At 35.5% G+C, this 144179-nt stretch overlaps 1 protein-coding gene and 1 long non-coding RNA gene across 6 annotated transcripts; one reads left to right on the forward strand and one right to left on the reverse strand.

The window, feature by feature from the left end:
- Positions 1–64741: 64741 nt before the first annotated feature.
- SLITRK5 (SLIT and NTRK like family member 5) lies at positions 64742–73037 on the reverse strand. Of its 5 annotated transcripts, none has more exons than XM_010980222.3 (2): positions 72274–73037; positions 64742–69155 (listed from the first exon to the last, which is right to left on the reverse strand). In XM_010980222.3, the coding sequence occupies exon 2, from the start codon at positions 69145–69147 to the stop codon at positions 66265–66267; it is 2883 nt and encodes a 960-aa protein (XP_010978524.3). In that variant the 5' UTR covers positions 69148–69155; positions 72274–73037; the 3' UTR covers positions 64742–66264. The 5 variants fall into 5 exon arrangements, with proteins under 5 accessions (XP_010978524.3, XP_031322050.2, XP_031322049.2 ...); XM_031466190.2 differs by lacking the exon at positions 72274–73037 and adding an exon at positions 71750–71920; XM_031466189.2 differs by lacking the exon at positions 72274–73037 and adding an exon at positions 71697–71920.
- Positions 73038–73117: 80 nt separating this feature from the next.
- On the forward strand, positions 73118–119775 carry LOC105089206 (uncharacterized). Its single transcript, XR_004141231.2, has 3 exons — positions 73118–73669; positions 116223–116493; positions 117702–119775. It is a non-coding gene; the product is annotated as an uncharacterized LOC105089206 (long non-coding RNA).
- The last annotated feature ends 24404 nt before the right edge of the window (positions 119776–144179 follow it).

The following is a 144179-nucleotide window of genomic DNA, read 5'->3' on the forward strand; positions in this document are numbered from 1 at the left end:
CAATTACAATATGCACTTATCTGAAAACTTACAATATATAAAATGCTTTCAAAACCATTATTGTATTGCATTTTCATAATAAAATCTTCATCTGAGATTCCGAATTTATACATAAAGAAGTCATGTCTCTGATAGATTACATAATTTTTTCCTGATTTACAGAACCAGAAAGTGGAATGAACAATTTAGGCCCTGGTCATTCTGATTTCAAAACCAAAGGCTTATTTTTCATTTTATTTCCCTATTTAAATTGATTTTGGTAACATGATTTTCCAAGTGGGAAGGGCTCTAGGCAACATTATTGAAATACGTTTTTACGTAAAAACTTCCCCAACTAGAGTAGTTCTGCTTTCATTCGTTTGTTCATTGGGCTTTTATGTAAAATTTTATCTCAATAAAGGATTCAGTAACTTAAAAACTTTGAAAAGCACATTATGCATATATAAAAATTAGCATAATCTTTGGGAATATTATGAAAAAGTATTTTTATATTCTGATATTATAAGCAAATACTAGCTAAGGTTATCCTTGAAAATTTGCTTTTTAATAATTCCTTAATAATATGAGCAGAGTTGGGTTTGACCTGAGACATAGCTAGAATTAACATAGTAGCATAATACTTTTCATATGGCTGGATTTCTCAGAGTGAGAACTCGGACCTGAGGTTCTAGCTGTGTGGTGGTCAGCAGACTATGCACCTGACTTCCATTGTTGCCTTTGGTTATTTTCTTCCTTATTATTTTCTAGCAAAAACAACAAAGTGGTGCCAACTAAAATAATTTAACTTGTGGCCCTATAGACATGAAGAAATACTGCATCCTTGTGTTTAAAATGGATATACCTACATGAACTTCTGATTAATTTTCCTCTTAAAACATCTTTTCTGTATCTGTCTAGTAAAAAGGCAGTAAATGAGCCCTCCTCATCTCCCATTACCCAAATCACGGTTTCTAAATCTCATTTCCTAAAAAGAAATCAGGGCTCTTCGTAGAAGTGGTTATAAAACCACAAGAGCTGTGTCCATAGGACACAAGAACCAGTTGGAAGGAGCTCCCACTTTCCTAAGATAATGTACTTTCAACAAAAAAAAAAAGAACAATTGTCATTAATTTAAACACTTGCAAAATGTAATCACCCATGAATGCATAAAGATAATTTGAAACAACCAATCCATCCATCAATAATTAGAGGCTGTTTGCGGTGTGAGCTAGTTATTCTAAGCATTTTTAAATAAAATGAAAAAAAAATCATTTATCCTGACTTTCTTAAGTTAATTGTATTTGAAACAGCCACACAGTTGATGATAATACATTTCTGCAGACATTTGGAGTTAGAAATTAACCATGCTGCAATTCCTAATGAAATCATTGATTCATGTACAAATAATCTATATACTAAAATAATGAGTTGAATGCCTTATAAATGCAATGCAGTTAGCTAGGTTCTGGGGAGGGGAATAACTGAGATATAGATTTTTTTTTCCCTTTATATTTTTGTGAAAGAGGTAAAACTATATATAAATAACATCAGCCACACAGCGGAAAATTTAAATACATGGTCTCACGAGTCAAACTGTGTAGATTTGAATTGTTTAAAAACTATGTGGATTAGTTTCCCCATATTTAAAATTAGATTAACAAGGGTGCCTCTCTCATAGAGTGGTTCTGAGCAGCAGATTAGTGAGCATTTGTGAAGCACTGAGAATACTGTTTAGCACATTCTAAATGTTAAGTAGTTGATAAATTAAAAAAATAATATACATAGTGGGAAATAAAACATCTCATTTGGTTAAAAATTGGCTGAATGCACTTCTACTCAGGAAACTCCGAGGAACATTTCATAGAGGAGACTGCAGTTGAACTAGTCTTTAAATGTTGGGGGAAGATCTAAGCAAATGGAGAATTAAAGAAAAGAATGCCACTGATGAAAGTAGAAGAAAAGATACAAACCTCAAAATCCAAGGATTTTCAAAAGGAACAATAAGCCTTTACTTTGGCTGGAGTGACCAATTTTGAAAGAGACGAGTGAGAAAGAAAAGACTGAATAGGTAAGTTAGAAAAAGAGCCTGAAGGTTGTAGAATGCCTTTATTCTCCCAGCAGTAGGAAGCAGAAGACATTAATTTGGTAGCACAATGCAAGATAAAGGCAAAAAGATTGTAGTAGGAAGACCAGTTTTGCGGCACCGCAGCAGACCAAGGTTCAGAAGGAAAATAAATGAAAATTAAAAAAAGATACAAATAGTACTGCAAACATGAAACTAGCAGAATTTTGTAGAAAATAAAGGAGTGAGAGAATTCAAAGATGATTCTGATAGTTTTAAGCTATAAATGGGAATATAATTTTATTATCATAGGAGCTATAGATAGATGGCTAATATTCCAGGCTTGGCTAAGTGGTGGTATTTTTCTTTTTTCTTTTTTCAATTTTAGTTTCCTATAAATCTTAACAATAAAATATATGTAATTGTGACGCACTCCTCTTTGGGAGAAAATGCACACACATACACACACACACACACTCACCACCACCACCAGCACATTCACTATTCTCTCAAAGAACACTAAAATGGTTTTTAAAAGTTTTTAACTTTCCAAATCAACAACAAAATAACATTTTAATATAAAAATTAAAATGGTTTTTCTTCCTCTTTCCTATCCTATCATTCTTTTTAGCACTCTCAGCAATTCAGTCCTAAAACTCTTCAGAGGCACACAGCAGTGCAGGCATGTGCATAAGCAGGACTGAGCTGCGGAGCCACAGAAGACAAAAGTCAGTTACCAGCTATGGGCGTTGCAACCTGAGCAGGGTGAGAAATCGAAGGTGGTAAGATTAGAGAAGTAAACTAAAGGGGCTCTCCCAACTGGCTACATAAGTAATGTTAGTTGACTTTATCTTTTTATTGAAGTGCAGTTGATATATAATATTGTATTATATTCATTAATTTTAACTCATGGAATAAAATAGGAAATCATGAATCCATATTGATAAAAATAAAGAAATCGAATAAATTAAGTTTGATGAGGAACTTGGCTATTTGCATTGTTTCAGTGTACCTGTCTACAAAATACATGTCTATTGCAAAAGAAAAGAGTAACTCTCTAATGGAGAACCTTGGCAGACCCCACTAAACTGATCAAAGTGACCATCATCAGTATCAGGAAACACAGAAATCACATGCCACATAATAAGATGCATGGAGAGCTCAGCACCGCTTCTGTGATATTTCTGGCAAAGATGCATAACTTGTATAGATAGTGATGAGGAAGCATGAGATAAACTGAGACTGAGGAATGTTCTACAAAATGATTTTCTTACACTCCAAAAGTTTTAAGGTCATAAAGGTCAAGGAAACACTGGTAACTATCCTAGTCTGAATGGAACTTGAGAGTCATGATGAGTAAATGCCATAGGGGATTCTGAACCTGATTAATTAGGCAACAATATAAGGATAACTGATAAAACTTGAGTAGAATCTAAGGATGAAATGACCATCATATTTCAATACAATATGCTGTGGTTATGTGGGAGCATGTACTTAGTCACAGGAGACACATATTAAAGAATTTGGGAGTGATAGGGCATCCGGTTAGCAACGTACTCTCAAATGTTTCAGGAAAAAAAAAAAAACAACTTTGTGTTGTATTTACAACTGTTAAGTTTTGAAATTGTTCAAAAACAAACCATTAAAAATGAATAGCATTTTCACATATTACCTTAGTGGTAGGTATTGTATAATATACATTTTACTAATCCCTTTTAGGGTATCTCTTCATTTATTGTCAAACATATGCATACATATTTCTATGTTTTATTCCAGGCTATATGCATTTTCAGATAACTTATACATAGGCCACTGTACAGATATTTAGTGTCTCTATGAATATAGCCAAGTAGATATTCTCAAAAACACCTTCAAATTCAGTGTTATCAAGCTTTAACTTGTCTATGGTTCACAGGAGAGGGGTAATATTATCCTCCTGTAGGGGGGGGGAATGTATACTCAAAGAAGGAGGAGATAACAGATTACGTATACAACCAAATGATACCTTTATTTTGTGCATGAGTGGAATTATGGAATCTCGAAGTTAGAAAGGCCCTGAAATATTCTTTAATACAGTGGCCATTATGCTTAAATAACCATGTACGACTTTCCTCAGGATAAATCCAGTCCAGCACATGAAGTAGGTACAGTCAATCTGCTCTGCTTAAAACATGAATACAGGCCACAGAGGACTATCTGCTTGACTCTTCCTTCCCAAAGAGGACCTTTGGCAACCAGAAAAGAATCTCTAGAAATTCATAGAATATAACTTGGAAACCACTGTTCTATACCATTTTATGTTTGATGTTACAATCCTTCTCCCTACTGAATATCCCAGATGTAAGTATCTGTTTCCCAGATTTGGTTTTGACAGTGCCAGTACAAAGAACTCACTAATTCCGGATACAGTCCTTTCCCATTTAGACAGCACAAAATATCTGTCACTGAAAAGACCTAAGTAACCAGAGAAGCCACCTTCCTGGAAAAAAATATCAATGTTATCTTCTATTATCTACAATTAGATGAGTAACTCATTCATTGTCAAATATATGCATATACATTTTTATGTTTTATATAGACTATGTGCTTTAAGTACTTATACATAGTCTACTGTACAGATATTTAATATTTCTGTGAATATGGCCAGGTAGATATTCTCAAAAATACTTCCAAAATTCACAAGAGCCAAAAAAGAGATATAGCACAAAATGAGCTGAGCCTAAGGTCAATATTAAATCCTATTTTTGATTCCAAATCCTATTTTTGATTCCAAATTCATTATAATTTATGGATAAACTTTATATATATATATATATATATATATATATATACATAATAAAATATGATATATGTTCTTAAATAACTATAGTTTATTAAAGTTGTAATTAATACTAACAAATAATTTTATTCAAGTCAACTTGTTCATATTTCATATTCTATAAATTTGTGTTCAATTTTGTGACAATCAGAATGTTGATTATCAACTACTAGTCATTGTGTATTGACTTAGCAACAGATCCTAGTCTATGTGCTTTGGATTTACAACAGAGGACAAAACACACAGAGTCCTTGTTGGCACATAGATTAAATACTAGAGGAAACTGACTACTTACAGCAGAACTGTTATTAAACACAACTATGAATTACTATTTAGTATCCTTAAAAATATATATTTTATATGGATTTAGTTATTTTAAATCTTTTTATTTATTAAAATGCTATCATCACAATGTGGATTTTCACAATAGAAATTGTATCTTTATTACTGAATGGTGTTATGTATGATATCTCTGAGATGTTACCAATAAAAAATTCTACTCTTGCTTCTTCATCATTAACATCTATGTTTATTCTTAATGATTGTAGTAGAATATTAGTACTATCCTTCAGCATTCAATTAAACATGTTGTGCTAAGTTCTAAAACAATTCATTCCACTTATGGACCTGTTTATTCCACTAACAACCTCATGCAGACCATTGAAAAACAAGAGAAGGTAAATAGCATATAATATACATTTCGAATCCTCTTTTACTTTGAAATTCACTAACTTGACAGTTATTAGAGAAACATGTGAGCTCTGTGTTACAGATAAATAATTTATTTCTATAATTTAGCTGATTCAAGGTGGAATAGGGTAAGTTTCCCTTGATACTAAAAATTTTAATGATCAAATATGAGAATGGGAGAAGAAAGATATTTTATTCTTAAAATAATATATTAAACTCTCTCAAAAGACCTCTCAAAAGAAAAAAGCAATTAACAAATGAATTGACCTAATTTTGCAAACCATATAAAACTCCACCTCTTTTCTTCATTGCTCTCTGCCAAGTCTAGCTCTTGCACTCCTACTCTTACCTTGAGCTGGTGCTCCATTTTTTTTTTTTTCATTCTGAAATCTCTTAGTGCTTATAGTGTTTATACTATAAATCTGAAATAAACTGTATTTGCTTCCAGTTTCTAATCCTTCTATTTGAAACTCTAGAAAACTCAATTCTTGCTCAATAAAAAATGTTTCATAAGTTATTAAAATCATTGTAAACTATACTCATTTTCCACAAATGTTTATCAGACATTTCTGCATTTAATTCCTGTATCAATCATAATTCACCTTCATGGATTACAGGTATGTATATGTCTTAGTAATGCTATTTTGGATCTCTTGATAGATTTTACAAACTACCACTTAAAACATCTATAAAGAAGGAAGATATATTTAATAGCACTTCTAGTTATTAATTTGATTTGCCAGTTTTTAGGAAAGAAGATATGCTCCCCGAAGACTCAGCCTGTAATAAAAATGACTTGATGTGCTGTCAAGTATCAAAAAACAAGAGCAGCCATTTTTAAATGATAACAAGCCTCACTTTCAAATATATATGCTAGACTGATGTATACTTCCATGACTCAAAGTTCCAAGCTGGATATGCAATACTGGGCAGGGCTCAAATGAGTGTCCCATTTGTTAGGTAATAATGTGTACACATAAAAAAATTATATGCCTGATTAATATATCATTTTGAAGGAATTAACCTTGAAATGCATGTTCGTAATTACATAGTAAACTGCATATGACTTGAAGTATAATGCCAAATTAATTCAAGAGGACTGAAATAATACCTGCTGAAACTCGTAGTGGTCCGGGGATGGATTCTACTGACCTGTTAACTAATGCTTGCTAGATCAGTATACAGTTACATTTTTCTCATTATTTCAGAGTAAGTCCGATTGCATCTGTTATAGTGCCAATACTGGTACAAAGCTGACCATCAGTGGATAAAACATTTATATTGTGCTTTATGATTTACAATTTATTTTAAAAACCAGTCACAGTAGTCTTGTTAGTCATGATTATCTTTCCCATTTGAAAGATGTCTAAGCCAAGGCTCAGAGAGACAAGGGCTTGCTCAACATTTTGTTTCTAAAATTGCTCATTTGTTGTCCTCAGGTTAATGAGAAACCAAAGACCCAAAGGTCATGACATTATTTCAAATTTATTTCCACGAAAGAAGGACTGAAATACAAAATTCCATGGCATTGTAGGTTGAATAGTGTCCCCCTACAATCCATGTGTTGAAGTTTAACTTCCAGTATCTCAGAAAATGACCCTGTTTGGAAATAAGGCTGTTACAAAAGTAATTAGTTAAGTTAACATGAGATCATTAGGGTAGACTTTAATCTGATGTGTGTCTTTATAAAAGGGGAAGTTTGTACATAGGCAAACACAGAAAAACACCATGTGAACATGAAGACAGCCATCTACAAGTCAAGGAGAGAGGCCTGGAACGCATCCTTCCCTCGCAGACCTCAGAAGGAATTGACCTTGTCCACACCTTGACTTCAGACTTTGAAAACTGTGAAACAAAACTTTTCTATTGTTTGAGCCATCCAGCTTGTAGCATTTTGTTAAGGCAAACGTATACATATGGCACTATGGCAATAGGAATTGAAAATCCAAAAACTCTAGTATTGGTCTAGTTTAATGGGAAGCACACAGAACTGATCACTAGGAGACTGAGCCCAGGTAGAATTAGTCTTCATTGATTTGCGATAAACATTTTGAAGTCAAATGTTTGAAATAACTAAACTTTAGTGACCATATCAAATTATTTAATTATTTCACTTGCAAATGTTTCAGAAAGAATGTTATCACAGATGTATAGTGTTATATAAATGTTATTAGTGAAATGTAATTTATTAAAGATTATCAACATTTCTCCATAAGAATAATCATTGAAATGGAAACATATGGTATATGTATCTTAATAAGAAAGAGATTTTAAAATTTCTTCCCTGCATTTGCCTAACCAAATAATCTGATTCCAATTTAGAAGGTGATGCAACTTAGCTCTTAGACTCTAAAATCCAAAATACAACAATTTAAGTGGGTAGTTTTGAATAAAAATCACACTGTTTCCTTTTTTTGATTAGTGTCTAGTTGTCAAAAAATGCTAATTTAGAATAGCACCTCATTAATGAAAATAGTAAGTGGCGAGGGAGGGTATAGCTCAAGCAGTAGAGCACATGCCCAGCCTGCACAGGGTCCTGGGTTCAATCCCCAGTACCACCTCTACAAATAAATAAATAAACCCTATTACCTACCCCAATGAAAGAAACCTAAAAAATAAATAAATAAAAATGCAAAAAACTTCTAGGTGGTACAATTGGAAATCCACTTGGCAATTTTTTTTAATGTAAAACAATTTACCTTCTTTTGCAATTTATTTGCTTAGATTTTTTTCCTCCTCAACTAAACCTATGTCCGTCACGAGATAAGTGCCCAGGACAGTTTCTGCAGCACATTCAGGATTGAGTGCTTGTTAAAGGAGAAATGGGAAGGTCTGAAGAATCAGAGAGACAGAAAAAAAGAAAACTGTGAAGGAAATGCCATGCGATTTCCAAGGGGTTATTTATTCATGTCCAATTCATTTTCTCCCTGTAGTGTTCTGGATTACAACTTTCAGTTATCAGTAATCTTCACAGTGACCTACCATAATCTAGAACACAGTATAATGATGCATTTCTTCCTGGAAATGTGGAAAGATATTTTCATAATAGCAATCAGTTGACATCCACTATATGAAAGTGTGTACCATATATACGCGAGGGAGAGAAAAAAAGAGGGACAGATGGAAGTGGGAGGTGGGTGTAAAACTTCTTTGATCCTATACAAAGAATAATTTATTATTCTAGTTCAGTAAATCTCTACGTTATTGTACAATTTCTATTAGTGTGATTTCTCCACTTTTGTGTGCATGGCTTAGGAAATGAGAGGCCATGGAACAAGTTAAATAATGTTGTACGCCTTCAAGAAATACTCAATAAATGTTGTTTATTCACTATTGGCTGAGATGAAATTTCCAACTACAGAGTTTATAACCACAGTGTTTCTTTCAAAGTTATTGATGCAAAATTAAAAATAGGTTATTGAAGTTACTAAGTACATTTCCAAAAACCACAGTTCTGAATCAATGTTAAAGTTTTAGTGTTAATTACCTAACTTATCTTTATTCTGCATCGCAAATATAGTTTACCAATAAAAAAGTACAAGGTTTTATGCTTTAAAGACTGAAAGTGAAGGAAATTCTACTTTATACAAAATTTGTTTAAAATAGTCTCAACCTATTGCTTTTGACAAGAGCCCAAAATAACGTGTAGGATTTAAAGGACAGAGTCTGTAACTGAACTGCTTATGCTTCAGTCCTCATTCAGCACTGATTTTGTCAATTACTAATTACGTGACGGTGGTCACGTGGTTTAATGCAGAAGTCTCTGTTTTGAGCAAACAACAGTACCTATTCCACAGAGTTGTTTGAATAGTAAATGAGATGTTATCTGTATCATTGCTAGTGTAGTTCTATAGGTACCATAAAAGCATTGTTCCAGTTATTTAGAGCTATATCCATATGAGCCTACCACCAAAGGGAAAAAGGATACATGCTATGCAACTCCCTGTTTTCCTTACTAAATACACAAGTATTAAGTTCCACTTTGACCAGATGTTTGCAATACAGGAGTGGCAAAAATAAATCAGCAGGGTCTCACAGTCATGCTCAGCTGGTCGGGAACGGCCCAGCACCATAATGGTGTCCATAAGTATTAAGTATTAGCCAACCTAATTTACATATTTTTCAGTTCTTTTCCCCAGGGTCGGCTATTATCTGGCAAATATAACTAGGGAGCTTCAAAAGCCTGGATATAGGCCAAGACCCACACAAGAATCATCAACCCCACCCCCACCAGCTCAGAGTACCCTCCCCACCCTGTGAACCTCCTTTGGTAGACTTGAGGTCTTCTCTTACCAAAGATCAGACATGGCATCCTCCCTCCACGTAAAATATTGCTCCAGTCTCAGAGTGTAGCAATTCAAGGCAACTGCCTTGTGTTTGTAAAAACCCCAGGGCTCTGTACATAATTTATACAGTGCCTTCACAAAGCTGGGACACTAAAGTAAGCAATGTTTTGCTAATCTACAAGATTTGCTCCAGGTTACTTTCAGCAAGACTACTTTTTAGCAGCTGGTTGACTTTCTCATTTAAAAAAAAGAGTGTTATTGTGTTATCCTATTTCATGATTAACTGGACGATTATAGTGCAAAAGGTGTACTGTGATTGAAGCAGGTATGCGGTACTATGGGAGCTCTGACAAGGGCAACACATCTGAATGATGGCAATAGGCTCGAGGCAGGGGAAACAAAAGAAAAAGAAAAAAGAACAAGAGAAGCTTTCTTCTAAAGCTGGGTTGAGTGATCAGTCTGGGAGTGACTGTGATCAGTGGGAGAGCAGCTTTCCACCATGAGGATTTGAAAATCATTCATTTTGGCAAGGGAAAAGGTCAATGGCATTAAACTTAGATTTGGGTTCATATTTGGTCTTTACCATTGGCTATATATAAAATTGAGGTCGTTTCTCATCTCTTAACTTTTGTTTCTTTATCTAAAATATTGGGATAATAACAGGTATTTTATTTTGAAGATTAAATTCATCTTTCCTGAAAAACAATGGAGGTCCTGACACAGGCTCTCCTCAGGGTTCTCACAAATAAGCTGGAAAACCTCAGCCCACATAGAGACAAAGCACAGGGTGGTGGCTAACCACCTTAACCCTGGAGTCAGGCTTTCCAGGCTTAATGCCTGGTTCTGTCAGGTGCAAAATTGGCCATTGACGATTTACTTAATCTCTCATCTTATGAAATGGAGACGTTAATTGTTTCTGGTTTATACGACTGTGGAGTGAGTGAGTTAATATGTATGAACATTTAGAAAGGACTTGGGGTGTTGTAAACCTTCATTTTTAGGATGTGCACCTGCCTCTATTGTTACTCCTTTTCAGGAACTGCATTTTAGCAGGTTCTGTATTTCGGCTGCTCCTGCCTTCTCTTGGCCGGATTAACTACAGAACTCATCACCATCTTCTTTTCTGCATATTGCATTCTACCCATTTGCTTTATCTTTTCCATGGCAGTGAAACACCAATGGAATCTCTCTAAGCTCAAAGGATAAAACAATGTCTCTATAGTCAATTCCCTGCCCATCTACCATCCTGTTTTCTTATCTTCACAACCCAAATTGTTTAAGGAATTTCTCCATCCTGCTCTCATTCTTCACTTCATTTCATCCTGTCTACTGATGCCTCTACTCAGAGAGCTCCTTCTCTCCTCACCCCTGATCTCCAAATCACCAACTCCAGGGAGCATTTTCTAGTTTTCACCTTGTCTGATACTTTGGAAGCATTTCACACTACCTCTAAATTAACATTAAACTACTACCTCTAAATAAAATTATTAACCACTACCTCGAAATAAAATAACATTAATCCTAACAACAGTAATAAAAATAACTGCATATTGCCTTGGTTTGTTTGACATCACATTCTTCTGGCATTAGTCTTATCTTTCTAAGTCTCCCTTCTCAGTCACAGAGATGGTCTATTTTCTTCTACCCCATCTTGAATTGTTGAATTTCTCTGTGTTTTGTCCTAGGTCATATATCCTTTCTCACTCGATAGCCTTCAGTTAAGTGCTCACACTATACCCATGGCTTCTGTAGTTAGGTATTCACTCTGACACTAAATATGTAAGTATGAGCCTATATTTCAGCCCTCTCTTTTGAATTCTAGCCCCAAATATTCACTTGCCTATATGTATGTCTCCATGTTCAACAGTTCTACTGGCTCCTATCTGAATGAAGCATAGCTCTATCCATCCAATCACACAAGTTGGAAACCTGAGCATCCTTCAGAACACTTTCCTCTCTCTCATCCCCTGTCTCAGTAAAGCCTGATGCTCTGTCCATTTTACCTCCTAAATAGCTCTCAGATTTCTTATCTCTAAGCATCTTCTCTGCCAGGATCCTAATCCAGGCTATCATTGTCTGTTCTCTGAATCAGTGCAGCACCCTCCTAAGTGGTCCCATTTCCTTCTTGTCCTGCAAATCCTTTCTCCACAGTATAAAATCACTTACTAATGCAAGATTGAATGTATCTTTCTGGTTTATAATCTTCCAGTGGCTTCCCCGCCTTTATCAAGTACAAAGCCCATCATTATTGGGTCTATCCTTCACCCTGCAGCTTTATCTTCTAACATTCCCCTATTCTTTCTTTTCACTATAATCTTCCTTCACTTCTGCTAGTGAACAATACTGCTCCCTGACCATCACATGCACTATTCCCTCTGCCCAAACATTCTGTCCTACCCTTTTTTGTTAGCTAACCAGTCACCCTTTTGATCTTAATGAAAAGAAAAAATTTTTTTCAGGAAAATACTGAGAACATTTATCTAGACTAAGTTAGATCTGTCATCTATAGCATTTGTTCTTCACAACACTTATTTTCAATAACTGGTTCTCTCAATAGACTATACTCTTTGATGACAGCAAAATGGGGTCTGTTTTACTCACCATTAAGTTTCTAAAGGGTGATGAATCCCAAATTCTAGCAACATTTACTAAAGTCATATTTTCCTCCTAATTTTAGAAACTATCACTCTGGAGTCAACACTAAGTATAATTTCATATTAAAGAAAAAAATTTAAAACAGCATAGACAAAAACTAATTAAGCTACTTCAATTTTAATTCTTATGAAATACAATACATAAATATTTTTATAAATTAGAATTTACGATTTGAGAAAATTCAGTTGACTGAATAGTCGTAGGACAGGAACTTGCATTACTGTATCACATCAGGGGGACTGTACCTGCAGTAAACAGTAGTGTAGTATATTGAAGAAATTTCAAGAGAAATATACTAACATATGAAAGGAAAGATCCAATTCTTTTTAAATTTTAATAAGCTTTCCTAGTGTTAAAATTAAAGCCCCTTAGTGAGTGTTCCTCTCAAGCTCTCCCATGGTGAAATCCCATCAGAGTTTAACATGCTTTATTTGGAAAGCAAAGGCACAAATCTCTCTTTAAATAGTTTGGGGACACATACATATCAAAAGAAGAAGAGAGATCCCAGCAGTTTCCAGAATCTCAAAGGTTCGGGTTTTTAGGTCACTAGCACCATCCTACCTCTGGGTGTAGGTAATGAAATGAGGTAGTTAAGGGTACCACATTGTGATGGACACATAAAAACAAGATTTGGAGTCCCGCCGCTAAGGCAATAACCCTAAAGTTGCTCTCTATTATTTACCCTCTTAAATCAAAACAAAATTAACCCCAATGGGTAGAAGAGGGTGGAAGAACATAGGGTAGTACAGAAAATGTGAGCTAGAAAGGAAAGAAAGAAAGAAGAAAGGAAAGAAGGGAGAGGAAATGAAGAAAAGAATGGAAGGAAGGAAGGATGGCATCTCTATGACCTACAAAACCACAGGTTTATATTATATTTATATTCTTTTCCCAGAAGACTGTGTCCAGTGTTTACTTGGCCTGTTTATAAGCAATGTTTTCTGTAGTTCCTGAATATGCATTAATTCTTTAACTCAGCAAATCATTATTGTATTTCTTTTATGTATTTTGAGTGGATAGTACCTTTATTTATTTGTTGATAAAATAACATCAACCCAGATTCAACAGCTCTTCAAGGATGCTACAGTTATTGAAGGGGATTTCAGGGCTGCAAAAATAGACTTCTTTTATAACTTTAACTGTGCCTGTATGGATATCGTTTGCAGATACATAAAACTCAGGGGAAAAAATTGTCTTTGCAAGTTGGGTTTGAGACAAACATGTAAATTCTCCAAGTTCATTTTCTAATTTATATTCCTTCATCCAGGACAGTTAGATCATGTTTCATATCATGTCATACTGAGTCATATGCTAGATCCATATTCTTATGTGTATTAGAAATAGAGTTGGTTAATCTTAGGACACATTCCTTGATAAGACTCTGACTTGTGAATATATAAAGAACCAGGGTGTTTGTGGGGAGAGGGGGAGGATTTCCAAAAACTCATAAAGTGAATAGCAAAATTTCTTCTAGGTCTCATACGAGCATAAAAATCAAGTGGTGTAACTATGTTTTTTCCCCTTTAAGATGATTTTATTTCTAATTTCTCAACCTTTTTCAGGTTACTCCAATATGTAAGGCATATATATATAAATATACATGTAATCGTAATCCCCTCAAGTTTTCTACTTTAATGGTAGAGCCATTGTTTAAGTAAATAATCTTAGAGAATCATTGACAAAAAATCTTATAGCAATGTCTTTTATCAGAAAGTTCACAGGCTAGAATCTCTGCAGTGACCTTAATGGATTGATATTTGGTGAGGAAAGCCTCTATTCATTCTGGAGAAACTACTGCTATTATACAGATAAAATCCTGTTTCAATTTATTGGTATGAAGATAATAAAAATATGTTAGTTGAGTCCCCAAATTTCTTCCCTCAGTTCCTCTTGTTCTTGCTAAAAATTAGTAGGTTGCACAGGGTAGAGAGTGTCCCATTTTAGATTCTCTTGCTACCTCGAACCTGGACCCAGCCTCACAAACAGTAATACAAAGTATTTGAAAGGTTTGTTTCCAAATCTACCCTTAAATATGAAAACATTTTGGACCCAGAAATGTGTCTGTAGATCACATGACTTTTCCCTTCTGAGAAACTTGAGATTAATCATTGATTGTTACTGGCCCAAATGGAAACATACTTGTGGAATCTTTTGTTTACTTGTTTTTTTTTTTTTTTTTTGAAGTAACTTCAGAGTTAAATTCCCTTTAGTGAGAAAGGATGGTCCCGATGAACCTAAGAATATCAAGCATCCTTCTTATTTTTTTTTAATTGAAGTGTAGTCAGTTACATGTGTCAATTTCTGATGTACAGCATAGTATCTTGGTCATGCATATATATATACACATATATTTGTTTTCATATTCTTTTTCATTAAAAATTATTACAAGATAGGAATATAGTTTCCTGTGCTATGCAGAAGAAATTTGTTTTTTATCTGCTTTTATATATAGTGGTTAACATTCACAAATCTCAAACTTCCAAATTTATCCCTTCCCACCCCTTTCCCCCAATAACCATATGATGGTTTACTATGTCTGCGAGTCTGTTTCTGTTTCTAATGCTATCAAAAAACTGCTCTCTGAAGTCCCCTTGCCCCACACTTGCCTTAGCATGTCCCATACCTTTCACACTTTGTGTTTTGTTGTGATTTTGAAGTTATATCTTGTATCTACCCCTATGCTCAACCTATCTTGGACTAGAAGCTGATCATTAATTCACCAAATAAGAACAGCATTTTACCCCTAGATTCATAGAAACTTTTATAATCATCAGGGTAAGCTTTCCGTTACTACCAAAGTCTCATAGGACACCTAACTCAGCCTCCTGATGCAATTTCCAAGGGATACTGAATTCCAGGGATCGATCGATCAATCAATCTATCTTCTACCTGTCTATCTACCTATCATCTATCAAGGTTGGCTAGGTCCTTCTACTCTAGATGAAATAATGGCATATATAGTGGGATGCAAATATTCTCATGTGCTCACAGTCCCCTTGAGCAGACCATAGCCTTCTCCAATAGTTTCATACAGATATGTCCACTAGGCAACCGTTATTACAGATTAGTTCTTCTAAAAATGTATCAGGTTATTCATGGAATTAGTAATAATACTAATTTTGAAATTTGCTGCCACTACCACCACCACCCTCAACCAAATTTTAGGTTGTTGTACTTCCCTGAAACAAGCACTGCATGTTTCACCACCGACACCTCATTTTCACACAGCAGAGCCCTCAGGATGCATATCCCACACGTGTCTTCTCTCTCATGCACTTAATTACAGTGATCGTAATATTGGCAGTTATTAGGGCATGAAGGTTAAAAGTTTCATCAGATGTTAATGAGGCCCAGCAAAAGTGCAGCTATGGTCTGCTATGGCCTCTTTCATTAATTTCTGTATTAGCCAATGCTTTTCTCTCCATAACTGATGGTTACCGAAAATAAGCTGAACTCAGTGCACTTACACCTGAAGTCCAGTTTATTTTTCTATGGAGAAAAATGGGCTCCTCCGAGTCAGACTAGCAACTCTTTTCCTTAAATGCCTCCAACATACACATAGTTATTTCCTAATCTCCCTGTGACTTCTGGCTAACAGGTATTAACAAGAGATCATCAAAATGTTCAATTGACAAAAGATAGCTCTGTTGTTGAAAATGTTCATATAACTAGTAAGGTTTCTGATGGAATTCTTCAAGTCCTCTGCCTACTTTCAGTGTGATGTAACTTTGCACTGCCATCTTTTCTTCAATGATACGGAGTAGAACCAATTTTAATTCAAACGAGTAAAGAATATTGGCTAGGATTCCAATTTGTGGGTATTTCTAGGTTATGACATTAAAGGCTTAATAGACCTGGTAAGTTTTTAGGTTTACTGTTCCCATTTATAAGCCTCCATGTATTGTTAGATTTTAATTTTGCAACAGTACATCACTATAGAGTTTAAAAAGAAGATATATTTACCTTATTTCTTTAAACTGCAACTAACCTACTTGTATCTACCATTTATTGGAAAGGTTACTTATATTAGTTTTGTTTTTGTTAAAAAAAAAAAAAGCCCCAAATCTTGGCTGGCTTACATTGCAGCTCATGTTGCTCCTTACAACAACGTATCATTACTTCTCACCCATGATGCGGCACCGTCACTGAGGCTGGGCTCTTGTGGCTCCGTTTCTTTTCTAGTTCTGTGCTGAAGGAGCAGCTTCTGCCTGGAACATGTCATTTTCACAGCAAAGGAAAATGCTCCTGGAACTTTTATTTGTAAGTGACACCATTCATAAAAGCTCATATCCCCTTGTCCAAATCCATTCACAAGGCCCAAGCCAATGTCACTTTGTGGAAGAAGTGTTTCTCCTACAGGGAATACACCTGGCAAGTCACATGGCACTGGGAGAGGATAGAACATTCTTTACAAGAAGGTGCGATGTGAATAATTGGGAGCAATACTAAACCTACAGCAATAACCTATATCGTTTTCAGTTTGTCTGGGGCCTACAGATGTTCTGTCTGTTGGAAGGCTCAACACTCAAATATATATTTTAGTACTCACCCCATACCTTTTTTTGGTATCATAAGCACAGGCATAAGTCGTTGGCCCTACCGGAAATTTCTGGACTGCCGAACATCTGAACATCTTAGCTTATTGACAAAATATTTAATAACACTTATTTTAATTATTTCTCTGATAACTAGGTAATTAACTCAATTGATGACTGTCTTGCTCAGGTTATATGTAAAATGCCTACAAATTGGGTATTCTTACTCCCTCTGGGCATAAATTCTAGGAGACTGAAACTAATAAAAACTCTAATATTAATAATGAAAGTCCAAGAAACATGATCATTGATTATCACCTGGAGTATAAGCTGATCACTGTATAAGAAATAGCATACCTGAGTTAGTTTAATGAGTCTACTTTCCAAGTGTGTGGAATTGACCTAACCTTTTATCTAGTTTTTATTTCCTAAACACATTTATTTATTTTAAGCAAACCATATATTTTTTTCTCACTAATTGGCCTTTTGAAATTGGGATATATCTTTCAGTTCTGTCTGTGTTCACTGTGGTAGTGTTTTAATTTTTTCTCTTATTGGCTATAATGAAACTGAGGTTACACCTAAAATTTTAGAATCTCTGTATTCAGACAGCATGGCTGATTTGTTCTCAATCAATCCTATTCTGACTGGAATAAAAAAATATGAATTTATCTTATTTACTAAAGTATTTATTTATTAATTAACTCACCTGGTTGTATTATATTCTTTCCCCTCCTTTTAAAAAATTTATTGAAGTATAGTTGACTTACAATATTTTATTAGTTTCAGGTGTGCAACATAGTGATCCAATATTTTTTATAGATTACATGCCATAGAAAGTTATAAAATATTGATTATATTCCCTGTGCTGTACATTTACATCCTTGTAACTTATTTATTTTGTAACTGGCAGTTGGTACCTCTTTATCCCTTCACCTATGTTGTCCCTCCCCCCAACCCTCCCCTCTCTGATAACCACTAGTTTATTCTTCGGACCCGGAGGGTATTATGCTTAGTGAAATAAGCAGACAGAGAAAGACAAATACTGTACGTTTTAATTTATATGTGGAATCTAAAAAACAAAACAAATAAACAAATCTAAAAAACAAAACAAATAAACAAATATAAAAAACAGAAACAGATTTATAGATACAGAAAGCATACTAGTATTTTATTCTTTAAATGTGCCTCTTCCCCAAGTTTGACTTACATGGATTACTACATCAGTAGTGTTATGAGCACATCAGTGTTATTTTGATTACCAAAAGCCAAGACAAGCCAGGTGCAGGCTTCTTAGCAAATTTGGGAGCTTTCTTCTAAGAATATAGAATGTTCTCATGTAATTAGGACCACCATTAAAAATTTATTAATTAATAATGTTCACAGCAATGCCTATAATCCAGGTTTCTAAGATCCACTGCTATAATCAACACTGATTTAAAATGCAAGCCTCAGCCAAGTTGGGTTCACTCAGCAAAGGAGACGGAATACCCCAGAAAGTCTTCTGGAAAGCCAAATAAATTCCTGGAGGCTTTTCCAACCATAGTTCTTGTTTTGAGTATGGAGTTCATTCAACAACAAGGAAAAGGGTAACGAAATTTGAAATAGTCAGTATAGGACCACCTTCCTGGACCCAAAATCCAAAGCCAACAATCTAGTACCCTCTAAGATCTCTGTGCAAGAGCCTAAATAAACTTCCCAAACCTTACAGACATATGTACTGCTTCAGCATATTGTACTGCTATCACAAGTGGCAAATCTGATTATCAAATTAAATCTCTGAGAGTTTCAACTCAAGCATAAGCTAAAAATGAGGGACAGAAGATGACTTTGCGCCTTGCGTGGGGCCAGCACCAGTCTGTCAATGAGTATATGAGTATACGAGGCAGCCCCAAAGACAAACTGCAGCATGATTGCATCAAAGGCCACTTCTTCATAGATGACAGAAAATGAGCAAATCCTGATCCATTTTTTTCAGTCCAGGATTTGTCTTTGTTGTCTAGGTTAAAAAATTTTTATTGCTTGACTCACTGGTAATGGTTGTTACTTTTATAAAGATGCCAGTTGTTACAGACTGAAACAAATTTTGATTAAAAGATTTTTCAAGTATTTGAGTATTTATACTAAAGGAATGGAGCAAAGGAAGGTCGATTTGCCTTCTATGGGAAAAAAGCCTAAAACAACTAAGGCAACTCAGGTTCCATTTGAGTGACCAACCCTCCATGCCCACCCCCAAGACTGCCTGCCATGCCCCGGTCTGGTTCTATAGTTCCACGACCTTGGTAATAATAATTAATAGTCAAGGTGTCCAGTGACTTGATTTAGTTGCATCAGCATGCAAAATTTAATAAATACTTAGCTATCCACAACATACTATTCAAAAAGAAAGCATTACCTTGAGGATACACACAGCTTTGACGCATGCCAGATGTTCTCCAGTGTAACTTACTACCCAACCAATGAGCTGTCAGAGTATGTGTGTGTTCACTGGATCTGTAGCAATTTTGCTTTAATTTTAGATATTTTAATCCCTTTTATATTAATATTAAAAGCTTAATGATACAAAGCAGTATAGAAACATAAGAGACATACAGTTTCATTTTTCAATCCCATTTTAAGGAACAGATCATAAAAAGCACAGAAAACTAGAATCAGGCTAGTGAGGCCATAATGGAAGCAATGTGGACTTCAAACTGCAGGGTTTTTTTAATGAAGTAAAACCAGGGGAAGTGGGGAAGCTATTTTATTTATCTAAATCAAAAAGGTAAATATAAACATTTTTCTTTGCAATGGAAAAAAGATACTTTGATTTAAAAGCAATTTGTTTCATCAATTTAAAGGCAGTAATTGGGTTATCCTCTTAGGAAGGTTTTTTCACTCTTTTTTATTAGCAAATTCCTATTTTTCTTTCAGGTCTCACTAGGAAAATTGCCTACGCAAAGAATCCCTCTTCAGATCTGGTTATGCTAATAGCAACCTGGTCCTTACTTGTTCTCCCAGTTGGTAGTGTCACTTTTGAAACAGTTCACCCTCTTATTCCTGGAAGGTGCTTGATAGATTTTTCTGCTCAAAACTGATTGAAATCATCCTCAATCTATCTGAGAAACTTCTCCAGAAGAACATTATACTTACACTTTTTTGTTGGCTTTTTCTTCTCACTGCCTAAATAATAGGTTAAAACCCCTCAATTTGGTAGATTTAATATATTTTAATAGAGTTTTTTAAAACAGTGCATACTTATTCTTCATTTGATAGAAATCCAATGAACAGATTTTGGGATGTAAGGAATTAGTGGAGTCATAAATTAATCCAAATAAAGAGCACCCACCAAACTTGCAAATTTAGGGTTTCCACAATTTTGCTTTGATGCCAGTTTGCAGACATCATTTTTAACCTTCTGTTCTTACTAAATGAATTCCTGTGTGCCATTATATTTTTATAGTTATTACGAACTAAATTCTGTTTCCCTTCAAAAGCACATGTTGAAGTCCTAACCCCCAGTGCCTTACAACGTGACTGTGTTTGGAGTTAGGGAATTTAGATTAAATGAGGTTTAAGACTGGGGCCGTAATCCAATATGATTTTGTCCTTATAACAAAGGGAAGACATGAGACATGAGACAAGCACAGGCCATGCAAGGACCTTGTGAGAAGGCAGATAAGGAGAGAGATCTCAGGAGAAACCAGACATGCTAGTACCTTGATCTTGGACTTCTAGCTTCCAGGTTTTCATACCCTCAGAGATTTAATACAATTTGACTCAAACTCCCAATATAACCAGCAGAGAAAGTTTACTGTTCTCCCTCAAATCTCATAGCTTCTTCTGATTTTTTTTTTTTAATTCCCACATAGCTCCCTCACTCTCTTTCATCTACCTGGGGAATTTGATCATTTCCCCCACCCACCCACATACAACAACTGCTGCTCAGAGCATAGTCCTAGCCGTTCAAATTCAGTTACACCAGGTCTGTCTTTATATTTGTAGTTTTATTGAAGATTTTTTTCAGGATCATGGGAAAGTGAGTGTTTAGGAGATCTCAGACAAGATAGGGGCTTTGGAATGTGATGATGTTCATTATATTGCTGATCCTAAGAACACTACTTATTCTTCTGGAACAATTTCTTGACCTCTCAACATCTTTATAAAGTTCAAGCCCTAGGAAGATGATGCCTGATTTGCATAATCATTTCTTCATTGTGTTAAGCTATTACCTCTTGGAGGATTTTCCCAGTAAGCCAATTTGTCATTTGCACTCTTAACTCTTAATTTATCACCAATTTTAATGTGCTTATGCATGTAATATTTTTAAAAAAGTATCTTGATTATACATTTTATTAATTTCGGTCTCTCTTTGTTGGCTAGAATTATATTGTAAGCATTTCCGAGAGATCATTAATTATATTCTAAAGTACTTACAATGGTAAAAATTTATTATTTGAATTCTCTATATTTTATTAACAATTGTCCAGCAATTGAACATGTTATCTGGATCCCATTTTTTGTAATTAAAAATAACACTGATATGAGCATCTTTGAATACACATCTTTCAGTGAATTTTTGGCTATTTTCTTATAATTGATATCTAAAAAGTGAACTGCTAGATCAAAGTTATAGAATATGTTATTGCCTTTTTAATAATTATAAAAGTAATCATTTCCACTAAAAATAAATAGACATTTTAATGTATTATTTTAACTATAACTATCACTACAGTTCTGTATGAAAAGAGTATTATACAGTATGTAATGACTTGCAGCTTATCTTTTATAAACTCTATCTCGGAAAAATTGCCTACACATATTTAGATTAACAAATATCTACAAATATAGTGTACATACACATATTTATATAGAAATATATGTATGTATGCTTATATATGTTTCAATATATATGAATAATATGCTCTTCAGTTTTAAAGCGGCTGCATGCATTTCAATTTATGGAGATAAAAATTAATCAATTTTGTATTGATGAAGACTTAATGTATTTCATTATTTTTATTACAAATCTTGCTGTAATTGATATACTTCTAACATAAGCCTCTGTACATTGCTTTTTATAGCAATTCCTAGAACTAGATCTGCTGCTTCAAAGCATATTCACATTTTAAAATTTAATAAATTTGAACATATAACTTCCCCAAATTGTTCAATTTCTTTCTGTTCAGCAGTGTAGGTGATCATATCCCACTCTTCTTTTTCTAACAGTCATATCTCACATTATATTAATATTGAGATTAACAGATGAATTGATGGAGAAGAATTTGATAGAAGATTATGCATATTTTTCATTCTAGTAAGGTAAGCACTAATTTCTTAAGTTTAGACACCATTTAATTTCTTCTTATATAAAATATATATTAAATATACATATATGTATATATATAATACATACATATATACATATATTAGTCTGATAGGGTTATAGAAATATTGTAAAATTTGGGAACACACTGACCAATTTCATGCTGTAAATCAATTTGTGTAGCCTATAAGTTGCCTGTTTATTGAAAGTGATACAATCTTGCCTTAAAAAAAAGTTTAGTCTTAGAGCACTTGAAGAAATTTTTATTCTGTCTTTTGCATTTCTTCTCTATTCTTATTTGCTTGTTTGAATAATTCAATGTCTTAGGAACTTTTATATTATTTTTCTGCTTTATATAGATAAAGCTTGTGTATTTCTATTTCCATATAGCTTTTGTCATTATTCAGTTTATTTGTTCAGGTAGCTTTTTTATTGTTTGAACATGATAGAAGTTAGCGTCTTTTTCATTAATATAGTTAAGAATCTTCTGTTGTATGAAAAATATTTAACATGTGCCAACTCCATGAAAATGTGGACTTAGACTCAGATACAGGTGGATTTAAGATAACGCTTGAATCTGAGAGATATCCCTCATGCCACGTTGTTGGATTAAACTTTGGATGGTCAATGCAAGCAAACACTCCTAATTTATTGATTGTGTTCAAATAGAAAAATGCTGAACTACATGTCCCTCTTATCTTGTGAAAATTCACCCACGGCCAAGTCAAGTGTATGTATTGAAATTATTACCCATTCTCTGTATCAATTTCCCCTTTCTTTATATGGACGGGGACTGTGTGGGCAGAGATAATCTGCCTATTTTACAAATGAAGATGGCCTCTAAGTTTAAAAGATTATAGGAGAGAAGTGTTCACATTTTTATAAACTACAGTTGAGTTGTACTTACAATTGGTCTGTGAATTTTAAGGCAAAAGGTAACCCAGAAAAATATTGGTTACCTTACTGAAGAAATTTTTATTTTATATCCATCCTTATATGGGTGTACATATCTTCACTGGAGAATCACTAACAGGATTTTAACTTACATTATTTTTTTATTTTATTTTTTAGGGGTAGAGGTAATTAGATTTATCTTAATGGAGGCACTGGGTATTGAACCCAGGACCACATGCATGATTTAATTTTAATTACTTTTAATATAAGTCAGGGATAATAATCATTTTTAACATCATTCCTGTATTGAGATGCACTATTAATATTTTGGTGATTGTTTTCCATTGAACATTTATTTTTTCTGTATATTTTAAAACTGTATTGTTTCTGCATCCAGGGATTATATATTTTTTTCATTAAAAAAAATGAAAAAGCCTAATTAAGTACAAGATAAACTGTACTTTGAAATAGAGGATGGATGAAAAATGTCATAGGCCTTTTGGCTAAACAGAGATGTATAAAGGAAAAATTTCCTTGGTGTTTAAACTTAAAAAAAACCCCAACAACTCTAGGTTATAAACTTCTGTAAAAATGAAATTTATACGCTTTTCCACTTCTCAGAGTTTCAGCACAGTGTTTCATAAGTGGCACTAAATATATATCAAAAGAATGAAAGAAGGAAAAAGGAAGAAAGGAAGGAAAGAAAGAAGGGAGGGAAGGAGAGAGAGAGAGAAGTCATTCAAGATAGAAAAGAAGAGTGAAGGAATCAATACTTGTTCCATCACAGGAGACAAAACCAATTAGAATACAATGAGACAGTGCTAACAAAGAGACAGACCTAGAAAGCTAACAGAGGAAATGGGCACCTGACTCTGAATGTCTATGAAAGCTTCTCTGAATAGAAGGCAATTTAACTGATCTGTGGCATATGTGGGAATTTGTTAGACAGATAGATAGATAAGAGGACACAGCCCTTGGTTTGAGGATACACCATGTATTAATAACACTGAGATGTTAAAAAGCATGACCAGATCTTAGGTAGAGTTCTCTAGAAGTAGAGCATGAGATGGGGTGCTAATTCAAGTATATTATCGGAGACGTTCTCTCAAGAGAAAAGGAATGAGGGTGCAGGACAGGGAAGGGGAGTAAACCATACAAATGTAGTCTCTTCTTAGAGACTATCTTGACTCTTATCACACAAAGGAAGCTTTGGGGACCAAGTTGCAACACAGAGGGAGTCCAACCTTGAGGCAATCATTTATCACCTTCATTCAGTCACTGACCAAGATCTGACTCCTGAGGTGGGATAGAGCCTTCCAGGCATGGTGGCTCCTGTTTGGTCTGGACAGTTCTCTGGGGAAGGGAACAACTGTGAGTTGTTACTGGCCAACAGTCACAACAGCTGTGGGATGGGACCACTGCCTGTGTAAAGAATCTGAGCAGGTCATCAGAAGCAGCCACAGCATTCCATCTCTTTCATCACTCAGCTCCTTTTATTTCTTACATTCAATCCACTCCATTTTGGCCAGGCTCTTTCTTGATTCTGGTTTTTCACAAAGGCTGAGAAACTTGCAAGATTAGGAAGAGTGGGATCAACTACAGCCCTTGCTGCTGCAAATGCTCTTGACTTTCCGCCACTCACTATCTCCATCCTCCACTGCCCATGTTGGATTGCCCTCAAAATCGAGATCTCCATTGGGAGATGAGTACTGCTTGGCTGGGTGGCTCATCTGGCTTATCTGGTGGGTTGACCCAGACCTTCGTGAGGGGCCAGCCACTGGATACCATGCCCTCATCACACCGTGATTACTGTACTTGCCTATTTACATTCAGAACTGGAGAGGGGAGCAGAGGTGCTTTGGAGGATCATTGAGACGCAGAGAGATTTTTCCTTCCTCCTCTTCCATAGTGTCAGTCTTTTTCCCTCATGATACACAGGGTCAATTATCTGTACTAGAACTTTAACTCTTCTTTTTCTTGCTGGTTTATTGGCACAAGAAGGCCAAATTGGCTGGATGGTGGCATTGCCCCACCTGGTAGAAATACTCCTTGTCTGGAAACCAGGAATGAGAGGCACAAATTCCTCAAGCCAGTCATGGGAAGTGGTGTAGTGGGGTCGCCTCTTCTTAAACTTATTGTTTTCTAGATCCATGCTGTGTACTTTCTGGGGACACAGCATGGTTTGAGGTACACAGTCTATCCTGAAAAATAGAGCCTATTTTCTTGGGATATCATTTCCTTACTGGTGCCTCAGCTATGCTTTCAAAGGCCATCCCATTGCTTTGTCAGGAGGCAACTTGCTCCTGCAGGATGTGGATAGGGCAGTGGATGTCCTTATCATGTGCTTGCTACCACTTCTCCTTTGCTGTGAAATGGATTCCTTGGTGTGAGGAGGTGTTATGTGTTATTCTGTGTTGGTGGAGGAGATACTCTGGAAGCCCCTGGATCATGAAGGTGCAGGCACTGCAGGGACAAGAAAGGCAAATTCATCCAAGAAGAACAGTCACTCTCAATCAATAAGACATGTTGTCTGTTTAGGGTGGAAGGGATCTGATATAACTACTCGCTACCAAGTGACTGGTTATTCTCATTGAAGAGGGAGGGTGTCATAACAGGGGCTCAGTTTTGGTGGCATGTCATTTATTCAGTAGCACTAGTAGATGGTACTTGCTTTGAAGGAGACCATGCTCTTGGGCCCACACCTTTGCCCCTATAGCACTGATAGTTATGACTCCATTGCATAAGTGCTGGGTTGGCCTGGGACTGAGACTGCCTGGAATGTCCTCACTAGATAATCTGCTATCTACTTACCTATCTAGTGACACTTCTGGTGGATACTCCTTTGTAATGTAAAGATCTCTACAATGTGTCCCCATGACCTTAGATCCACCTACATAGTTCTTTCACAGGTCTCTTTGTCATCTATATTTCAATCTCATTCTTCCTGGTCCCTTGACGAACAAACTAAGCCAGTCTCTACTGCCATGCACATGAATACTCTTACTGAGGTCTTTTCTAGCTCCACATAAACAAACTTAACCTGTGCCCATGGGGGGAATTTCCTTCAGTGCTCTCTTCCACTTTTGAGGAAGGGCCACTTTTGAGAAATGCTTTAGTGCAAAAGCAGCACATTTTTAGCTTACACCCTCGTACCAAGATGATCTATCCAGGAACCAAGTTCAGATGCTTTCCCCCTTCATCACCTCCTCACAGGAAGGTCATTAGGTTACAGATATCACTCGAGAGAGAGGTACTAGTGCCATATTGGTAGGTGACATGGGGCGCTGGGCAGCTAGCTGACTTGGGCAGCTTGAGCCCACTTCCATTCTAGGATGGACGGCTCTGAGCTAACCCATCCTCATGACTCTGTGGACCTGACAGTCTCTACTTCAAAACGGGACATCTAAGACACATGATCACTTGCTGTCCCATAGTCAGACGCTCTTTCAGCTAGGTGCCAGGAGCCTGCTAAGAGCTGGCTTTGAAATACGGTATTGTTCTCCACTGCAGCTGGCGTTGCCTTACTCCAGAGCTTCAGTGTCTGTCTGCACTTTGACTGCCTTACTAAGACTTGTCTGCCTTAGCAAATACTTAGGGAATCCGTATGACATAGATTTTCGTCCAGAGATACCACAAGCGTCCTGGGATCTATATGGTTACATGGCCCAAATGGCAGGACTTCTTATATCACAGTCTAGAACTGCTTCAAACCCTTTTCTTATTCTTGCCTTATTCAAATCTAGCAGACTTACACACCAATAAGTGGGTTATGACAGTATTCCACAGTATGAAATATGCTGCTATCAAAACCTAAAGATGCCTTCCAAGCCTCATGTTTTTTCTGAGTTGTTGGAGGCACAAGGTGCAATGACTTAACCCTCACTTTAAAGTGGAATGTCCTAGCATGACTGTAAGAAATGTACCAATGTGGCAAGCCCTTAAATCTTCGTAGGGTTTACCTTGCATCCTCTAGAATACATTTCGTTACCAAGTCATGCACAACACTTGCCATTTCTTGCTCATTGATCACAATGAACATGATGTCATCAATAGAGTGGACCAATGTGCTATTCTTCGAGGTGGGCAGTGGGGTAAATTTCTGAAATAGGAAATATAGGAAAAAAACATTTGAACACGTGGTTCATATTGCACATTTTGAGTTTCAGATGCCAGTGAGACTCAAAGCTGGAGATGTCAAGACATTTGTTCTAGCTTTGTGGCAAGTCATCAGATTCTATTAGGATAGTCCTGAACATAGTTAACCAAAGGCATGGAAGAAAATAAAGGCTGGGGTAGTAGAAAATATCCAAATTTGAGGAATAAAAAGTAAAGGATTTAGTTGTAATCACACTCACAGAAACTTTTTATATCTCTCATTTTCTTTCAAACTTGGCAGAGTCCTCCCTTGCACTATTAAACATAAATCAAAAAACCAAGCTCTTGGATAATGTTGCAGTTTGACAAGCTTTCAGAAAGAAAAGCATATGAAAGTTGTCCAGAAGGCTCATTTATTAGCTAAACTCACCAAGACAACTATCATAAAAAATCTGTCATGAGCTAAAGAGTATTTAGAACAATGGCTTTAACCTTCACAGAACAGGTCATTTTATTTTATTTTATTTTTGAGAAACAAAAGAAGTATAGCTATTAGATAAAAAGGAAAGTACTTTTTCTAAATGAGATGTAATTTCCAAAACATCTTTTGAGATGATTGGAATAGCAATCTTTAATTATGACTGGGATTTGTACAGAAATACTGGTACACCAATTTAATCAAAAGCACATGTCCTCCTTTTAGAGCTTTTCCAAAATGAGGGACGATGACAATAGCAACTTAGTAACAAAAATAATAAGAAATGTAATATCTTACTAAAACTCATTTTATCAGATGGAGACCTTGCCATGGGAAGATGTTTTGTTGAAACTAGGCTTAATTACTGTAATAGTTTGCTAATTCTTCTTTCCTTGAAGTCATTCCGGAAGTTTAAATTCTTGCAAAACAAGGCAACTCATTTTCCATCTCTTCTTCCTTCTTCACCCACGGTGGTGCTTTTGCACTTTGTTCTAAATATCCTAGATGGACCTATGACAAATATGAGGCATACATCTCACACATCAGATTATCGTCAATTCCAGAATCTCTTGGGCATCAATTTTTCCAGTTTGAAGGTTATATCTTGCTTTTCTTTAATTCTTGCCAGTTTGAAAAAGTGTTCTAAAGCCAGTTAGAGGTCACAAGAATTCATTTGAGTGGCTTTTCTAAACAACTCTATCATTTACTTCTAAAAGGAACACAATGTTTAGAGCAAACTCTGCCTATAAATGTAAAAAGATCTGTTTGGTGTAATCAGAATCTATTTTTTCTTTTTTTTTTTCCTTATTTCTTTTTGTGGTCTGGTCCATGACACCTATCTTTTTATCACCTTACTGTTTATTTGCAACAAATGGTGAAAAGATAAACTAATGAAAGCAAATTTAATAAAAGCATTTTCACATACAACAACTCAATTGAAGCAATGAGATGTCTTGAATTTATCCCTGTATTTAAAGCCACAAAAAAACAAAAATGCTAACAAGCTCAGTGTATTTTCATCCATCATGAAGAGAACAGGCAACATAATACCCTAAGTGTATCTACCAAGTAATGTAAAAAGTTATTTTTAAAAAGTTATATTTTATATATATAAAAGAGTAAATTAGAAGAATTTGAATAAATAAGTTATTTTGAATTCTAATGACAGATAACAACTCACCAATAACTTTAATACCTTGGTAATAGAAAGAGTTGGGGGCATTTTTAATATTTAATTGTGGAAGAGTACTCAGAGATTTATGAGAGATATTTATTGACACACAACTTTGTATACAATAAAAAGTCAAGGTTTTTATAACAGTAATAGGTAGGGTTGACAATATAATTTATTATCAACCAGCAAAGTACTACCCATAAAAACACTGATAATATTCAATGTGGGTCATATTATAGATACAAAGTATCATAATTTATTATGATATATTTTTATGTCAAAAGACATGTAAAATAGGTTAAAATACTCCACGTAAAAAGAAACTGCTGTATCACTTTTAAATTTTTATATTTCTGAAATACCATTATTTGTTTAACAAATTGCCTGAATTGAAGATATTTGTAATCCTTTGCTAATGTGAGTAACATTAAGATAAGAAATCTTTAGATGTAAGCCTTGTCCACATCTTATTTATATTTTTACAATATGTACTAAAAATTGTATACACAAGTATGTGCAAACTTCTTATTTTGCTTATATCGATATTCAAGTCACAACGCCTGTATGCAAACCTGGGCCTTTACCTGAACTTTACCTAGCATTGTGTGTGTGTGTGTGTGTGTGTGTGTGTAGGTATAATATCTGGGGATACAATAGGAAGAAGAAATGATGTTTCTACTGTTTATTTTACTTTCTTTGAAAACTTAAATTTGAAATAGTTTCACATAGTCTTCTTTAGGAATAGTCTATTTGCATCATTTATGTATTTTGTTACTAGGATATCCATTTTTTTACTAATTTGCAGAAATTATTCATGTATCAAGGAAACATATACTATACTTTTAATGTATGTTGCAGTCAAGTGTTTCTCTAAATGCTTCTAAATACAGTTTACCATTTCTCAGATATATAGAAATATTTTCTGTTTGTATGTAGTTTATGTGCTTCATGCTCTTTGCTTTTGGAATCATGCTTAGAAAAATTAGAACCATACTTACGTGTCCATCTTATTTTATGAGTTTACATTTAAAACTTAGGTCATTCACCAATTTGATATCTATTTTGCTACATTTGGTTTCACCTGTTTTCTTCAGGTTTAGAGTCATTCCTGGAATTTTTGAGTCCATAAGCTCTGCTAACTTCTGTGATGTAATTGCATACATTTTCCTGTATATTATTCTGCATACCTTATAGTTTAGAAAGCTCTCTATGTTATACAAGTAACTTCTTCAAAAAGAGTTTAAGCAACTGACTAATATATACGACCTGTTTCATGTTTTTACATTATATCCAATGTGTTTAAACTTTACATAATCTAGAAGACAAAAAGAAAGCAAAATAGAGAAAAGATGAAATTAAAGTACATGCACTATTTTGAGATAAACTTGGTCAATGGCTGCAAACAGGCAGATACTCATTCCCGTGGAGATGGCAAATAGGACCAAAAGTCTGGCAGGAGTACTCGAGGTTGCAGAAGTCTATAAATCTATGAAATACCAGTATTCAGCTCTTGCAGTTATTCATAATACTGATCTGACAAAAGACTAAAGACGTTGGAATAGTGGCTTTACAGACCGTTACGTAAAGATTCCCTTTCACAGCACGAAGCACTTGTCAAACCACATACAAAATATATCCTAATCTTTTAAAACCATTTAAATTGTCTCATAAAACACGGTTTTGAATAGTTTTTAAGTACGTATTTATGTTAGAGTCAACATGAGGCTAAATGTATCGTTCCAATTATTACAAATATAATAGGAAATTAATTTATATTTCACCCTGATTTTCTATAGAAACATTATTTAAAAAAAAATCCCTCAGGCTCATTTCATTTCTGGTTGTCTTGTAACTTAGTAACATCTGTCAGTGGAGCTTCCCCAGGGAAGACAAGCTGCTTGTGAATCCTGAGTCATTCACCTAGGCAACGGCGGGGGGCAGGTGGGCGCTGTCCTCCGAAGTGGGACTAAATGGCAGACTATTTCCATGTTACAGACTATTTCCATGGCCCCCACCCCCACCAAAACCAGAATTTATCATTCAAATTTGTACTGGCCTGCCACAAAAGATGCCCTGGCAGCCTTGCTAGCTCCTTTCTCCTAGAAAGGAGCTCCTCTGTTCTGTCTTAGTCATTCCATGTGTGGAGCTATTGGAACCAGGATGCATAATCATAAATGCACACATATACTCAGCACACAAACTTATTCTCTTTCTATAGGACTCTTACGTCTGGATGAATGATTCTCCAGTGATCACTTAACTAAAAAATGGCCAAGAGCTTGAGCATAAGAGACCAACAATTGAAACTTGTTTAATGAATGTCCCCTGGACCTCATGAAGTCCTATAAGGGAAAAAGAAGCAACCTTCTACTGCCTTTCCTACGTCCAGGGGCACTCACTGGAAGTTCACTTTGATCTGTACAGAAGCTTCCTGCCACTATTATCTACCCTTGGATTAAGACACGTCTCAATGTCACAGCTATTTCTGCCCTCACTTTAGATAAACTTGAAATAACTGATTACATGACCTTAATATCACCACTACTCAGCCTTCCTAATTCACTTTCACACCCCCTAGGTGTGTTTCCTTTCCCTCCTCCTTCTTTCATCTTTTCCTCAAAATCTGGGGGGCAATGTGCAGTAATTTAGAGAGTCCTGGATTTTCCAGGTAGTGAAGGAGAGGCCTGTACGTCGGGGAACACACAGCTATGCAACTTAGCTGATATCTTTAACTTTTTAATTTCATTGCTCTTATTTTATCTGTAAGGATTAAGTCTTGACCCTCATTTAAAGAATTATCTGGAGAAGCTTCTAAAGCAGGTGACCAGCCACTTTTTCCTATAGCACTAACGAAAGGCTGTTCTCCACAATGATTCTCCCAGTTACTGAAGTGGGCATCACAACCTAAACTGAGGAGTCCGGCTCCCAGTTAAAAACCTACGTGTGACTTTTCAGGCCGGACCACAGGCAATTAAAAGGCTCTACCTGACAGGCCTCGTGGGGAATACTGCTGTCCCTGCTCCAGGCTTGGTGCACAGCCGATGCGCTGTGATCTCTGAGGAGAGTGGAAACGCAGGCCATCTGCCAGTCATGCTGGTGGCAGTCTTGTCTTTGGAGCCCCTGTGCCTTCACTCCTGGGTCTCTTGATCTGAGACCTTGGGCAGAGGTCCCCTTCGAGCACCTCCAACCGAAGCCTCCTTATGAGGGAAGGAGAGGGGAACTTGAAGACACTTTCCCCTACTCTGACTCAGTTCCCAGTACTTTCCCACCCTTCCTCCTTGACCTTCCCACTGCCCCTACCCCAGGATCCAGAAACCTGCTGAAGCCTTTGGTTTGGGGCTGCCTCAACAGTAGGATGACCCACCTGACCCTCAACCTACATGCCATTCCATGGAGTGAAATGGGACAAGGGGAGTCAGCACTTCCTCCGTTTTTTAGATTCTTGTTTATACCGTTGCAGTAAGTGATTCAAGACAAACTCTTTCATTTTTGACTCGTTGCTTGAACTGGCTACTCCAACACCTGGTAGCTCTTTTCTCTCTCTGCTAGATGAGCTGAGCTCTTGTTGTGAACATCCATCATTTTTAGGATGAAATAGTGGTACATTAAAATAGGGACTCAACAGAAGCAATTGACCCTGATGTTGAAAATATTTAGTTCCCAAAGGCTCATCGCTAATACCCATAGATTCAATATACACTTTGGCCATCCGTTACTATACCAGTGGATGTGGTATCAATTGTGAGTGTTCCTATATGACTACCAGCATTCCATCTTCTTTCCCTTCTTATTTGTATTCTATTTCTTCTTTCCCTGCCAAGAAGAAATATAATCATTGCCAATTCCCTTGGCAATTGACCTTATGCCGAAAAGCATTTAGCTCATATAGAATCAGGTGATGTATGTCATGGAAATTGAGGGGAGAGAGTCAATGCTATGGAAGAATTAATATAAAAATACTGCTCCAGTAGATTGTGAGCAAGTCAAAGGGAAAACCATGCTTGTCTACTTGTAGACCATGGACCATGGCTAGTATTGATTAAATGCTTAGTTTAGTTAAATGCTTTAGGAATCTTCTTTCCATAAATATAAAAATGGTATAGTTTTTTAAAGTACATATATTTCTAAATCTTGTCAAATATTAGTTTCTCTTATATAGGAATTCAATAAACTTTACAAAATTATAATTATGGTGTAATGCCTGTCTCTAAGGAAAATAGTCATGAGATCATAAATTTTAATTACATGAAAATCATTTTCATAGCCTCATATTACATATAAAGATAAGACTTTTAAATGTAGATTTACATTGATTTGAAATTTAATCTAATAAAAATGATAAAATCATGAGAAGGTAAGTTCCTAGTTTTGAAATGAATTTTGTTCTACTAATGTGTATATATATTTTTGTACTCTGATCATGACAGCTATTCTAAGAACAGTATCTGTAAATCCATTTTACTGTAATTCATAAATTATCACTTTAATGGTAGCAAAGTTAAATCTGAAATTATGACAGGAAAATAATAAATTCTAAAATCCAGTTGGTCAGTTGGTCTGCTCTTGTGATTTTGTTTGAAATCTTTTACTTAACTGTTCTGTTAATGACTTGGAAAAAATAATTTTTTATTAAAGACAGTTTACGATAAAATTTAAAAAAAAAACCCAGAAAGACAGAAGATATTACATTGTAACTGAAAACAATCATTTGAAGAGCTCAGTGGGAAAAACATATTTGAAGAAGAAAAGTATATTAGTATATATAATTTTGCTTCTAATTAGAACAGATAATATATTACTTATATTTTGATGTTTTAACTTGTGTTCTTTTTTCAGGAGGTATCAACCATAACAAATGAATATATCTATATGTATACGTATAAAAATATAAAATTGAGATCCTTGTTCTTTTGTTCTTACATCAAATCACAGAAGAAATTTCCTACCCTGAATTTTCCTCTTTCTCTCTTTCATTTTCTCATGTGAATTAGAGATGGAATATTGTTTTTCAAGAGAATCTTACTTGTCTCTGTCAGTGTCAAAGTTTCAATTTTAGAAGAAAAGGAGGGTTTTAAATTATTAAGACCGGAACCAATTTCAGAGAGTAAGTAATGTCCCCATAGACAGAATAGACTCCATACAGAGAACACGAAAATGAAAATTGGTGGTAAAAGAGAAAATTGGGGAAAAGCAGCTGAGTGCAGAATAGAACATGGTTTAGACTGATGCAAGCTTATCAGGTTATTCTAAGAGAATTTGATGGTGTTCTAGAAGGTAATCGAGAAGACAAAGTCATCTGTTAACCTAATCAGACAAGTGACAAGTGTGGGAAGAGACAGACAAGTCATGACAGAATATATAAATACTTTATGTAAATTCCAGAAGCTCAAAAAACTGGCTAAGAGGAAAGAAGTACAATGTAGGTATAAAAATTTAAAAAAAATTTCTCGAAGTTTTAAAGAAAGAAAACCACAAATATTATCTAACAGAGTAGGTAGTAATTATAAAACTTGTTGTTTTCAGAGTGTTTCAAATCAGACACTCTAAGCAAAATTTAAAGGTTTGGAAACCATCAGTATGATGGTTCTCCAACAGATGAAGGATGACCTTCAATGTTTTCTTTTATAATTCATTGACTGTTTAGAGGCACAAATACTTTCTAGCAAGATTTTGAATTATTTGGATATACAGAGCCAAGATGTATTCATGTTGCCGTCCTTAACAACTATCTTATGCAACACAGAAACACACCAAGTGATGTATAGATTGTTAAAATCCCTTTGGAGAATAAAACAATTAAACTGAACATTTAATTTTAAATCATGAATATTTAAATCACTAAAAATATCTGACTTTTTTTTTTTAACATTTTCAGCCAATCTTACAGTCATGAATAAAATACACTTATTTAAACAAGTTCAGCTTTTAAGAGTTTTGAAAATGTACCAAACTTTCCTTGATATAGATATTTGATATAGGAATTATGCAAATTCTCAAAATGTGTCACTCTGGCATATTATCAAGTGATACAGTGGTGGTGTATGGAAGATGAGACACATGGATAGTGATGCTCTATATGTGTGGACCCAGCACACTTTGACTTTGTTTCATTTAGCGATCAGATAACTTTTTCAGTATGCAAAGTATGTATATTTTATGATTAGTTCAAGTAGAATCAGATTAGGATAACTTTGGAAACAACTCTTTATCTCTTCATTTATAGTGAATGTTTCTGCTGAAAAAAAAATCCTGTAGACTAGAGCGTGATGTTAGTACAATTAAAGTCTTGAGTTTTATCTCTAGCATAGTTAACTTTCCACTGTTCCATAGCCCTAGTCAGAATAATTGACCTCAATTAACATGAGGCAGAGTACTTCAACTTATGCCCCTGATCACAAACAGAACACTAACTGATGACACAGGAAAGAACAGTATAAATTTATACACACTTGGGGAGAAAATAGTTTTTGGCAAAATCCTTATTGGCAGTTCATCAATTATACTGCCTTCATCTATGTAAAATGGAATTTTTTTGATTCAGAATGCACAATTTAATCTGAACATTTATGTAGGCGGGATGATAAAAACATACAATGAAATTTGGTGTCAGTAATAATGAAGTATTTAAAAGCAGAACATTTGGGGCAGGCAGACATGGGTTTCAGCAGTGGCTTTGCCAATTAATTTCTTTGTGAACTTGAGAAAATTATTTACTATTTCCAAGATGTTTAATGGTAAACGGGGATAATAATAGCTGTTTTTGTTACTGGGGTATTTTCTTATTTAATAGTTACAACTGTATAGTGAATTTAAATGCCTAGTATGGTTTTTGACACTTGGAAAACACTGATAATTATTAACTAAATTAGTACTTTTGCTCAAAAATGATTTAAATGTTTTAAAATTTACTTGTGTGCATTTTGATAAAAACAATGCCATTCAATAGAAAGACAAGACATACAGCTAGCAATACAATGATTATTATTATAAGTTGTGTTGATATATTATTAGACTCAAAGATCCTTACTAGATTGGAATCTTAGGACTAGAAGCTATGTGTTTAGTTGTTTATTAATTCCTAAACCAAGCAGAATAATTAATTCATTACAGATGAAATATATATATTTTTGTTGAATGAATGTGTTTTAATCATCCTAAGATTTTTTTACCTTTTGGGAAATAGACAATTAAACCTTACTTATAAATAAATTTTAAATAGTTAACTTACTAGTTTTCCTCATAAAAAAAATAAACAAAATCTTCACTCTGATGTTTCTCAAATTGTTTTTAGGAATTACCTAAATCTACTTTATCATAAGATGTCATAAATATACTTCAAAAATAAAAATTCAAAAATGCATGATTGCTAAATGTGATTTTATGGTGCACTATAATGGATGACAATGTTCAATTTCTAAATTGTTGCTTTCAAACCCCTTAATAATATTAACCAATTTTTGACACATTTTTGGAGAAGGTGTTGAATGGATGATAAAATTATTAACAAAACTTTCACCTAATACGAATCACCCTTCCTGATTTTGAAGATCTTATTTTTAATACGATCCCACAGGGAAACTGAAGATGATTGAGTGGCTTGTCAAGAAGCTCCTCTGGCACTACCTTTTCTAATTTTCTTCCTTTTTTTTTTCTTTAACTCTTTCAGTTTGAGCTAATGCCTAAATTTTTAAGAGAACTGGTGAAATATTTTGTCATGTAATCTTTTTAAGAAGCAGCTCTGTATTAATCATTTGAATTTGTCATGTGTGGATGTGTATACACACACACACACACACACACACACATATATATCAAAATCACTTACCATGCAATGCAGAAATATAACGTCACAATAAATTAAATAAGAAGTTAATGGGGTATAGATTGTAAATGGAAATATATGTATTCTTCCTAATAAACACTTGGGCCTCTACTTTTCTGACCTAATCTGTATATGTATATGCAATCAGTCACTATTTGCAGATTTGATTACTTTGGTTCTATTTAGTTTTAATGGATCTCTTTGGGACATTTAACCAGTCTACTCTTCTTTTAAAAAATTATCCTCAATTCCTTTCCACTTATAAATGGGTTTTATATGTCTGAGACATTGCTTAATGTTTTTCATGAGTTTAACTAATAACTCAATTGTAGCAGAGAGCTTATTTAAGTTCATCACATTTCTGACACTATGTATTGCCTGGTGTAATAGACTCTGCCTTATTTATTTGTTTTTTTCATTTTGACCTATTGACTTGGTGCTTCTCTATTTAATATTTGTCTTCAAGTTAGGAAACTCCAGTATGCATACCTCCACTTCCAGGTGCTGTGTAGGTGGTCTCCACCAACTCTGTGTAAACCTGACTACTCCACCCTCCTAATAACCTCTATTTCCTTCCTTACTGTAAATTTTCCCATTTTGGAAACAATAGATTAAAAAAAATTTTTTTTTGCTCACAGAATGACTTATTATTAGTGAACAGCTTTTAGAAACACTGCTCCCCCCCAAGATTTTGAATTAAAAGGATATCATTATAGAAACCAAATGTATACATGTTAATTTACTTTTCCAGAGAATTCTACTTTATTAAAAACAATTTATTCTTATAAAACCAGGTTGATTTTCTACCAATTTTTATGTTTCTGTTCAAATATCTTACATATTCCTGTTTTCCCAGCAAAAATTTAAACATTGTGTCTGTAGTTCCCAGGATCCTCTTTTGATGTCTTCTAATGAATACATGTTTAAAAAACTCTATTAATTCTTCAGTACACTATGCCAATAAATAGTTCCATTTAAGTTACTTCCAAACTTTAGGACTGGTACCTACAACAGCAGAATTAGTCTTTGACAGTAATATCAACTGAATATAAAACATCCCGGTTATTTTGTACAGTTTGATTTACTTCTCAACCCTGTCTACTAAAAATGGTAACAAAACAACTGGACCTCAAGTTAACTTCTTAAGATTATCTGATATTTAGTATCAAGAAACAATTAGAAATTAAATAATGTTTCTAGTATTTCTAATGTGTGTTTATTTCCTATGGCTTCTGTAAACAACACAAACTTATTCTCTTACTGTTCTGGATATCAGAAGTCCGAAAGTAGTCTTTCTGGGCTGAAATCAAGCTGTTGATAGGGCCAGTTCCTGCTGGAAGTTCCAGAAGAATCCATTTCTTGCCTCTTCCAGTTTCTAGAGATTGCCAGCATCCCTTGACTACATCACTCCAACCTCTGCCTTTCTCCTTCTGTTGCCTTAGTCTTTCTTTGACTTCTTAGCTCTTTCTTGTTAGGATTTCAGTGATTACATTTAGGACCCACCTAGATAATCCAAGATAATCCCCCATCTCAAACATTTAACTTGATGTCCTTCCTACCATAGAAGATAATTCAGTCACAGAATTCAAATTCCAGGGATTCGGATGGAGCTGTCCTGTGGGGCATTGATACATAGATAACATGCTAAAAACATAACAGAAATAAATAACTCTGCATTATTTACATTATTAAATTTCAAGAAGCATCACGACGGAATTTACATTGAACAGCTAAGCATAGAAATTGTCAGGTGAGCATAGATATATGGGCATATCTCAATTACAGTTGACCTAGGCCTTCTAGAACCAATGACCTGTAAAGATCAGGCCCCTCAAAACTAGCTCTGTTCTTTCACTGTACTTGACGGTGGCACCTGTTTCTTCAATAGAAAGTTTAAAATTTGAACCACTGAACAATGTATTTCTAGACAAAATTAAGAGTTGTTTGTGGAATTTTAAAGAAAGAAATTAAAATAATTCAATAGATGTAGTACTCAGTGATAAGACATTTGGACAATTATATGATTTTTCAGTCTGGAAATAAAGAAGCTAAAAGACTATCATTGATGTCTCCAAAATTTAAAAGGAAAGAGAGAGAGAGAGATGTTAAGGTCCTAGAAAGCACAAAATTCTTACAAAACTTCCAAACTACTAAGGCGTAGCTCAGAAGACAGCTACACAAAGTTCCTTTTGCACTCTTCTCTCTCCTTTTTCCTATACCCCCAGTAAATTAGGTTTCCATATTATTAACTAAAAAGGAAAAGAAAAAAGAGGTTTTCGCTTATATCTATCATAGTATTATTAGGCAAGCTTCCTAGACTCTCAAATCACCATTTATTTTCCCCTCTAATTTCTAATACTCGGCTTGACACGTTGCATGAACCAAATAATGTCCTTCAAAGAAAGGGCTATAGGCACAAGTGCATGAGCAATCCTTAAACTATGACACTGCGATTTTAAAACTAAAATAAATACCTGTTATTAAGTAAATGTTGCAGATTGAAATCGTTAAAAAAATTTAAGGAACATGAAGATATACTCAAATTATTGTGAATATTGTTATTATTAATGTTAGAAATATCAGTGCCATAATTCTATGTTTTAGAAGACTAATGATTAATGTGATTGTCCAGAGATATTCCAAGTCAAAAGCCAAGTACAAAGGATATACTCTAAGGAAAAATGGCATTTTTATAGAATTTGATAAATGAAGGAAGACTGGATACTTGACCTAAAATACAATAATATTATTTATGTGATTTTACTGTTTCAATCAAATTTATGGTGAAATCTGTAGCAATATTTTTCTATTTTTCAGTACTTATTTCATTTTGGAACCAGATTACATGTATAATAAACAATTCTAAGTTCTACACAGTCCTCGACCAAAATGCAAAGGAAAAATATACTTTTATCAGCTAAGAAAGATACAGAAGGAAATTATATTCTTAGATATAATCAATACAATTTTGAAGTCAAAACTACAAAAGCTAATTAAAACAAAATAATGTGTATCATATTAAAAAATCAGAAATTAAGTAGATAATTATTTCAGTCCTCGGCATAAACAAAGCAACATAAAATATCTGCCATTTCAATAAAACAGAAAAATATAATGGGAATTGAGGCATTATGTGGTTTATGAGAAGAATAATTGACTTAGACTATTTATTCAAAATAATTGTAGCTGGAGATAAGTACTGGATTAAATCACCTAAAAAACAATGATCATCATCATGGCATTCCTTTTCTTTTCCCCCCATTATTCCAATCCTACTGTGTGTGTTATAATAAGGAATGGGCTCAAACCCAAATAGGGGGGTGAGTGTGGCCAAGTGGCAATGTGTCCTTTTTCCCAGGTACTTTCAAGGCTGAGTCAGGATTTGTTTTTCCTTGCAGTCATAATTTCATTCTCCTGTGGGCAATATATCTACGGCTGTTGCTGACCAACTGCTGCTGACAGCGATTTTTGTTTCCTAATAGGGAGGTAGCCATGCCTCTTTTTGAACAATATTTCTACTTGGCATTTAGCCTAGAAAGAAATACTTTGTTTTCATGGATGTTCTTGACCTCCAAAGTCAGATGACCCTCCTTAAAGCATCTCTGAGCCTACATATATATCCATTCTCTTGCCTTTATCCAGATTCCTCATTCAGAAACACCGAACTGCTCTCAAAGGCTCTTTTCACTCTTAAACCTTGCCCTTCCTGAGAAATTCCAGTCCTGCCAGGAGTTCCTCCATTACCCTCTTTTCTAACCTCCTTCACATCAGTTCATCTCAAGAACTACATGCTCCTCCAGATTCTGCTTAATCAGCCACTAATTTAATATTAAGTCTAATATTATGCTGAGGCATAAGGCATATAAAGAAGAATAAAATGTAGTCCTTTCCCTAGGGAAGGTCATGGTCTTTTTGCAATGGAAATGTGACAGACAAACTTTATTATTGTATAGCAACTGATGATACCATTGTAAGAGACAGACATCAGATTTAATGGTGCATGTGAAATGAGCCCTATTTGAGTATGGTGCTTAGAGAGTGGTGAATTATAAGGAAGGACTCCCTGCCTAAGGTTTAACCAGAAGAGAGACGGAATTCTAGGGAAAGGGGCAGTATTGCCATAGGCAGAGAGACAATGAACTAAGTGTGTGGACAGGGAGGCAAGGACCCTAACAATGAAAATATAATTTGCTATCTTAAGGACCTGAGCCTTCTTTCTATAGGAAAAGGGGATACGAGAGTGTTTGATCATGAGAATGGCATGAGCAGATGTACAAATTTTACAAATTATACTCTGATAAAAATGCAGATGCATGAATGTAGACAATATTATAATAAAATGTCAAAAAATAATTGAAGCTGAACCTTACCTTATGGCCTACACAAAAAACAACTCAAAATAGATCAGAGAAGTAAAGGTATGAGCTAAAACTATAAAACCCTTAGAAGAAAACATAGGAGGAAAGCTTCATGACATTGGATATGCCAATTATTTCTTGGATATGACACCAAAAGCACAGGTAACAAAAGAAAAACTAGGCAAACTGAACTAAATCAAAATTAAAAATTTTGTGTATCACAGGACACAATCAACAAGGTAAAAAGACAACCCATGGAATGGGAGAATATATTTGCAAAACATATGTCTAATAAGAGACTAGTGTCCAGAATATATAAAGAATTTCTACAATGCAACAATTAAAAAAAACAACTAAAAAATGGGCAAAGGACTTGAATAGCCATTTCTGCAAAGAAAGCACACACATAGCCAATGAGCACATGAAAATATGTTCAACATCAGTCATTATTACGAAATCACAAATCAAAAATACAATGATGTCCCACTTTATACCCACTAAGATTGCTACTATCAAAATCAAGAACAGTAACAAATGTTGGTGAGACTGTGGAGAAATTAGAACCCTTGTGCATTGCTGGTGGGAATGTAAAATGATGTAGTTGATATGCATAACAGTATGGTGTTTCCTTTAAAAATAAAAAATAGAATTAGCATAAGATCCAGCAACCCCACCTCTGGGTATGTGCACAAAATAATTGAAAGCAGAACTGAAACATATATTTGTACATCTATGTTCATAGCAGTGCATTGTTCACCTCAGCCAAAAGCTGGAAGCAAACCAAGTGTCCACTGATTGATGAATGGGTAGACAAAATGTTATATATGTGTTATTTAGCCTTAAAAAGGAAGGAAATTCTGAAATATGCCACAGCACGGATGAACCTTGAAGACTTTAAGGTAAGTGAGATAAACCAGGCACTAAAGGACAAATAACACACGATTGCACTTCCATGAGGTACCTAGAGCAGTCAAATTTATAGAGACAGAAAATAGAATGGAGGTTTTCAGGAGCTGAGCGAAAGGGGGTGAAAAGAATTATAGTTCAGTGCACATACAGGTTGAGTCTGGGAAGATGAAAAATGATCTGGAGATGGATGGTGGTGATGACTGCACAACAATGATACTGTGCTTAATGCCAGTGAACTATATAGTTAACACTGGTTAAATGCTAAATTTTATCTTATATATATATTTTTTACCAGAAATCAAAAAATCAATTTATGGCCTAAATTTGAACATTATCAGGAATAAAAGAGAGTAATTTGAGAAATATTGAAAAGATAAAAATGGTAGCATATTAGGAAGGAGAAGGGTAAATGGAATTATCTGGTAGGGTTGAGTCTATGTTACCTGCTTCTGTGGACATTGTCAGCAGTGGTGATCTGTGTACACCAGAGAAGGCAGGTGGGGTTCTCCCTCACATGGCAGGAGCTGCAGACCCCATGAATCAGAATGACAGAGGTCAGATAAAGGGGTTTCCCAAGCATCTCAGGTTTAGTAAGTTCCCTACATGACTCAAAAGCTTTAGAACCATACAACCAGAGAGAAAAGATTAGGAAAATAAATTTAGACACCAGGAGAACACTGGACTAAGGGAAGGGAGACACGTGATCCTCAGCATGAAGATAGAAATGGTCACCAATGCAAGATGGATCCTGAGAGGGAGCTGGAACCAAACCCCACATATTTGTGAAATACAAGAGCAATTAACTGTGTCAATGCAGCAAGGAAACCCACTGCATAAAACTGTCTCTTTTCTGTTAAAAAAAAATAGGCAATTACTAGTACATCAACAGAAGCATTGTCAAAACAATTGTAGAATCATAAGTCCAGTTGACATGGGTTGACAAGAGTTGAGAACTGAATGGCAGCTCATGGTTTGAAAATAAGGTTTATGTAAAAGGAGAAGAGAGGGAAGAGACATAATGGCTACAGGAAGCATTAGATAAAATAAAGCTCTTTTTAAAAAAATTCATGTCTATGGGATGTGAGTGTGCTTATAGGCTGAAAGTAGAATTCCAAGAGAAAGTATGAAAAGATGCACAGAAGAGAAAGGAGAAGAGAGAGATGATGAAACACTAGGATGACAGCCAAGGAACTGGGCAGACTTGATAACCTTGAACTGGAGATGGCTGGTTCAGCCAATGTTTCTCCTGGATTTCCACATCCTGTCCAGTGTATGTATCAAGCCATGAACCTCTTCAGTCGAAAGTGAAACCCATTCACCTCCTAATTATTTTCTTTCCCAAGAAACTACGACAACACATACTTGTGCTTCATATTTTAGGTAGATGTTCCAGAAGTTCAGAATCTAAACATTTCTAATCATCCCAGAGTTTGCTGTCTTTTTCGGCCTCAGTCTGAGGCTCAGAGAGAAGCCTGGGAAAATTTATATTCCATTTTTAATTTTGCTTCCTCTCTCAGGATGAGTGCCTAGGGGCACATCTATACATGCACTTAGCAGGGAAATTTGCATATGTGGCTCCACTCCAAGTGAGGAGTTACAATGGGGCCAGCTGGCCAGAGTACAGCTATTACAGCACTCCCTCCTACAAGAAACCCTAAGGTGCTTGCAGAGAGAGCTTCATGTCCAGGTGCTGAATCCTGATCCTGCTGTCATTTTATTTGTAACACACAAGTTGCACAAGAGATTAAGGAATGCTTCAGGGGTAACAGAGATGGGAAAGAATGCCCTGCAAGAAAAATCTCACCTAGAGCACCAGGAACAAATTAGGCCACTGTTTGTACATTTCCTCTTCAGGAAAAAAGAGCAGTTGGAGTAAGAACTCATCCAACTTATATGCTATAAAATATGCCCTGGGAAATTAGTTTTTGGAAATCTGATGCTGGAAGTCTATTATATTACCAGAAAAAAAAAAAAAGGATTATGTTACCCAAATTATTCTGTGGAATGAAATCATTAAATTCCTAAGTCCCAAAAGAACACCAGAGGAATCTTGCTAACTCAAGGTTGTATGTTAACATTTTTGACAGCCTTGGAGAAATTCAGAAACTATTTCTTCCATCTGAAAAATGGGAATCCTGCTCTGGTTAATACAAATGGTGGACTGGAAGATTCAAGTAATTAAGTTTTTTACTGTAATAGGAAAATGACATATACATTTTTCATAAGGATACATACATGCATACACACAAAAGCAAGAGTGATTTATCCAAGTGGACCTCATATTGAACATGTTTAGTGCATTTTCCATTTACTAGAAAATGCTTTTTTTTCATTCTGCTTTTCTCCATTGTAGGAAGGCACATGCAAACATCAGTTATGTGTCTTTACCAGCAGTTAAGACTACAAGCATCTCCAAGAGGTATTTTTAAAACCCACTGTGCTGATCAGCAAGTCACAATAATGGGATATTTCAAGTCATGGTCAATTATGTAAAAACTATAAAAATAACACAAAAAACATTTACCACTCTTCATTCTCCATCTGTGGTAGAGCTGTAAACACCCAGAAAGATTCAAAGGCAGTTTTTAATATTTATAAGAGGAATATTAAAACATGTGTAATGACATCAAAATTTGTAATCATAAAATTTTATTTTAAGAACATCTCACCCCCAGTGTCAAAAGTTGTCATTCAAGTTCATTTGTATTTGACTGGTTTTTCTTCCTCACCCACTATATGTATTAATTTAAAACTATTTCCTGATTGCTTAACTCCTTTGTGCCAGATTCTTATCTGAGTGCTATGGATATAAGAGAGACAAAGGGGAAAAAAAAAGTCCTATGTTTTTGAGTTTAAGTTCTAGTAAATGCACTCTATTGCCCGACACTGACAATTCTTTCTATATACTGTCTTTGTTAAATATTTCATTTTCTTTTCTACTGTCTCTCTTTTCTCTATTTCACACTTGGGTTACTGAAATGCCTACCCAAGCAGTGTTCCTTTCTCCAATGTTTCTCCTTTTTCTAGCCAATCTGCCCTCTTCTATGACTGAAAGAAAATTTTAATTATGTCAGAATCCTGCTCAAAAACTTTTAATTGCTCTGCATTGTCTGGAAATTCCCCAACGTGTCTTTAAGGTCTTTCATTTTCGAAAAACAATTTGATTTTCCAGAATGTTCTGCAAGTTAACCACTGAACTAATACTAAGGCTAAATAGGACTGCTTCCTCCTCCCAGGTCTGTCCCTGGGATTGATGGTTTCCATGCCTTCCATTTCCTGCTACTGCACATCAGAAGTTCCCACTTTTCCCTGTCAAAATCTTAATATATTTTTGAAGCATGTGAAGATACCATATCTTTCATGATAGTTTTTCTAACATCCCCTCCAATATACTGCATCTTCTCCCATTTGTATTCTCCATTTCCATTTCGGTGAGAGATTTCAGTTATCTTTTCATATATCTACTTTCCTACATATCTTTAGGTTTTTGCATTTATAGCATAAGACAGGTAATTTGGAGGCAGAGGGGCTGACATTTCAATCCTGCTATCAATGCTTATTTTCAGTGTTTATAATGACTGCCAAATACTGGGTATTAAAATAAAACCTGAGGATTTCCAGTACAAATCTACATAAAATTTGGAATCTAGATAATTGTAAAAATAAAATCTAGATGCTTCCTCTGGTTTCCCTTTCTATAAAGGGACATATTATATTAATCCATGAAAACTAAGCAAGCTATATTGTATTGCATTACATATTGACTAAACCTATACAGTAATTTTATTACTGCTGTCCTATAATCATTTTCCTCATTGCTGACTTTCCAAAAATTGGTTGCAATGAAAGCTTTAAGGTTTTATTACTACAGGTAAATTTCCTATTAAAAGTATCTTAGTTTTCAGGGACCAACAATTCTGCAATTTAGATGTGGAAATTCACTTTATGACACATTTTCTTTTATCTCATAAAAAGAAATTGTCCAGATCCTAAGGAATAAGACTTTGAGTATAGACGAATGTTAATAAATATAAAAATTCAACTTATTGCAATATCATTTTATGTTACTCTACTGATTTTCACTGCCAACAAGTGCATTAATGTGTAGTGTTTTCAGGGAGAGTTAAAAGAGTGAACACTTTTTGGCAAAGAGAGTAAAGTGTTCTAATTATGCCTACAAGAATATGGTGGTCTACAGTCATTATAAACATTCACAAGTTTGGATAAAGACTATCAAAAAATTAACTGTTCAGCGCAGCTCCTGGTAACACATACTTCTCAAAAAAAAAGTATTTATTTTACTTTAAGAGTTTGGTTAAAATTGCAGTATTGAATATCTTATATATGTAATTCATTGCTCTCTAGAATACCAAACATATAGAGAGCAATTCTAAAATTCTGCCGAATGTGTTAAAACATTTTAAATTGTTCACCTATTAATAAATAAAATTCCTGAGATTACTTGAATTTTAGCCATTATAAATTTTAATACAGATTCAAGCTGAATCTACACAAGTTTACAAAACTGAAATTCGAAGTTTTCTCAGGTTTGGCAGAAATTGATAATTTTCTAATATCTTAATGTTCACTTAATTGAATAGTATAATCATATATATTTGACCAACAAAATACCTTTTGATAAATTTTGTTTAAAAAAGTATGTATCTGCTATGTTTATGTAGCTTGAGTCAGAGACTTGTCTGAAATTAGAAACAAAACATTCAAAGACCCTAGACTATCTTTAGCCTGAATAGTTTAGCTACAGTAAAATGTTAGTAAATCATTTTTATTAAACCTGATCCATCAATTGTAGTCTTATCTGGTTGCAAACTATTTCAGTAACTAGAATTAACTAATTATTTGCAGTCACTTAGTGGGTGAAGGAGAAGAGACTAGAAAGAGAAGAATGAACATTTTTACAGTAGTGTCTCCCAGAAACGAATCTCTTCCCCTTAGATCATTAATTGATTCCCAGATAGTAGTTAACTTGGCATGAAGTCCAGGTCACAATTTCCACAATCATTTCTGTTTTCAGTAACCACTCTGTAAGTAGCCAGACACACCGCATTCCAAATCAGTTGAATTATTTATGTGTAAAAGAAAGAAAATTAAAATGTGCACAAGAATCGTGCTTCTTAAGATAAATATGGATCCAGATAGAGAGATACAAACAGGGTTTACTTTTATGGTTTCAGTAGTAAAAATAATCAAGCTAATGAAATTTTTAGCAAAGATGAATTCAGATAGGGGATGAGAAGAAAATTTGGAAATATATATATTTAGAATGATTTTGGCAAAGTGTGCTGATAATAAATGTAATGAAGAAAATCATTAAAATAAAAGTAATTCAAAGTGATCAATCTTCAGTGTTTGATTAATATTTGAAGAGTAAATCCTTTGGCCAAATTTCCAAATGAAAGTGATGATAAGAAATTGTAAATTTATATCCTGGTACATTGAAATTATCTATTATTCTGTCTGTCTCTCTGTCCAGAGAGCTAGTGTAGTGAGAGTAATGACTAGTTCTATTTTAACATTTTTAATAAGCACTGCCTGTAGGTAGTCTCCTTAATGGTCCATGAATGAGCATTAATCTAGTAAGACAAGACCTGTTCATTTGCTTTTTTAAAAAAAGAATATAAAATCTAGCTACCGTATTAAAGGCCAATCAAAACTGGCTAACAGGGACTACTTCTCAGTTGTCAAGAAATGACAAATGTCATGTCCCTGGTTACTTTACCCAACAGGGACCTCAGGTCCCAGCGGACTGTGAAGACCTGACTACTTTTAACAGTAAGAGTAACAGTTAAACATTAAACATAACATACCTTGCAGTTTTATCATCCTGCTGATTCTTCTGGAAGTGGTCAGAATGAGTCACCTGACTTGTCACACGTATGGTTTGTCGCTTTACTTGGTTTGCTGCCATTTGGTGGCTGTCTTCTCACCTTCAGGAGGCATTTCACTATCTGCCAGTTTTTCTCTTTGCTGCGAGGTCTCCATACAGTGATTTTTTTTCCCGCAAATGCAGCTATTCTTTCTTGTCAGCAAAATCTGTCTGCTGCTGTCATTTCATAGGCATAAATAGCCTGCTTCAAATCAGGCTGAAAAATGTTCATATAAAAATTCCCTGACTCATTCACATGATCGAAAGAATATAATTTTGTGATATTATTAAATAATTAGAAATCCATTCAGAAGCCAGCTCAGCTATTAAGGCAAGTGGCCTTATCCTCGACTTGGCTGTCATTAGATAGTCAGGGGTCCAAGTGAAGTTAATGTCCCCTAACTAGAACTGTCCCAGGCCATGATGGTTTCTTAAGAACTGATGAGGTAGAGGCTCGTTGTAATGAATGCTTAATAATATAGCCTTCATTTTTAAATTAAATCAATATTGTCAAGTCATTCTCGGAGACATAGTATTCTTTAGATTTATATGAATTAGCCTGAACCAAAAAAAAAAAAAAAAAAAGATTCACACAAATTGTTCATAGTGTGCTTTGAAAAAGACAAAGATACCTTTTACGAGTGTCCAAATAGATCTACTGGAATCTACGTACAGCTGCATAAAATGCTGTGGTTATGCCCTTTTACAAACACAGAGCATCTTCAAGGAGGTACGTTCTTCGATATATCATTTACTTTACCTGGTCACCAACGATTTTTTTCAAAAACCATACCCTCTCACATACTAAATGAAAAATATTATCAATCTTAATGCTACAGGCACATATTCTTAAACATTTCCATCATTAATAAATAAATTTGGATTAAATGCAAAGTTGCAAATGTTAAGAAATATACAAAAATGAATTTACAAATGGATTGTCTTAAAACATTATCATCCCTTTTTGAAGTTGAATTTTTTCTGATATAAATCAGACTATAAAAACTGAATTTCATCATCATCAACAAAAGAATCTAATCAATAAGAGCCCCTTAAGGATTTATTACACCATGAATATCACAGAGAACCATATGTGACCGTATTCAAAATAATTAAAAAATCTATGTTACCAGGCACAAATGTTCAGTCAGATTACAGATTATTAACCTCTGCCTTCTCCAGATGTAAAGGCACCAGCGACTTCATCAATTCTAAGAAAGTAACGATCCCTTTGGAGGGCTGCAGAAGTGATTCAAGGTAGGTAGGACTGAGTGAGTCCTGAGGGGTGGAGACGGAAGCCCTGGAGATGGGCCTTCAGCTCAGGGACTGGGGTTAGACAGCCGGCTTGGGGGGCAGAGAATAAAATGAGGCTTCTGAAGATAGTACGTCTTTGGCCAACTAATATGCACCTCAGTCTTTTCTTTTTACTAATGCTTTCCTCTGCCACCATTCCTTACTTCTAATCGGGGTTTCTCTCCTCCCTAATCCACTAAACAACAGGCTAGAGCTACAGGTACACACTGTCTCCCCTCCCAAAACCAACCCAGTCCGTGTGTTCGTCTCTCTCTCTCTCTGTGTCTATCTAGCTATTGTTGGTAGTTTTAAGAAAACCGAGTTAAGAGTTAAATGTTTACCTCTTCTCCTTCACCTGCCAATCTCTTTTTGTACATAGACAGGGTGTTGTGAAAACAAGCAAAACACACACTCACACACACAAAGCTCCTAAAGCATGGACTAAAAACAAACATGAATAAAGCCACCTGCACATCAGAAGGAAGTCTGGAAGAAACATCACCACGGAAATAGGCCCGGCGCTTGGCACTCCCACTCGGGGCACTTTCTGGAGAGCGTGACGCAGGAACAGAGCCGGGCCTGGGGAGCTCCAGGCGCAGCCTATCCCAGGGCTGGCAAAAACAGCGGTAGAAAGAGCTCCCTTCTCCAGTTCTTTCTCTTTACCCTCCTTTTTTTCCCCTGTTAACTCCCCTTTACCACCAATGGCTCTAACTTGACGCAGCCCAGGGAATCAGATTGTAAGAGGCGGAGGAAGACGCCCAGCCCAGCCCAGCCAGCATCCCCCAGCCCGGAGAGTGAGAGGAGCCAGACGTTCCAAGGGTAGCGGCAGAAATACGCTTGGAGCAAGAAACACTGATCTGTGAGGACTCTTCTTAGGTGGCTATTCCAAAGTAAGATCTTCGAGTGACTCAGATTATCGCAATTGTCAGTGTGTCTAATCACGAGTAGTTCATAGTTCAGTGTAGTTTTAAAAATCACTTCTCCAAATACATAGCCATTTGTAATTTAGACCAATTTCAGGAGAGTAGAGGAAGTCACAGAAGATGATACAGGAAAAAACACGCACAAATGAATTATTCTTGCATAATATATATTGCAACTTTTCACTTATACTTGATATTTTTTATATTATTTTCCTAAGTATTTTTTTTCAGGCTTCAAGAGTACTCAAATCAATACAATTCAAAGAATAAAATTTCCTAATTTTCAAAATTTAGTTTTACACACACACACACACACACACACACAAATAAAACAAATACAATTTTTTAAAACAAATTCATGGTTCCAAGAAAAATGACTTTTCCATTTTTTAAGTTAGCAAGGACTTTCAGATCTTCATGTAAATCTTGTAATAAAAAAAGAACTCTACACTAAGCAAAATATCAAGGAAAAAGAAAACTATAATAGTACATAGCAAGTAGGGCACTGCAACGCAAAGCAGAACCAAAAAAGACCTACATTTGATACACTGACTCATCCAGATAGCATGATTAGTATAAAGTAAAACAAATAATGATCTGGAATTCTATAATAAGGAATTTTTTTTGATACTTCAATGATTTAAACATTTTAGGTAAGTAGTAGAGAAAATGAAAAATATGAAAATAACCACTGCAAGAAAGGATGTCAAACATAATCTTGCTGTAACACACTAAATATATATCATATCAAACAAGGCAAAACAAACAGAAAAGGGAGACTCATTCACAGCAAGAGGTCGGCATTTCACAGGGCTTTGCTCTTTTGTTTCATCTCAATTGCATGACACCTAGTTTTACACTTTTTTGTAAAAAGGATAAAAATAGAAAGATCAAAAATATCTCTAAGGCAGATGTGCTTTGGCTATCCTTACGCACTTAGAATCTTACTGAAGTTTTTCTCAAAAGCAATCTTTTGGAATACTGGTATATTTGACAATGGAATTTGAAGATAAGTGGAAATTGCTAACATCTTGTTTACCTTCTCTGAAATCAGATAACAAACACGTATGCAGTTAACAAGGTGTAGCCACTGCACATTAATAAGCCCCACTCTGCCTTGGGAACACGAACAATGGAGATTTGGCCCACAAGTCTTTCTGTTGTGATTGATGGGATACAAGGATTGCTAAAAGATTGTGCTGCCTCTACCTTCAAATCATCAGCATACTCTTGTGTGTGAAGCTTATAATGAAAATATCCATGGTGGCTTACAAAATATAAAGAGAAGAAACAAAAAACAATGAAGTAGGCAACCCCTCCTGTAAAACTTGCATAATACAAACATGCATATACACATCATAATCTTTAAAAAATGCTGAAAGGAAACATCATTTGCTGCTTCAGTTCTCTTTTGTTTGCAGACACAAAAGATAAGTTTATTACACTTGTTTATAATTGCTTACCATGCAAATTCCTCTTTATCAGTTACCCATTGGAATTGTCTTAACATAAGTTAAAGATGTTAATGATCTCTAATGATCTCTAAATATTGAAAATATAAGGAGTACTTAATTATTTTATCATACTGGTTAGACTACCTTATAGGAAAGATATTTAATGCCCTGAGTTTGGGTTTTCTTCTTAAAAATCCTGATTGTGAAACTATAAGTATTTTTGTAGTCTAGATTACACTTAAAATGACTTAGCACAAAATCTTTGTTTTATTCAGGAAATTTTGAATCATATTATATTGAAGAGTTATGGTTTTACTTAAGAAGCTATTTATATTAGAATTAAAAAGAAAGTTTTAAAGGAAAAATTACTTGTTTATTTGAAAATAGATTTCATGAAGTTGAATTATTTATGGGAGTTGAAATAAAAGATTTCATTGTACCAGTAAATTAATTATAACTGAATAGTATAATACCAAACTATAATTTCACCCAGGATTTGTAATTTATTGTTAATATACGTAATTGCTGTATCAGCCAGTTAATGCAAAAGAAAAGCTATGTATATTTTCTTTGACAATTTTAAAACTGTAGACTAACATCAGAATACATTTAGTTGTATCTATGGAAAAACTAATAACTATTGTAAATGTACTCCATCTTTTCCATTCATGTCTTACATGGAAATTGGCAAATGCAATTTATAACAAAGTTTTCCATAAAGGCATTGACACATAATAGAGATAGTTAGATTTGATGATTAAAATACTGAATCTCATCTATAACCCACACTCAACTTTTTTTATACACAAAATGGAAAATATAAAACACAAAAAAAGCAATTGAGTTATTCTCTTCAGTGGCTACATTTTCTGTGATTGGCAGGCTTGGCACCCATAAAATGAGTGGGCTGATCTGCATAGTTTCTGTCTTTGGTGCTGAACTTGTTTTCCTGTCCCACATCTCCTACTATGGCTGCTGTCCCAGAACCTGGGGTTCTGTAGGGAGAGATATTTTTGATAGCCTTGAAATCCTCTTTGACTTCTAAGGCACCTTCATCATATTACTCTCACTAAGCACAAGGCCATGAACAAATTAGCATTTTTAAAAGAATAAATTGGAAACATGATTATAACTTTCTTAGCGATCTTCAGGTAAAGAAAGCCAAAATAGAGAACAAGACCAAAAGGGAAGTATAATTTATCTACTTCACAGTTTTCCTGGATTAAGTCCAAGCAGATTGAGTGAGTTCCTAAAGTTATGAATAAATAGAATGATAAAAAAATTTTCAAAACTCAATATAATATAAATCTAAAGAATGACTACAGGATATAGCATTTCAGTGAACTGAATATTGTCAACATGTACAAAGATCAATAATCACCTTTACATGTCTTTGATTTCCATATATAGACAGATGGCATGTCGTTGCACTCTAATTGATAAAGTTACCAAATTTATCGGGCTCATTGTGTTAAAAAAATTATCAGACAACAGTGTTATTTTGTATACTGTGTGTGAAAGGAATAGGGTAATCTTGACACAGGGATAAATATTTTAAAGCTCCATGAATTGCATTCAATTTAAACAATAGAAACCATAATTATACATCATATAATGTAATCTAATAATAATGTATAAACATCAATCTGGTTCATGTGAATAAATTCATTACATTTTTTTTTTGCATCAAGATTCTATATCCAGTAAGGAAAAAAAGTGGAAATATGAGACCCGAACTCCCAATCCTAGTTAATATACAGTGCCATTCCAGTTATAAAACAGTGGTAGTATCCAATTAGGAAAAGATAGATATATTTAGAGTTCATGACCAAATAAGTATTTGGTATACAAAATGACTTTATTTTATGGAGATTTTCTTCATAGCAAATGAAGAATTTGCATACGCCCAGTGCAAGAAGAGTTCCAAATGATGAGACCTACGTAGGATTTCAGTTATGGAATGATCCTAAGGAGAGAATGCAACAGCAGGAGTAACAAAAGGATTCATTTGAAGAAGATCACATCAAATGGAATTTAGTCCAGTATCTCTAATATTTTGAATACGAATCTAACAGCAATGTTGCAAAAGATTATGATGTAGTGCGATTTAGAATTAGTCTAAAATTATTTATCCAGAATTCTTGGGTGATTATCATATTTACGTATGTATTTACTTACTACTCGATAGATACTAAATTCAGAACTTTTAAAAACTATTTTAAGGTTTAGTTGAAATTTTTTTTTGATAGTTTGATCACAATGGCATTCTTATTTCCTATTGTTTCAATGTAGCCCCGTTACAACCTCCTGGGAAATTTCCTATTTCATATAATGATTTCCAAATAGAAAGGAATCTTTATTAATAGTAAGTCAATAAGTTGGGAAGCAAACTAAATCAAACATTGCCCTTCCCACTGTGATATTTACAGGTTTGTCATAGCTGTGGCACAAAGTCTGCATAAGTAGTTGCCTAATATCTTTTCTTTTTTGCTAATTTTGAAACAATATTTCTACAGGGTTATCTCTAGCATGTATATCAGACATTGGTATTTGTTAAAATAAGTATATTCAAAAAGTATGTGAAAATACATACTAATTGAATCACATGCAAAATACATAGAGATTAGTCTTAGGTTATGTGCCTAATTTGCCACATAAACGTATTTTTTTCTAATTATTTTCAAATAATTAAATTGTGTTTGTTTTCATTCTCTGGCATTGTAATGTTGCTCTTAGTGGTATTCATACCACATATAACAGATTAATTTTAATGTAATTTTATGTAAAAAATATTTGCAAATAGAAATTTAACCATATAAAATTTGAGTAAAGTATCTACATTGTTAAAGTTATAATACAGATATTCAGTTTCTTCCAATAAGTATGATTGTATTTTTTCAAGTTACTTTACAAAAATGTACATAATATGACATACTATGATATAATATTTTATCAATATGAAGACCTTAAATTTTCTCAATTAGTTGTCTAAATGTTATGTCCTTTTTTTCCAATTTAACAAACAAAAATGTAATTCAAATGATTAAGAATGTATTTAAATCATACATATCAATACTCACATTCCAATAGGTAAACAAAAATCTGAATGTCAGTATTGTTCATAGAATCACAGTTCAAATGTTTAAAAAGAGATTCAAATTATTGAATATCAGTTCACTTTTCCTCTTTAAAAGTATTTAGTATCTTCTAGCATATGAGAAAATGGCTTTAATATTCAAGATAAATAGGTTTTAATGAAATTCATTTTAAAAACTGATCTTAATTTTAGTTTAAGTGTTATTAAACTAATCAAACTATTATTTTTATTTATATAACAAATAATGATTTTATTTTTAAATCATAAATAGTTCAAATTAAGAAACTTTTAATGAATATTAATAACAGAAAACTGATTTGGTAATGAAAATGAGAGAAAAGAGTGGAAGAAAAGATCTTCACCCCCAAATATCTTTTATTTTGATTATATTAGATATTTTAAAAAGTGCTTCTTTGAGTTTTATTTTTCATTCTTCTACATTCCATTGAAATATTTTGATAGTATAGTATTGTTATATCCTGTAAATCAAATATTTATTTATTATAGTTGTTAGGCATGAAAGTGTATCTTTTGCAAACCAAAGTAATATCAACATATCTTAATGTTTTAATATTATATGTTTAATATCTAATTGAGTCTTAATTTGGAAAGAAAATTATAAATGTAAAAGGAAATATAGCTAAGTATTTAAAATCTACATTATGCAGTTGTATTCCAATTCTCTTTAATGGGCAAAAGTACTGACTGAACTGAATTTTGAAATATGTCAATATTAAATATAAGGTTGAAGAGCTAAAACATGTAGCTATAAAGTCAAATAGCTTCACATTCTCAAATCATGAACTCTCCAAAATATTCTAAGTGACCACAAGAAGTAAATACTTCATCATCCAAATCTTCATCAAGGTTAAAATGAAATAAGTTTGGATGGAGAGAAAGAATTTATATTTTGGTAGCAAAACAGCTTATAGACTTATAAAATTGTGTGGTTTGGGGTCCACAAGTGCAATTCTAAAGTCACTTCATTTAAGCCTCTTGTTCTCCATCTGTATGTTTAACAGACTATGTAAAGTGCGTATTAATAATGACCTATTTTATTGTGCTTCAAAAAAGAAGACAGGTAATTTTTAGCAATAAATAAGATTTCCTAAACTATAATTGATGTATAAAACAACTTAGAAAAATATGTCAATATATAGTCCAAAAATACTGTATCCTATAGTCACGGTGCCTTGTGACTAAATGCAATGATATTTTAAAATATTAAAAACTCTCCCACTGAAATATACATGTAGTCAGCCCCAGAGAAAAGTGTGTCCTCTTGTAGGAAGCTGCCCTGAGGAATGTATTATTCCTTCTGGATTACTTTTTCCCTGGAGGTAACATTCTCATTAGAAGGATGAACTGATTTTCTCACACCCAGGGGAAAGCACATAGTGCCCAGAAAAGCTTTCTAAATAGATAAATACCTCACCAGGCTTAAAACACCAGGAGCCTATCTGTGAATTCCTGAAAATTTCACCAGTATCTTGATTAAGGCAGGCTCTGAACAGTAATGTAAGTGCAGGACAACAGTCATTACTTCCTGTAACCATTTTAAAAACTTCGCCAATTATACCAGCAAAGTAAAATTAATAATTAAAATTAAAAACTGGGATGAGTTTCATTTCCATTTTTCTTTAATTATCTGAACATATTTTAGAAAAGTGGACTAAAAGTGAAGCCGTTTGGAAAGTATTTCTTGTGTTTATTATAAACAGATTTAGAATTCACTAGTAGCATCCCCAATTGTTCCCTAATATAAACTTGCATGCCAAGGCGCTAAACAGTCATCCAATATCCTTACTGATATTTTAGCCAACCTTAAAGTTTATGGCAAGGTAAATGGTGTTGTTATAGACAACCTAGGATCTTTATAGTTTTCACTGAATTCACCTTAGTCTGTAGACATCTATAAATATGTACTTGTTAATTCACTTGGGGAGTGCCTGCTAATTGCGAGGTATTGTTCTAGGATCTGGTGATAGATATAATCATTATCCTAAATATCCCTTTTTCCTATTCTATCTTTATTTAGATGAATTTTGGCAAGTTAATTAGAGAAAAATCATGGATTAATTCTGGATTAATAAATTCTCTCATGCACTGAACAGAAACATAATATTTGTATAGGACAATATAATGTTGCAAGATGATAATAGTTAGACCTTTTTAGTAGACATGAATGTCAGCTTGCTACACTTCCAATGTCTCTCAAGACATTATTTTAATGTACTTGAGTTTCTGTTCTCTTTTTAATAGAGAAGGTAATTGTTTAATTGTAATGTTTATTGTTGATTTGTCATTGTTACCATCTTAATTCTAACCATCAGCACTTCTGTTTATAACAGTCTATAAAGATTCCTTTAAGCATCTGAGGAGGAATTCAGATTGTCACTGAAACTAGTAAATGGCAGTTGTAATGATATTTGAAAGTATTGGGAATGGAAATAATTTCATTATTGGATTAACAACTAAATTTGTACTATAGCAGATAAAAGGAAATCAGTACTATCTATACTATTAATCACTAAGCAGGAGGGCAGTTGCTAAATTTAGAATATTAAAATGATGAATGATATATCACATATTTATTCTGCCTTTTATAATTAACTCTGTAAAAAAAAATAAGCCAAGGAGCCTTAAATATTATGTATGGTACAGATTATTGATACATCTTTGTATGACATTTATTATGGAAACTTATCTAATAAAAAATAAGTATGCCCAAGAATGTTTGAATTAAAACCAAAATAATAGAAATTATCTCACAAATAACTTCAAGATGTGTTAAATGCAAACAAAATAAGCAAATATAAAATCACCATCTAATCAGGAACAGCATTCATTTGAGAAATAAATACTGATCATATATTTTTGAAATATACTGAAAGTTCAATATTATTTCTAAGGGTAAGAATATATAAGTCAATAAAACTATACTAAGTTCTTTCCTTTTCAAAGAAGCTGTAACTTTAACTTTACTAAAAGTATCTACAAATTACCATTCAATTTTGTAAACAAACAAACTGTTAATGGAGAAATTGAAAAATACATTTCAGTGATGATATACACATACATATATATAAGGAGAGAGAGAGAGGGAAAAAGATGCTTTCATCTGAAAGACATAATTATACCTTTCATAGGTATATAGTATAAATAGCAATGATAATCAATTACATGTTGCTAATTACAGTTGACATACACCCAGCAGAGAAAATGGAAATCTAAATTTCTTTAAGCTTTTCATAAACCAAGTGCATTGTAGTAATTTTTACAGATTGAATATAGGCAGAGACACAAAGAAAGTTGCCAAAGGACACGCCATCTGGAATGGGAAAAGGAACATAACTTGGAATTTGAGAGTCATCCTCTCCCTTGAGCCAGTGACTACCATTTAGTATAAAACAACACCAACTAATCTGCAACTATTGTTTCATTATTTCAGGCATAGGTTATTAACTTTCAGTGAAGGAAAAAGTTAAGATTACATGATCAATAAACCAAATCAACAGTAAAAATAAAAATCCAATTGACAATATATGTGTATAGCAATACTAATCACATTTTGTTAGAAAAATAATAAAAAAGATGAAATCCAAAACTTCTTTACAAAATATGTCAGAGTTTAGTCTCAAAAAAAAAAAAAAAAAGAAAATAAATCTTAAAAGAAAATAAGCTGATTTGGAGGGTTTGGGAATTTCATTACATTATCTCTTACTTCCTCTAGATTTACATCAATTTACTTCCTTGAACATCAATTTACAAACAACTTATCACTAGCACAGTCAATAATACCAAAAATATTTTTCCTCTACTCATTTTGCTCTAATACACTGGAAAAATAGCCTTGACGATTCTGTCTCCCCCTTTAAAAACTTTTTAGTTGTGAATTTGTTGGATCAGATTTTCCAAATTGTATTTTCCATCCTGGAAATGATTCTCATAATATTTGATGTTGACATATTTTCAATGAATTGACCTTTTGCAGTATTTTCAAGTATATGAGCAGTTAGTCCCCAAACATGGGGAAAAGCCCTTGTTGTGAGCTGCGATGGTACTTTCTTCCTGTAAGAACACACCTGTAAAGTTACTACTGCAGCGCTCCTTAGAATGTCCAGAAACCTGCGAGTGAGTCAGGCTGGTTTGCAAAAATGGCTCTGGGAGACTCCAAGTCGCTGTAAATCTCTAACACTTACATTTACATTTTTAGTAGAACATTTGCATATTGTAAACCAGTTCCCTCTGATTGTAAAATTATTCATTTTGATTTTTCCTATATTTAATCTTGCTTTCTTTATAATATAAACCTACATAGAATCTGCTACTTCATATATTATATACAAAGAATTAATAACTCTGAGCTCCTAGAGAACAATGCCTGAAAAACCCATGATTATGATATATAAATTTTAATACTCGAGGAACAAATTTTATTTAAACATGGTTGAAAGTTCAAATGCTCTCAGAGTCCAGCAGATAATATAATAGTATATGAAGGTGCTAGGTTAAGGTAATATGGAGGGTGCTTATCTAGCCTAAAGGCACTAAAATTCAAATTTATTTATTTTTAATGGAAATAAAATTGTTCTGATCAAATAAAACAGACATTTTTTTCAGGATTTAGCCCACGGATCAGCACTCGGTGAGCATAGCTTTAGTGTTCATAAGCTCACAATAGCAGCACTTTGTAAACTATATGCACTACCCAGTTAACCAAAGTGTGTAATTTAAGTACGTTAACATTCAAAGAGGTTTTCACCTTTGTATTTAGATGCTGTGTATTGAAGGTGATTATTAGTGAGTGTCAAGTCCTTAGCGACAATTTAATATCCACATCCTCTCACGTTGTCATGCTTACATAGCACTTGGATTGCTGTATTTTGGAATGATTTGGGATAATCATTAATTTGACTTCAAAGTTCACGCTAGCAAATGGGAGAAATATACCAACCTCTTTTCAATTTTTGCAGGGGGAAGGAGAAAACGATTTCAGTTGCCAAAATTAAACATAATAATAGAGATTATTTTCAGCACGTTTAAAAATGAGCACAGAGCTTTTAAGTGAAGGTATTAGGCCGTAATGGGACAATAAGATGACATCTTATGCAAAAAAGAAAGAAAACTTCCCTCAGATAAATTTTCTTAAATGAAGACAGAGTTCATTGTTGAAAGTAAAAAGATTTTGCAAACCATATGGAACAAGCAATTTCATAAAATGTACAATTTTACAGAAAGATCTTTTGTAATGTTTTTCTGTATATGCATTTGTTAGCTTCTGAGAAGATATTTTAAATTTAAAATCCAAATACTCAATATTTACCTTTTACATTTCTTTCTTGTTAAAATTTCTAATGAGATACTTAATTTTCATCTAAGGTTTGAGGTTTTAAATCATAACTAGGCAACAAAACATCGTTTTGATTGAATGAGTTTAAACGGCAGTATGGTGAATGGAGTTTAAATATTCTCTGACATATATGAGTAATTTCTGGATCTGAATGTTCACATTTGGTTTTCAGAAGTGAAATAGTCTTGATTTTGGACTTAAATATCGCAAAACTATTATACTACAATGGTAAAAAAGCATGATGTTATATGGATAACTTATATAGATATATCATTACAGGTAAAATATATTTATTGGCCAAGTATTCATACCTTTATACATACCAATTTTTATATTTAATATTTAAAATTTTAGTCTACAAGGGCCTGATTAACAGCTCATGGATGAAACACACTGGTCACATCTCTATTGTAACATCTGACAAAGAACTTTGCTAATCAATTAACATGGGGTTGCTGCCACCCCTCATACTTTATTTAAATAGGCATGTGCTTAACTACAAACGGAAAATACAAAACTATTTTGGTTTCAATATTCATTATTAAGTTTTGTTTTTAATGAACCATACAATAAGATTCTTTAAAAATGTGTTAGTTGGAAACTCTAAAATTGATTACCAGTAGTAATAATCACTGTTTAAGAAAACTTAAAATATGCCTATCCCAGAATACCAAAAAGTAACCAAAATTTGCTACTAGGATATCTATGATTCAATACTGAAGTATCACAAATTTGAATTGAATTTACATTGTGATATGTTGAAAATATTCCTTAAAAACGTAATAACCTGAAAATAAGTTTGTTGAAAGTCAACAAAGACACAAATGAGCCTTCAATTTGAAAAAGCCACAATTCCATTTCTGCAGGTTAACTTTAAAAAAAAAAATCACCCTTAAAAACATTGTTTCATATTTTCCAGGGAGTGAGGGGCATAGCTCAGTGGTAGGTAGCATGCGTGCCTGGCATACAGGAGGTCGTGGGTTGAATCCCCAGTGCCTCCATTAAGGGGAAAAAAAATTGTTTCATATTTTCCACTTTTAGAAACACATGTAATTTTGAAGCATGAACATGTTTATTTTATAGCAGAAATATACACTATTCCTTCATGTTCACTGAACATAAAGTACCTAATTAAAAAAAACCTCATTGGAAGACTTCCATTCAACATCTCTCTATGAATATTACTTTTGTAAAATGATTTTTCTAATATATAATACAATGTGTCTGACATACTTAGCATTATGCAATATATCATTATGTTTTTATTTTGGCTTTAAATATAAAGTGAGAATGTCAAATTATTTCACATTTGCATTTTATCAATTCTCTAGGAAATATTTGTTTTGATCTTCAAAAGCTCTTTTTATAAGACATCATCTAAATCAATCAAGCTTAATTAAGGCTAAATTTTGTTTTAAAAAATGAATGCAAAATCTACTCATTTTATAATACTGGTAAATTACCATGAGAAATATATGGCAGGTGTCTTGTAAGCCAAATGATCTGCCATAAACAGGATGAAAAGAGTATATTATTGTCACACTCAAACATTATACAGCATAAAATTCTTTTCTGTTCCCCAGTCTAACATGCCTAAGGCATACAACACAAAAGTATAATTTGAAATAATTAAAAACTGAAATATAAAGAAGTCAAGATGAAACTTAGGTATGCAATGCTCTTTCATAATACCATTTTTTTGTATGTCATATACTTGCTACATACACCAATGGAAATATATATGGACAGTTATATATAGGCATTACATTGAATTAAAATCAATTTAATGGTAAAATGCACAGTTGTCAAATGCAATATTAACTGATATAAAGTTCATTTGGATATACGTGTTAGATAATTATTTTAGGCACATGACTAATGTCCATCCAACTATTTTAATTTTACTGTCATATATTTGCATTTGCAAAATAGTAGAGAACTTCAAATGGTTGTGAGGAGCAGTATGCACAAATCAAATAGTTAATTTAGTAACAGCTTAATTACCACTTTCATGTTTTACTTCCTTTGAAAAACAACTCATTAAATGTTTCTGCCTTCCATGAAGTTCTTTTGTTGTTTTTAGTTCTTCTTTCTTGGTGTAAAATTTATTCTTAAAATGAGTTAAAAGGAGTATTTTGCCACCTTTGCAAATATCTTAATTTGGAGCCATCTAAAAGTGCACCAAAAGCATATTTCCAAATGAATTGGAAGCATATTTGTGGTCTGCTTTATTTTCTTTAATTTGGAGTTGTGTGACTTTGCGGACAATCTGTTGAGCTCCTGAAACTAAGTAGTCAGTTTTTGGCATTTCAAACAGGGACTGAACTATTCTCACTCTCCCTTGCTCTACCAAAAAATAAAGAAGAGAAAGGATCAGAGACAGAGAAGAAGGAAAGGGGAAGATGTAAGGAAAAAGGAAGAGAGTCCCAAAATAAAGAGTAGGGAAAGGAAATTATACATATTTAATTTGAATAACTTGCTAACTTAGTAAGAAGAATAGAATTAATGATAGAGGGCAAGAAACTGGTATCTTGGATCAAGTTCTTAAATTCTAACCTTTTCCACATTCTAAGTGTGGATTTTTCATTACACAGTTGCTTGAATTTCCTATTGGGGTTGAGGGGACAGTGATGAGGGACAGACTTAGATACCCAGAACATTCACCAAAAATTTCCCCTTCATATATGTAAAGGTGATAACCTTGCTTAACCAAAAAATGTGTTCTGAGTATGATCCTAATGCTAAAATTGATCAGTTCATAACTTCAATCAATAGTTTAACTGTAAATGATTTTGAATATCAGCATACAAATTATCTACATTTACATGGATTATATTTACTTTCTCTGAGATAATTTAAGTATTTACACTATAATCATATATATAGGTAAAAATAAGATTTTGTAATATCTACCTAGAGACATATTTAGATGAGCTTATGAAACATATCAAATAGAACAAGCACAAAGAGTAAGCTTAGTTTGCACCCGAATTTTAATTGATGCCTGAAACATTACATATTTTTGTTCTCCAAAATTCTATGGAGAGAATTTGCAGGGTTCCTTAATCTAATCATATACCACTGATCTACCCACTTTAATTACTGATTCAGAAAACCTGAAAAACCAAAAATCAAATATTCAAAATGACACAGATTATGTTCTATTGTATACGTTAATGTATTGGCAGGAAACCATGTGTAAGGAGAAAATAATTCACTTTTAACTCTATACAGTTTCATAATTCTACATGTTAAAAATTTTTCAAGTTCATTAGGGCAAGGATAAGTTTATTTTTATCCCTTTAATACAGATATGAAAAGTATAATTTAACAATCAGAATTAACTTCTTTGCATAAATCATATACTTGTTATTTTTTGAGAGTAAAAACTGGTGGACATCTTATGAAGAGTAGAGGTAGAAATGAACCACCTACAGTGAGTCTATCTGTGACAAGATTATGTGAAATAGTGCTGGTTTGCAAATAATAATATTGTTTTGTAAATCTTTGAAAAATATATCAACAAACTTTCTTTGGAAGCTACTTATATTGTCCAGAACTACATTTTTGATTTCGTGTAATTCTTAGCTCTTACTTTTTATGCATCAATTAAGAAGTAAACCTTAGTTACATGGAGGATTCCACTTTGTGTAATATTTTATAATTTATACAACACTGTCATATCTACATATAATAATATTGAAAAAGCCATTTTGATATTTTTAAAAGAAAAGTAACTCCCACTGTGAAGAAAAAATTCATAGCAACCCCAATTGTGAAGTCAAATACTTGTGTGTGTGTGTGTGTGTGTATATATATATATATATATATATATATATATATATATATATATATATATATATATATATATCTTCTAATCCTGGATCTGATATGGAGGAGGTAGATGGAAAGTAAGAGAGAAGTTTTTTCTCATGGTAATAGCATAGCATTAAGTTTATTCCTTTCCTCTTTGAAAAAAAAAAATTGGAAGGGAAAATGTTGCACGGAATGGGGACAGTTTACTTCACTTGGCCAATGTAGCATTACTATTTATTTTTAATTCCTTAGGGAATCTGTTACCACCTTTTCAATCTATTTTCAAGTAGTTACTGTCAATTTACTCATGGGTGAATGCTGCCTCTTTGTGGCAGAATGCCATGGAAAGTGTTCCTTAAACATAAACTTCATGAACAGCCCTTGATTTTGTACACATTCCAGTGAGATTTGGGGAGATCCACCAACACCAATGAAGCACAAGGCTCTTTAAGTTTCAGATTAATTTACATGTTTCCTACCCTTAAGTACTAATCTCATTCACTGCCAAACCTTACTCAGAGATACTCAGGACAGCTTGTACACACCAACATTTTGAACATGTAAGATATAGATCAACTTGAGATAAAGTACCCATCATAATTGTTGAAGGTGTTTTACACAAGTTAAATTCTAGACCGAATAAATAATATTGGCATGACAAAACACATACTATAGAGAGAAAAATCAATATGTAATATGTTACTTACCATGCTCCACATGTTAGATGAACACTTCAGTAAGGAAAAGAAATGTACAATTGAAATTCATTAACACATTAAATGACATATGTAGAGAAACATACTTCCCTGAACCAACAAATGTGTAATTATATATATTTTTAAAATCTGATAATTAGGGGAACATTTTTTTCTTTTAAGAATAAAAGTTAGCTACTATGTCTTAAATTGTTAATAACGGCGATTTAGTCAATCACACATAGCTATTTCTTTTGCACCTCACACAATCATTACTTCAATCCCTCTTATTTGACATAGTTATCAAGTGTTTATTCAGAAACTATTTAAAAAATTACATGTGCTGGGATACATATGAGACTGTAACAACAGTAGCCCCATCTTACAGAGATCCTGTTTGTGGCTGTCATCATTGCTTGCTGCCCAGAGGAATAAAGACATTGTATAGAGATTTGTACAGTCCATCATTTGGTCTTCTGAGGTGCCAGTATACGTGGATCTGTACAAATGCAACTGGGTTTGGTTAAACAATCAAAAATTGGCTACAATAGTAGTCAAATCAATGCATCATTTTGGTTGACTAATAAAAATACTTTTAAATCTTCTCTAATAAAACCAGAAACTTGCACACGATTCTCACTCAAATGGCCCAATTAATTGCCCTAAATATTTTTCTTTTATACATTGGGGCACAGTTTTTTTTTTTTAAATTACAGATTCAATTGGGTGGGTTGCATTGACTTTTAAGATTTTGCCATTAAGTTCACCATATTTTTAATGATTTAAAAATGCCTTCCTGATATCACTTCAGTTTTGGAAATGCAGCTCCTGATATAGTGTGACACCTCTGTGAAAATCATAGGCTAAATAGTGAAGGAAAGAGAAATGCTAAATGTGCATATAAAAATAGGTGCTACAATAAAATATTTGTATATTTCATCAATAAGTTATTTTGGCTAATCAATTATGGATCATATAGCTCTGTAATTTTAATGATTTGTCCACATCTATGGTGATCCTTTTCAAGATCACAATACTTTTTTTTTTTTAATTCAAATGTCCAGAATGCATACAAACACATCCTTTAAAAAGAAAGGAAAGAAATGAGAGGAGAAGGAGGCAGGGAGGCAGGGAGGCAGAGAAAGGAAATAGAGGAAGGAGAGGGAGCGGGGAAAGGAGAGGGAGGGAGAAAAAGGGAGGGAGGAAGGCGGGTGGCGGGCAAACTTTCTATTAAAGTTGGGGTGTGCTAATCTCTCCACAAAAGCCATTTAGACCCACCCATGGCTCGAAGGGGGAGAAGGGGAGGGGGAAAGGCAGTAAAAGTGGAAGAGTAGAATCTATGCGCTGCTATCTACCACCATTCTTAGCACTTCCAACCACTACGAAAATGACTGCGACCTTTAAACAAGTCACCCGCGCAGCGAATTGCCCTCCATAAAGCCCTTCTCCTCGACTCCCCCACACTCAAGAAGAGAAAGTGATGTGCCCAGTTTACACAAATGTTTCCCCACGGGTATATGAAAAGGAAATTGCACACCCTTTCAGTATCTTCCGCCGAAGCTGAGAATCTCGTGCCAAGGCACTTCACCCTAAACTTTGAAACAACACAATTAATGAAATGTGTTCACCGTGTGTGTCTGCTTGCTTGTTTGTTTTCAATGCAAAAGCTCCAAGGGAGTTTCTTTGCTTTTAGAACTGGCTAAAAGTGGTCTGTTTTTCCAGCACTTCGAGGTAGTCCGGCTCAACGTTTAGTTTTGCTTTTAACTCCAGATATTCGTTCCGGTTGGGTTCTACAAAGACAGCACTGGGGGGGCTGTAGAGCACCGGTTCCCGCAGCCTGCTGTCCCCTGCCCCCGGGTGCAAATACTGATGGGGGCGTCTCAGGTCATAGTTGGGGGAGAAAGTATAAGCAGCAGGGCTGCACGGGAACTTGGGATATTCCGGGAGGCTGTTGCCGGCGGGGGTGGTGGAGCAGTGTTTGTCTGGTTCTAAAATGCCTCTGTAAAAGCGGTCGGCGTCCTGCACCGGCGACAGCAGGTCCTCCCGGGGCTCGATAGTGCTGACGCTATAGGCGGGGCTCCGCAAGTGGTGGCTTTCCCGCCTCTCCTCCTCCCCCGGCTGCAGCTGCAGCTGCGGCGGGGGCTGCTGCTGGGGCGGCTGCGGCGGCTGCGGCGGCGGCGGCGGCGGCTGCTGCTGCAGGTGGTGGTTGCTACTATAAGTGACCTTGAGCTCGTGCAGGTCTTTGTAATCCTCCACGGAGTTGCCCTCCCGGGAGCGGTAGATAGGGTTTTTGCACATGTGGCCCAGTGGATGGGGGATGTACTCGTACACGTGGCCGGCGGGCGTCTTCACCTTGGGCAGCGCAGGCCCGCGGTGGTGCACGTGCGCGTGCGGGTGGCCTCCCGCCCCCCCGCCGCCGCCGTATACGCTGTACTGCATGTTGAAGGAGCTCACGTCGGAATTGTTGGTGCTGGTGTGGTCGCTCTGGTTCTTCTTCCTGCGCTTCATGACTAGCACGAAGAGCCCGGCGGCCACGAAGACCGACATGATGAAGACCAGCAGCAGGCTGAGGATCAGCACGGACAGGGGCACCGACGACGCTCCTCCGCCCGCGCCCAGGCCCGCCGGGGCCCCGGTGCTGTTCAGCCGCACCGCGGGGGTCACGGCGCTGGTCCTCACCGGGACCTGGATGGAGGAGGGTGTGGGCGTGGAAACCACCACGTCCGAGTAGTCTGGGCACAGCAGCTCCGACTTAATGGAGCGCATATCCGTCTCAGCGAACTTCTTGGGCGCCTTGCAGATGACTTCGTCCACCAAGACACCCACTTTGAGCTGCTCGACCCACAGCTTCATGCCCACCACGTCGCAGGTACAATCCCAAGGGTTGTCGTGCAGGTCGATTTGGATGAGTGACTTCAGCTGGTCCAGAACTCCACTCACCGGCAAGGAGGTGAAGTGGTTACTCCTCAGGTTTAGTCTGAGGAGGGTCAGGCCTGAGAAGACGCCAGAGGGCATGGCCTGCAGGAGGTTGTTGTTCAGGAATAGCAGCTGGAGGTTTGGGACTGGATCGAAAGTCCCGGGCTGAATCTCGCGTATGAGGTTGTACTGGAGGAAGAGATACTGCAAGCTCTGCAGGCCGTAGAACAGCTCCGGGCTCAGCCTCTCGATCCTGTTGCCGTTTAGGTAGAGGCGCCTCAGGTTGGTGAGATCCCCGAAGGCGCGGTCCTGGATCATGGAGATGCGGTTGTTGCCCAGGTGCAAGAGGTCCAGCCCGGTGGCCTCCAGGAAGTCACTCCTGCGCACCAGGGCAATGTAGTTCTCCGTCAGATACATCTTCTTGGGGTTGTAGGGCTTGGGCTGCAGCTCTGCGATGCTCTCGATTTTGCGCTCCTGGCAGTTGACGTTGAGGCCCAGATCAGAGATTTGCAGGTTGCAAGTGCACGCGGTGGGACACTCCAAAGGCACCGGAGATTTGGTCTGGTAGGCGATGCTGGGGCCATAGTTGCCGTAGCCCAGGTCCTTGGAGGGCTGCCGAGAGGTGGGGCGCACCCTGGGCTTGTTAGGTTGGCGGGTCCCTTTGGGGGCCTTCAAGGGGGGTTTGTAAACAGCAGAGGAAGAAGTGGCCACGGAATTCACGGAGGCCGGGGTGGTATGTAAATACCCCGTGGTGCTCAAAGGCGTCTGAGGCCTCATCTCATAGTCTGAAATAAGTTTCCTTGGGCAAAGTTCCTGCTTGGACACCTCGTCCAAGTCCCGGCCGTGTAAGCGGAAAGGGGTCTCACAAACCACATCCCCCACCAGGGCTGAGTAGGAGATGCTGTCTAACCAATCCTTCAGAGAGATCAGCTCACAGGAGCAATTCCAGGGGTTTTCCTCCAGCTGTAACTCCACAACTTTATCCATGTGCTGCAACAGCCCCACATAGGGCAGAAGTTTCAGCCGGTTCCCCCGCAGGTCCAGGTGAGTTAAGGGCACAAAACGGAAAAGGTTGTTGGGTAAACTGGACAAGAGATTGTCATTGAGGATGAGCACCTGCAACAAATGCAGTTTCCCAAAAGCATTGGGTTCAATGACACTGATGTAATTGTAATCGACCTGTAGGTACTCCAGGCTCTCTAAGCCAAGGAAGGTATCATCTCGCAGAAGTTCCAGCTTATTATTGTTCAGATGCAATCTCCTTAAACCCCGCAACCCGTGGAAAGCCCCGGTCTCAATGTCCTGGATCACATTGCTACCCAGATGCAAAATTGAAGCCCCAGTATAATTGACAAACTCATTGGGATAGAGACGGTTCAAAAGATTTCCAGACAACAAGAGGTGGTAGATTGGGAAACGGGGAGGGCTAATTTCAGAGAGGCTGATAATCCCCCGGTTTTCACAGCTCACAGTTAAAATGCCGTCCTTTTCCTCACAAGGACATGCATTGTCACAGATTTCCCCATAATAATCGATGGTTTCTGCACATGAGAGGACGAGAGATGTTAGAGCAAACGCTAGAGTCTGCAGCATCCAGCTCTGCATTTTTCTGTGAAGGTCCTGTTCCAAAGTTACTGGGGGGCAGCAAGTGTGCATTTTATCTCCTGCAAGGAAGAGAGGAAAAAGGGAAACAACAGAATATGACAAAAAAATTTAAAGGATCAATCAGAAAGTCTCTCTCTTCCCTACTGCTATTTGTCTGAAATCCCGAAGGAGGGGATATGAATGACACCCCCACCCCCAGTGGTACATCGACATTCTCCAGACTTTATTAAAATATGATATTCATTTTGATTTAAAGGTTGATTTCATTTCCTAATGCCAACAGGAACATACTGCTCTTTATAAGGGCAGGTTAGTCTCATTTTAGTGTTCTTCCCTGCTCCCCCCCCTTTCAAAACCAATCCATAAATATACATAAAATGGCTGTCACTTCAGTTTCATGGTTCTAATTTAAGAGAAAAGAAGCACCATTTTACAAGGTTCCCCACCTCACCTATACCCAGGTCCTCTGCCTTTCTTTCAGAACCTCTTCAGTTAACAGTTCACCGTGAAGGTCTCCCATTTTCACAGAGAAGCCAGAAGCCACAATACTTGGGCTATTTTAAAACCATCGCTCGAAATGCCAGAGTGGGAACCTAAAGAATACTTTTCAGAGGCAAAAAGAGTGCGAGATTATGCATTAAAAGGACCCAGAAGAAGCTCTTAAGTCACCAATTGTCTTCAGGAGCTTTGAGTGTGGAGAAAAAGGAGAGCGCGTTCGCTTTGATGGTGGACTTCGCTATCGGGCTATTAAGCACATCAGCGTCCTAATTGCATGCACGGTGCCACTTAGCAGCGCTTCCCTGAGAGCGCCTTGCGTCCACTTCTCCTCATTGATCATGTCAGCGACGCTACCAAACCGCATCTTTAAGCCACTGAAATAGTTCTGCACGGTGGATTACAAAGAACTCTGCGAAGGCATCCGCAATCCCGGAACATCTCCTGATACCTGGAGTTTAAAGAGGACGTTCCTCTCGCTTACCGGGAATCAGCTAAAGTAAAACCGAGGACCAGCACCAAAACCTCCCTTAGCTCGGGCTCCACGTCAATTTGCCACAGTATGCAAGACTCAGCCTACTGAATTAGTAAGATTTGGGCTGAACTACCTCGCCAGCATCCCCATCTTTGGAGTTGCTTAGTACATTTAATTATCAATGCTTTACTCCCTCTCCTCTTCCTCCCCGCCCCTCCCTGAGGAAGGGCACTTGGAATGATTAAGAGGCAATGTAGAAGCGAGGAAGGGGGAACAGCAAGTGACATAGGTCAGTGCTTTAATATTCGAATTTCATCTCCCTGAAGAATCTATCTGACTCCCTCCCCTTTCTTTCTGGCTTTCTTTTGTCCCCTTAAAGGCTTCCTTTTACTTCCTACTTCGAGTCGACAGCAGCACTCATAAAGGAAAGGACATAAATGGAGCGAGTGTGTGTGTGTGTGTGTGTGTGTGTGTGTGTGTGAGTGCGTGTTGCGTTGGTTGGAGGAACGGGGGGAGGGAACACTTGGTAGAAATGCTGGGCTCCGGGAACCAATGCCTTTTCTCTGGTCAACCTTGCCTCTGCCTCACCAACACCAAAGTCTGATGTCGAATCGCAACCCAAAACTAGAGCCAAGACGTTTCTGAGTCACGGGTTCAAGCGTGGAGACCTCGATCTTGATCCCCGAGCCGACTCCAGCCCGCGTTATTAAGAGCCCCTGCATTCGCACGCACGTGTGCAAGTGTGCCTGCGAATCATTCACGTGTGGCCACCCAGACGTGCCGAGACGAACGGGAACCACAGTGTATAAACCTCGCAAGTATCCCCGACCTCCCAACGCAGCGGCAAACACCTCCCCGCTTAAAAGCGGCAAAAGCACCTTCTATGAAAGCAAAACATTTACCTTGAAATTTCCGTTCTCCGCTGGATCAAATCTGTACATCCATTTGGCGGGGGTTGGGTCCCCTCCCCCTCCCTCCCGGTGCTTCCCCGCCCCCATTCACCTCCCACCCTCTGACAGCCCTTCGCAAAATGTGTCCAGCCAATATTAAACTCAAGCGTTTGCAACTTTAATTCAGTTCTGGCTAGCCAGGGTCGAAGAGTCGAAGAGCTTCCACTCACCCCACTCCCTTTCCCCTCCTCCTTGACATCAAAGGAGCCCGAAAATTTGAGAAAATAAAGTTGAATGAGCCGGAGAAGGCTGACATTCTGACTGGGAAGCGCACCTCCGATGTAAATTAGTGGGTACGCTGCACATTCTCGGATTCTCAGATTTTTTTTTTTTTTTTGGAAGGCGGAGGCGGGGAAGCTGTATTTGTTTCCCCCCAAAGAATTTAAACCCTGGATCGTCGCCGTGAACATCCCTGCATTAAGCAGCGTAGGGCCGGCGGGCTGGTGCCCGGCACCCAGGCCGGACCCGCGGCTCCGGGCACAGCTTCTCCCACAGCGGCCCAGGCAGAAGCACCCGGAGTTCCAGGACGCGAGGCTCCCCTCCCCCACCCCGCCCCAAAGCGAAGGAAAGGAAAGGGGAGGAAGAAGGGGAGGGCGGAGAGGGAAAGAAAGCCACCCGGCCGCCACACACACAGACACACACACTGGAGCCTCTTTTGCAAAGTAAAACGGCCGACTTACCCCGTCTCACATCTCCAGGGCCCACTCATCATAGCCACCCTTACAAAAAATACCTCTTTGGGGTGTGCTCTGGGGTTCGGAAGCCCAGGCAGAGCGGGCACTGAGATCCGAGAGGCTGGAGAGAAGAGGCGCCCGGACGCCGCCAGCCCCGGGCCGCCGCCGCGGAGGCGACCGCGGGTTCCGGGGCTCCCCAAACGGCTCTCCTCGGCTCCCTCCGCGGTAGTCGGAGCGGGCAGCGGGGGGGGGGGGGGCGGGCGATCGCGAGCGGCGGGCTGGGAAGGGAGGGGGAGGGGGCGGCGGAGGACCGGCGGTTGAGGCTCCTCTCGGTAGGGGCCGGGAGCAGGAGCCGGGCGGGGCGGGGAGGGAGCTGTTGGGGAGGGGGAGGCGCGGGACCGGAGGAGGGGGCCGCGAAGCAGGCTGCCTGGCCCCGCCGTTCCAGCCAACGTGACGGTCAGCCCTGCCGAGCGCTCGCACCCGCTCATACTCAATGCTCATTCGCACAGTCGCTCCCACCCGCCCCACTGCGGGATCGCTGGGTCCCCGGCATTCTTCGCCGTACCCCCAGGCGGGTACTTACACTTGCCATCTGCATAGGGGGCAACTTTCTCCAAGCCAGCATCGGCCGCCGCCCCCTCCAGCCGCCTCCGGCTCCTCGCACCCTCCGGCCTGGGTTCGCGCCGGCCGGCCCTCCCCTCCCCCCTCGGCTCTCCTCGCCGTCTTCACCACATTCCCCCCTGGTCAGTGGCGCACGCCGGGGGACGAGCCAGAGGGAGCGGGGCGCGGGGGTGTGCATGCATCGCCCGTCTTCTTCTTGCAGCGCACACTGTACATGGTAGTGTAGGGGCGAGCGAAGGTGGCACCGGCCCCTCGGCTGCTCCGGCGGCGGCTGCGGCTGCGGCTGCGGCTCCTGCGCCGTCCTCCGCCCCCCGCGCAACTGCGACCACCCGGCTGGGTTCCCGCCGCGGTTGTCCCCGTGCTGAGCCTGCCGCCGCTGCCGCCGTCGCTGCCGCCGCCGCCGCCGCCGCCGCGGCCCCTAATTAGTATTTGTAAGGCTCCCACATCCTCTTGGCCGTTTCATCGCTCCTTGTTTTGCAGGGGTTTTTCTTCTATTCCTTCCCCAGATGAGGCACACAATCGTCATTATTTGGGATTCTCTATCTCCGACATCTTTGGGGGACCCGGGGGACAGGAACAGCGTTGTTCTACGCCTGTGGCGTGTCCCGGCAGCCTGGCCTCTCTAAAAAACTCAGAGAAAGTCGCATCTTCCCTCCCAGGCGCTGAGGAGGTGGCAGCGCGGTAAGCATCGCAGGGGTCTCTGAGACATCTGCTCCGGCGCGGGCGCAGGGCCCCGTCCAGTGCACTTGTTATTGTCGCGCCACTGGTGCGAGCCAAGCTGCAGCAGACATGATGGGCCCGGGGCGAGGCGGGCGCTCCGTGGCCGATAGATGGCAGCCGAGGGCGAAGGCGTCCCTGGGCTCGGGCGGCGCAACCGGAGCCCCCCTTGGATGTCACATTCGTGGGAGACAGTGGAGTCTTGGACCATGTGCGTAACAGGAGCGTGGGACTGTGCAATCCTCGGATTGAAAAAGGGAGGAGTGGAAATAACCCCGACAGTGTCAGGCTTGTTGGTGGTCAGGGACAGATGATTCCAGCTCTGCGCTCATCGCCTGCCTTCCACCTCCCATTTAGACTAACACAGCCCGTGCTGCTGTCTCTTGTACTTAATGTAAAGGACCCTGGAAGAGGGAGTGGTTCATCCTAGCTACAAACAAGGGCGCTTTTTTTTTTTTTGTAAGAATTACGTTTTATAAGTATGTCCGGGAGATACAAGGGAATGCGAACGACTTTCAGAGAGATTGTGAATGTATTTGGTGTGTACTAAAAAGCTGGAAATCCCTAAATAAATGCAGTATCGATAGAAAGCAAGTTTCTTGAAGAGTCATCTGCTAAACTCTACTAGCGTCATCTCTACAGTAAGTACTCCTGGCTCTTTCCATGAAACCAGACACCTCCTTCCCCAAAAGAGGGTCTTCACATGCATAAGGAGTATTTCCAAGGTTTGTACTGTTGGCGCTGCAGCCCACTCCGGGTATAGAAAAAAAGTTGGTCCTAATAAGTGGCCCAACGCAGGCTGAGTGCACATGTGCCTGTTCCTTTGGTAACTGGCTAGTTTTACCACTTAAATATATTGTATCCATCTGATTTTGGAATTAATTATGTAGTATCTTTCGGAACCGTCTTACACATAACTGACATTGTGTCCTTGTTAACAGTTGGGGTAATATTGTGGTTATAATATCTTGATTAAATTTAAAATTAAGATTAAATTCTTATATATATGTAGCCACTAACATATTTCCCACAGCCTCTATGTTGAATTAGAGTTTTCTAGAGGTGGTGAATATTGATTGCAATCTGAGGTTTTGCAACATTTCTTGAAATTTCTCCTGCATCTATTCTGCAAGGTTTTTTTTTTTTTTTAAGTAAAGCCATTCATTCTTAGTTTGGAAACAGTTTTGTTTATTTTGCTTAAATTTCGGGTAAGTAAAAGAGTGGGAGGAAAGAAGCAATTTGTAATACCAGATAATTAAAAATAAAATCTCATAGTGGAACTTCCTGATAAATTTAGAAACATTTGGCCTAGGAATGATAGCCACTTGCTACAGGTACATTATATAAATAGACAACTTCAACTTCTCCCCAGAAAAGCTTGTGGCTTTTTTTTTTTATTTAGTCATTATCTTCTAACACAATAGAAACATTTTAGAAAATTAATTTTTTAAAGTATAATATTGCTTTTTTATTTTCAAAATACAGTGTTAAAAGTGTTAGAATTTTAAAATTATGCGTTAATTACAGTTAGAACCTTTTGGAATATAAGTCTTAAGTTTTATCACAGAGATTTTTTTTTCAGTGTTGATTTCCTTCTGTGGACGTTCTCAAAAGGGATAAAATGGCTTAGCTAATTATTGGACTACTCAAAATAGCTGAAACATACATAGTTTAGTTCATTCTTTTATCCCTAAATCTTCACAATTGCATTTAATATCAAATTTTAATTTAATTTGTGGTTTTGTGTTACTTTTACTTTAAATATTTATTATCCTAAGTAAAGTACATTTTGTAGAGCTAAGAAGTATTAAACATGCTTGTAGTTAATTTGGGTTGTAATATTGTAGAAACACTGACACTAAAAATATTCTAGTTCACCTCTTGTGGTTCATGTAAATAAATAACTTTCTGCCATTAACTCAGTATTAAAGCTGGCCTGAGATGCCACCATTACCCTTTACCACTAGGTGTCTCTATGAGCTGCTCTGCAGGAAAGCAAATTTTGAGAAAATACTGTGACATGAAGAGACAAGAACAGAAGAACCAGGGAAGGAAGGCATCATAAAAATAAATAAAAGCCTCATTTATTAGTGTGTAGACCCCTATTTGTTTTGAATGTTGACTATTCCCTAGAAAAGAAATAAATGAATCATGTAACTGATCAAATTTTAGCAAGATTTTTATCCACAGGAACAAATGTATCTATGTTTTAGTCTATAGTCTACAATATACAGTCATATGATATGTATCCATGCTACCACACAATACTCAACTGCACACACATGATTACATAAACACACTTAGGAACTAGGAAATGAAGTGATTGATCAAAGACATCTCTCCCAAATTAAGGTCATTAACACTAAATTAAACATTATTTGATTGGGATGGATGTGAAAAGCTGAGAAGCTTTGTCCAAATGTTTGTGAATATATTTATGTCTATTATAATTAGCTCCTGATCTGATATCATGATAAATGCATTTCATATGTAGTAATATTTTTGTCAATAATGAGTGCAAATTGTGGACATAATTTGATACCTGCATATTAAATTATATGCATATACAGCATATTAAGTTACATGCTGTATATGCAATTAGCGGACTTGTCACTCAAAATTGACCATATATTTTTGTGAATTCCTATTTATCATTACCTGGAATTATTGTTTCAGTGCTATGGACTTTGGAGGATTTCTTATATTACAAGCACTTCTTAAAATACCTCATCATACTACATTTGTGTATCACTGCGTGGTTTCTTCAGAATGTTAAAATGCTTAGTCAGAAATTAGAGCCCCTCATGAAGCAGTCTAACAGAGATTATAAACAAGGACATTCTTTGGTAATAATTGTGAGATTTTATAAATACTAAGCAACACCATTGAAATCTAAAGCCAGTAGACCTTGTACTTTTGTTGCAGTTGTTAGCCAAACTGGTGAGTTAGGATTACAGACTTCTAATCTAGATTCCAGACCCCTCTCAAATTAGTTTGAATAGATTACTTTTGTGATAGTAATAGCTCTGAAAACTATACAACCCTACTTAATAAATGGAAACAATTTTCAGATTTAAATTATATTTTTAATGTCTTTGAAATTGAAATTACATTATACTCCATATGCCCGAAAGGGAAAAAGCTTCTCTTGGAGGTGAAAACATGAGTCATCATTTATGAATGTTTCTCTGTGCAACTGATAAACTGAATAACTGTATAGCATTTGTTTCTGATCAGTCTGATACATTTAGAATTACAATTAAATGTATTATGCAGTGATATTTGTCAAATTTGAAATGGCCAGCTAAATTGACCAATTTCACCAAGATTATTTATTCACTTACAGACTCAGTTATGTACAGTCTAAGAAATATGCTCTCAGAAGCATAAAAGAAAGATGTGCATAGAATAGACAATTTTCTTCCTTGCCTCATATAGTTCCTTATAAATACTTTCTTATATTCTTTTGCCAGAATTAGGTATTGAAACACTCTCTGCGGAAGACCACCTGGAAATACCTACCAAGATTTAAAATGGATATATCTTTTAAACAATCATATATTCAGAAAGTAGGTGTTAGGTGTACCACAATAAAGTGTGCAAAGCAATGTGTTAGAAGATATTCAGTGTAACAGATGCTTGTGCTGGTAAATGACTTAAGAATAGCCTGCATGTCTGACTAAATGAAAAGTTGTACACATCATCTACACTTTGGGAGATCTTTCTTCCTGTAATAACACTGTATATAGGAATCCAGTTCTGTCATTATTAATGGTGTTGTGGGATCATCTATGTACCTTGTTGAAAGTAAGAGAGAGAGAGAAAGACAAAAGAGAAATTTCCTGGAAATATACACAAATCTAGCAATAGTGCTTGTCTCTTGGAAGACTGAGAAATATTGAGCAGAATGGAGATTTATTTTTCACCATACATGCTATTTTTTACTATTGGTTCATTTCAATTTACATGCACACTTCCAATAAAAAATTAAAAATGAAAAAGATATACTTGAGAAATAAGGATAATATTTGGAAGAATGATACGAGAGGTGATGATGAATTGAAGATGATTATGCCAAATGAATTCCTGTCCTGTAGTTCTCAAAACTATTTTATTTTTTGTGACATATTGCTATCAGTGGAGGCCCAGAATATCTTTCTAAATATGTGAGTGTAAGTTAATTAGTTAAAATGGTTTTTCTTCATAGCTTTTATATGTGACATTCCATTCTAGCTCCCAATATTAATTAGTGGAGTTGCAATTAATAGAAGTTAGCTTCCATTATCTTCACTATACAGAACAATGCTGTGTACTGGCAACACTGACTTTATTTAATACTCTGATGGGTGAAGGGAAAGATCAAAATGGTTCTCTAGAGAAGACAAGTGATTATACTTGAAATTGTCAGCAGAAGACCTTTATTGCTATTTGCAGGATGACGAGTGAGTGTATAATTGTGAATACTTTAAATATACAAACTAATATCAGGCCCTGTTAGAACAAAGCCTTCTGTTACCTGGCTTATACTCACACTGAAATGTGCACATTCCAGTGGAAAAGAGGCAGTTTCATTATACAGCCAGGTAAGCTTTCTTACGCATCTTTCTAGTGGAGCTATGGTTTTTCTCTTGGAATTCATCAGTTCTTGGTTGTCGACTATCTCTAGTCATTTCTAGGAAACGAGCTCAAACAAGCATTATGTTATGCCTATATTTTTGGTATCCTTTCTGGTTTTTCAAAGAAAAACAATCATACTAAAACACAGTTTCCTCACAAAATTTTAAGAGGGACCACTGCTTGTATGGGAATGTCTAAATTAACCATACTTTATTCAACTTTTATCAGCTGGAATCCTTCATTCAACAGGAGACTCCCATAATCCTTTTATACCTTCAAAATAAATCTGCTTTTTCACCCAACTCCAAAACTCTTTCAACTAATGGGCTTGTCACTTTTCTTTGAATTATTCTTTTAGAGAATTCACTGTTAATCTCTTCTTCATCAAAAAAAAAAAATCTAACCAACAATGAAAACTTGATTATCTAAACATTCTCTTGCATCGTCTAGCACTTGATCTAGTACAGTGTTCTAGTCATGGCTTAAAGTTTTCTTTTTCTCTGAACTAGATTATTATTCCTTATTGAGAACAGAATTTTATCATGTTTGTTACCCCCTTAACAGTGAAAAAAATGAGCTCAAAAATTCTTTGTATACACAAGAAATACTTACTTATTTATGAATTTATTCATTCAACAAATATTTTTTAGTACTTATATTATGTTAAACCCTATTATGTTTGATATAAAATAATTAGTTGATTCCTATTAGGATGGTTGGTAATTTCAGAGATATTTTGACTTCCTGATTAGCATTCTCTAGACAAAATAAATAGAATAAAATATATAAAAATACTATTGCATTAATTGTATGCTTGAATAATATTTCTTGTAGCATATATTTGTCAAGGCTCTACCAGAGTGTTCTCTAATAGAACTTCCTGTTATGATTTTTCTGTCACCTGTTTTGTTTAATAGCTACATAGGACTACCGAGTCATTGAAATGTGGCTGGTAATACAGGAAATACAATTTAATTTAAAAAACTTTAATTTATTTAAATTTAAATAGCCACATGTGGCAGGTGGCTACCATATGGAACAGTGCAGTTTTAGAATATAAATCCCTAGAAGACTGAGACGGTATTTCCTGTGCAATTTCTGGGATAACTTGGAAATTCAGTCAGTGTGAACAGCTGCACTCATAACTAATGATGGTGATTATGACACCCTCAATAAATAATGACAATTATGATACATATTTGGCAAGGGGCCTGGTTTTCATCCTGTTGAGGGTCTCTGTTCAATTCTATCAAACTGTAGTAAGTTGAGGGCCTTTACCATTCTTTTAAAGATTTCAAGGCATTTTACAGGCATTTCAGAATTCCTTATTACATCCTTATTACACTCCTATAAAGAAGGAAAGGTAGATTATTTTATGTCAATAGAATTTTATTAGAAGAGAAGTGCCTCTTTATGCATGATGAAGTACTCTCTTAAAGTGCTTTTCTCCAGATCACACAGTGGATGTTAGTAAAACTGGAAAAGAAAGTCCTGAATGGGTATTTTGGTTCAGGAGTTTTCTAGAATAGGCTTTTTGTGCAGAGAAGTCTGTCAGTCAGAAATAAAACTGCACTTGAACTCTTGCATTCCATCTCTATGAGTACAAAAGCTCTATTTTGAAGTTTAGTGGTGTTTTGTACAATTAGAGTGGGCAGAGTTTGGATAGGAAGTAGCAATTAATGAATTTATTGAATGCAAACATGGCCTCTAATCTCCATGCAGATCTGAATGAATCTCAGTTTAAATAAAATCATACATTTGAAACAAAGATGTAATAGCTTGGTAACCAGTTCCAATTATTATAATTCTTGAGTTTTAAGTTTTGTCTTTAATCAATCTAAAATATTAGTAATAAAATTGACTTATATTTCCACTTTGGGAAAAATCAATATAGCTTCAAAAGGAGCGTTAAGTGCCGAAGAGCTGAAGTCCTAAGTCAGTAGGAAGCCTCCTGAGAGTGGCTCTCAGAGATCTCAACCCCACTCTTGACTCTGGCTTTGCATCATTCGGGCACGTGCATTTATGAAGACACCTCTCTGGGTAGATCACATATTTTATATACAAAGAATATACTGTGCTTTCTTTTCAATGGACCATAAGACTATCACATTGGTTAATCAAATGATAAGTATTAAAATGTAATCTCTGGGGAAGAAAAATAACTTACAATTATTACTCTTAAATTGTAGACTTTATTCACTTTATCCTAAAATGTAAAGTTATCTTCATTTAAATAAATATTGGCTATGAATGCTCACTTGTGGATGGTGTACCTTCTGTGAAAAACAGATCTGTGGCAGCTCAGTTTTAGTTTAATCTAACATGATGCCTTTTTTATCCCGTGATCAAAAACATTCCATCAATCTACTGAAGCTTTTATAGTGACACTAGACTCATAGTTATTGTCATATGACATATTTCAATGTATGCTGGATTTGAATTGATTGTTACATATCTCAATGAACAAAAAAACCAATCTGGATTTGAATCACCAGTATAAGATGCACACTTCATTGTACAATCAATCTGCAGCCTTAATTGATACATGAGTAGTGACAGTTATGCAGGCAGACTTTGATCAATGACTGCACTGCCACTTACCTGTATGAAGATTCTGATGAATTTATTTCTAGCTACTTTTATATTTAAAAGCATTTCATTATAATATTGATGTGGTACCATTTAGAGGTAATTTAATATATAGAGAAAGGGAGGCCTAAATTGATTTGTCCCAAAGAATAGGAATCTATTTGACTAGATCTTTCAATTTGCAATGTGATTTATTGGCCAGGCATCAACAGACAATTTATACATCATTTATAATTTAAAACCAAAGGTAAATAAATTGTATATATACATACAACATACATATACTCCTTACTATGTAGTAGCTATTTTATGTAGATTGTCTTATTCTTCCACGTAATTGTTACAGCAACTTCATGAGTTGTTATTTTTCCTTACAGATGAGGAAACTGAGTTTCAAGGTAGTTGGTGATATCCCATTTCAGACGGACAGCACACAGGACATCCAGACCACATTATGAATTACAAGGACTCTCAGTATCCATTTTTTTGACTTAACTACCCCAATTCAAATGCACACTTATGAACTTTTACCTCAGTTTAAGGAAAAGTGAAAATAATGTATATCAATACTTAGTAATTAGCTTCAATAAAGATACTTTCTAAGTGACCCATCATTTCTAGGATGTCAAAGATATTCTAAATCAACAATAGAAATACATTCCAAATTACCAACACATAATACTACTCTTTAAAATATTATAATAATAAAATGTATCTTAAATGGTTGTGAAATATATTTATAAACAAACCATCCTTACATTGATATACCTTAAAAATATTAGACATTATTAACGACCAGAAATTATTGTCACAGTAACTTAAATATATAAGGTTCATAAAATAATACTGTGTTTTGAATACATGTAGTATAATTTTTCCTGAAGTAGAAAATGTCTCTAATGATACTTTTCCCTATTTCTGAATTTTTGACTAATCTTTATTTTATATTTAATAAACCAGGAGTCAAAGCAAGCATTATATACCTCCTAAGAAAATCAATAAATAGTAAAATACTAAAATGATTCGTTTGAGGAGGATTCATACCAATACTTTCATTCGGAAGTTTAGGAATAAAACCCCACAGCCCTTTGTGATATGAAACTGTTATAGAAATAATTTAAAATTGTAAATTGGCATGCCCCATATTTTCTAAAATTTTGCAAAATGATACATACAATGAGATAATCTCATGATTAAATTAATTTTAATAATTGATACATCACTTTAGTTCATGAAAATATTAATCTCAAATGACTAATATCCACTACAAATAGCTACAAATAAAATAATACATATTTTATCATTTTTAAACATGTTACCTTAACCTTACCGATCATCTTTGTCAAATAGCTTAATTTCCTCATTTATGCAACATGGGAACCTCCAAAAAACTCTAAGAAAATATTTGAGTGTTTGGGTATGTCAGCATTTCCTCAATGTCAATAAAATTATACATGGGATTATTTCCCATAATCATGAATCTCCAAATAATGAGCATTTATAAATATTAGAATCATCACTGACTATCATTTTGTCCCTATATAACCATGCTGAAGTAAGTAAGTGTGGAAAAACAGTAAAAGTATCCATCCACTTTAGCAATTCACGATGTTCCCGACCACCTTCTCCTAACATGCACTCAGAGGGCCTGCAGCAGTGCTCGAGAATGCATCTTGGAGTTCTTCCAGAAACTCTGAGTCAAAGAGCAATGTCTGCATTCACAAAGAAGCATTCACAGCTGTCAGAAGTTAAATGTCCATGAGACTCATAGTCCAGCTGCAGTCCTTCCAGCACACTGACAATATCTGTGGAAACTAGAATTTGATAACTAGTTTTCTTCCGTGGAAAAAAATACCACAGAAGAATGATGAATCTTTGCCTGACCGATAATAAATAATTATCCATTCACAGCACATGAAGTGTCATTGTCCCACATTACTCAGCCGGCAGCACTTTTGCAGCTAATTTTTGCTACCAGAGAAAATACTCTTACTGCAATAAACCGTCAGTGAACTTCTTATAGGGAAACACCTGTAGACACCTGCTAGCAGCGGGTGCATAAGGTTTAGGATCATAGAAATTGCAGCATAAACCAAACTCTGCAAGGCAGCGTTGGGTAGAAATGAGTGTGCGAGAGCAGGCCTGAGTGAAGATATGCACATATGAACAGGTATTTTGTGTTTCCATTTCGACTTGATAAAAATCAATAAAACTGAATCTTTTACTCAAGTATGTTATACAGTTGAGTAGCGTAATAAATAGAAAAGTAAGCTACGTTTTCAAATAAGGTTTTCAATTTGGGATAATCTACCCTAATTTATTATCAGGTGTTTTTAGGAAAAATGATTACTATGCTGAAAATGTTTGGCCGTATACTCTATGTCCATATGAAGATAACAGTCACTGAGACTTTGAATTACCTTTAAAACAAACAAACAAATGAATAAAAGTATATATCTATACACTTTTTTAAAATATCTGAAAATTCTAAATGAAATTATAAATCTCATTTAGATGAGATTATAAATCTCAGATGGAGGTAAGTGGATTAATTCATTTCCAGGTAACTATTCAACTATATGGTAGAATGGAAAAGCCCATTTGAAAATGTATCAGTTTTTAATTGTTGAGTCACTTAATGGATCAATAGTCCCTAAATACTAGAAAGATCTGGTTCTTAAAATCTAATCAATTATTGAAGATTTACTTCAAGGGAAATTTTTTTATCCCATCTAAAAGTAAAAACAATTACAAGCTTTTTAAAATATCAGTTTTTGAGTATGCTTTTGGAGTTGTGGGTCTGGGAAATAACAAAGGAAAATGGAAAGCTAGTCACATTCAATTTTTAAAGTGACAGGGGCCTTGGATATCGTGGAGTGCTACACCTGGACCCAGACACCTCCAGTTATTGGAGAATTAGATAGTTCTCCCAATTTTCTGACCCTTTAGTCAGTGTCCCTTAGAAGGAACAAAAATGCGTAGCTGAGATAATGTGATAATTAACTTATTCTGAAAAACACAGAATAAACATAAAACACTAACCACAGATTCCATGCTCCTTTGGCAGCTTTCCACATCATTTGCATAAGACCTTCATATACTGAATAGATGATCATAAAAAAAGCCAGCTTGGTTTATTGAAGAGCTTCATTATACAAGTGAGAAATAGGTAAGCCATTAAGTTGTGGTCTTACTATGTGTTCACTGACAGAAAAAAAAAAATCAAGCCAATAAGTTGGTTAACTTTATGGGGATAAATAAAATTACCCTGTGATTGACGTGTCCCACAATTCTGGTTACATGCACATTAATTTATTCATGTTAATTAGATCATGCTTAGAATATCCTATTCCTCTTAAGAGGCTCATATCTATACTTTCTGATATCAATTAATGCACTATAAGGACATTATATTTTAGATCTTATTTTTTTGTATATGAATTTCATAACATTTTAACAGAATTAAAATGTAGAATGTTTCTCTGAATGGCGTTCGGGATAGGTACTTTATATAAGGAGATTGAACAAAAATCTGAAGTGTATAGGTTTTTTTCCTTTCAAAACATTGTTAGGAAAAATAGGTTTAAACTAAGGCATGTTTTATTGCATTTTTAATCTGATAATTCTTTATTAACCTATATATATTTACTGCTTTCAAACACAGAATTATGGGTCCCTTTTGATTGCATTGTTGCTTCCTACTATGTGAGATGGAGTTTTTCACAGTACAAGGATTAAAATCAGGTATTTGGATAAACATTTCCTAGGATCTCAGTCCCATCTGTGCCTTTGATTTCTATCAAACTTTTTTTATTGAGTTATAGTCATTTTACAATGTATGTCAAATTCCAGTGTAGAGCACAATTTTTCAGTTATACATGAACATACATATATTCATTGTCACATTTTTTTTTGCTGTGAGCTACCACAAGATCTTGTATATATTTCCCTGTGCTATACAGTATAATCTTCTTTATCTATTCTACATATGCCTGTCAGTATCTACAAATTTTGAAATCCAGGTCTATCCCTTCCCACCCCGTACCCTTGGCAACCATGAGTTTGTATTCTATGTCTATGAGTCTGTTTCCATTTTGTATTTATGTTCTTTTTTTTTTTTTTAAAGATTCCACATATGAGCAATCTTATATGGTATTTTTCTTTCTCTTTCTGGCTTACTTCACTTAGAATGACATTCTCCAGGAACATCCATGTTGCTGCAAATGGCATTGTGTTGTCTTTTTTATGGCTGAGTAGTATTCCATTGTATAAATATACCACCTCTTCTTTATCCAGTCATCTGTTGATGGACATTTAGGCTGTTTCCATGTTTTGGCTATTGTAAACAGTGCTGCTATGAACATTGGGGTGCAGGTGTCATCCTGAAGTAGGGCTCCTTCTGGATATATGCCCAGGAGCAGGATTCCTGGGTCATTGGTAAGTCTATTCCTAGTCTTTTGAGGAATCTCCATACTGTATTCCACAGTGGCTGCACCAAACTGCATTCCCACCAGCAATGTAGGAGAGTTCCCTTTTCTCCACAGCCTCTCCAACATTTGTCATTTGTGGACTTTTGATTGATGGCCATTCTGACTGGTGTGAGTTGACACCTCATTGTAGTTTTGATTTGCATTTCTCTGATAATTAGTGATATTGAGCATTTTTTCATGTGCCTATTGATCATTTGTATGTCTTCCTTGGAGAATTGCTTGTTTTGGCCTGCTTATTTTTGGATTAGGTTGTTTGTTTTTTTCTTATTAAGTTGTATGAGCTGCTTATATATTCTGGAGATCAAGACTTTGTCGGTTTCATTTGCAAAAATTTTTTCCCATTTCGTAGCTTGTCGTTTTGTTTTACTTATGGTTTCCTTTGCTGTGCAGAAGCTTGTAAGTTTATGTCCCATTTGTTTAGTCTTGCTTTTATTTCTATTGCTTGGGTAGACTGCCCTAGGAGAACATTTTTGAGATGTCTGTCAGATGTTTTGCCTGTATTTTTTACTATGAGGTTTACTGTATCTTGTCTTATGTTTAAGTCTTTGATCCATTTTGAGTTTATTTTTGTGTATGGTGTAAGTTTAGATTTCTTAACATACTGGTTAACTTGTTTAAATCACTATACCTAATTCCTCATCTACAGTATATATAAAATGACAATACCTACATTTGTTGTGAAGATTAAATGAGATAATTCATAAACATGTTAGCATACTTCCAGCACATGATAAACACTAAATAAGGGTTAACAATTATTATTGTTTTGTTGTTGTGTTATTTTTTTTCCTCCCCTCAGAATAGACATTGTTCAAGACAAGTTACATTCATTATCAGCTGTTCCTGATTAGTAACGGATTTATAGCACCAAGGGTCTGCCATAGATTATGTGACTGCTGGCTTGCAGATTTCACCAGCTCTTTTGGCTACTGGAATAAGAAAATGGGAGTGCTTGTCAGATAGCACTTCCTAATAATGAATTTTATAAAACTCATGCATGTACATTGTTCCAAAAGATCTGGAGGACAGAGTAGAGGAGAAACTACAGTTTTGTACCTTGGGTTTACAACATCATAAGTAATAAAATATCATAGTGAAATTGTTTGGGAAATTAAGTCAGGTTTGAATGTGAGACATAGTTTGATACATTAAAGAAATTATAAAAAATTCCTATAACTGAATGATGAACACATAATTTGGATATATTTAAAATAGGCCTGTATTTAAAACTTAATATTTAGATATTAAAGTGAAGGTCATTTTTATAGAAAAATAGAGAATAGTCAATTTAAATTATGAGATATTAAATTCTAGTGTAATTTACTTAGGTTATCATGAATATAGAATATATGTACATCATTAATTCAAATTATTGGTCTGCTGTATTATCTATTAATTTTTGTCAGTATGCATGTAAATATAAATTAGAAATGCAATGATTTCATTGCTGCATAAAAATATATATGTATATATATATTTGCTGTATATTATGAATGGCTTCTGCTATCCCTGGATTTATACTTTAAGCATCCTATCATACTAAGTTTGAATTTTTATTTAAATTTTTTTTTGCTCAATTCCCCTATTAAAGAAGTGCTGTTGTTAAAGTGCAATTTTGAAGCCTAAGATTATGACTTTGAAAGCCACATATAAGAAAAAAACTTCTTCCTTCTTGAAGAAAATATTTTAACCATGGATGTTTTGTTTGATTCCACAAAGATTAATTTTGGTGCATGTGACTTACAGATACTGCTTTTCACATGACAGAAAGCTGGATCATAAGTTTGCTCTCATATTTGTGGAGATGGATGGCCCAGTTTATACACATGAACATGCGTGCACACGCACACACATAACAGAGAGTGAGTGAAAATGATAAATGGGTATACCAAAATGGAGTATCCAATTTTCAAATATCAGAGCATAATAAAATGCACTCACCATGAAGCCATCCTGAAAACAGAGAATTTTTTAATTTTTTGCTGCCAATTTCGAAAAGCACTTAACCACATGTATGAAAATAAACTCTTGGTTTTCTCACTAATTTATAATTTCCTTGGGGTTAGGTAGCAACTAGATTGTACTACTATTTATATCTTCCAGTAAGTAGGCTATTTGTTGACTGATGTTCATATGAAGCTTATGATCATCTTTATCTGCCCATCATTCAAATAACATTTATTATTATGTCCAAACGTTAGTCAATAGACATTTTTTGCTGGGAGAAAAATCCGGTAATTCACATTTTACTGCATTTGGGGAGTTTAGATGCCTATGAAATATTTCACGTCGCTTTGATTATGTATACCAAGGTTAGAAGTTGGGGGAATGTTCAGATGGTATGTTTAGACACAGTCCCTAAGCCTGTTTTATCTGTTGCTTGCTATTTTCTAAAACCTGAGGGGAAGGATTTGTGTATTTGTTTGCTGTTTAAAATTTTATTCCCTATACCTCCCCAGCCATATTCTTGCAGAATGCAGAATAACCCGGGGCTCAGACCTTGAGTCCATGAAAGAGAAGGAGCCTAGGGCCACAGTAGCTGTAGCTTCAAGGGACCCAAAGACGCTGTCAATCATCCAGGGGACTCCAGCCTGAGAAACCCTTCAGAAATATACAGCCATGCAAATCCTGACTGGCTGACGAGGCAGCTTGTAGCTGACCATTAAAGCTGTTCTGTGCTGGCTTAAAAGACTGCAGACACCTTCTGGCAGCTGTTAGAGCAATTACTTCTAGAAGCCCTTCCTAGTCTGCTAAGAGCAACAATAGGTGATTCTAAAGCGTTCTGCCCTCTGGAGTTCCTGAATTTGCAGTGTGAAGTGTTAGGAAAGTCTGATGAATGTTTTCATAAAACAAAACACTCTGAAATGGGTTTTGTTTTGTTTGCTTGTTTGCTTATTTGTTTGTTTGTTTGTTTGTTTGTTTGAAAACACTTCTGATTGTGTGATACAAAATAAGAGCTGGGTGTCTGCCAACACATGCAGACTATATAAAGAAATATACACTTTAAGAGCAAGCACAGTCAGTAGGCAGATGTATTAATATTTTAAAGCAATCTATCGAGCTCATATTAGCAGCAGATGATGCAATTTAATAGCAAAAATGATTCTACAAGAGGTAAATTTAGGTAAATTCACTGGTTAAATTCAAGAAATGCTCAAAATTAGTTGCTTTAAGGATGATAAATATTTAACCGTTCTAACCTGATTTTCCTAAAGTGCTGGATGCATACTGCTTAATTTAGAAGAAGTGGTCCTCTGGGGATTTATACTTTTTGTCTCATCTGATGTTAATATGATGCTTTCCCTTAAAACCTCACAGTTCACCCTTAACCTGACCTCTATTTCTTACAGTTGCTTTTGAGGGTAAATTAAACAGGAACTTTTCTTAGCATCTGATGACACTGGTAGATTCCCCACTTCCCGAATATAAGTGCTTCCTTATTACATGTATAATTATGTCATTCCTTCAGTATAAATACTAAATGCTTAGATCACTTCCTTATCTTTTAAATTATGTGTTATGTGAATAATACAAATAGGTTTTATTTATAATTGTTCATGAGAACAACATCAAATCTACCTAACTGATAGTTCCTGTGCTATTTTTTTATAATTTTGTTTTATTCCACTCTTTTTTTGAAATTAAATTTTATGAAAGTTTAAAATTTTAATATCTGCATATTTGATTACTACTTGCACCTGAGTCAGATTATCTTTAGATATCATTCATATTAGGTGATTTGATTATATGTATCAAACAGTATACTGTTAATATGTGCTTATGCATTTTATTTGTGAAGTGAAAAGAAAAAAAATCATTATTCTCAGTTTAATGACAATGAATCTGCATGTTGCACAGTAGCAAATGAATGGATCTTTAAATGTTGCTTTTAGTGAATTCCATCATTTGAGGTTTATTTTAGAACATCTTTTGGGTCAAAAAAATCAGGCACTGAATACATGGATAGCTAGATTTTGGACGTATTTTAAACAATAAACATTAATAATTTTGAAACGATACTAAACACCTGATATTTAACTGTAACTTGGGCCTTATTTTAAATGTCTCTAGATAAAAAATTTATGTAAAATTGTACAAATTTATAAGCATCTGTCCTTTCAGTATCTCTCTGTGTTTTTAGTTAAAATTCTTAGCTCATAGGGTATACCAAGAACATGAAAATCTTATGATTAATATTGTATTCTTGAGCAAGCAGCAATACCTCTCAAAAGTCTTGAGGTTTTCAACTGCATAAAAAACGCATGTAAATTACTAGAGAAAAAAGTGAATAATTTTGCTTTCATGTAAATTATAAGTTTCATATAAATTATAAACACCTTCTGTCATAATTATTCCTTAAGACAAACAGGTGCAATCTATGGGACTGTTGCAACATTAGGCTGGCTTGTCTTTCAGAAAGTAATATATATAGGTCCATAATACATTTTCCAACTTGAATGTAATCAAGTCTTACCATTATTAATGTTATCCCAAAAGGTAAAACCCCAGTTATTGGCATACCCGAAATACAAGTTTACCGTCTGGAGACGGTGTGTTGTGCAGTAAAAGATTTTTAAAGATCTACTTAAAACAGGAAAAGCACACCTCCAAGAATGGGAGGTGGGCTGATCCAAGGAGGAATCCTGGTGGTTTTTGTCTCCCCTTTCTCTTATACCCTCGCTTAGAGGTAGCCTCTTGATTGATTGCTGGCTCTCGTCCCTGGAAGGCTTAGTCATGTTTGGCCCCTTTGCGTATGTCCTTACCCATGGTGTACACAGGAAACCCATGGGGGTTGGGGGCTAAACTTCAATGTTAATATATATAATATATATTATATTATATTATATATATTATAATATATATAATAATATAATACAATGAGCACTGGGCTGTGTCCCATTAAGTCCTTTCTTAATGGGAAAGGACTGTTGGGTTTTAACCAGTTTCTTGCTGGCACTCATTTAGAAGTCAAGTCCCTTTATGCTGGAAGCTGGTACAATGAATGCCATCTTCCAGACCATCCTTCCTCTCCTCCACCTATCTGCCTGGTGCCCCCACTTACCTAACTACCTAACATTAATGTGAGAAGTAATGTTAACATAAAATTATAGAATTTCATGAAAAATTATTTCAGAAAAATATAGATTAATTAAAATATATAATTTTGGAGGGTCTGTATCTTATATACAGTTTTTTAAAAATTGAGTAAAGCAGTGTTTCTTCAAAATCTGAAAATATATTCTTGCCACAGAAAATGTGTAATCACCAGAATAAGTAATTGGTAGTAAGGGCATATTTTTGTATCAGTATTATTGTATGTTGACACATTTTGTTTCAATTTGTTACATCTAAGAAATCATATCAAGATGAAATGGATAAATAAAGCTGTTAATAAATTCTATCAGAAAAAAATGTTTTAGATAGGTTTTTGTATAAAGTGAAACTTTATTACTATTTGTAAACCAAGTTTTCACTCTCCCTTGAAGAATATTTCTGAAAACCCAATTTGCATTTTTGTACTAGCAAATATGTAGGGCCTCTGGGGTCCATGTATTTTTATAGAATGAATGTGAGTGAAAGAATGTAGACTTGCCTTGTTTTGGTTAAGGTACAAATCTGTGATTATAATTTATATCTTGTAGTGATGGTAGTGAAAGTTCTCTGGTCATATTCTAATGGCAGTAAAAGAGACCTTGCTCTTTTCAGAGGAGAAGTTAAGTTAATAATAAACAGATTAATAAAGAGACAAATAAATAGGACATATAAAATTACAACATGGTCAGTATAAGATCAGTGAAATCTGAAGCACTCATAATGGTGACTAACTTTTTGACTGCTTTATTTGTGTTGAAGCCAAGGATCATTTAGGCTCTCAAGTTCAGTATATGTAAATCAGATTCATCATTTATTGAACTAGATTGAAATTATGTTTAGGATTATAAATTCCATATATTACTTTCATCAACAATATTTACTTTTAATTGTTTAAGCACATTTAAACATTTATTACTGAAAATGTTAGATATGTACCCATAACACAGCTTTTCATAATTTTCATAATTTTTATAATTCATTTCTTCATCTATACTCCTACTCATTCAATCCCAAGATTTATGGAAGTAAAAATCACACATTTTATTTCACCCACAAATATTTCAACTGCATCCCTAAGATAAAGGTGCACTTTTTTGTTTTTGAATTTTTTTTAACTTTTTTTTTTTTTTTGGAGGGGGACGTCATTGGTTTTACTTACTCATTTATTTTTAGAGAAGGAACTGGGGATTGAACCCAGGACCTTGTGTACACTAAGCATGCGCTCTACCGCTTGAGCTATACCCTCCCCAAAGGTGCACTTTTTAAAGCATAGCAACAAAATAATTTCACACAGAAAGATTAACAATAATTCCTTAATGTCATCAAGTAACTAAAGTTCAAATTTTCTCACAAGTTTATATTGTTTTTCAAATTAAGTTCAAATAATGTTTATATATAACACACTTGTTAATACGCTTTTCAAGCCTCTTTAAATCTGTATGTTCCTTATCTGAGCACTAGCTCCATCTCTCTCTCTCTTTATTTCTCTTCCCCTCTCTCTCTGCCTCTGGCTGGATCTTCTCTTTGCAAAATATCTGATGAAGAATTTGGATCATTTCCTTGATCTAGATTGTACTGATTGACTTCTGTGGTGTCCTTTTAATCTGTTCCCCATTTCCCTGAACTTCATGTAGATTGATAGTTGCACTGATAAGGGAATCTTAAAAATCCACTAATGTAATGAAGAAAAGGAAAGAAATGTACTGCTGAAGATTCAAATATTTTTCTGATGTAAATGAAATGCATAGTTCTATCAACATATAGATGATGAAACTGAGATCCAGAGATACACCAAAAGTCATAAAACTTGGAGATGGCATAGTTTCCAACAGAAAACTGGTGTCCTGAATAGGGAGATTGGTAGAAATTTCAGGACACAAGAAAGTGCCCTGCACCTAATAGAAAGCAATGGGATGTATTAGTAAGCAAGTAGCAGTTTCAATGTAAAGATATGTGTCTTCCTTACTGTAAACCGACTGTGTAATATTAGGCAAATTGTTGATTTTCTGAACCCATGACAGATATCAGATTGGTTATGAGTATTTTTTTTTTCCCCACAGGAAAAGCACAGAAATACAGATATTTAGTCAAATAACATTTAATTGGCTGTCAAAGGATGCAGTGAGTTCATCTGGCTTGCCAGGAGCCTGGATGGAGTTTAGCCACTGTCATTCAGATGTATGGCTTCAGGGGTCTCCCAAACCCAATAGGAACCAGAGAACCTCCTGCAGGGGGTTTTTCTGAGCAGCTGGTCAGAGAGTCAACAATCGTTGGGTTTTGGGTGTCTGATGGCGAAAGCTGCTAGCTATATACCTCCAGGTGCAGGTTTTTGTTTTTGCCATTCTGCTCTTATTAAATATTAAAAATATTTATAACAGGAAAACATTTGTCTAAATGGTATATCATGAAATGGTTAAAAACTGTCACTAAAGGCTGACAGAATTTCTCCTTTGAGATTTTCTATTCGATGAACTTGCTTAGCTGGATACTCATTCATAAAGTTGGCCATCTAAAGACATATTTGCAGCACAAAACCGCCCCATGGAAACTCATTTTCCTCCTTCTCAATGAGAAAGGGATACAAACTGAAAACACTCTGTGGCCTCTCATTACAACACCTCTGCTTTCTCACCAAGTGAAGAATATCATGCCAGAGTTACTGAATACAAAATAAGTAAGTCCAGGACTTGCTGTAAAGGCGAACATTGGGGTTTGAAAGATCAAGAAGTCCACTGCCTCTAGATATTTTCCCTGACATCTTTAGGCTGTAAAGCCAAAAAATTCAATAACTTATGTTAAGTTATTGCTTCCAGAAAACCCCTGTTAAAATATGTTTGCCTGGAGCTCCTTGTCACTGCTTATATCAACATAATATTGCAGGGCAATTCAGATTTATTAGCTATCCTAGAGTTGATCACTGGAAACCCAGAAAGTCAAACATGGCTGAAAAGTGAGATGCCTTTATAACATGAATTCTTCATTTTCACACACGAGCCAGTCAAGTAATTAGATAGCAAGGGACTTGTGTGTTGGGTGGATCAGATAGGGTTGCCAAGTGGCTGGCAAAAGTTAAAACAAGATAAAAGATTATTTTCATCAAACTTGCTTACTTACTATAACATTTTAATTTAAATCCCAGCTTCACCTTTCCAGGATCCCTTGAGTTAATCAGAGCTGACTTCATCGACTTCTCACTCTGGTTAATTACCGCAGTGTTTTAACTGAATGCCCCAGGGTACTGATACAGTCAACCACCACTTCAAACCTCAGAACACTACAAATCCTGGCAAAACTCTGCAGACAATTTATCAGTATCTCCGGTATTCATTATTTTAAAAAACTGCGTAAAGTCTATAGCTATGTGGGTAATGATATTACAGTATTAAACAGTATGATTAACTGAAGGTTTCTTAAAAGCTGTAAATAATTTTCTTGCTAGTTCTGAGGCCTTGTACTTGGAACAGCTATTAACATATGCTTTTTACACAATAACGCTCAACTGAGTATTTTATGTCACAATCCTTAGAATTTCAACATACAATGTAATACTTTATTTTTAACAGTTATTTGAGACACTTAATTGGGAGACATAATTCTTACAGTACACAACATACACGCTTGACCTGGACTCCAGGACACATAAACTTGCAGTTTCAAATCAGCTACCCGTGACCTGTGTGACGCTGGAGAGGGAGCACGATCACTGTGAGAGGTGTTTTATACTGTCTGAGAGAGGAGTTCGCTCCCTTGCTCTTTACACAGGTCTGCCTCCCTGCCGGTCACCCACCACTGGCCCCTCTACGCCATAGCATGTCAGTCTCATAGGGGGACCCACAGTTGTCTGATGTCTTGCTTTTAAGCCTTTGTACCTGCCACCTAGAAACAGTCTTGTCAATGTTATAGAACTTGAACCTACATAGTCCAATGACTTCTTGATTCAGCTCTTGAAATTTCTTTCTTTCTGAGCCCCTAGAAATCATATTCTTTGGAAATAAAGGTGTAAATATGGAATAAAATTACAACTATGCCTGTGTAAAGAGTAAGAATTTCTTCCATTTATACGGTGATTTAGAGATAACCAAAACTTTGACATATATTGTCTCATTTTTTCTCCACAATGACCATATGAGATAGAGGAGATGTTATTATTTCTTCTTATTTTTATTTTTTGATAAAATTGATCTTAGTTTGTGACATTGCCAGAGTCTTCTCGTTCTAAATCCACAATTTCCTTTCATTCACCATTTGCATAAATAATTATTACTATATTAATTAATAGTAATGTAGTCTTTATATACTTAATAATAAAAGCTTCTCATTTTTCACAACTAAAATGTAGTAATGTAGTTATTATTAACTGCAATTTTTTATCTCAATTTTTTTGTACCAGTGGCATTTGTAACAGGAGGACTGATTAATTATTACCATAGCTACAGTGCTAAAAATAATGTAAGGAAGTTCCCTAATTAAGATTTTCAGAGACTACAGTTGCAGAAATGATAGAAAACTTATTTTCTCTTTTGCCCATCCACTCCATTTTCATAGATCTAAATCATCATTATATTCCCTACACAATGAATAGCACCTCCAATGTTAAGAATGTCTTATTGGGTTGAGGGAGAGAGAAATGGGGTAAATCATGTTTTTTCCTTCTTTTGCAAAGTTTCCCGAGGTTTATTTCAATTTGTTTTCTCATGAGAAAGTTTTTAAAAGTTTATTTTTTATGTATACTGAATACAATGATAGTTTGTCTTACTTCATTGGGAACCTTTTTGCATTGCAGGAGGGACAGATGTCAGTATTCTGAGAAACTGTGTCTCTGACTTGGTTGAGTTAGAGGTGAATATCAAAATTTGCGGGGATTCATCCTAATTAAAAAAAATTAACTTTATCACAATTAAAATTGAATTATGAAACAACCAAAACCTCATTGAAAGATAATTTGTAAATAATGATTCATTAATGTTGGATATGTGTTCAACTTTCTAGTTCTTATCAGTCATGTCTTAGCTAAATGTGCAATCCTCAGAGAGGCTTTCCCTGAACCACCCTATATGTGTTATTCACTATATTCTCCCCAAATCATGCTCCAACATTTCCTTTATAGAGCTCATCACTACCTTAAATTATCCTATTTTTATATTCATCAAAGAAGTATTGTATCTTTTCCCTTACTAAAATATAAGCCAAACTACAATGTGGGTACAACTTATCTTTCCAGGCTTTTGTCCCAACGTCCTTTAGAGAAATCATGCTTCACAGCCTTATTGGAATATTGCTTGGTTCTTAAATTGGCACATCTTCTCTTTCACCTCCTCCAAGCTGTCCTGGCCACCTGCCTGCATTTCCTTCCATCTCTTACTGTGAGAACTACTTAATTTTCAATGCTCAAGTCAGCTTTGTGGCCACCTTTATTCATTTTTGATGCATGTAACTTATTTGTTTTTAAAATAATTGTTGTATTTTGAAATTCTTTTGGAACATATCTTCCTGAAATTACATTATGGTTTTTGTATACTTGCCTAATAATTCCGAATTTATAAGATACTTGATGTTAAATATTATGCTTAACTCCTTTTGTATTTTCTGCTGTTCACATTGGTCATAAGTGCTCAAAAAATATATCTCAAGTTAAATGGCATCTTCCCTTGGTTACTAACAAGTTCCAAGTGTTAATTACTCTCTTTTTCTCTTTTCTTCCTGTAGGTATAGCTATAGATAGATAGATGTATAGTTAGGTAGGTAAATAGATAAAATGTCCCTTGCCGAAAGAGATGATAGTCAAAACTTTGAAGTTCACTGTAACAACTTTGAAAAAAAGATGCTATTAGAAATTTTATATATCTTTTTTCTTCCTAACCAGAAAAAAATTGAATGCACACATATATTCTTATAGCATACATGTAATTATTCTTAAGTAAATATCCAATAATATACTTCAAGTACTTAATCTTAATAAAACATAAAGAAATTACATTTTTGGCAAGTTTACAGTTTGTCTGTATGGTAAATTATACGACCAAATGTTCATTTTAACTTGGTTTAATTCTCTATAAAGATACATCAGAAAAATTAAAAGGAAAAATAGTTTATTGGATCACATTCTTGAGCCTTAAAATTATGAAGTGATTCAAAATTGGAATTATTCAGCTGGGGAGAGTCCATTATTAGAAAATTTATCAAAGACTTGCAACTTTGATTTCTTAATGTATTTCTTAGTGATTTTTTTGGACTGAAGTATTCACTGTAGCCCTGACTTGGAAAAATAGTAAGCTCTTTTTTTCTCCAGAAAACAAGCCCTTTAAGTTATTCTTTTATAGTTTCTTAAAAATCCAAAATTATTCAAAACAGCTAACTGAAAACTCCTGCCATGGGCTGGCATTGAACTTGACCACAAGTGAACTGTGATTAAGAAAGACTTGGTTTCCCTGTTCACAGGCAAGATTGACAAGAACTCAATGTTAACAATTTATCATTATTATCATCAATTTATCATCATCATCAACTTTTCATAATTTGTTAAACTTAGCTAACAACCTTAATATTCAGAAGGTTAACCCAATTTCCTTAAGAACAATTTTAAAGATATTATTATTCTTAACTTCTTCATTTTATGTAAATAAACATTTTAGTCAAAAAATCTTTCAGTGATGAGTATAAACACCCTAAAACACAAATATAAATGTTCAGTTTCTGAAGTATCTCTTAGGCCAAAATGTGTTGAACACAGAACTTACGAGAAATGGACCCGAAAAGTTACTTCTAAAAATAGTTTTTACATACAAAGGATAATGTCACTTTACTGATACGTGGATATTAGTTTCCTCCAAAACAAAGAATTATAGCATATACTTTAATATCTATATACAATATTTTAAGAAATACATTTTCTTTAATTCCTTATAAATATCTATTAAATATATATCCTAATTCTTTAGAGTGCATTGAAGCAAGAAAAATTTACATTTTATGCAAGCCCATTATGGTATTTTGCAGGAATTTTATATAATATTTTGTGAAAGGAATTGGAATTGACAGCAACCATAAAGAAAAGAAATCTCCATATAATAGGCATTCACAACATTTAAGCACTGAATCCAAGGAATTTGCAAAAAATGCATTGTCCTTTCTTAACTCAATTCTTTCTCTGTTCACCTTCCCCTACAGAAGCAGAAGTCTGAATGGCAATTAATTTTCTACTTTTCCACTTCACTATACAGTCTTCACTGAATAAATGGAAAATGCTTCCAGTTCTGAACTGACAGAAGAATCCAGTGTGACATTTCATTCAGGGAACGTTATTGAACATTAATAATAAAGTAATTTCAGGAATTATATTTTATTTATCAATGTGAATTTTCTCTAATTAATTATAATATGAAAACATTATTTTACTTGGATTATGTTTAGTCTTACCAAATATTTGCAAACATTTGAAATGATTGCTAATATAGCAATGACAGAGAAATGAATATCCACAGACTTACATGTTTTGTACATCAGTATACTTAAAATAGATATATTGTTTTAATATCTCTACATTTGTATTAAATAAAAATTAAATTACACTGGAATTGATATTAATGCTTAATAATGTAGATATGCATTTTCATCCAGCATATTACATGCAGATGTCACCATTTTAGGGCAAACCAGCTGGATTTGAGAGGAAGTGTGCCAATTTTATTTTTTATTTATGTATCTACAAGAAATAGGTCAATGCGTGGTTATATTAAAAGGCATATTTGTTCATTGTCTTTACATTTCAGTTATATATTTAACTTAAATTTAGATTTTAAGAAAATCACATGGTAAAGGGTATGTGGAGCACGTTATAATTTTTTCCTTCTAAAATTTTTCACATTTTCCCTTGGTTGTTCTACCAACAGTTCCACCTGTCTCTAAAAGCCCGTGCGCTATTGTGTTTTTCCTAAGCTTGCTTATATATGGATATATTAAATGTGGGTTTTTAAAATTTTCTCTGTGAAATTCTATAATTACGATGGTGTCTCTAGGTTATAAATTACGACAGTTGCACACAAGATAGCTGCCATTTCTTCCCTCTTTCTACCATCCTGTCTATGTCTTTATATGCATCCTTGCCTAGAGTAGACAGCTCTACTTTCCCTTACTCCTTGATGTATCACTACTGCTTGCTCAGAAGCTTTCCCCAGACTCTCCATCCCTTCACTTGGTTCTTGTTATGCACCTGAAAAATGTGACATGCACAGTATAAAGAACACAGCCTTAAAACTTGGAAAGTTAAAATCTGACCCTGACACGATCTCTTTAACCTTGAACAATTACTTTTAGTGTGAAAAACCACTTTTCCTTACCTATAAAATGTATTATGTAAAAGTTACCATTAACATAAAGAAATACCTGGATAGAGTATGATTTTATTAAAGAAGGAAGGAAGACAAAAGGAGAAAAGAAATCAGGAAAACAAAAAAAGTGAAAACAAAACAAAATAAAGCAGAAAATCATTGTCTCTCTTCAGATCTCTATGTTAGCAGGTAGGCAATTTAAATGTTTGTTATACAACTGAGATAAATTTTCCCTACCAACTTTTCAAAATAACTGAAACTAGTTGGATTTTTCCTCAATTAATAAAATGTTCATTTTAAAGTACATTTGAATGCCTTTACAGACTGACTTTCATACCTATTATATTTTTACTATTTTCTGATTTTTTTAATAGTTAGAGATCTCTTCCTCAATTCATTCTTATAATATTATTATTCTCATAATAATGATTTATTAAATATTATTTCATAATAATGTTTCAAAATTTAAATGATTGTAAGATTTTCAGTTTGAGGGTACTTCAGCATCTGATATGCTCTTGGTTTGTTTAAAAATATATTTGATCAAGGAAATCATTCTTACACTACTCATTTTTAAAGCTATCCATTTTAAATTTATGTGTGCCCTTCATTTTAATTTTTACTTTACTCTGGATCCTGACCAAAAAAGAATAAAAATGTAATGAAAACATAAGCCAGATTTCTGCAGTTTACAAAATGTAAGTTTATATTCATATACCCTTTTCATTTAAAAAATTGTTTTAATAAACATATTTTTAGCTCTTTATTAGTATCAGATGCTGGGGTATGTTAAATATTAAGTTTGCCTTCAAGGAGCTCACATTCTAATAGAGAGACAAAGTGATTAAAATAAATTAATAATTCAGGGTAGAGAGGAAAATCATTGCAAAATTTTATCTAGCCCTGATACCATGATCAGATTTGATTATTAGGTATATTACTTATTGTAGCAATGTCTGAACAGATCAGATACCAAGGGAAATAAAGAGTACTACTTCAGAGTATGTTATAAGCAATTTCTAAAACAATGGCACTAGCCTGAACTAAGACAGATTTGGGAATGCTTTGGATTGAATTGCTTAGGGAACTATAAAGAAGATAAAGTCAATAGAATTTGGTAGAATATTTGAATATGAGGGTCATAAAAGAGGAACTACTTCCAGACTTCTGGTTATCATAATGGCCATTCACCCCATATGAGCTACAAGAAAAGGGACAGATTTACTCATTTTCAAGAGTATACAATGAAGTCAATTTTGTAGGTTAAAAAATTTTTTTGACTGTAGGGCATGCAAGTGCAGGTATCCTGAAGAAAATAAAATGGAGCAAAGTCAAGTTAAGAAAGTTGTCTAGATCCATTAAAATCTAGAAATTCCGATCCAGTCACATTTAAATTTGTGTTTTGTTTGAAATATAGCACTTAACCTCACCATGCTTCAGTTTGTTCATTTATATCCTAGCAACCTAATGGAGAAATAATATTAATTTTATTAATACAACTAAAGTGCTTAAATTAGTTCCTGCAAATGTATGTACTCAATGAATGTTAGCTGAAAGAAATAACAGGCAAAAAAAAACAAAACAAAACAAAACATGGTGTCTTTATTTACATATCGTCTGGAGTGAAATTTTGTTTTAACTAAGTTGTCTTGGAACCAGATGGTCTTAAAGGAATGTGCAGCAGCTTGTAAGGAGGAGATAAAAAAATTATGATAAATTTAAGTGTCTTATAAGAAGGCCAAATTCAAGACTCAATTGATGGGCAAGAGTAACGCAGTAATGAACATCTACAACTTGATCAAATATAGGCCAAATACAGTCCATTTCAAAGTCTATCCTACTATACTTTTTAGAAAATGTTAGTTATTTATCATTTAACCATCTAAACCTCGTGAACCAGCAGGTTTATCAATCCTAAATATTCTTGGACTCCGTTCTATTTCATTGACCTCTGGGTCTACCTTAGGACATGTGGTCAGAGACCAAGTCAAGAAGGCTTATTAGGCACTGGTAAGTAATCTGGGCTTGTGTCCCCCCCCCCCAATTCATTGTGAAATCTTTGGAGGATTGTAAGGGAGAAAATTATGTATAATTAGTGTTCTGTTCTTTAACAGACCACCTCGAGCTTGTTGGCATAAAAAATGTTTTCTTTGGCTCAGTAATCTATAATCTGGTGAAAGGAAGGCTGGTCTCAGCTCTAACATGACATCCTCAGGGTCCTCCTGGGAGCTGGAGGCTCCACTTTAAAAATGGATCTCTTCTGTGGCTGCAGGTTAATGCTGGCAGTTGACTGGAAACTCAGGTGGTGCTGACGGCCAGGGACCTCTATTCCTCTCCATGTGACTTTCTCCGACAATCCTCACTGGGAGCTTGGGCTTCTTCACAGTGTGGTAGCTGGGTATAAGGTGAGGGCCTCAAGAGCCAGGAAGTGGAAACTACTAGTTTCTTTGAGCCTCATTCCAGAAGTTGGCACAGTGTTATTTTTACCATACAGTCTTGGTTGCGTGTGCAGAGCCCAGATTTCAGGAAGAGATATAGAATCTATTTCTCAATGTTAGGAGTAAAATAGAATTTTGGGGCCACATCTTCCCTTTTGGCAAATTATTATTTACATTTCTCCCACATGCAGTATATGCTTAGCTTGACCAAGACCCTCCAGACATTTCATCTCATTACAGCATCAGGCACAAGATCTAAATGATGACAAGAGTGGTGGATGAGGCTCTTAAGTGCTGTTCCTTGGTTACATCGCCCCCAAAACAGCTTTCCTTGAAGTGAACCCCTAGGAAATGACGAGGCACCTTCTCTGACCCCCACACACGTAACATGCAAGGCTGGATAGGCAGAGGTTAACACCGAAGGGGGTGAGGTGGATGGTAGGCACAGAGGAGTCACTGTCCATAATAATCTTCAAATTCAGCTGGGAAAGTATCGTTTGTTCATGAATTGGATCTCAGTGCTGCTTCCCAGGAATGATTCTTTACGGCTTGTGGCTTCTCTATTTGGGATCTTGGTTCTGCCCTCTGAAATATCGTCCCCTTTCCATAAAATGTAGCTCGTGTTTACAGCTGAGCTGTCCTCTCAGCCTGCCTCCTGCCTATGGAAGTTGAGAAGTCCAGAGGCTTGCTTTTATTTGGTGTGGTTTCTGTTCCTTTCAGTCTAATCTGGTGGTGCACTAGTACAACTCAGTGGGCTTCCCATGAATTTTATTGGTGTTGACTCTGTGGTGTAGAAGCCACAAGCACAAGCCTCACTGAGATAAGCTTTACTCTGACTTGAGTCCCTCATGAGGCTACTGTGGAGGGGTTTTTCGTGCACTTGCCGTGAGAGGTGACTGAAGCTAAAACAGCAGGCGGGCTGCTGGGGGCTGGCCATGTCTCTCTTCTTGTATATGCAGTGCCTCCTCAATGTTGTCTCTCCACGTGGCCTGGTCTGAGTTTTGTTACACTGTGGTGGCTGGGTTAAAAGAAAAAAAACCGCGAGAGAACCAGGTAGAATTTTATGACCTAGCCTTGGAAGTCACATAGCATTTTTTCTGTCATAGATATAAGTCCTCCAGGATCCGAGAGAAAAGAGTATAGACTTACCTCCTGATAGGAGGGTGGTCAAAGTCATGCTGCAAGAAGAGAACGCGGAATAAGACACAGAATAGCAGTCATTTTTGCGAAAATACAACCTGTCACACTTCGAATTCACTCTAAACTGTTGTAACAAAGAAATCAAACATGCAAATATTTTTTGAAGGTTAGAACTTATTTTTGCCTCTTTGTAACAGCCCTGAGATAAGAGGGCCTGGTCTGGTAACCTGGCACTAAGACTCTGGAATTCTCAAAAGGTGGCTTCCAGTTCTGAGTTCTCTAGAAGGCACCACCTCCCCACCAGTGGGAAAGGCCAGGGGAGTGCACGTCACTCTCTTTCTAAGTGCACAGCCCTGAAGTAGCACACATCACTGCAGCTCCCCACCAGCCGGACAACACTTAGTCACATGTCATACCAAGCTGCATAAAAGATGGAATGCCTTGTCCTTACCTGGACAGCCATGTGTCTAACTTGAACCTAGCGACTGATCTATAAACAAAGGTAGGAATGGGTGTCGTTAAATAACTAGTAGTTTTTCCCACAAACAATATAATCCAGTTCTTGTTTCAAGCTGTAAATCTAGTGCTGTTGGAAGTATAGACGAGAGGGACAGTGGTGGCAAGTGTAGAAGGAGATGCCCACTGTCAGGGGGCAATTGCAAAAGTCCAGGAAACATTTGGTGGTGGCTTGGGCAAGATGGTAACTGTAGAGCTTGGGCTTAGATTTTAGGATTGAGTAACTAGAAATGCATTGGTACAATTACTGAAAAGGAGAACAGATTTTCTTATAGGATGGAACTGAAATCTAGGTTTTATTTTCTCCCCAGTGAATATTTTGATGATTCTTTGGCATCTAAGTGGAAATGGCCAGTTTGAGAGTTGGCTAGATTGGTCAAATCATGGACAGCATTTTAAACTTGGGATCATTAGAATGTTAGTGCTTTTAGTTAATATACTGAAAACTGTAAACTTGCCTTGGGAAACTCAGGATATTGGAAAATCCTTGAAAAAGAAAAGAATGAAGCGAAGTGCAGAGCAGCAAAGCCGCTGGTGGTTTAAGGACGGCAGGAAGTCATCTGGGAGGCAGAAACCACAAATGGGTGAAAAAGGAAAAGAAGACAGATGCTGCAAAGCCCTTTCCCCTTTTCTCTTACTAGAGAATTAGGTGTGCTCATTAGGTAAATAATGCAATGATATTTTTTGGTTAAAGAACTAGAAAATTCTTGATTACATTTATCCTCTTGTTTTTGTGTTTCCACCTCCCTGTTTTCCCCCAGTTCTCTGTATAAATACCTCCTTGTCAAATATCTTTATTAATTATTTAGATATAGTTTCTAAATATCTCAGAGAGGATTACACAAAATACTCAGTGTAAATTAGTCTCTCCCACAGAATCTATTTGTTTTATAAGATTTATCACAGTTTTTAATTTGTCCCAATTTGTCTATTTATCATGCAAAATGTCTAGCCCCACCTAGAACATAATGTTTGTGCTTTGCACAAAATAGGAGCTCTTCACAAATTTGATTCCTGACCATTAAGTGTTGTAGGGCTCTTTCTATGTAAATGTCTCTCTAAGAACAGTGCTGGGTATTTAACACAAGGAAGGGTCTCTGCCCAAGGGGAGTGAGAACATGTGACTCAGTCTGAGGCCCTAGGCCTTCAGGCCAAAACGATTTTCCCTCCGGTCTGCAGTGAATTTTTTTTGTGGAACACCTCCCTTTGCTGTCTCTTCACCATTTGAGTCATAGCATTTGAAGAACCGTGATTAGAGAAAAGGACTGTGGAAAAGGGGCCAAAACCCCATCCGTCCTGCTTTTAGTGTTATTTTTAAGCTTGACAGTCATCTAGTGGTAATAAAATTGACCAAAAAAAGACAATTCCAACTCCTTTCAAAAGGAATCCTGGGAGCTTTATAAAGACTACGCCAACTCCTGAAGCCACTGGGCCTTGGAGCAGAGCCATAGCTCGGACTGTAATCTGTGCATTACCTGTCTGTATCTTTGGGTGATCTACTTTTTTAATCTATGGCTCTAGGAAATGGATGTTGAGAATTCAGACATTCTATGTAGAAGCTGAATATAGTTTGAGTTGTGAAATAACATGCAAGTGTAAAAAGCTCAGCAATCCTAACGAATAAAGATGGTTAACACCACAGCTTAGCTGTCTTAGTGTCTAATATAAATTTAGTGACATATGTGAGGTCACAAGACTACTGAGTAGGAGCATTGGAAAGTAGGGTTCCAGCTCTGTTAGGGTACAAGAAACATATGTGGCCTTCATATTATATTAATTTGCTTAGGTGGCAAGTGGCCATATTCTTAAGAGAGCCTTCTTTTTCACTCCAAATTTCTCAGTTTTACTGGATTTGAGAGAGAGAGGAGCATGTCCTGAGGAATCATTGCTGTGCGAGATGCCTCTTTGTGACAGATGGGATTTAGATATGAGTGGGAGAGAACGATGGATTTTCAAGGTGCTGCAGGTGTAAAAAGGCAAGTTCAGGTTATGGTTCCCAGGAAGTGTGGCTTGTTCCCTACCTGCCACTGCAGTGGTGGCAGCAGTCAACCTAACAGGCTGGACTCTGTCACAAGGACAATAACCACATGCACTGAATTCTTCTAAGAGTCATGTCTTTTCCCTTCGTGTTTTAATAATGTTGGTACTAAAAGTACAAATCTTAATAATTAATAAACAACATGAACTCAGCTTGTTTCATGCACTGGTTTGACATAAGCCATGGCAGGACTTCTGTAGCCCTATTTTTATTTTCTCTGAAGAAATAATTGCTTACAATGACTGCTTTGAAATTTTACTTTAGGATACTCCTAAATCCATGTCTCACAAATTAAAAAGATTCACACACATGCAGACTATAATGAAATAAGACCGGGTACTAGCAGACTTAATTTTTCTTTAGACATTTCTTTCATTTTTCAGATTTCATCAAGATTTACATGCTTTCCTCTCCTGAAGTGAACTCTCTGTCTCTCTTCACAAATCAAGTGTGTGAAGAATGGGATTCACTGCAACTTGCCTAAAGTGTAATAAAATTGACCCAAAGAAAGCTAAAAGTTCACTTTTGTAAAATATGAATAATGCTACAGAAGAGAATAAAATCCATCCTGGCTCTCCTTACAAATGCCCCTAAAAGAATTTATTACTCAAGTAAATGACTAGTCTAGTGGGATGCAGTTTTCTAGGCTAAGATGTAAAATATCCTAAGAACATTTATTACCGGTTGGCTGTACATGAACCTTTTTCAAAGGATAGCTCGGCAAAGCAGACGTATCACGTTAGGAAAAATAGTTTCTATTAAATTTGGAGGATAATATATAAAAAGGATTAACCTATTTGAATTATCATTTATATTTTACCTGATCTACTTCATATACTCTGAGAATTTATGAGTAGAGTCTAGTTAAATATACACCAACAATGGCATTAGACTGAGAATGATATGCATTTGGTTATGCTGTTTTAGTTCTCTCTTAGAAATGCTGTTTAATGATGACTCTTTCCAGAAAGCTTTTTGACAATACTACAAATCTTTTCAGATACAGTTTCATAATAAATATGGCTTAGATTACTATTTGTTCACTGTTGGCAGCTCTCAAAGAAAAGAGCAAATCTGCATGATTCAAACCTTTAAAATATTTACACTAAATGTAGGAGCTGTTCCTAACTTAGCTCAGTCATTGTTTCCATTTTTCATTTCACTTTGTCTATATACTTATAGACTTCATATTGCATATGTGAAAATACATGTATAAAGTTAGTATTTGATATGTTGTGAATGTCAGTGAGGGAGGCATTTATTAAATATAGATGTATTTAAGTAAGTTACATGAATGTTTCATGCTGCATCTATACAGGTAAATTTTTTTCCCCATGCCACAAAGTCTTTATTTTTATTTATTTATTTTTTGGTGTATATATATATATTTTTTATTGAAGTATAGTCAGTTTATGGTGTTATGTCAATTTCTGGGGTACAGCATAATGCTTCAGTCATATATGAACATACATATATTCATTTTCATATTCTTTTTCACCATAAGTTTCTACAAGATATTGAATATAGTTCCCTGTGCTATACAGTATAAACTTGTTGTTTATCTATTTTGTATATACTAGTATCTGCAAATCTTGAACTCTCAATTTATCCCTTCCCCCTCCTTCTCCCCTGGTAACAATAAGTTTGTTTTCTATGCCTGTGAATCTGTTTTTAATAAGTTTAAAATTATAGTTGCACTCAATTAAACATGATTGAAATATTAAAAAGAAGTTGTATCTATTTTGTACATTACAATTAACTGTTTGGTTGAGTGCACTTTCATTTTAAAAATATATGTTTATAATATTTTAAAGCCAAAAAATTAGATAGCAGTAAACTAAATTAATCCTTTTAATTAAAATATGCAAAAACTGATGCCAAGTTTGACCAGCACACGATGAATATCTAGATGCATTTTAAAAACTCATTTAAAGAAACATAGGCTATTTTGTAACCAAGTTGTTCGGAATAGTCACATTGACCAAATAGATCAACAATTTGTTCATCTGTATCATTTCCATTTTTGTTACAGAGAGATAAAATCATGAAACAAATGGAGAAGGATCAGGAGATTAATACAATTTGAGCTATTTTGTGAAGTTGCTTTAAAATAAGTATTGAAAATCTACAGAAATATATGTAGTGGCCAGTAATAAAATTATTATTTGGACTAAATGATCCAGAATTTAAATCATATCCACAAAGTGAGTCATTTTTACATTTTCTTTTCATATAATTCTTGAGTTAATTTTTCTTATGTTTTTCTGCTTAACTTTAGACTTAGGTGAACAGCTTCTATTTCTTTAAAAGATGTATTTTTTTTTAAGTGTAGAGTAGAGACAAATAAATCTTTTTAGCTCATAAGTCAAATGGAAGGTTAATAATTATTAATCTACACACAACAATTATAAATTCATAAGAATCTGATATATGTCCAAGTACAGGATGTGTTTAAGACACAATTTTGAAAAAAATGTAAATGTCTGGTAAAAGGGTCAATAAAAGAGTCTTTAAAACAATGAGATAATTTTTAACAATGCCTTTAAAATATTAGATCTATTATTGGAAAGGTGCATATGAACATTCCAAACAATATTGGCAGGAATCTATATATTTTGGTAGAAAGGATTAAAATAGATGAATTTGTATAGCTTTCTTTCTCTATATACTCAGGCAAGTTATTTAAGCCTCAGATTTTCAGTCTGTTAAGTTGGGGTAATAATACCTACTTAATGGAGCTATCGCATGGAGTAGGAAAATCAGGCATATAATATTCTTTGTGTAATGTCTACATATAGGAAATTATATCGTAACCATTATGATGATGAAAGTTTATAGTCATGTCCATATTTTTAAAAAATGTGTTTGGTAATCTTAGTTAAGAACCTTTAAAGTGTTCCTTTCTGAAATGGGCTTGAGGTGGCAGCTAATTTGTTTTTCTCTTCTTCATCTAAACATTTTCTCTTCCTTTTCTCTCTCTTTTACTGTAAGTATAAACATTTTTGTATATTTAGAATGATACCTGGTCAAATTTGTAACTTAGAATTCATGTCCTTTTCTCTTCTGAAGCATATTATATTGTTATTTTACACAGCAGCTTCCTTAATTCATTCAAAAAATATATATTGAACATTGAACGTGTTTCAGCCATTGGGTGCATTGTTATAGCAGTGAAAAAGAAAAGATCCTTCACTCATCTTCCTTTATATATTTTTTCTTCCTTTTAGAATGCTGCTTACTCACCCAAAATGGCTGTTTGGATATAGAACTTTTAAGGACTATAATTTACAAATTATGTTGATTTTTTTTCTTCCTCATCTTAAGACATAGTGCATTAATATGAAAAAATAGTACATCAATAAATGCAAAAAAACCCACAGTAGATATATTTCTAAAAAATAATTTGGTTCCAAACCCCTCCAGTTCTGTTCTCAAAGAATACTTTTTGAGTAAGGTTAAGACATAGGTGGCTAAGGCCATCACCCCAGGATGGGTGGTTGCTCACCAGCTAATTACCTACCTGGCAAGAATGGGAATTTGGAGGCTCTGTGTCCAGCCTTGTCATAGGTAAACAAGGTGGGCATCTATGAGTCTTACTAAGTCACATGAGGAAGGGTGATTCTTTGCAGTGAACCACTTCCTGGAACACAAAAGGCTGGGGGACTTTTTAACCATCACTTTTTCCCAAGAGCTCAGGATTCAGGTAAAATTCAACATTGTCAGGGATAGCCAATGGTGATAAAAATAAACGTATAAATACCGTGAATGCAAGCAATGGTGGTGTCCAGAAGAAGCAGTGAAGTCTCTATAAAAATTATACTTCTGTCCTAAAAACGTGGTATATTCCAGATGTAATAGCAGAGCCCAGATGACACTGTTCTGCTAAAAAGCTGCAGTGTAGACGAAGCAGGTAATACTTGAGAGGGAATTTCTTCAACATATTTATGAGCACATGGAAAAAGTCTCTAGAGTTAAACCAAACTTAACCAAAACATGAAACCAAAACAAATAAACAACCCCAAAACAAACAAACAAACAAAAACAGTCAGGAGATTTGCAAATGTGTTTACTTTATGCAGCACTCCTGGAAATGAAAGCCAGTAAAAAAAATGGGTTATTACTACAAATGTGACTTCATTTTTACAAATAGTTTGGGAAAATGACCTGTGGAATTCCATGACCTATGGAAGTATAGGTTACAGTCACATAGAAATAAACTTACCCCTTAAATGAAACATATTGAGATTTTGATCAAGAGGAAAAAAAAAGACTAAATATTCCATCTTGGCGTGACTTCAGGTAAAATGGAAAGACTGAGATAGTACAATCAATAGATGGTATAATTCTATTAATTTAAAGCCATGATGATCTCTATTACTGACATTTTTACAATAAACATGTTTTACTTTTAATATTAGGAAAAAACACCCATTATGTAAACAGATATTTGAGATATCTGAAAAAGTTAATTTTCCCTACTTACTTGAGAAAATGACTATGTGAAAAATGGTGCATACTACTACTTTTTTGTGGTTAAAACAAGAACTCGATAATACATAAAAAGCTTCAGGCTAGTACTAGGGAGATACTACCTTTAAGGAAGGATGAAAGATTTAAGTTTCTAAATAAATTAGGAGTAATCAAGAACTGGTAAATGTTTTAAGGCCCCAACTGTAACCAGAGTCCTTTTTAGCATTTCCACAGAGGTTCCAAACCTCCTACTTCAGTAATTAAAATCTACTTTTCCTACAACACTTGCATTCAACATTAATGTTAAAACTATCCAATCAAATATTACCCTTGAGTGTTTGTATAGTTGCCATTATTGCAATACTTAGAAAATCAAATGTAAAGGTACTTACATAATTTAAATGCATGTACTAAAAAGAAAGTAGTGACTATGCTGAAGTAATTTCTCTCATCTTTATTGAAAATTCAGTTTTTAGCTAAATTATGGGGTAAATTAAATTGTATTTCAAAGATTTGGGTCCAAAAGTACAAAAAAAAGAGTGGATTCAGATTTCTAGTTAATCAACTTATAAATATCCTCATAAATTTAAACAAATTTAAATGATTTCTAACAACTAAAATGCTTCCTAATACCATTTGTGTGACATTTATTGTTTGTATGACAAATGGTATTTTATCCCCATGTTTACTAACTAATGTTTCTCAGACTTGCTACCACGGACAAACAGAGGTCTGTGGACATATTTTTAGGTCTCACAAGTTCTCTACCAGAATTTTTATTTTAATTTTATATTTTCACTTTAATTATAACTTTGTATAAGCATATCCTGTATCATTTATATGCCCAAGCACAGGTCCGTTATTTCATGTCATAGTTGCTTTTGGGTTTATGATTTCATTGGCCCCAGGTAGTAGTTTAATGATGACAAATTAATAAAAATGAGATAGAAAGGTAACATACACGATATATTTGTTACACATGAAGTCCAATTACATTTGCAGGACATTGCAGAAACAAAGGTTTGGTAGCACTTATATGTGAGAAAAAAGAGAAATTGAATCATTGCATGGCTTAAGGTTGACTGGGCTTGTGAAACTGAAGAGAAAGTTTTACCAGAGGAATCATGTATTCAAACTGAAGTCAGAAATTTACTGTTAGTAACACATGACCCATTACTTTACGTTTATGAGGTTAATTTTAATTTTATGGGTTTTGGAATTGTTCTTGTACTTAATCTTTAAATTTCCTTTGGTTTTGTAATTATAAATTCCAAGAATAACTTGGAGTTTATCCCAAGATTTATATTTTTAAAGTATTTAATTAATACCACAAAGTAGTTTAAATTGATAAGACATCACTGAGGATTTTTTTTTTTTTTGAAGTAAAAAAGGGCCTATACATCCTTCAAGCTTGAGAAACTGTTCCATGAATCGTATAGCTTCTCTCACTTTTGTATTTGCAGGGTAAAGAGAAAAAGACAAAATTCACTAAATTAGAAAAATTCTTTGCAAGTATATGGTTAAAATTATTTGTTAACACTGTATCCTTCATTCAGCACATTTTTATGAACTCCTGCTAACCCACTATTTGCCACTCAAGATATTTATTACAACTTGATAGAAAACAAAGCAACCCCCCCCCCACATTCTCTCACATAAACACTAAAGAAAGAGAAGAAAATGTTCATTTTCAGCCAAACATTTCACTGCCTCAAAAAGGCAAGTAATTTGCTGTCAAACAGGACTTATTTTCCACTCCTGGAAATTTTTTCTCTAATGAAGACATAACCAAGGAAAAATAAATTTATCCCTTTAAAGTATTTTATTTGTTGCCATGACAACAAGGTAGACGATTTCTCTTCCCTCCCTATTAAACATGTGACATTTATTAAACACACAACAGTAACAGCATCAAACATTTTGCTCCATGCTGGAGATGCAAAATGGAACAGACCACGGCTTTTCCTGCTGGCATTTGCAGTTTGGGTGCTGAGGAGAATCTTACAGTAAGTATTAGGACTTAAATTGCTTATTTCACATGTTCTGACAGTTGGTTAAATGTTAGCTCTCTGCTCATTATTTTCAGTTAATTTTGTGGTATTTCAGAAAGATACATACATATATACACACATACATATGTAAAGATATATTTTTTTTAAATTTTATTCTACGGTGTAGTTAATAGAAAAAAAATTGCCATTAAGCAACAAGCAGCTAGATTTTCTGAAGTGAGGATATAGCGAATACTTCTAAAAGATCAGACATTTAACTAAAAAGGATGACTCTAAGACTATAATAAAAAATAAATTATAAAATAAAAGTTCCCAACCACTCCCATTCTGCACTAGCTCAAGGGGAAAGAAAAAAAAAACTGAAAGAAAAGGCATTGTCTCCAATGACTCTTTTGTGCTCCCCTCTATTTATTGATAAAGTGCCATGTACACAAGTCCAAAATCCTACAGCCTCCTTTTCTCCTGTTAACCTTCCTTGTTTTTAAAAGAGTATCCTATTTCATCTTATTATTCTTGAGCAGAAACCATTTCCTTGAAATACTATTATTACAATCAAAGTTACTTGCACTTCCTCCTGTTCCTACAATTTCCTAGATGCCTAATTGAAAGTCATCTTATTTGGGAAATTATTCAATATGATCTTCCTTCCTGATGTATAAACGGTCAAACCATCTTAAATGTTGGAGCTTAGATTGGGCAGTGGGTGGATAATAGTCTTGAATAAGTTCTCCTCCTTGTCGTACTTCCTTATAAGGACTGTCTTCTGTATTTTATTATACTTTTTTTTGCTAATAATATACAATTTAATGAAAAGTTTCATCTATAGGCTTAACATCCTACTACTAGAATTAGAATTGTTGAGGTCTTCAATAGAATTTCAAATCAAATGAATTGTGACTTATTTATAACTATGTTTCACTTTTTATTACCCTGGTTAGGATCTCAGAAGTAAATTATAAATGCAAATTTACTACCTCTTTAGTCCTTTATGCAATCACCTAAAATATTAACTCTTTCTTGTCTTTATCTTAGTTTGAGGTGGCTCTTTCCCTTTCATTTGACTTAATTTATGTATATATGTTATTGCATGCATATAAGCTGAAATTTATTGAATATGTAGTTTAAGGTTTAATAAATAAATACAATAGCAAAGCTTTTTTTGATATCTCAGATAGATTTTGTTCTATTAAAATGCATTATTTAGTTGAGATAGATTTTGTTCTATTAAAATGCATTATTTAGTTGAAAAGTGCCTCCTAAAAATTGTAATATTTAAAGGCTTAGCACTATACAAAGTGAAATTCCTTTCTCCAAGTTTAGAGTTTTGGAAGAGAAAAAAAAAACATATAATTTTCAAAGTTATTTACCAAATTGACAGAATGTGTTACTCTAATGAATAAAAATACCAACTCATATTTCTTCCTATAAATGCAACATCTGCTTTGAATTATAATCACTCTGTGGAGGTAAATATGCAAGGAAAACATCTTAAGTGATGTAAAAAGCTGCCTTCCATGTTGCCTAGTTCCAAAATAGGTCTAAACACCAATTCAAGTGGAAAAGAACAATATTGAGACCTTTGAGGCTACAAAGTCAGTTTTTTGGTAAAGTATTAACTCCATGTGTAAGGAATTAGATTAAAATATTGACAAAAATGAACAAGATCAAGGATTCAAGATATTTTTCTCATCATATATTGAGCTATGATGGTTCCTCTCAGTTAAAAGTTTCCAAGCTATATGGCAAGCCTTATAACTTTCACAAAAATAGAGATGATCTTTTCCATTTATTTAAACCTCAGACATCTTTCCAGGCAGTGTTATGTAGTGAACAGTGCTTCAATATGCAGATCAATATTATCTCATAAAATAACAGACCCCATTTACCGAGCATTTAATGCCTTGTGCCCGACAATGCATTAAAGATATTTCATGTAACGTTTCCTCCACCCTCAGAAGCAAGTGGTTTCAACTCTGTCAGCCTCACTGAAATTTCCCTCGTTGCTTTTAAGTACACTGAGCTGAAATGATGCTAATTAAAGGTGATACAGTTAGTGATTGACAGGGATTCAGACCCAGTCCAATATTTCCACCATCACAAATTCCTTAGGAAACAAACAAAAAGTAAAAAACAATTGGGCGGAGACTTCCTACCTTTCCATGGCCATAGGCTTTTGGTCTGGTCTTGCAGACCTCACATATTCTCCATCTTCCAACCGGGAATAATATTGTTTGATTCCTAAGATCAGTGTAGATAGCCTCCCCAAAAATCTGTGTGTCCTTTAATATTCAAAAGTATTTTTTTCATTCATTACTTATAATTTATGTCGAAATTAAACTTGTGCCTCAGTAGTTTTCAAAACATGATCTGAGGCACCTTGGAGGATCCTGAGACCCTTTCAATGGGTCTAGGAAGTCCTCGCTTTTTTCAAATACTTCTGTAAAAGGCTGGATCTTCTTCATATACTTCCACCAAAGCAACATATCTCAAGAAATTGAGTGCAGAAGTGGTGGAAAATTCAACTGTGGAAACCAGACATTTAGAGAGATTCACAAAAGCATAAAACAACACCACTCTCACTAAATTTATTTTTTTCTTTGGAGAATAAGTATTTGTCATCAAAAGATGCTATTTTTATTAACACTTATGTGTATGTTATTATTTAAAAATTATTAGTAAGTGTTTTTTAAATTTCTCAGTTTTAATTTCTAACACAGCAATATCAATAAACAAAACCTGCATAAATGAAAAATCTTGGGGTCCTTATTAAAATTAATACTGTAAAAATTCCTGGGAGAGAGAGAAGTTTGAAGTCCACTGTTGTAAATATTTATGAGACTTTTAATTTTCTCATATTACTATTTGATATTATATAGTTACTATTTACTTAAAGCTTAACTTCTTGAAAATGGAAGTAATGCTGTTTCTTTTATTTGTCATGTGTGTAGTGTCATAACTGGTTCTTCTAAAATATTTGGAGATTGTTGATTGGTAGAGGTTAATTAATTTATCTTTATCTTTATACAGATAGTTAAACCTAGGACAAATTCAAACTCAGATTTTCAGTGTTATTTGGAATCAGAGAGAGAAAATAAATCTGTCTCCAAAACTGGAGGAGTCCATATTTTAGCAATGGAAAGTTATTTCCCCTTGTTAGGGGAAGATTCCAGCTCCCTCCTGGTTAGTGCCCCATTTGCTTTGCAACCGCAAAACAGGACATAAAAATATGTCTTAGGAAGGAGAAAAGATTTTCTTCTTTTTGAAGTTGAAATTTGTTTCAAAACAGTTTTTAAATATACACACTTAAGTACTAGCTGAAAGAAACCAATTAACTTAAATTTATTGTAAGTATAGAGGTAAATAAAATGGAATTTAATTTTACAAAGTATATATAGGCTTTCCAATGGCTTGGAAAGTCACCTCTGTCTTTTAAGATCTTGGATTCTTATTTTTCTTTCTGTGTATGTATTTCCATCTCGTTTCTGTATAGGGCTGCCTCATACCAGCAGGTGGCAAATCAAAGCATCCCCAGAATGGGAATCTCAGAAACAGATAGGATGTACACAGCTTTACAGGTCAATCAGGCATAGCTAAGTGACTCAGCATCACATTTCCTCCATTCCAGACTCCCCAGAGAAGGAATCCAATTGTGTTATCCACTCTTTATACAGTTATCTGAGCTTGTGGTGGTGGTATATTTGGGTTGGAACTGGTGATGTGGTTTCACAGGGAATATAAGGTTAACTTTATGTCCTTTATGAAGGAGAGGAAAAGAGACAATATTTGGGAAAGTCTCTAGCTTTAGGACTTCAAATAATTAAATCCTTCAGAAGATGTTAGACCTTTAGATAAAGTGATAGAAAATCCTTCCTGATTTATTAAAAATCTTTTCCAAAATTATGTAAACCTTTGCTTCAATGGTTTTAGTATTAGTTGTCATGAATCTTCCGGGAGTTTTGATCAAAAATAAAAATGTTATTAGAGCTACAGAAGCAAGTCATATATAATACCTAAATGGCAGTTTTAGTTGGTTGCCCTCAAAAATAACATTACAATTCCACATAGATAAGTTTATTGGTTTAAGAATGAGATAAATAGGCCTATGTTTGCAACATTTTAAAATATAACTGCATACTTATATGTTGAAACTTTCCAAAATATATTTTATGAATTTGGTCTATCTAAAATGTAAAGAAATATTAAAATACTGATTTTTATATAATGTATAATGTGGGGATAAAATGTTATAATTTAAAAATAAGCTCTTAGTACCATTTTAACATGCTTTTAGAGGAAAGATGTTATTCAGAAAACACAAGGATTTGCAGTCAGCCCTAGGTCAACAGGCATAAAGCCTGATTTGTTTTCTTGTAAGTTTTCTGTCCAGAAGTTATGTAATGGCTAAAAAAGAGCTCAGAGGGAGACTCTAAAACAAATAATTCTAGTACCACAGATTGAGACTGCAGCTTTCCCTAAGAGTTCATGAGTCTATAATGTGCAATAAAAATAAAGCTAACAAATTTTGTTCAATGAGCAAATCTTGCAATAATGAGAAGTCAACATAAGTTGTTATATATTTTATTATTCTAAAATATTTATGAAGTAAAATATCTAAGTCCCTATCATATTCAAGTTATTAAATATGCAATTGAATACAAAATACATTGAACATAGATCCTATTCACTATTTAAAAATCTAGTTTAATATGGAAAAAGAATATAGGAACTACACAGTATATAGCACATAATTATAATAATTCTTGTATCTTTCTCTTGTATCTTTCTCACAATAAGTAGCAATGGTCACTGTGTGATATATTTTTATAGCTGATATATTTTTACAGTATGAGCTAGGAAGGGGAAGACTTGGGCACGCCCACTTTCCCTTTGTGGGAGAAGTTGCAGGGAGGCCGAGCAAATGATCAAAACTAACTAGGTCTGGGAAGGTAGGATCACCCATTGTGTTCATCACCGGTACCCTTCCAAAGCAGATGGGCACAAGGTTGAACTTAGCGCTGGGTTAGAGAATCCTAAGGAATGTAAACATTTGAGTTATTTTTTAACAATTCAACTTTTATTAAGGAAAACAGTTTTAATGTTTCTGAAAAAAGGAAAAGATACACTTTAAAAGCTATTACTAGATATTAAAGGGGGGAAAAAAAACAACTGTGTGAAAGAGGCTGAGAATCGAGCTGGGATATGAAAGGAAAGGAGGTTAGCTAACGGAACTGATTAAACTTTACTTGGATGAAGAAATGGTAGGAAGGATTTTTTTCCAAGTATGTGATGCTTGATCTAAGATCTGAAAATATCTTATGATAAGGTTTAACTTGCCAAAGTAGGTTGAGTAGGGTGAAGTTCACTTTGTAAAACCATTTGCTCTGAGCCTGGATGAATAAAAGACTTTTCTCCCATTTTCTTTGAATCTTTCATGCATGTTCCTGGGTTCCCCATATTTTTCAGTTCTGGATATCACCACCTTCTCTTTGTGCCTCGTCTCCATCCTTCATGATCAATACTCAGCTATTGGTAGACATGAAGTTAAAGCACCTGATCTCAGTGATAGAAAAGGAGCTGAGGAGTTTGTGGAGACTTCTGCCTAAGAAGCCACTCAGAAAAGTCACTGCCATGCATGATGAGTGCTGGAGATCCCAGATCACATCCTTGTCATGAGAGCTTCCCTGGAGTGCAGGCTCTCACTAGGAGCCCTGGTGCAGGGAGACCCCAGTCTCGGGTAAGTTGAGGTGGTGGGTGATGCCCAACTCTCCAAAATGGGCTTTACTTTCCACGCCTGGCTTGGAAGTGAGCTAGCACGAGGGTCCACCATAAAGGACCTTCCAAGGAAGAGGAGAAACCAGCAAAGCTTTTAATGACACACACATGCTGATGAGCCAGAAACTTAAAAAGAGTCCCAAATATAAAAATAAATTATTTGCACTGATAATTATTCTTTCCTCTACTACCTAATTTTTTTTCCTAGACTAGGTTTCTATTTTAATCCCCAACTTTCCAGGCTGATTTAGTTTAGTAAACCCAGGACTTCTTTTTTACCCCCCAGTGCAAAGTTGTTATGTTCAAGGGACTTACATAGTTCCAAAGGCAGGGGGACAAGGGATGGAGTGAAACAGCACCACCCACACTGCCCCCTGCTGCACAAGCACTGCTTTTACATCAGCCTGGACCTCTGGACACTGATAGTTTGGCTTTTGAAGTTCAAAGGCATAGTCTTGCAGACATGTTTAATGACTTCCCTGTCATACCCAGACCCGAGACCAAAGAAATCACTTAGTATTTCAAAAGCATTATTCTATGACATGTGTTTTAATAACTAGTGAGAGCAAGTAATCATCCCACACAGCACCTATTTTTCAAAACAATTTTGACTTTTTCCACCTGCTTTCTCCAGATCATCTTTGGAATAATTTTCTAAAAATCCATTATGACTGATCTCTTAGAAAAATGAGTCTTGTGAACTTTTTTTCTTGCTAAGCCATACAATAAGAAGATGTGAATTTGGTTAGAGGCAGACTTTAGGGTACAGCAAAATGTTTTGCCAATTTTTTACCATTTCTTACCCTTATTAGATTTGGGGAAGTTTGGGGCTTCTCCCACCCTGCAGAGCTGGGTGGCTTTCTGTGTGTGCCAGTGAGCTGTCTGTAGAAGCTTGCTTTCACTGTCCACGGGAGCACAGCTGGGGAGGTGGGTGAGGGGGTGCCCATGGCCAGGTTGGGGAGGTCTGCAGGCAAAGTGTCCCCAGCTGCCCCAGGGCCGGCTTCCCATTAGAGTCCTCTCAGCAGTTAGTAAGACCCAGGGCCTTTGATCAAGAGTGAGTCCTGTTTGCAGTGCTTCAGGTTTGGGTGTGCATAAAAATAGCGGGCCTCACGGGCAGTGTCCCACACGGCTGAAGAAGTCACGACTCCCCATCTCTCACTCTCCCCACAGGAGGAACGGCAGTCTAAGTGGGTCTCTCTTGGCATTGACGTCTTCTGCCTTGGGGAAGCGTGAAGAAGTGAAACTGTCCTTACACTATTTAATACGTCTAATTCAGATTTAATGCTCCAGTGGTGAGCTAGATCTTCTCCACCAGACTCCTGGGTCCCCACAAAGGTATCCTTGTCCATGGGGATTGTCAAAACCCATGTTCTATGGCAGTTGGTGTGGGACAAGGGGGGAATGATGGCAGAAAACTCTTCTGTCACTCTGCTGATGTTCCTCCATGAATCAGTCTTTGATGTTTTATCATCCCTCAATTACAATTGCACATAAAAAATTAATAGTTCCAGTTAGATTATAATATGCACAGTTTTTTTTTTACTATAGATTACATTATTTATCATCTAAAATATCCTGTCAAATGTGTTTTTTCTCCTCTATTTTATGTCTTAGTGAAAGTATCCATCCTGAACTCAGCTACCAACTATAATAAATAAACTAGGAGTCATTCTACAATCTCCCACTTTCTTCAGTAGTCCATGCAAATTTGATGCCCTAAATAGTTCTTAAAGTCAGTCTCCATTTTTCTTTCCTACACTGGCTGTCTCGGGTAAGATCTCATTGTTTCTTGCCTGGATTGCAGATTCAACATCTCAATTTTTCCTCTTTCTTCATGTCTCAATAACTTCAAACTTGTCTTACTGCCTGCAGCAGGCTGTTTCAACTGAACATACTGCTTAATCCCTAAGATAAGCTTTTTAAAACCTATTGATGGCTCTCTCTTCCTCCTTTCACCATGCATCTTCATGAAGTGGTTACAGGTGTGCTTAGGTAATTACATCTTCCCCTCTCCGGGCCACAGCAAGGGGACCCCGACTTCTGCATTGTCCCTGGCCAGGGGCAGCTACATGCTTACCTTGGTTCAACAGGTGAGCATGCTCATTTACCATGGATCACTGGGTGCATAAATGTGGAAAACACTAAACCAGAAAACTCAAAGTCCTTTCAGTGACATACAGGACCTACCATGCAAAGCTGTACTATATAATGCTTTTGTGAACATTTTTAAAAGCATATCCCTGAGCCCCAAATAGATGTTACCTCAAGTAGATAGCAGGCCAACCTGACAGTATCTTAGTGCTTAAAAGAAAAATTGTTCCTCTGGGACAGATGCAGCCCTGAGTCAGATTGCAGGAATTGGGCCAGTTTCCCAAACTGTGTAACAATGCCTTCCTTTGAGGCATTTTCATGTTGTTTCACAAGTTATGCTTTTACTTTTCCTGTCATTACTGATTTGAATAACCCTCCCTATTCTCTTTCCTTTAATAACTTTTAATTACCTGTACACTTTCAACTCAAGTGTACCTGGAACCTATAACTTTGCTTCCAACAAATTTATTGTGTACCATGATTACAGCCACTATTACACCGTTTTCTGTATATTTAGTGTTTGCCTTTTCCAATGGACTAAAACTCCATAAAGTTTGATTACTTCTCAACCCAGAAATTGACTCCTGGGTATCTACTGGAGAGAAATAAAAACATATCCACACGAAGACTTGCACACAATGTTCTTATTGACACTATTCATAACAGCCCATGAGTGAAAATAACCTGTTTGTCCATCAGCTTGTGGAATGGATAGACAAAATGTGTTATAACCATACAGCAGACTACTAGTCCACTGTAAAAGGACCAACCATGTATACATGCTATGATATGGATGAACATTATGCACAGTGAAAGAAGTCAGATATAAGAAATCATATTGTATTATTCCATTTATGTTAAGTGTCTAGAAAAGGCAAATCTTTGAAGGTAGAAAGTAGATTGGTGATTGACTGGGATGGAGGAGAGGGAAATTAACAGTAAATATGCATAAAGGATTACTGGAGTGATGGAAAATCTAAACCTAATTTATTTCGATGGTTGAATAACTTGGTAAATTTACTAAAGTATCATTGAATTATACACTTGAAATGGATCAATCACACAATATGTAAAATATTCCTCAATAAAGTTATTTTTAAAAACTTAGATTACTTCTTTATTCAGCTTTGTAATTTTAACTACCAACCCAAGAACTGGCCCACATAAATTTTTTCATGCCTTCAGTTCTATGAAGTATTCAGCTTTTCCTCCAAGTTTTTCTAGTTATTACTTCCTCATTTCTAATTAGAATATAGAAGCTTTATCTCCAATTGGTAAATTTCTGGTTGATATCAATAAAGTCACCCACGATTCCAGTCTAGTTCCATAAAATATTTTGTTAAGTGTTCGGTACGCATTTTGCATTTGCCATAGTATGTTCTGCTGAAAATGAATTATCTGAGATGATTCCTGAAACAGGAAGTTCTATAACGAAATAGAAGTTTGCAAAATTGCCTGATATTGCAATTTTGATCCTAAAGAGAGTCATAATAAAGGCTAGCAATTATATAGTATTACCTATGATAATGCTACATTTAAAAAAAAAGCCAAATTTGTAGTGGTTTGCAATAATAAACATGTATTTTTCACTCACAGCTCTAAGGGTCAGCTGGACATAGGTCTAGTCACTTCAGGCATCATGCTTTCTGGGACCTGAGTGAAGGGGCAAAATCTACCCAAGGCAAGCTCTTTTCATGGCGAATGACTGGGTGGGGATGCTGCGCTAAACCACACAGGCACTTACGAAACCTCTGCTTGGATGTGGTATATGTCATGCCCATGAATCAGAGCCTAAAATTAGTGGTGTGAGGAAATGTATTTATCCATGGTGAAACCATAGCAAGGAAGGGAATTGAAGAAAGACCTGTGACCTTGGTAAGCAGAATTTTCTTAACTTATAAATGGAATTCACTCTCCCTTTTTTTCACAACAAATTTAGAATCCCAGATTCATGGATCATATTTTGGGAAAATGATAATATGAAATTGTAATTCTCAGCTCTGACTACATATTAACTCCATATGGGATGGTTTAAAAAAATATTGCAGTCCAAGCTCAACCTAGACCAATTGAAACAGATTTTTTGAGGGTTGGGGTCCAGGTATTGGTACTTCAAATTTTCCTTCATTTGATCCATAGATGTATATGAAGGGATTAAGAACTATTGCTGTAGAGAAATGGACTATGGCAGAATATTTTACATATTCTTTGTAAGAACACTTCTAAATAGACTTTAGTATTTATTTTTATGTCCCTTACCTTAAGTCCACTTTACTTCAGGCGTATTTTAAACTTTAGCTTCTTTGTTACAGAAAGACAGTTTTTCTTGAAGTTTAGAGATGGGCTTTACTCTAGTCTTGCAGCCTTACCAGGATTCTAAATTCCATTTTCCTTGGGATGAATCTGTAGAGAACAGCAGATTATAAATCTCTTTGTGTGATTTTTAGTGCCCTCTCTTTCTCTGGTATATTCTTATACAGAAGGGAGAATATATTTTGAGTCACAGATACATTATGATTAACTATTATGTCTCCCAGGAGGAACAGAATGCACAATATGGTCTCAATGTTCTATATTTGCATATTTTTAAAAATGCATAGCCAAGAATTGCAACATTGTTTCAGATATGCCACAGGATATTAAATCTTCTTGGCCTCAAACATTTTGGTCACCCCATAGGAGACTCTTGTTTTTACCACAAAAATAAGTGTCTGTTATTTGGTTTGAGTTGTATTTATTGCTTTTTCAATTAGTTTTCAAATACTTTGAATGTAAAACATTACTTAATAACCTACATTTAATGAGTTAGAAATTCCATTTATATTGCCATCTTACTCACATTTATGATTTGCAAATTTTGAGCACTAATATGTAACACCTCAATTCAGGGTATGGAATAAGAAAGAAATAAGAAAGTCTAAATCATATCAAAGCATATTAGCAATAAAAAGGCAAGAATCAATGCAAAAGAAAAGCACAATACATAAAGCAGGATAAAGCAATCAATAGCAGTGGATTACAGTATACAATTGCAGATGATCACAGGAAAATCCACTGGAGTTAAGACAGTGACACTGAAGACGTACAAGTATCCACTGCAAATTAGCTTCAAACAAAGGATAAAAGAAATTCCAAACAATAATGGTGAAGCTTAACAGGAGACTATGGCCAAAAGGAAAGAATATCAAAATCATAACACTTCCTGAAGCATTTCAGAAAATAGTTTTTGGAAATGATTTTCATTTCAGGCCACCAAAAAAAAAGGGGGGAAAAGTGGGTCCTAAACTACATATCCACATGGCTAAATTAGATATTACTACTTATTAATTATTCTATAAGAATTTAACCTGGGTTGTTCCAGCTATTTATTTCTGTATTTTAAACAAATCACCACAGTTGGTGGATTAAAGCAGCAGTAATTATTTCACTCTTCTGTTTCATGGTCCTGGGGGCCGACTGGTTCCAGGTTCAGTGTTTCTCTCTCAGAGTCTTGCTTATGGTGCCAGTCGGATGGTGGCTGGGTCTGGAATGATCTCAAAAGCTTCCTTTCTCACATGTGTCCACATGACATGGGCTTTCTCATATCAGGGTGGCTGAGTTTCCAGAATTAGCAGGCAGAGGGTACATCCCTTATAATGACCTAGCTTTGGAAGTCATCGGATGTTACTTCCACTGTAGTCCAGAGATTCAGAGGAGGACATGCAGAGCCTATCTCTCAAATGGGAAGAGTGTCAACATTAGTTTGTAAAAGCATATAGGATGAACGATTTGGTTGCTGCCATCTTGGAAGTACCACCTGCCACAGGGATCTCTAATTTCCTTTTAATTTTACCTTGTTGCAGGTAATAAAATATCTATCTTGCACAAAGAAAACATCAGAGTTTACCTCAAAGAATTTTAATATGGAGCCTGAGGTTTTGGATGCTCATAGGATATGAATTGGAGAGGATCTCCTAAGAGTTTACCTAGCTGTTCAAGGTAGGAGAAAGACAGTTGTCAGTCTCAGACCTGAACATTTACTACTCTTCCTCTCATTCGTTACAACTCAGCCTCAGGCTTTAAGGTCCTCTGAAAGTCCAAGCTGGTGACCACCTCACGGTCTTTGTTTATACTGCTTCATTTATCCCTTTAATCTTTGCATAGGAGGCTCCTTCTCATATTTTAGTTCTCAGGGTGTGTATCAGTTCTCCCATGGCAACCCTGCATACAGTGGTTCCACCTCCTCCCCAGGTAGTTTTAACTTTTTATCATATTAGCTTCTTTTCTTGATTTTATCTACACTCCATCCCATCCTTTGCATTAGATTGAAATCTCAGTGAAGGTAGCTGATCATGTCGTGTTAGTAAAGTGTCTGTCACAGAGAGAGTCCGAAAAAGGTTCATGGAGGAGTAAACGAATAAATGCTTGGCTAAATTGATTCATCCATGAATGCTTTTGGTAGCTTTAATTTGGGGGACATCTTTGTCTTTCTTAAACGGTCATGAAGCAGACAACCTGCAGGCACGTGTTCCTCTTCTTTTATTCTGAAGCCACCCAGAAAGCAATCTATTCTTCCACGTGTTAGCCTGTACTTCAAAAATTTGAAAACAGGGCCCTGTCTCACTTATATCTTCACTTTAAAGGTTGGGTATACTTTTAAATACTTTTAATGTGACAGGTTTCTAATTCTCTTGTCATCTTTGACACATTTCTCTGGAAGTTCTCAGTTTAAAATGACCCTTTGAAAGTGTCTGCTCCCAGCAGAACATAATACTTTAGGTAATGTCTCACCAGCTGAAGACATAATGGGACAGCACGTCCTTTGTTAGGGGTTCTATATTTTTACTGATGCAGAATAAAATATTGTGCCTCTTCTGAGGAAACATGTTTCACACACACACACACACACACACACACAAAACCCCCACAAATGTATATTTCCATTTTTAATTGTGTAATTTTTGCCAAAGCCCAAATCGCAGGCATTTATTTTGTGAAGTGTCAGGTATTAAGAATTTTAGGGCCTTTTAAAACTGACATTTCAGAACCAAGAAAACAAAAAAGTTATTCTAAATAGGTTACGGTTCTAAAATAAATCCAGAGGATTGACACAAAATGAGATCATGCTGTTTTCACATCTGAGATCAAAAGAAGCTTCCAAATAATTCATAAGGCTTCTGATTTAATGCCATATGGCTGGCGTCTCTGAAATAACCAGCTTGAACTTCCTATTTAAAAACGATAAAGACCTTCAAAAACAGAGATGAAAGTAATAAAAACTAAAATTGATTAACAACCAATTATTAGAATCAGTTAAGTCTGTAATAATTATTCGGGTTAATTGGTTGGGTTAAGTCTCTCTTTTCTCACAGCTCTACCCAATTTTATCTCTAAAATTCTGTAATTTCTAGAACTTTTGTTAAGATTATCAGCATAGTAGTCAGACTTTCTGGATTCAAATCACAGGTTCACCACTTACGATGTTACTGATTTTGAGGCAAGTTATGTAGCATCTTCATACCTTCGTTCCCTCATCTGTAAAAGAAGGGTACTAATAGAGTCAAATCAGAGGTGCACTTGTGAGGTGGGAAGTCCCATAAAAAGACTGGCAGGACCCCCAGGCAGGGCCACTACTCTCCTGCCAGCGCCATCTGGTTCCCTGGCCCAGCGGCTTTATCTCACTTTTTGCCTCTGAAATGTCTAACTTCTAGGAAAATGGGCTCACTCCTCATTGGTCCATTTCCCTCACTCCTGATTAGTTATTTCTCTCCCTCCTGATTGGTCCACTTCCCTCACTCCTGATTGGTTATTTCTCTCTCCCCTGATTGGTCCATTTCTACAAAACCTGTTCCTAATTAGCCAAATATTGTTATACTTTATTTGCATATGATGTTGCAAAGTGTAAACTGGCAGCCTATAAAGGCCTGTGTAAACCTACAGACGGGGTCCAGAGCTTGGAGTGTTAACTCCTCTGGGCCCACTGGCGAAATAAACCTGAGTTCTCCAACTCTCCAAGCGCTGCTTGGTCTCTCGCCCGGATGCAGGTTGCTGTCACACCTGAGCTGTCTGAGCTGTAACACATATTTTCTGCAACACTTAAAGGGCTTCAGAGATGGTGTGTAGGACTCAGTAATTACAAAGCAAGTGCTCAGTAAAAGTGGGTTAATAAGAATCATGTGATTATAGAACAGAACTTTATAGTTTTCTTAAAAATATTGACATGTAATTCTTTCTTCATCGTCTTCCTTCTTGGCTAAGAAAGCCACATTCTCAGCAACAGAATATTAGTTCTGCTGCTCCAGTGATAGGAATTTACCTTTGGAGAAATCTGTAGTGTGCTCACCACCATCATCACCACCACTGCTATCGTGCCTCAAACGCCCGATCTCTCTAGTAAACCCTTACTACTGAAGTGTGTGTTTGCAGACTGACAACATGAGTGTAACCTGGAGCGAGTCAGAAGTTCAGAACTTTAGCCACATCCTAGATCTACTAATTCAGAATCTGCCTTTTAATAAGATCCCAAGTTTATTCATATGTTTATCGATAGTAAGAAACTGTTACACATTTATTCAGAGGCTGTAACTCCCACCAAAAGTCTGGTCAAAAGAGTAGATCTGTATGCATGAAATAAGACCTTCTGAGTCCACTAGTAAATCCAGGTGTTCAGGTTTGGAGCCAAAAGTAAGTGGTGCACTCTGGGATTTAAGTTTCTCATCTGTTTTATCTGTACATGTTTGGATAGTACATTAAGGACTACTGGAGGGATTAATGGGCAGTGTCTGAGGCTGGAAGCTGATCAATTGACCTCCAGCTCTAGACATGGGAAGAGGATCTGAACTGCAACCAATTAGATAGTAAACAAAGGAAAAGGGTAATGTAAAGTACTGTTTGTATTTTTTTAAATGCTTGGTACATTTTTAACAGCAGATAAAACATTTAAAAAAATGAATAACCAGAATACAGCCTAGAACACAGGAGATACCAAATAAATGTATGTTGAAATCAACTAAAAAGTGAAAATAGAAAAATATAAAGAACAAGACAATCTTCTGGGTTCAGGGGCTCTACAGGGTGGTAACAACAAAGAGACGATTATAACAGGATGGAAGGAGAGTTAGCCCAGGGCATGTGAGATCTCAGGGGCGCTTCATCCAACTTGGGTTCATATGGGTGTGAGAGGGATGTCTGTAAATGAGAACATCTCACCTGAGTTCAAAGGTATAGCTGATGCTTACAGGGATGGTAGGGAAAGTAGTGATATTCCAGGAAAATCAGTGTAGCATTTCCTGTGAGTCACGCATGACAAGGGGGCAGCAGATGTCCTTGGAGAAATATCAGAGTCCACAGCATGGAGGTTCCTGCATGATATTCCGAAGAGCTTGCGTATAATGGGGTGATAGTACAAGTGATTTTAGATGAGGCTTTGCAGTGTCTTAATGAGGAAAATGCAATGATTAGGTTTTTAGTTGCATATAATGATGATAATAATAGTAGCTAATGGTATTATGTACTGGCAATGTATCAGGTATGAGACAGACACATGTATGTACAGTTATTTTTCATCTTAGTAAAACGAAACCCTATGCATTAGGGGCTGTAACTATCCATATTTCAGAGACGAGAAAGTGTGACCTTAGGAATGTTAATTTACGCAAAACTATGTACCAAAGTGCCCTGCTCACAGTAAGAACTAGACTTTTGTTGTTGTTGTTAAAAAGAAAAAAGAGGCCTTACCATAGTCAGAACATTGGGCAAGATGCTAGTTTGAGCCATTTTTTTCAAGGCTTTCATGAATGAAAACACATTATGAGTGAAAATGAGTTTCTTTGTACTTTTAGCCTCTAACTGCATCGTGGCCTACCTTTAGCTCCCAGGAGAAGGAAAAAGCCGACACTTCTGTGAGATAGAATAAATGAGCTCAAGGGATTTAGACAGTACTGCAAAGAGAGAGATCAGGACTTCACTAATGCGTGGCCAACACAGTCGAGGTGCGGAAAAGAACCCTGGCCTGGCTCACCTGCGTGTCTCGTCCTCAGGACGGTCTTGTCCAGTCTGAGCCGGCTGTCCCCGATATCTGGTGCCAAGTGCTCAGGCTGGGCTCTCAATTCACCCCCGTCCTGGGAATTTCACCCTCCTTTTGTTTTTCTTGATCCATTTTCTTTATGCCATCTCCTTCTCTTCCTTGGCTTACTTCCTTACTTGAAGAATACCTCTTCCAATAACGTACTTAAAATTTGTCCTTGGGAGAAAAGTTTTCTGAGATCTTAAATATCTGAAAATAGTCTTATTTTAGCCTTATATAATGGTTTGGTTGGAAGTCCTTTTCCATCAGAGTATTTTAGATACTGCTCCTTTTCCTTCTTGCTTCCAGGGTCACTACTGAGAAATCTCAAGTCATTCTGATCTGATCCTTTTCCAAGTGACCTTAAAATTTTTTTCTCCAGAAGTTTCTTAAATCTTCATATTGTGCATGGTGCTATGATATTCCATAACCATGTGCTTTTTGCAGCAGAAATTGGTGTTAGTTTATTTTCCTCAGTTGTGACAGCTTTCAGTCTGACTTGCACATTCTTTGGTTCTGGAAAACTTGCCTATGATTCTCTCCTTTTTAAAAAAAATTTTTCTCTCTCATCTCCTTTTGGAAGTGGTAAGTCCAATATTCAGGATTTTCTGATCTGATTCTCAGATCAGAAATATAATTCATTTTAATCTCATATTCTCCATCTCCTTTTGCTTGATTTTCTTTAATATTTCAACTTTATTTAATGCTTCTATTGAGTTTTCATTTCTATTATGTTTTAAATCCCGAGTTCTTTTTAATTCTTGAAAATTTCTTATATTCTGACATCAAGGTTGTACCATATTTTCTCATATTTCTAAAGATATTAACAACAGCTTTTTAATCCCTGCATAATTTTTGTTTCCACACTACTTCTTTTCTATTTATTTATTTATTTATTTTTTTAAGGTTGGAGGCTTTCCTTAGATGTCTGATAATTCTTGATTGTCAGCTTATATTTTACAGTAAAAATATTTTTAAAAACTGACATCAAATTCTGAACCCAGAGAGAAGCTTGATAAATAACCTTGGCATTCACTGGAGGTTGATCTGAGTAGGGTGTTTAGTGGGTGATTTCTCATCCAGTATATTTGGGTCTTTCTTCTTGACTGATCAATTCTTGCATAAAGAGTTGTAAACTCTTGTTTGCTTCAAACTCTGGCTCAAAGAGTTAAGTTATGCTTCCAGCATTTGAAAAAATAGAAAGGTAGAAGGAATGTGAGATTTCAATTTTCAGCATTTATGCTTTTTTTCCCCCTGACTTCTTAATGATACTACATATTCAGTTATTTTATATAAAAATTGAATTATTATATTCAAATTCAAAACATTCTGTTTACCCTTTCAAATTCAAGGCTGTTTACCTTTTCAAGTAGCATTGAGTGGGGTAGTGGAGGTAGACTAATGATTCTAATACCTTTTTCCCACATATTTCTCCTTGTTTTAGTTACATTCCTTCCCCATCAGATGAGGCGAGGATGTGCTATCTAAGGGATATTCTTACTAGAACAAGATGTCCCAACACCAAGTCTATTACCATTAATAGATACCAATAACAATAGATAATAAGTTCTCCTAGGGTAGACATTTAATAGAGAAATTATGCTTGTTTAACAGAAATCTACTTATAAATATGCATGTGTGTTTAAGTTTGTAACAATTTTGCAATTATATTGCCTAATTTTTCTCTTTTTCACTTTAAAGCAATCTATAAGCCGAATATAGTCTATAGAAACTGAATGTACAAAAGACAAAATATTTGTAAAACTCTGGCAGCAAGTAACAGCAATTTACAGGCATGCTGAGTACCTTGTGAATTAATGCAGTTAGAACTATCAAAGACTAAGATAAAAGCAAATGAATGATACTGATTAAGTTGTGAAAACCAAACTTTTGTTAATAACATCTTCTCTGTTGTTAACATGGAGAATTGTGAGAGTGAATTGTGTAAATTTTCGTTTAAAGTAGAAATAGACTAAGAAATCAATATTATTGTGGAAATTAAATTCTGTAAATTATAGAACATTTGCACTCTATGGAGTTTTTAATTTAGAATGAAAACTATAAATAAAATTGTATAGAAGAGGAATTTTAGAGAAACACAGGAAAAAAACTGTTTTATACTGAGTTTTAAGTGACACAGAATGCTGTTAAAACAGAAGACACTGAAAGTAATCATTAGAGGAGGCAGCAAATGTTCTCCTATAAGCAATAGTTGTAATATTGTACAGAGGGGTGGATGAATAGGAAGTGAAATTAAATGAGATTGCACATCTCTCTCTCGCTGTTTCAGAGAGATTGGCATTTTAAACTGGATCATGAAATGGATTGGGAGCTAAAAGGAAATCTGAGATAAATGAGAAGGCAAGCATGAGATTTAGTGTAATATGAATTCGTACAAAAACTCCTGCACAATTTAGAAAATTGAAGTTGAGATTTGCTCATGTTACTTCAGAGCAAACAAAATGTGAATTTAAAAGGAGTCAAACTCAAGGGAAAAAAGCAGACCTTTTCCATTACAGGAAAGAGGTGGCCACTGGCCTGTGTATGGATGTAAAATGAGTGGAGATGAGCTGAATTTTCTAAGTGAAAATGATTGGGAAAAGTTGATGGATGATCAAAGAGATGTAAATGAGCTTAGAAACCTGAGCTTGAAAACCTTCCAGATCAAGAAGAAGTTTTGATTTTGATGTATCTAAATAGTATATAACATTATTTTAATGAACTCTTTTGGTCATCTTCAAATTTTCAGGGAATATGGAGTCAATTAGAGATAATATATCACAATGAATTCATACGTTTCAGGAAAATAAACTCTCTAGACACACTATGACTATCCAAGCTGCTTTGAAATAAACAACAGCAACAAAGGCATAACACTTCCTACTCTCCACGGAGTTAGAGATTTTTTTGGATATAATTGCCAGAAACACAAATTAAATTGTTGTGAGTAAAGAAAAAAAAAAAGTGAATTTATTCTCTCACTTCAGTGGTTTGAAAAGATACCGAATTCAACTACAGACAAGTTCCACCCTGACATTAAAAAGATACTGTTAAGGGTCTGTACTTACCTCTCAGCCACCGAGCTTTGCTCCTGTCTTTGTGTCGCTTTCATTTTCTGGGAGGTTCTTTCCATTTTAGTGGGATCATACACCTGCCTTCAGATTCAAGCAAGCCTTGTGTCCACGGTTCACAAACAAATGGATGCTGAAAATAAAAACAATAAAAGGGACAAATACCACCTTGTAAATTGTTAATTAAGGAAGAATAATAACTCCCTGTCCTATTTTCTTCAGCTAACCCGGTCCCTTTGTTACAGGCACCTCAGAGACATTCTGGGTTTGGTTCCAGAACACCACAATGAAACCAATAGAACAATGAAGTGACTCACACAGAGTTTTTGGTTTCCCAGTGCATATAAAAGTTGTGTTTATACTATACTGTAGACCATTAAGTGTTCAGTAGCATTATGTCTAAAAAAATACATACTCTAATTAAAAAATACATTATTGCTAAAAAAATGCTGACCATCATCTGAGAACACAGGGTTGCCACAAACATTCAATTTGTAAAAAATGTGGTATCTGTGAAGCACAGTAAAATGAAGCATGCCTGTGCTTTTACTGCTGGAGAGCGGTGGGAACAGTAGGATAGATGGCTCTCCACAAATGGAATAACCTGCTGTCGGCTAGCAGTTCATGGCCACATGCAGCCAGTGTTCAGCGAACACCAACAATGGGCCAGGTACTCGGCTATAGAGGCGCATGGGTGAAAAAAGACACAAAGATTTCTGTTCTCATGGAGCTAAGGAAATTAGTTATTAAAGAAATCAGAATATCAATAATAATTATAAAAGTATATACACTATATATTTTAGAAGGTGACAGGCACTTTGCAAAAAATGATGGAGTTGAAGGAAAGGGTTTGAAAGTACTGGGATTGGGAATAAGGGGGGTGGTAGTTTAAATACAGTGCCTAGGGTAGGACTCCCTGAGAAACTTGCTCAGGTGAGACTTGCATGCACTGTGGGAGGTAGCCACGAAGATGTCTAGAGAGTAGCACTTTGTCCAGGCTAAGTCAGGAACCTCTCAGACATAGTAAAGGAATAGCATGAAGGCTATTGTGGTTAGAACTGGAGAGTGAGGAGATGATGTCAGAAATCACAACTCTTGTTTTCTTTTTAATTTTTTATTTAAGTATACTTGATTTACAATATTGTGTTAGTTTCAGATTTACAGCAAAATGATTCAGTTATACATATATATTTTTTAGGGTCTTTTCCATTATAGATTATTACAACATACTGATTTTTAAAAATTGAAGTATAGTTGATTTACAATATAGTGTTAGCAACTCGGTTTTGACTTTAATTTTTATTCTGAGTGAAATGTGGAACCTTTGGAAGGTTCTGAGCAGAGAAATGACATAATCCAAATTTTGTTTTTAAAAGATCACTCTGGCCACTCTGTTGATGGGCAGAGAAGCAGGGAGATCAGTTAGTAGGAAAGTGAGTAATCCAGGAGAACACTGATGATGACTTGGACCCAGATACTTCCAGAGCCTTCTGGTTCTTGAAGAGACAATGAGCAAGCAGAGAACACGTGTCTTCTAAAACCGTTTGGATTACAATTTCTTTTTAATTTGGCTAATGTTTAGTGGAGAGAACAATGCAGTGTTTTATCCTAAACAATTATAAGACTTTGTTACAATATACCTAGTTACTAATAATGTAGCTAATCATGGGTTTACTAATAACATTCTACACAAGTATACAGGGCTCTCTTCTATCATTTATTTATACAATTATATCCTTCATTATTCTGTGAAATAAGGGACCCAGGTATTACCAATGTCTATTTATAAACAGATAAATGGATGATCACTATAATTAGGTGCCTTGCTCAACTCAAGATCTTCAAGAATTCCAAGTGTCAAGCAACACTGAAACTGCACCTATTCTATCCTGCTGTTTCCTCTAATGTAGTTTTTTTCTATTTAACGTGCTGTTTTCAGGGAATTTATGCACTTGTTGTCCATTTTCTTCCCACTCACTCCTTTTAGCACCTACTGAGTCTACTCTCAATGTTTTGATTGCTCTTTGAAGAACAACTCCCATGGTCTGCGTTTCTCACTTCTTTCTTCTTTCCCCCTGTGGAATTGAGAACATTTGATGGAATTTTTTTTTTCTTTTTGTCCTCAAACTCTCTCTCATCTTGGGTCTAACCATCTAATCTTGTGTGTTAAAGGAAACTGATTTCTAGATTTTCCTTTGAAAGTCAGTGTGCTACATTCATATCATTTTAACTACAACACCCGTAACAGCCAAGTTCAGCTCGTTCCCATGCATACAATATCTTTAGGAGATGTGTACTTGAATGTTTCACCACTACTGTAGGAATTTTAGTTACCTTAAGAATTTTAACATTAATTTTATAGATATTCTTAAAATTTGCTATTCTTCCCATTTCTGGTATCTGACTCTGACATTAGTGGTCTCCCGTTGTTCCTGATTTCAAAATGTTGAATTATCTTGGATTCTAGTAGGTTATGCCATAACTTTTGTTGATTTTTTACTTCCAAACTACTCTCAGAGTCAAACTTTCTCCTGTATTTTCGTTTCCATCTACCTGGACCTGACACTTGTTAGCTCATACCTGATTTACTTTGACAATATCACTGATGATTTCCTGGCTTCAAGACAACTTATAATACTTACCTACATACTGCATTCAGAAAACCTACAGTGACATTTTCCCCTTACAGCATCAAGTCTAAATAGCTCTGGTTCTCAATTTCATAAATAATTTGACATCAATTTATTTCTAAAAATTTCTTTTCCCAATCCCCAGAGTTTTCTGATTTGGTCAGAGGAAGGGAGCAGAGAACTAATGTTTGTGAACTGTCAATTATATGCTGGTCATATGAGACATGACCATATGGAAGGAGATCATAAAAAAGAGACTTTAAAAAGTACATAGTAAATATACGGTGTAGTCACTGCACAGAGAAGTTGTTAAAGTTGATATGGCAATGTGACATGTTTTAGAGGCAACAGCAACGGGAAATCAGATGGCACATGCTAGCACAACTAGTCCATTTGTTCTGTCTCTGGCAGTGTGGAAGGATGAATTGGAAACATACATAAACAGTACAAGAACATTTTCTCCTGTTAGACTTTTGGGTCTTCAAAGTTGTAAACTGAAATAATATTCACATGCTTAAACCTGAGTCTGAGCTGGCAATGAGGATGAGGCAGACCCATAAGAAAATTCTTGGTCAGTTCCTAGATCAGTGCTTTAGTCAGATTTAGATGAATTACTAAAAATTCAACATAGAAGCAGGTACATTTCAAGGATCTAATGGTTTTAATGAGGATGATAATCAGGTTTTTCATACTCATTCAAGAAAATTTTAAAAAAAGAAAAAGAAAAAAATCTCAGTAAGTTTGGAACAAATATATCTGTGATATCCAGGGTCTTTTTGCAAATCACCATTTAATATTTAGCATATGCTGTTTAAATTTCCTTTAAAATTTATTTCCTAATAAAATCTTGTAACAAATGTGTGTGGTGTGTGTGTGTGAGTGTGTGTATGTGTGTGTGTGTGAAAGAGAGAAAAACAGAGACACAGAGGGAGACCCCAAAATTTTCAAAAAGTCTGCTCTCCACAAAATTGTTTTGTGAGAAGATTGAAGAAAAGTGTATATAGGATAAATCTATGACAGCATAGCTTCCATCAAGGAAGTCATTAATAACACAGAAAATTGAAGCCAAGAGCCTGGACTCAGATGTGACTAATCAAAAGACCGGTAGCTCTTCCCGGGTACTTACTGAACTGGAAAGGCACGGGATTCCCACCATAAATGGGTTGCAATTTGAGTCCCTTTCATCTGAATGGGAGGGAACAGCCTCCTGATCCAGATCCCATGACTGAGTTCTCTGTGGGTGTGGCCACCACATGCTGCAGGGCTATTCCCTGTCCAGCCGGCTGTGGGAGCAGCCACCAGCTGGTGAACAGTGCACCCAGGAGTTTCTTCTGTATTAAGAGCGAGGGGACAGCCCCTATTTCCCCACCTTATTACCATGAGGTGGGAACAGCACTAGTCCTGAAAGCCAGCAAGCCAAGAGAATGTCAGAGTTCTGCTGTCATTGAAAGCAATGAGGGAAATTTAAAAACAAAAGAAAAGTGATAAGGAAACAATAAATAGACCAGTTAAATAAGCATCTCTTGCGAAGGAGAACAAGCTTCTATTCTTCTGTAAAGCTTCCTAGGTGATGTTAACATAAGTTGAAGTTGAGATCCATTGTTCTAAATGGAATAATGGATTTTAATATGGATTTTAAAATATTCTAACACATTGTGCTTACTATTTTCATACTATTTTAATACCATGTATGAAATCCACAGTATTATTTTTTCTGTATAGATTAAAGGCACCTTAACAGCAGAGACAAGTTTTTTGTTTTTGTTTACTTTTTATGTCTGTTATATTTTTAGTATCCAGAACATTGCCCGGCATATACCGATTTCTTAGAAATATTTACTTTATGAATATTCATGATTGAACATATGATTGCATAACTCCGTATCTTGTTTTCCGGTCCCACTGGTATTAGCTCAGACATCTACCAGCAGGCTGTTTTCTCTTTGCCTCTGTGTATTACATGGAGTCTGGGTAAGTTACTATAGAAACACCAATAAAACAACTCTTTAGAGTGTCTCTTGTGAGGATCCCCTTCGAAGCAATCAGTACCAGGTGTATTAGTTTCCTGGGGCTGCCATAACATAGTACAGCAAACTGGATGGTTTAAAACAACAAAATATGTGCTCTTACAGGCCTGGAGCCTAGAAGTCTGAAATCGAGGTGTCAGCCACACTCCCTCAGAAAGCTCTAGCAAAGAATCCTTTCTTGCCTATTCCAAGTTCTCTGACCCCAAGCGTTCTTTGGCAGCCTAACTCCAGTTTCTGCCCCCCATCTTCACATAGCCTTCCTCCCTCTATATACCTCTGTGTCCTCTTCTACTTATAAGAATACAAATCTTTGGATTTAGGCTTACCCTAAATCCAGGATGATTTAATCTAGAGATTACTAACTAACTACATGTGCAAACATCCTATTTCTAAAAAGAGATCACAATCTGAGGTCCTGTGTGGACATGAATGGCAGGGGGATGCAATTCAACTCACTATGCTAGGAGAGTCAAAGAACTAATTAGAAATTGTCCCTGTTGAAGGGTAAAGTTTGTGTTAGTACCATGACAAATATGCAATAGGACAGCTTTGCAAAACAATCAGGGAACTTCTATTTTGAGTCATCAGCTAAATGTACTGCATTTCAAGAGCCAATAGAAAAATGGAAAGCATACCAAATAGTTTTTGTCTTATCATTTCCGCAATTCTTTGTTTTGCTTCAGGGAGAAAATTAGAATTGTTCGTTCAAATGATCGTTGAGTATCATGTATGCAGATGGAGATGTTGTTTCTGTGTATAAGAACCTCTTTAGGCAGATTCTAGATTCATTCTAATGACTCATAATACATTTTTAGCTGTAAAAAAGCATTTTTACTATGGCAAGGGAAGAATATTCTTATAGAAAGAAAGTGTCTTTAAAACAGATTCTGTAACTCAACATTCAGGAGTTTTCAGGTTCACAGATTATGTTCGTTGTACTGGTAAAAAATGTATGCTGCAGCATTAAGGATTCTAGAATATAGTGAGATTTCTCCCTAGAAGTGGAAAGTAAAATTACAAAAAGTGTTATACAAAGACTCACTGTCTTTGATCTTGTAAAACATATCTGTGAATTAGGAATAATAGACATTTAAGAAACAGATGTTCTTTGCACACAGTTTGTGTCACAATACAAAATTTGAGACTTCTTAGGTCATGAAATTTCTTTCTCTTTAATATCTGTAAACAAAAAAAAATGAGAATATTGACTCTGAAATGGTATACACATTTCACAATTGATCTTACTAAAATATTAGTAAAATCAAACTGTTACTTTTCTCATGAGTAAATATGAGCAAAATGTTACGTGAGTGATTTTTATAATGCAAGCATACCCTGTTTTATTGTACTTTGAAAATATTTTGGGGCCTTTTTTGCAAATTGAAGATTGTGGCAACCCTGCCTTGAGCCAGTCTATTGGCGCCATTTTCCCAACAGTATTTCCTCACTTTGTGTCTCCATGTCACATTATGGTAATTCTGACAATATTTCAAACCCTCCACCAGCATAAAGATTATGACTTGCTGGAGGCTCAGATGATGGTTAGCATTTTTTAGCCATAAAATATTTTAATTAAGGTATGTATGTAGTTTTTACAGACATAATGTTGTTGCACACTTAAAAGACCACAGTATAGTGTAAACATAACTTTTCCATGCATTGGGAAACCAATAAATTTCTGACTCGCTTTATTGCATTATTTGCTTTATTGTGGTGGTCTGAAACCAAACCCATAATATATCTGGGTATCATCCTGTATTATCCACACCAAATAATGCCTGTATCATCCACACCAAATAATGTATAATAATAATAATAACAACAACAGCAACAACAGTAAATATTAATATTAACATGCATTTATGGAAAATAATAGTTTACTAAAATCAGGCATATTTTATAATAGTTATGATATGCAACTTCTGAATATAATATTTATGTTAAAACTTCAGTTAAGCATATTGTATTTATACAGATATATATTACAAATTTTGTATAGCTGAATTAAATAAATCAAAACAGTAACTGCTGAGTAGACCTTCTTTCAAATGGATGACTTTAGGTTAAGTTTGCTCCTTACCGTTTCCTCTAACAAGTAGAAAGAAGTAACTGATGGAGTAGAAAGCAAAGGCAATATGCTTTAACATGTGCCTAGGAGCATTCTGATTAGGAAGAACAAGGAATTTTGCTTCTAACTCTTACAGCCTAAAGCTTGCTATAAATACACAGGCAGCATTCATTTAGGGAAACTAAAAAAATCACATGGTGACTCTGTGGAAAATCAAACACATTGTGAGAATTGTATTGACTGCAATTTGTAAGATAAAGTAGGACATATTTAACTTCCCCTGCAGCCTGAAATAATTTGTAGTGTTGAACAATATCTTTATTAGTGATTAGATGGAAAAGATAGGAGCATGTGAAACCCAACATTATAATTTCTGAAAAGAAAAAAAACCCAGAGAAGGCAGAGACTTATAGAAAAATAAATAAATAAATAAGCATGAAATTATAAGTAAAGGATAAAACTGAACTTTAAATGTAAAATGAAAAAAAAAAAACACAAGATGTTTATTGCCAATTTCAAGTCTACATAAAAATCAATCCTTAGACCCTCACAAAGTTTATTTAACATCATAGAAGAAACAATTAATTGAGTAAGGACAGTTTTTTTCTTCCTTTTTTTAAAAAAAAATACAGTCTATTTTCTCATTCTATGGGCTCATTTCTTTTTTTTCCCCTTTCCCTCCACTTTGCCGATATTCCTCTTTCAGTCGGCCTTTAGGATTTAACATTTATTCTATTTCTTTACTTCTGTTTTTCTTCCCAAACTAGGATAAACCAAATAATTTTTGTCTTCTTTTTTTCCCTCTAATTTTATATCTGTTCCCAGAAGTAAAAGTTGTCTGATGAGATTATGAAAGGACATAACAGAAAGAATGTTCATTGGCTTATTGCAAAAATCAAGCAGAATCTATGAGTTCACGCCACATAATTGGTATTCATTTAAAAGAGATTACAGACTACTTCAAACCTGCACGTGGAAAAACTCTAATCAGAGCATCTCCACTACACATATGTCCATTCTTCTCCCTATTCTTAAAGTTTCAAAACCCCAAAACTAGGTTTAAATGTAATTTTAATTAATCTAACGCATTTTAAATTCATATTTATCTACACACATATGAATATGCACATACATAAATACACTAAACATCTTTTAAAAAATGCATTGTGATTAAGAACTTCTGCTTCTTCGTGGGATGGGGTGGTTTGCATCAGGTCAGCATTCCAACCAAAGAAAACTAGAAAACCCAGATAAACTCGAGAAGTCATGTCTTTGAAGGCATCAGATCTTTGAAGCGGCTGACGCTCCAGAGATGAAAGGACTTCAGAGAGGTGAGCAGCCATCTGAAGCCACTTTTATTCCGGAGGACTTGGCCCTATTCTAATTCTGAACAGGTGTCCAAGAACTGGACCTTTGTATTGGCAGAAATCTATTAGTAGTGGACAGAGAGATTCTGGTGGGAACTTGGGCTCAAACATGCAGAGCATGTTCCAATCTGGGATTTTATAGGAATGGAACCTTAAAGTCAAAGCCAAATTCTAAAATCAGGCAGAATTCTCTCAATCTTGTGAGAAAATTGTAGAGTCAGGTATTGATCAGGGGAGAAGTCCTAGGAACTAGACTGGTAGTTTAAAAATTCTGAGTGACCAGGAGCAAATCAGGTGTACACGTCTTCCCTTGAATCTTTCTCTGTGTGGAGTGAGCACAGTCTCCATCTAGGTTAAGGTGATCAGCCTCCACTCTCTCTACTTAGCAGAGGGAAGGCTTAAGCATCACTCAAGGAAGTTAATATCATCTGAAGACTTTTAAAAACACAATTATCTATCATCAAAAAAAAAATTACTAAGCATACCGAAACCATAGGACCAAAATGAGGAGAAAAACACAGTCAACTCGGGTCCGCAGTAATTTATATTAGAATTAGCTGACAAGGATTTTAAAATAGCTTTGATAAATATGCTAGAGGAAATAAAGGAAAAAATAGGGAATTTCACCAGCACACTGGCATCTATGAAAAAGAATGGGTTAGAAAGAAGCAGAGAAGTTAACCAAAAATATACAAAAGTCCTGAACAGACAGTTCATACAAGAGGGTTTGAAATGACCAATAAACATGTGAAAACTTGTGAACTTTATTTTCTTCAGAGAAATGTAAATTAAAATCAGAAGATGCTACCGCTACACACTCACCATAATGAATACAAAGAAAAAGTCAGAAAATAGCAAGAATTGTGAAGCATGTGGAACAACTGGCATAAACTGCTGCAATCACTTAACAATTTGGTAGTGTCTTACAAAGCAGAATAAACAGATGCAGTTTGATCCAGAAGCTCCACCCCCTGGAATCTGTTTAACATATATTCAACAAAAGATGCATGCAAAATATTCAACACAGCTCCATTCATAATATTCAAAAGTTGAAGCAACACAAAATGCCTTTTTAGACTTGGCATAGTGTATAATAATAGTATTCTATCAAGCAATGAGAAAAAGTGAACAAAGACTACACAAATCAACATAGAAGAATCTCAAAAATAATGTGGAACAAATAAGCCAGATACTAAAGAGTACATACTCTAGATTGCATTTACGTTAAGTTAAAATAAAGGTAAAATTGATCTAAAGTGTTTGCATGCAGGATAGGTTTTTTTTTTTTATTGGAATGGAGCATAAGAAACAATTTGGGGATATTAATAATGTTCTGTTTCTAGATCTGGATGCTAGTTATGCAGTTGTATTAACTTTATGAAAATTAATTAAACTATAGACTTATAATTTATACTCATTTCTTTGGTTATACTGAAACAGTTTCACTGAAAATAAAAATAATAACTTATTCAAAGTCTTGAAAAATTAAAAAAAAAAAAGCAACCCAGATAATTATGATGATGTTCCCAAGGAAAACTGAAAAGCAAGTGATTTTACTCATGTGGTCTGTCCAAGACAGGACAATCTTGTTGATCAAAATGTAACCTAGTCAGCAAGACACTTGATTTACAATAGGTGGCTTACTCAGATACGACCACACAGGTGGCATGAAATTGATGTTTTGAGAAGTTTTTTATAAATGAAGTCAGCATGCCACAAAGGAGCACATAATACACAGGGAATAGGCTCACAATTTAATGTTCTTACCTGGTGAAAATTATGTTTAAAGAAGAGCATGTAGAAGTAGACAGTGAAAGCATGTGTTTTCTGTAGCACGGTGAAGAGCAGACTTCTGGTATCTTTGTTAAAGCTATGATTGCTGCACAAAGAACTAAGGAACTGCCAAAAGCCCTAAAATATCTGACCCATTAGTCTATCACTGTTCTTGCAATTTTTAAAACATGTGCCATTTACTGTTTTAATTTTCTATTTATTCACAACATGGACAAACATGGATTTTGCCCAAAAGGTAGTTTCAGCTCCCATTTTACCATCATCCACCAGGTTGCTTTAGAATCATCCTTTTATATAGTAAGGTAAATTGCAACCTGATGTGAACTTCAACGGTGCTGCGATCAGGAGTCTGATGTTTCCCAGTAGGAAAACTCCATTTACGTGCAGAGTTTGTTTTTTTTTTGTTTTTTTTTTTTTTCCCTTTTCGCTTTTAGTGAAGCTGCTGTCCTGGGGTCAACCCTTTATTTGCAGTCCTTTCTTGTAAGAACCACCTTCCATCTGAGTCGGGCTTACATTTTGGTGGTGCTGACCAAGGAAAGAGAGAGAAGGCAGTCGTGCAGCTGGCATTATGCTCCTCCTTCCTGCCCAGCCAATCAAATATTTTTGATCCACAACAACAAAAGGGGTTTTGTGTTGGGTCCCTATTTCCAAGGCTCACAACAAAAAATATTAGGGGTGGCCAGCGGCCTTTGGACAAGGTGTCCACTGTGTATTTTCCCTGAAGCTGCTGTGATTTTCTCAATAAGAGAAGTGCCTGGTGACCCCTGTGTGCTTTCCACCTTCAGTCAGGTGTGATCAGTGTTTTGTGATATAATTTGTTGTGCTGGTGCCTTCTCCTGCTTTCCTAACTAAAGAAAGGTTCCATTTGTTATTTACAGTGGCTTTAGGGTCAGGGTAAATTGTTTAACTGCCTCAAGAGAAGTAAATTTGAAAAGCTACATATTCAGTACTACAACACAACATTAAATTAGATAAAAATACTGACTTTAAAACAGAAGATCTCAGTTCTGGCTCTGTCACTTCCTAATTACAAAACTGGACAAAGTATACCAAGGCCCTTTAAATTAGAATAATAATAGTTTCTCTTCCTTAGGTTTGTTGTGGAGATTAAATGAGTTGATTAATGTATAGCAATTAAAAAGTGCCTGGAAGATATTACATCAACATTAAGATTGGTCATTATTATTTTTATTGTTATTATTATTATTATAAATATTCTTAACCAGTTCTTCTAATATGACTTGTTTCTCCAGACTTTCAAGTTTTATTAACACTTAGTTTTATTGATAATCTCTATGATTCAATACTGGGTAATGTAACTTGTCTTGTTTATAATAAAACTATAATGTAGGCAAAAGAGATTAACCCATTTGATTTTAGTAGCTAATCATTTATTTCAACAATCATTCAACTGTGAAGTACCTACTTCATGTCAGAAGAGTTACAAAAATGTAAGCTGTAACCCTGGTCTTCAAGGTCCTTAAAGTCTAATAGTGTTTATTTTCTAGTAAAGAGAGGGAAGGGCCAGAGAGGGAGGGAGAGAGAGAGAGAAAGAAAGAGAGAGAGAATGAATATGAATGAGAGTTCCTAAAAATGTTAACTGTATGTAAAGAACTGTACCTCTGGTCCATAACTCCATTTAATTAAATTCATTTATGTATTTATTTACTTATTTAGTGCCTTGATCCTTTATTCATTACTTTACAGATTTAAACGGTATTGTTCCCCAAATGTATTTACAATAGGTAGATAACATTTTCCAGAAAAGTAAAATATAAATGCACTACATATCTCTAAGGATAGGACAATTTTTCTTTGCTTTCAGCCCAAACATATTTCTAACATTTAAAAAAAAAAAAAGATTCTAGGTGTCCTGGGATATGGAAGGAAAATATATTGTCCCAAACAGCGGGTTTCCAGAAAATAATATATGTGGAGAATATGTCTATTTTTTATACCATCAAAGAAAATTTGTACCGGATAGAGTTAAACAGACAAGGAAGACTTTATTCAAGGCTCCTGCAATAGGGGTCAAGATTATTGCCATATGGGAGAGGGATTAAACTCCACTCCATTGAAACAACAGGAAGGAGAGATTTAAGCAGTGAGTGAGCTAGTGGAAAAAATACTAGGAGAGGTATGTCAACATAATCAGGCCATTTTTGTGTTCCCTAATAAGTACTTATGGAAGTTAGGCTCCTCCCCTTCCACAAAGATGGGGAGATACGAGCGCGATCTTCCTTGACGATTACGTTCAAAGAGACAGTTCTCTGATCCATGAGTTTCATAAACTGGCAAGAGGCTGGGAGGGGATTTATACATCAAAGGGGTAGAGAAAGAATTTATAATTGGAGGTTTTCTGAATTAAGTGTTCTGGGCAAAGGGAGGTCTGGGGCCTGAGTTCAGAAAGAATCTGGCTGAGGTATAAGCAAACTGAGGGGAACAGTAAGGATATCTTGGTCAATATCATCCTTCAAAATACATATTTGTAGCTCTGTTTTAGACTAGAAAATAAAAAAAAAAGAAACAACAAAAGCCACTTATAACAAAGGTGAAAATTTCCATAGTAAATACACAGCCAAACACGTGAGAAGGAAGTTCCAATATATGACCTTGTTACTAATTCAGTCTTGCTATTTAATGTTTAACAAATAGTGACGAGAAGAGACGTCACAGAAGAGCAAGACAGATAAGCATTTAACACAGATCAATGTCTCATAGCTGTAATGAATGTTGCACACACACCACTGTTTTTGGATCTTGAACCTGAACTTAAACTTATTGCTATCTTAATGCCCAACATGATTCAAAGGCTGCCCCTATTTGCCAGATTTTATTTCATTCAATATGAACAGATGGTCTCTCATTTAGACAAATTGTACCTCAAAACAAAAGACTCAATTCCCTGCTTTATAGATGATACGTATTCTGCCAAATGTTTTTCTAAGTAAGCATATTAGATAAATAAGGAAAACCACTGAAATTATGGTTAAATTACCTATCAGCACTGGAGATTTCCTGCGGACCACATTTTCATTTCTAGTTTTGTAGTCAGAATATAGTTTGAATTCTGTTCCATAGATGAAACATATTTTTAATGCCAGTGACATTGGCATTTCAAATTTTAAATGATTACAGCTGAATTACAGAGACTTGCAATTAAACTATAAAATGGGACCAGAGAACTGTATAAAAGCTGTACTCATTAACTTCCTAAATAGCTCTAAAATATTTAAAAATACAATTCTCTTTAATTTTTGAATGATTGCGGGTAATTATTTAGTGAAGGTGAAGGATAAGAAGGACAAGATTCCCTCACAAGGGAGCAAATGAGGGCTTGATGTAGATTATATGTTGTTTTTTAATTTACACAAGAAAAGCTGCCATGTCAATAAGTGAACAATGACATAATTATAGCCATCGCGTTACCATCTCCGTCATCATCATTAGAATCATCATCGCTATCATATCACCACCATCATACGTGAAACTTGGGAGAAAAAAAACAAACTAAAACATTTCCCTTAGCTTGAGATACTTTTCCAGTTACTAAGTCGTTTCTTGTTTCTCTCGAGCCATTTAAGAGTTTCCTAACTCTGCTTCTCTTCTGTCTCTGAAAAATCTCTACAGAAAATGCTCTTGCTAAAAGCATCAAACACATGATTGTGGGCTGCTGAAACCAGTGTTTGTTATTCTTCTCAACAACATCATCTTTGACATCGCTACTTGTCCCAATCTCTGTAAATGGTGCCAAATCCACCTAGTTGCCCAAGCCAAAAAATGGAGATTACACTTAGCTCTTGATTCTCCATTCCTCTATGGACAATCCCTAAAGAAGCTGTATACATTTATTGTGGTATCTACCTGCTTCTCTAAATGCCCACTGCCATGAATAAGTCAATTTTGTCTTTGTTACCTCATTTTCCCCTCACCTGTCACCCTTTTTCTTGTGTACCCCTCCCATCCATTCTCTAAATGATATACAAAATTACCTTAAAAAAAGAGGATCATATTACACCACTTAAAATTTTCCAGTGTATTTTGATTGAAATTAAAACTCACTTAAATGACCCTTTCTGTTAGAGCTCCTACTTATCTACAAAACCTACAGTTTCAATCATTTTTCTTCTTGCCCATTTAGTTTTAGCCCGTCTGGCCACTTTCCATTTTCTCAAATGCAGCCACTATCTTCCTGTCTAAAGGCTGTCGCACATGACGTTCCTTCCTGGTAAGTTCTTTTCCCAGACTTTTCCATGCTTGTTTTCTATCCTTACATATGCATTATGTCCAAACTCATCAAGTCATATACATTAGATATGTGCAGTTTATTGTATGTCATATCAATTACATGTTAATAAAAGCTATTAAATGTTTTAAAGTTACCTTTCCAGGGATACTTTCTCTCATCTCTCAGTCTTAATTTTTCTCCATTTCTTAACCTCTTCATTTTACTCATATCTTGTATCTTAATTTGTGATTGAATATTTGCTTGCTTACTATTTTATTGTAATCATGGGGAGATCACCTATCAGCTCTGATAATTTCCTATGGGATAC

This window comes from Camelus dromedarius, chromosome 13 (assembly GCF_036321535.1).
Source record: "Camelus dromedarius isolate mCamDro1 chromosome 13, mCamDro1.pat, whole genome shotgun sequence".
Classification (NCBI taxonomy): Eukaryota; Metazoa; Chordata; class Mammalia; order Artiodactyla; family Camelidae; genus Camelus; species Camelus dromedarius.

What these genes read in the sequence shown, in the direction of transcription:
- SLITRK5 (XM_010980222.3), bottom strand. Translation starts at nt 69,147, where the DNA reads ATGCACACTTGCTGCCCCCCAGTAACTTTGGAACAGGACCTTCACAGA.